General features: G+C 34.8%; 2 protein-coding genes across 4 annotated transcripts; both read right to left on the bottom strand.

The window, feature by feature from the left end:
- Window positions 1-5,838: 5,838 nt before the first annotated feature.
- Window positions 5,839-6,931, bottom strand: LOC149539278 (uncharacterized). The gene has a single exon (XM_089799174.1). It carries the CDS (start codon window positions 6,541-6,543, stop codon window positions 6,034-6,036), a length of 510 nt encoding a protein of 169 aa, XP_089655300.1. The 5' UTR covers window positions 6,544-6,931; the 3' UTR covers window positions 5,839-6,033.
- Window positions 6,932-37,514: 30,583 nt separating this feature from the next.
- LOC149539277 (uncharacterized) lies at window positions 37,515-110,663 on the bottom strand. Of its 3 annotated transcripts, none has more exons than XM_089800603.1 (2): window positions 109,395-110,663; window positions 37,515-37,774 (listed from the first exon to the last, which is right to left on the bottom strand). In XM_089800603.1, the coding sequence occupies exons 1-2, from the start codon at window positions 109,776-109,778 to the stop codon at window positions 37,655-37,657; spliced, it is 504 nt and encodes a 167-aa protein (XP_089656729.1). In that variant the 5' UTR covers window positions 109,779-110,663; the 3' UTR covers window positions 37,515-37,654. The 3 variants fall into 3 exon arrangements, with proteins under 3 accessions (XP_089656729.1, XP_089656728.1, XP_089656727.1); XM_089800602.1 differs by lacking the exon at window positions 109,395-110,663 and adding an exon at window positions 57,287-58,158 and having other exon boundaries at window positions 37,515-37,827; XM_089800601.1 differs by lacking the exons at window positions 37,515-37,774; window positions 109,395-110,663 and adding an exon at window positions 56,886-58,138.
- Between the last annotated feature and the right edge of the window lie 33,516 nt (window positions 110,664-144,179).

Here is a 144,179-nt window from a genome sequence, read left to right as displayed (position 1 = left end):
CAAGACAAGCCCTATTGGATTTGAATGCAAACAATCTGTGGTTGGAATAGTAACATGTCCTTTGAAAATAGAGAAGAGTACAATGCTGGAAGGTACTCCTATGAAAAAGATTTCGAAGGCTGAGGATAAGAAGGAAGAAGCGATTCAAAGCACACAGGTAGAGGATGAAGAGTTAGATCAAGAAGAGGAAAACAATCCATTAGAAGGGCATAGACAATAGGTGAATGTTGGTATAGAGACTAAGAGTGAACAACGGGAGGTTGTTGTTGAACCTTGTGAGGAAAAGGTTCTTGCAGATGAAGAAGAGTTGGTGGCAAGTGTGGTTGTAAACAATATTTGCCCAGATGATGGAGATGTTGACACAAATGATCAGAAAGGAAAAGATGTAGTGCAAAGATCAGATGCTGAAGAGAAGACTATTGATGACAAGAATGAAGTATTTGTTGATCATTATGATGCTCTAGAGATATACAAACGAGAAGCAGATGTTGGTATGATAATTTGGTATTTTTATGCAGGTGATACGAGGCTGTTAAATATATTTGTTCCAAGATTCGACACAGGTACCATGGAAGGTATTCATTCTACAGTTTGGAATCAGAATGTTCTGGCAAGCGGCATCAATTCCATCATTCTTATGGTGACATTATTGCTTACATACAATTGGAAACTCCGGAAAAAGATTGCAGCAATTCAATGGGACTTGAATTTTTCTGTCCCCGGGAGTATGATGCAGGCGCATCTCATTACTAAATCATTTCAAAGGTCCAAGATTCTCCATATATTTTAAATGGTCAGTTTTAATAATTTAGGATTATGTCTTAGTGGATAGAATTAGGTGTTTTATTAAATAAATGTTATAGTTTTTAGTCGGATATGTTAGAGAGTTAGAAGAAAGGGTTAATGATGTTAGTGTCGGTTTTAGAGAGGATAAAATTAGTAATAGAAATGCCATGTGGTCAATAATTAAAAGAATCTCATCAGAAAGTTGGTGGAAATTTTAAGAGTGTTCATAATGACGAAAAAATGGCTATGGAATAAAAGAAACCATTTCATATTCCTTCTATTTGGAGGAAAGTCGGTTTTCTTTAAAAAGCCAATCCTATTCTTAGCAGTTACAAGAATATCCATGATTGTTGCATGGTATTGATGATTCCTATTCTTAGCAGTTACAAGAATATCCATGATTGTTGCATGGTATTGATGGTAAAACGTCTTTCAGATTCCTATTCTTAGATGGAAAAGAAAACGTTTTTATTACTACTGGACAGCAAGGTCAGTCAGACTTTGGTTATTCAAAAGCCAATCTTTTATGTAAAAAACGATTTGAACTTGGGGAGGAATGGGAATTTTTATGTCTCCTTTGGTCTCCTGCATTTTTTTTTCAAGATTATGGTTCTACTGTTATGCTTCATATATTTCTCATGGCAATCAGTTTAGGGAATAACAATTGCAGAAAAATGTACTCTGATGCAGGGTCAATATCTCAGGTTTGAACCGTTGGATTTCTCTCAAATTTTTATATGTTGTTTGAAACCTAGTTACGCCAAATATCAACGATTGGATTGAGTAAATATTTTTTGGTTCGAAAGTTATTCATGTCTGAGTGCGGGTCTATCCGAAGGTAGCAAGAAGATATTTTGGGGGATTTTATTTTCAAAGTTTTGTTTATTGAATCTGATTTTTGTGTGTGATCCTGAAGGTTGTAGATGTCCCTTGAAGCAACTTAGTTGAGTGACTGATTCCTCCTAAGTTTTTCAAGGTGTGGCTCTGCATCACTTTAGGTGGTGTACCTAGCCATGTGGGTATTGAAGATGGCTATGAGGAAGTTGTTAAAGACTTTGAAGTTACTAGATCTAGTGGTGAGGACATAACTGATCATGTGGAGATACCTATTGGAATTAGGGCTAGTTAGTTTGCTAGACTTGGATCTCAGTTGAAGCTGAAGCATAAGATGGAGGTTTCTAATTTCTCAGGTACTTTGACTCCTGATTACATGATTGATTGGATTAGTGAATTAGAAGACTACTTTGAGCTTGACGATATTGAGGATCCACTCAGAGTGTGGTTGGCACAAACTAAGTTGAAAGGACATGCTGCACTTTGGTGGAAAGAATCATAAAGAGTCTGAGAGGAAGAAGGTGAAATAAAGATCACTAGATGGAGATTGATAGTGACTAAGTTGAAGGCTAAGTTCATTCCTGTTGATTATGAACTTGATTTGTTTAAGAGATTGCAGAATCTAAAGCAAAAAGATATGTCTGTGAAAGATTATATCAAGGAATTCTACAAGTTGACTATTCTGTCTAGTCATAGAGAATTTTCAAAGGAAAAGGTAGCTCGGTACATTAGCAGTTTGAGATTCAATATTCAGGATGAGGTTGGTATGTTGGATATTTCTTCAGTTGAAGATGCTTATTAGTATGCTCTAAAGGCAAAATATAAGTTGAAAAGGAAAAGTCAAGGTAATGCTAGAGGGAAGGAGAAGCAAGATAGCTTGGCACAAGCTAAACTGAGTGTAGAAGTTGAACCAAAACCTGTTGATTAGAAAAGAAGGACAGGTGGAGGTGGGTTCAAAGGTAATTGTTTCAAATGTGGGAAAGAAGGGCATATATCTTTTGAATGTTGGTAAGGTAGGACAACTACTATTGTGAATGAGGTTGTAATCTAGGAGATTCAACCTGAGCAAGGAGAGAGTTTGCTAGCTTGATGAGTACTGGTTGGTCATAGGACATTGGATTCTTGTCAGAGGACTGGTTTGTTCAGGACTTGTTGTAAGTGTGGTGGTAAAGTCTACAAGGTGATTGTGGATGGTGGTAGTACGGATAACCTTGTTGTTGAGGAGATGGTTCAGAAACTTGGTTTGAAGCTCAAGTGAGACATCCTTATCCTTATAGGATTGGCTAGTTGCAAGTTAAGCATGCTTTGGAATTGAGGGAGCAATGCCTTGTTGATTTCCAAATTAGGCAGTATAAGGATCAAGTATCATGTGATATTGTGGACATGAATAGTTGTCATGTGTTGCTTGGTAGACCTTAGTAGTATGATTACAGGGTTGTGCATGATTGTATCAAGAATGTGTTTACTATTGAGAAAGGTGGTAGGAAGTTTTTCCTGATTCCTTTGTAGAATGAAGAGCTCGGTAGGAGGAACCTGAGTATTGGCAGCTGAGTTGAGTTGGTAGATTCTGAAAAGGTTGGAGATCAACATGGGAAGCAAACCTATGGAACACTAAATATGGATGTGAAGAAGCAACAGAAGAACAAAGGAAAGAGTGTACAAGTTGAAGACTTGGAGGATATGTATGTGAAGAACCAGTTTGGGATTTACATGTTTACTCCTAGAAGATGTTCTTCCAGTTCCTAGAACATCTTTTCGAACCTGGGGTGTCTGATGCAGGAGAATCTTAGGCTTTCTTGCAATCCTACATGTTGGAGGAGTTTTGGTTTCTGATTGGGGACTTGGTCATTGTTTAGACATAGAACTTTATGCTTGGGAGCTCAACATACACTATTGAGCTCGGCATGCACTATGGGGCTTGACATGATCTTGGAGCTCAACATGGTCTATAGAGCTCAGCATGGCCCCTGGAACTCGGCATGGCTTTGGAGCTCGACATGGTTTGTGGTGCTTGGTTTGCACTGTGAGCTTGGCAATGCTTATGAATTTATTGGTGTTCAGCTTGGTTTTGCTAACACTTGACTGGGTCTTCGTTTTTGTTGGTGTTGAGCTATCTATGAGTCGACTTTTGACATTTAATTTTTGTATGGGTATTTAATTTGTGTTGGAGGCGATTTGTGGCTCAACATATATTCAATGTAAGGTAGTTAATTTAGTTTGTAATGAGTTGGGCCTACTTGTGGCTTAGTTGGGTATAAGTAGGGGGTGTTTTGTGGAATCTTAGGCATTCATTCATTTGGAGGAGTGAAGGGGATGAAGTGTAGATGCAAATTAGTTTGTAATGAGTTGGGCCTACTTGTGGCTTAGTTGGGTATAAGTAGGGGGTGTTTTGTGGAATCTTAGGCATTCATTCGGAGGACGAGTGAAGGGGATGAAGTGTAGATGCAAATTAGTTTGTAATGAGCTAGGCCTACTTGTGGCTTAGTTGGGTATAAGTAGGGGGTGTTTTGTGGAATCTTAGGCATTCATTCATTCAGAGGAGTGAAGGGGATGAAGTGTAAATACAAATTAGTTTGTAATGAGTTGGGTCTACTTGTGGCTTAGTTGAGTATAAGTAGGGGGTGTTTTGTGGAATCTTAGGCATTCATTCATTCAGAGGAGTGAAGGGGATGAAGTGTAGATGCAAATTTTGAAGAGCTAGGGTTGCAGCTTGAGAACCAGAGGATTACTTGGTGGACCTGAGGGTACAAGTGTAAGTTCTTCTCAGTGTTCTTTTCCAGTTGTGGATCTGGACTAGCTTGGATTGGGTTATAAGTTGGATATTGTGTGATCTTGCAGAATTGATATTGTAATTGTTGTTTGTATTTGGCCCTAACCCGAAAGGCCTTACAACCAAACATATTGCATGTAATCAATTGTTTTATGAACAAGGAGTTGTGATTTGGTATTAGATCTTGCATTGCTATTGCATTATTGTTGTGTTTCCACTATGTGGTTATTTGTTGGGGTTTAGACATCTCCTTTGGGGACTCTCTTGCCTTGCACTACGTCATGTTGTCCTGTTAGCAAAGTCACCACAATCTGAGAGTCAAACTCACAAGTAATCATTTTCTAGCCAAGAACACAACTACACTCAACAACATACAAGATGGGCAGATCCCCCATTAGATTATTCATTTGAAGGCCCTTCTAAAGAGAAAATAAAAATTGAATATCACCAAAGCTATCATGACCAATCCTCCAATACCAACATGATGATAACTCCCATGTGATGAACCATCAATGTTTATTTTTAAAACTCATTATGACATAAGGTTCCAATAACCCTCTCGACGGATCCTTCACAAAGGACATCTGCATCTATTTCTCACAACCCAGCTCAACAAACAACTAAGCACCTCTTTGAACAAGTAAATTGAGACAACACAAATAACAATGTTCCCAAGTTACATCACTCTCCAACCAAATATATCACTTTTTCTATGTGATTTTTTCCTATTCATTAACACAACATACCTCATTAGTATATAATCAAACAGATTTTAAAAGATATTATTATTTAAAATCTAAAACTCAAACAATTTATTTACTTCTTCTCTGAACAAAAGTAATTTAAAATGCCCAATTACTTACTCCCAAATTTAAAATATAATATGAATTAAGTTTTAATTAAGGCGATTAGATAAGAAATACGCGAGCAATATGTGCACCAGCTTTGTTAATTGATTATCCATCAAGAAATGCGGGCTAGAATGGTCTCTGTTTTTGTACTCTGTTCTGTCAAAACAATAATGATGCAATTAAATAAAAAAATTGTTGCAAAGTTAAAGATGCATGTTATATAGTCAGAACTTAAACAGGAAAAGAATAATTTGTATTGATGAAATTATAAAAGTTCCTATTGTAGTTTCTTCAAGCGCTCTATTTTGAATGCAACACTGTTTTGCTTTTTTTATATTCAATAATAATATTATATTGAATGCACCAAAATCTCAAATATATTATTTTACAGTTATTTGCAAGAAATCAATATTCTTTACAACTTTTTGTTTGCCTTTGAATTTGAGTAAACCTAATCCAGACAGCTTTCAGAAATAGAAGAAATTTAACATGTACATCAACAAATATAGTTAATGGAATTAGAGTCCACCTCTCCCCAATAAAGGTTTAAATTTAGCATATTAAGTTTACTTCATTAAATATGTTTAAAAAAAGAGCTGCAATCGAATAATGGGTTGTACAAATTTGGTAGAGCTATCCGTCTGAGGAATAGTTGAAAGTAAGATTATATCTTCAGCATTACACAAATCCAGGTTATGATTTAGAAATGCTACATTTCCATATCAGCTCTATTTTTTTCTCACAAGAATCAGAGCTGAAATGAGAGGATAAATTTACAACAAACATCTTTCACTATGAACTCTCAAAAATGGTCTCCAATTTGGCTTGTTTTCTCTGTTTCCTGCCACACATTGCCCCTCTTGAAACAGATTTTGTCAAGAAACAAACAGAGGAAGGTGGGTTTTTCTCCTCAACCTGTGAAGGAGGAATATGAAAGAGGGGCTGAACTTTGCCCTTTGATTTCCTCCTCTGCTGAGTGGCACCATTTGCCTTGAGAAGCATGGCTGCCATGTCTGAATCAGTCAGCACAAACTCCATCTTTCTATTGGGAAGAAGAAAGTAGAGCTCCCCAAGCATCAACTCATTCTCCTCATCCAACACCTCTGAAATGTATTCACCACTGTAGAGACCGCCAGAGGCACATATGAAATGGCCCCAGTATTTCTCAACTATCTCACCACATTTAACAGGCTCAGAGAACTCCATGATGCTCCCATCCATCAACACAAGCTTTGCTGTCAATGAATTTAGAGTCTTTTCATGATCTCTACTACTGCTGCCATAAGACATGCAACCCCCCATCTGAAAATGATTTCTATTACAATAGGATCAATGAAACCTAAAGAGAATGGGGATTCATTGAATTAGTGGAAGGATTTTATTGAAGCCTTACGAGACCAAGTGATCCAAGAGACTAAGAGTGAGTTTCAGAACCAACACTAAATCAGATTTTTCACTAAATCAACTTCTATTTTTGTCATCAGTGTTGACTAGAAAAGTTGCAAGAAAACATCTATAAGGCTCTTTTCTTATGAATCTTAGACACAGATTTCTCTCAATGTGAGCTCTTTTTTTATGAGTCTTGATTGAGTAATTGCAAGAAAATCTTGAAGACCTCACCAAAACCTTCAAAAGAGCTCAAGAAAACCTCCAAAGGAATTGTCTTACACACTTTGAGGAAACATCAGGCTTGACAAAGGGTATATGTAGGTGGTGTCAATGGAAGAATTATGAAAACATGAAACGGGGTAGATGAAACCAGCAGCAGGGTAATTGACCCTGGAAACCCTAAAACCAATGGTAGTTTTCCATGACAGCTGGATGAGAGTGTCTTCCACCTAGGATTTCCTTTACTCACCAAACAGGGTACTCAATAGGGGTCAAATTAGGTTCTTGGATTTGGTGAATTTCATTAAAAAAAACAAATTTTGTGCTGCTCTCCAGCTTTCTTAACATCAACAGGGTAAAAAGTTGTCCGTAGATTCATTGAGTGGGGAGAATGTTGCAGCCTTTAAAAAAACACAATGTTATGGGGACTTTGATATGGGTCCCATTATAATCCAATTCTAAATCAATTTGGGCAATCATTGTATATTGGGCATGCTTGGCAGATTAGCTAACTCCAAATGATGCATGGTAAAACGTGTGACAATTCATAGACAATGGTTTATGGTGTAGTATTAATGCTTACTGCTAAGCAGGGAAATTATAGCGATTGGAAATGGAGGATTGTATACCTGGTTAGAAGTTGGGTTGGATAAGGGAAAGGGAAGATTAGACCACTTAGATAGTAGGGATGATTGGATTTGGACTCATCACCAAAGCACAAAGTGCTTAATGTGGTAAGTATACATTAGAGCCTGCTTTACAGCCTGTTTCCCTATATATTGGTTACAGATATGCCTTCCTATTCTCATACTATCTTCCTTTTCTTTTTAGGATATCCTTATTTCCTTCATTAGACACATCATTGTATTTCTCTTTAATCTCTTTATAGGAGGGTTACAAGAGGGAATCTTGTACTCTCTTTCTTTTAAAGAAAATGGAAATGGGTCATATATATATATAATGGAGCGGGTCTATCCTGACGCAAAAAGCGACATGGGAGACGAAAACAACATGCTGCCTGTACTGAAATATACATGCATAGCATCTATGTTATACATCACTATGTCTTAACGGAGCTTTAATGGAGGAAGTGAAAGGTAGAGGAGATTGTCATCAGCCCCATTCTATGAAAAACTTTATAACTGTGTTTATAATTCTCCCACCTAGTCATGTCACGAGAAGCTTTTTAAACTTCGCTCTCCATTTTGTAAGAAAGTTTTTAGAGTTTTGTAATATTAATTAAATGTTTAGTTTTTTTCAATTTTTTATTATAAATTAATTATTTTATTATAATTATGTGTTATTTAAATTTCTAAAAATATATAAACAAATGAAAGCTTTCAAAAATAATATTAATTATTATCATATATGAATTGAATTACATAAATAAATAAATTTAAATTGATATTTTTTGTAATGAGTTTGATTTAATTTTATTTATTTAGTTCAATTTTACTTGTAACTTTTAATATAAATGTTAAAACTTTAGCTTTAACACTTTTCATATAATTGATAGTAAGCTCTATAATCTTATAAAAATAATAAATTGAAGTAAATAGTATAAATAATATATAGTAATTATTAAATAATTTATGAATAAAATAGAACGATTATTGAAAAATTAACAAATCCCTAATATTTTTCTAAATTTATTTAAGATATCTATAATATTCCTATATTTATTAGGTTCAAATTTGATCCATGATTTGATATAAATTAGTACTTTTCCATTTATACTTACAAGCCATTATATTTGTTCACAAGACTTATTTATCATTGTCGCTATCTCAAATCATGTATTTAATAACACAACCTCCCTTTCTCTTTAGGTAAAAGAGGTATGTGCATCTTGATAAGTTTCCATTATAAATATGAAGTTTTGGTATATTGATTAAGGTTACAGGGTTTAGGGACTAGTGTAGGGATTAGATTTTATGGTTATAGGGTTTTGGGCTTAAAATTTAGGCTTTAATAGGGAGAGAAATGGGGAGAGGGAAAAACAAAAAGAGAATGGAAAGAGGGAGAAAGTGAGGGAAAGGGAGGGAGAACGAAGATAGAGGGAGAGAGGGATATGGGAAGAGATGAAAAAAGTGAGAGAGGAGGAAGAGAGATGGGGAATGGGAGAGAGGAAAGGATAGGAGGAAATGTGGAGAGATGAGAGAAGAAAAAGGAGAGAGGGGGAAATAGATGAAGGAAATAGAGAGAGCAAGAAAGAGAGAGGGGAGAAAGAGAGAGGGGGATGAGAGATAGAGGGGGTTATAAGAAGGGGAAAGAGAAAAAAAGAAGGGGAAGGGATATGTCAAAGAGAGGAAGAAGGGGGAGAGAGGGTGAAGTTAAGAGGGGTAAAGGAAGATTCCTCTCTCTCTCTCAACCCCTAATCCTACAAACCTAATCCCTTAATCTTAAATCCTTTCTCCCTTTCTCTTCCCCCTCTCTCTTTCCCCCTCTCTCCCCCACCTTTGTCCCTCTCCCCACAAGAAATAAAATGAGAAATATAGTTTTTTTAGGGTGCACATTTATTACCTAAAGAGGGAGTTTATAGTATGAAACTTATCTATTTCTCATCTTCCCCTTCCTACAAACTACTATACCTTTCCACCTCCCCCACTCTTCATTAATCTCTCATTTTCTCTTATTTTCTTGATTATTATGTCACTTTCTATTATTTGTTTCTCCCATCCTCTCTATCTCTCCCTCTCTCACCCTCCCATTTCTCCTTGTACCCCCTCCAAATATCTAATGATAACTAATTATCCACTTCTCTTTATCCTCCTCCATATATCTCACCATTTTCCTTCCTTATCTACCTCTCCTATAGCTCTATCTCCTTATAGGCTTCTTGTCTCTCTATCAACCCCTCATCTAGTTATATCCCTTCAGCTAAACTTACCTATCCCTCAACCTACCCTTATCGTCCTCTACTCTCTTATCACCTATATATCTCTCCCTCTCCCACTGTACATAGGATTTAGGATTATGGTTGATGGTGCAAGGTTTAGGTATAGAAGGTTAAGGTTCTCTCTCTCTCTCTCTCTCTCTCTCTCTCTCTCTCTCTCTCTCTCTCTCTCTCTCTCTCTCTCTCTCTCTCTCTCTCTCTCTCTCCCTCCCTCCATGCCCCATATCCCTTATCTTCCCATTCCTCATTGAACCCTCATCTTACCTCTCTTCCTATTTATAGGTATCTCATATCTCTTCATATGTATCTTGTCTCTCCTTAGGTCTCTCTTTCCATGTCTACCTCCCACAATCTCTTCTTACTCATATACATTCCTCCCATTTATAGGTTTATTCCCCTCTTTAACCTCTCTCTCTCTCTCTCTCTCTCTCTCTCTCTCTCTCTCTCTCTCTCTCTCTCTCTCTCTCTCTCTCTCTCTCTCTCTCAATATTTATTATCTCTTCCCTTTTATCTCTCCTTATTCCTATTTCTACTTGCCTATCTCTACTTATTTATGAAATTTTATATTTCTCTCTGTATCTCTCCGTTCCCACTATCTCTATATCTCCTTATGTCTCTCTCTATATAAAATTGTATCTTACCATATATATACTATAGAATTATAGTGTTAGAATTATAGTTAGAGTTATGGTTAGGGTTAGGGTAAGGATTGGGTTTAAGATAATGATTATGTTTATTGTAAGGAATGGGGTTAGAATGAGGAATATGTTTAGAGTAAGGGTCTATGTTATAGTACATTAAATTATATGATTATATATGTTCCCAAAACCTTGTACCATCAATATTTTTCCAAGGGGTATATAGAGAGATGACATGAGAGAGAAGATGAGGAGAGGGAGGTCTAGAGGGAAAAGAGAAAACAAAGAGGGGGTAGATAGAGTGGGATATCTATATGGTGTTGGACTATGAGGTTGATGGCTATTGTTGATGTCAACATCCTTGTCTCAACCTTTGGTGTATCAGTGACTTACACTAATGGGTTCTAGCAATTGTGTATTAGTTGATTATGTATCAATTATCTTACTTTTCTAATAGCATGTTCTTTGTGTATGGTTCATAGCCATTTGTTGAGAAATAACTACATTACCATTTCATGCCTCAAAGTTTTCTTGGATTGTCTTGTTATTTGCATGGAGCATGTATTTTGGGTGGGTCGATCCTTTTTGGAGCATGTTGAGATTTTAATTCCCAATATTTTCTCTATTGTGTTCATCATATCCATTGGCACTAGAGATCATGATAGTATATTGGTATGTTAAAGGGTCACTATACTGCTCAAGATGTTGTGTCCCATCTTAAATCTATTGTGGCTGACAAGTTTATGGAAGGTGTTTGAAATATATGTAAAATCAATTCAACATGGATGCATAATTTTCAATGTATAACATTGTATTTATGTAATAGAAATGCAAAACTACTCAAATAATTGATCAAGGAGGTGAGGATACTTTACAAAGTCTTGACAATATATTCTGTTTTGGTTTCATTTTCACTTTGTTGGTAGTGAGCCTAATTATATCGACAATTAACCTTGTTATATTTAAAGGCATAACTACTTAGGTGATTAGGCTATTAGTAGTACCCTTGTTCAGGTAGTTGGCCTTGTACAAAATTACTCTCTCATCCCCAACTTTCTTTCTCTTTAATCCATCATCCTATCATGCTCTCTCTTTTATCCAAGCTTCATTTCCCCTCTTTCTTTATCCCCCTCTCCCCCTCTCCCTCTCTTCCCCATTTCTCACTTTCCCTCGATCTCCTTACCACTCTACTTTCTCTATCAACCAATTGTACCTTCTATTGCCATAGAGAATAGAGAAAGAGAGGTAACTATTGTAGGGGAGATATAGAGGGAGAGAGATTTATAAGAGAGGAAGATAGGGAGAGGTAGAGAGAAGGAGAGGTGGAGAATGGCGTATGGAGGGAGAGATGGATAGATAGAGGGAGAGATGCATAATCATAGAAAAATACTAAATGAGGAAAAAATTGAGTTGCACATATCCTTGTTTCAAATCTATATGGTATTCATACAATAAAGACACCTCTCTATGCATTTATCAAGTACTCTCTATTACCAACACCTATATTCCTATCTCTTATTATACAATCTCTTAAATTATCTCTCTTAATCTATCGCTATAAGTTGTACTATCAACAAGGGCATGAGAGATAGATATGGAGAGAGCTTAAAGGGATGAAGAAAGATAGATATGAAAGGAAGGGAGAAGATAAGAGACAAAAGACAAAATATTGATAGAGGATTAAGAATATATTGAAGGATAGATGAGAGACCAAGGGAGAGATAACTAATGTTATGGTTATGGATATAATAACCATATCACACTCTTTCTCTCTACCCTATCTCCTTATCACTCTCTCACTCTCTCACCCCATTTCCTTACTACTTTATTTTTTGTCTCTGCTAGTTGTACCATTGATCTTTCCATATAGAATAGATAAAGAAAAGCAAGGAGGGTGGGGAAAATATATAGGGGAGAGGAATATGGTAGGAGGAATCTTATTTCTCACTATTTGATATTTTCCCTTTCCTTTTATATATCTCTATATCTACAACTCTCTCTCCCTCTCTTCCTCTCCCTAACCTCTCTCCCTCTTCCCCCCATCATCCTACCATACACTCTCCTTTTGCTTAATGATCCCTTTCCCCTCTTTCTTTACCCATCTCTCACTTTCACCCCCATCATCCTACCCTATACTCACTCTTTCCTCAAAGCATATATATACCCAAAACCCTATAACTATCTATCTCCATATCTCTTGCTATTTCCCTCTTTGACTAATCTCTATACCCATTTTTCTCTCTTTCTCTAAACTATATGCCCTAAACTATAAACCTCTCTCTATCTCTCTCTCTCTCTCTAAGGAAAAACCTTCAACCTTATGTACCCTAAAGCTTGTACCATGAAATTTTCACCCAAAACCATATGAAAAGAGGAAGAAAGAGAGATAAAGAAGTTATGAGAGAGAGAAGAGGAGGAATATCTCTTTTACTTGAAAATGAATGTTGTGATCTCTATTCCTCGAATCTATCTCCCTCTCTCTCTCTGACCTCTCAGATGCTTTGGTAGAGGTATAAGTGTTATGGTGTTGTCTTTCATTCTACTATGCATTGTTGTATTCTTAATTGGTATTTGGTTTAAGAAGTTTGAAGTTTATAATTATTACACACAACTGATTTTATCTATGCACTCTATATCTTACCATGTACACACACACACACACACACACACACATGTACATACAATACATACAATCTCTCTTTCTTGAAATATTCATATCTATTCTTAATCTTCTATGTGATTCAAATCGAGTTAGGGCTCATTTTTTTCAATGATTAATTAGGGTTGAGGTTAATATTAAATTTGGTTCGATGTTAGGATTAGGTTTCATTTTTTAGTGAATAAAGATAGATAGAAGAGTGATAAGAGATTAAGGAGAGATGAAATTGGAGAGATATAAGGATTGTGAGATGATTTACAACTAATATTAACAACACTTGTTTGTAACTAATTTTGCCAACACTTTTTTTCAAATAATGTTAATAATGTGTAATACCTCCCCCTCCCAACCCCTTTCTCTCTTCTCTAGTTATGATAATATTGCTTTTCAGTTTTATTAGTTTTTATCATGGTTCTAATGTTAATATAAGAGAGAGAGAGAGAGAGAGAGAGAGAGAGAGAGAGAGAGAGAGAGAGAGAGAGAGAGAGAGAGAGAGAGAGTACCTCCCCCTCCCATCCCCTTTCTCTCTTCTCTAGTTATGATAATAGTGCTTTTCAGTTTTATTATTTTTATCATACCAATTCTAATGTTAATATAAGAGTGTGTGTGTGTACATGTGCATGTGCATGTGAGTGAGTGAGTGAGTAAGTGTGTGTGTGTGTGTGTGTGTGTGTGTGTGTGTGTGTGTGTGTGTGTGTGAGAGAGAGAGAGAGAGAGATATTATTTATGATTATTGATTTATAGCTATAGAGTTAAGGGTTTATTGTTTACGAAGAAAGGATTTAAGGCTTAGAGATTATGGTTATAGGGTTTATCTACTAATATATATTTTGGACTTTAGGATTGTATGGTTTAAGATGTTATGCTTAGGTAAGATTCACAATTTAGACCTTCTCTTCCACTCCCTCTCTCCCCCATAACTCCACAATACAGACAATATCTCTTTCTTGAAAGCTTCATATCTACTCTCTTTCTCCCTCTCTCACTCTATCTTTGACGTAATGATTAGATTCATTAATATATGATATAAAAGAGTAGTTTTTTCCCCTTTTACCATCTGCTTCCTCTCTCCCTCATCTATCTCTCCCCTCTCTCTAAACCCTAAAAGTACTAAATCCCAAAACCAAAAACCATATAACCATAATCTCTAAAATATAAGTCATTTCTCTGTCTTCTAGTCTTCAACTTAACTATCTTCACCACTTAATATAATGAATAAACAACATTATCTTGTCAATGTGAAAACTGATCAAGTACTCATTGTAATCTCTAAATAACCCAACCTTTCACTAGTTCCTCTTGTTATCTCTTATTTTCAAATTCTCTTCCTCTCCCCACATCTATCCTCTATCCTTTATATTCTTTTATCTTGAAATACAGGAGATGTACACCCCCCTTTTTGTACACCATCATGGTGCACTTTCCCTTTATCCTCCTATATATCTCTCTATCGATACTTCGCACCCTTTCCCTTCCCATATATATTTATCTCGCTCTTGTGTTCTTCATATTTATTATCTTTCCTCAAAGGTCTTTAGCAAGTAGCATTGGTAAGACAACATCATAAGAATCTTCCAAGGGTGTAAAAGTTCTCTCAATAGTATGTCTAGAGTCATTTTGTTGCTTCTCAATGAATATCACACATCTATGTCTTCATCATAGATAGGTTTATCATGAAAGCTTTGCATAGGCTCAAAGGAGGTATCACTTTCTTTCTCTCTAAGGATGTCTTTAGATCTAATAAATGAAATAATGAAAAAATGCTAGAAATGAGGATAATAGTCTCAATCTACTTCTTCCCTTATCCTAAGAGATTCATCATTATTTGTAGCACTCATTTTATATCTTTATTTATAGATACAATTGGTAATTTGGCATAACAACATGGTGAATAATATGGAAACTCTAAAGGTAACATTAATATCTTACATACAAAGAATCCATTTTTAAACAATTATGCAATCCTAGATTTTGATCTTCTATAGGGACAATTTCTTTTTGTGTCACCTAAAACTCAAAATGCTCGAATAGAAGAAGAAATACCCACCTAACACCTCCCACCTTTATTTTCTTATATAAACCCCCAACCCCCACACCAAGAAAACCCCCTCTCCCTATTTAGGTAATATATTGCCTCATTTTTTCCCATGTTAAACTCCCCCAATATGAATACACATGATATTATATTACCTTTTCAATAAAGGTGTTGTTCTTTCCATTTCCCTTTATCTTCTCTCATCTCTCCCTCTTTCCCCTTTCTCCACATTATTTTATATATTTTTAGAAATTTCATTTATCTTCATGGTTAAAAATATAAGTATGCTAAATGAATAATTCTTATGAATTTTGTGAAAGTTAAATATCTATCATAGGTGGGTTAACACACACAATTGGCGATTAACATGTTGTGTTGTTTGTTTTCCCTATCTCGTAGTGCCACTTTCGTGGCCTTTGTGAAATAGAAAAATTTCTCTATTTTGTGAAGCTTCCTTCCTTGCCTTTGCAAAATAGCGAAAGCTTCCTTCCTTATATGTCATCGGTGAGTTAACACACACAATCTGCAGTTAATGTATCGTGTTGTCTGTTTTCACTACAATAATTTTAATAATCTTTTATTTTTATTTTCATAGTTAAATAGATAAATAAATTTTAATAGTGTATTAAGAATGGTAAATAGATTATTTATTTTAATACATTATTTTATATATTTTTAGAAATTTGATCTCTCTACATTGTTAAAAATATAAGTATGCTAAATAAATAATTCTTAAATTTTTTTGTGAAAGTTATATATGTCATAGGTGGGTTAACATGCACAATTGGCCATTGACATGTCGTGTTGGCTATTTTCACTATTTGAAGTGCCACTTTCATGTCCTTTACGAAATAACAAAATTTTGCTATTTTGCAAAGCTTCCTTCCTTGTCTTTGCAAAATAGGAAAGTTTTGCTATTTTGCAAAGCTTCCTTCCTTATATGTCATAGGCGAGTTAATGCACACAATTGGTGGTTGACATGTCATGTTGTCGCCAATAGGTACCTATTTCAAGAGTGGAGAAGGACATAACACCTTTGAGTGTTAATTATCTAGTAAATCTGAGGGTAGTAGCACAAATGCTATAGTTCAAGGTGAATCTGTGAGTCTTTTGAGTGGTCTTGAGGATGGAGAAAACTTGATGGTAAGGAGAAATTTTTTTAGTGAAAGAGATGAAGAACCTATTGGCTATTTTTAATCCCATTTAGAGCATCATAGTAACCGATCTGAGATATTTTTAATGGGTTGTTATATAAATTTATCTCTTTCGCCCTCTTCCTCCCCATCTCTAGGTTTCTCTATGTATACAGATGAAAATATGATATGCACTTGTGTTAATTGGGTTTGAATCTCCATAGCAAAAATAGAATGTAACAGTGTATGTAAATTGTTTTCTTCAAAGAACTAGGAAATGTTGGAATGCAAAGACCAAGAAATGGAAGTAAGTGTGGAATAAGTGAACTTTATTGTGGATTTAAAAAAAAGCAAGAAAGAGAAACTTGTAGAGAAGAATGAAAAGATTACAAAGATGACTAGATAGTTCAAAATTTTGTGGATTCCTTCTTAAAGAGAGAGGATTTGATGTCCAACCTTTAATTTTTGGTGGAATCCATTGACAAAGATTGCATCTTAACAATCATCGTGTTTGAAAAGACACCATATACATCTCTCTCTCTCTCTCTAATGATATCCAATTACCCACTTCCCTCCTCCTCCATATATCTCACCCCTCTCCTTCCTTATCTACCTCTCCTATAGCTCTATCCTCCTATAGGCTTCTTGTCTCTCTACAAACCACCCATCTAGTTCTATCCCTTCATGAAGACCTACCCCTCACCCCTATCCTCATCTACTCTCTCTCATCAGGTCTCTAGCTCTCTATCTCCCTCTTTGCATAGGATTTGGGGTAGACAAGGTTGACTCTCTCTCTCTCTCTCTCTCTCTCTCTCTCTCTCTCTCTCTCTCTCTCTCTCTCTCTCCCCCTCTACAAAACCTTTCATCCTATCATCCTCCCTCTCTTTTATTTGAGATACCTTTTCCCTATTTCTTTCTCCCTTTCTCACTCTCTCCCTTTCTCTCCCCTTGCTCGCTCTTTCCTTGATACTAATAGGTTAAGGATTATCTACTAATATATACTTTATACCTTAGGGTTGTATGGTTTAGAATGTTAGGATTAGGCAGGCTTTATGATTGAAGAGAAAGATAGAGATATGGGGAGAGGCAGGAAAGGTGAAGGAAAAAAAAGAGGGAGTGATTGTAAGAGCAGGAAAGAGAGTTTGAAATGTAGAGAAAAATGAGGAGAGATAAAATAAGTGAGAGGGGGAAAGAGATATGTAGTTCACAAAAATAGAGAAAGGATTTAGGTTTTAGGGCTTATATTTTTAGGGTTTAATATTCATGGAATATGGTTTAGGATTTAGGGTTTTAGAGAGAGGGTCCACCACTATCACACTCTTCCCCCTCACTCACTCTTTCCTTGACCTCTTTAAATTCTAAGTTCATTATCCCTTTCCTCCTTTCCTCACTTTCTTTAATTCCCTCTCCATCTCTCTCTAAACCTTAAACCATATAGTCATTAAAGGCCCTAAAATTTAAATCATGTCTCTCTTTTCCCTTGTCTTTGTGTCTCTCTCTTATGATATGGAATTATGATGTCCACCTGGAGTCAATCATCCTTCATTATTTTTTGTTTTATTTTTTATATTCATCATTTTAAAATAGCATATAAATAATTCTCAACATGGTAACACAAAGCCATCAAGCCTTTGTATTTGAAAGCCATAGGATGGTTATTGCCTTTGTTATGAGAATGATCTCCAAAATTTATTATTGCCCATTTTTGCCCCCTTCATCCCATCCCTGACAACCAATCTGAGAAATATTTAATGGGTTGGGTTCTTTGTTGTGGGTTAACACGCAATTTGTCATGGATTAACATTGTCATGATGAGTTCATATTGGTTTCTTTTTAGTTAACAAGATAGGTTTGATCTCTTATAGATGCCAACTAGCAAGGATCTTAGTAATTCAATATTACAACATAAAAGTTTTAAGGTTTAGTAACATAAGTTTTGAAGTCAGTTTTCATAATAAAGGAAATAACTATCTCTTTACCCCTATTAAGAGAGTATTTTCCTTCTTCCCCCATCTCACACTATCTCCATAATTTTGTGTAGGTTGTACAATACAATGTGTAGTTCAACCTAGTACTTTATATTTATAGTGACATATCATTGAGGCTTGGATACTTACCTAAAGAAAAAATGATTTGATATCCAACCTTCAATATGAGGTGAAACCAGATGAGCAAGGTAAACATGTAGGGAGTGAGGGACCCAGGGAGAGACAATTGTTGGCCTTTTTTACCTCCCATTCAACCCATCATTAATAAATGATCTGAGAGATCTTCAATGGGTTGGATTCTTCATAGTGGGTTAACATGCTAAAGTTGCGGTTAACATGCATGTTATTTATTTTCTCTATTTTGGAAAGGCACTTCCATGCCCTTTTTGAAATAGCGAAATTTGCTATTTGGGAAGGCCACTTTCATGCCCTTTTCAAAATAGAAAATTCTACTATTTTAGAGAGCTTCTTTCCTTGCCTCCATGAAATAGCCACATCGGTTGCAACAAATGGTTTTGTGCCACATGGCGGTGGGAAAATGTGTGTGTTATCCCAATTTCACCATTTCACAAGGGTTGTTTTTGGTGACCTACAAATTGTATGTTGATCCTTCCACTATGTATTGGGAAATGCGCCAACCATCAAATTTAAAAGGTATTTTTCGTGGGCAGTTAACATTTCATGTAATCCCACCTCGCATATTTTGGAATTCTCGACATGTTCCCTTTCTATTGGACTGATGGGTTTGTGCTATGTGGCAGAAGGTTAACCTTCATGTTAACCTATCTTGCTATATTGTAGGGGTCAGTTTTGGCAACCTACAAAATAGCAAAATCCTTTGTTGTTTCTTCTATCAATCATATGTGATAGGTGGGTTAACATGCACAATTGGTAGTTAACATGTCGAGTTGTCCATTTTTTGCTATTTCACAATGCCCACTTTCATGCCCTTTGTGAAATAGCAAAAAATTTCTATTTCACGAAGCTTCCTTCCTTCACTATTTTGCAAAGATTACTTCCTTATATGTCATAGGTGGGTTAACAAGCACAATCGATGGTTAACATGTCGTGTTATCTTTTTCCGCTATTTCGCAGTGCCACTTTCATACCCTTGAAAATTTTTTGCTATTTCACAAAGCTTCCTTCCTTGCCTTTGCAATATATCAACTTTAGTTCATTCAAAAATTTTGACATTATCCATTTCTGTTGGACCAACAAGTTTGTGCCATGTGGCACAAGGTTAACCTTCATGTTAACCTATTTTGTTAAATCACAAGGGTCATTTTTGGCAGCCTTTGAAATAGAGAGATAGGATAACATGAAGGTTATGGAAGATAACCCGATGCATTAGCCCACAAAGAGGGATTTTCTAGCCCATTAAAAATTTCTTAGATCAATAATGAGGATAACATGAATATTTACCATAGAAAACCTAATGTGTTAACATAAATCTAAGAATTATTATTAGTTAACTAGTAATTGAAAAAATAATGTTAAAAAATATCATTATAAAGTTAAAAAAAACATTACCAATATAAATAAATACTATCAAATTATAAATGGAGTGAAGCTAATATGTGAAGTGTATTAAATTTCATCAATATTAATAATAAATATAATATTCTTGAATGATATTGTAGTGCAAGCCATTTAAAAGTCATCTAAAATCATGTTCGCTTTATTTTTTTATTAATTTAATAATTATATATAAATACTCTATAGAAACATAAATACAATTTTTTTAGGTACTATTCTATAATAATAGAAATAAACTATTATCTAACTCAAAGTAAATAACACAAGTAAATCAAATGTAGCTACACTTTTATTTTTTACATTCAAATTATTTTTCATAGTTTAAACAATTCTACTAATATTTGACAAGAATTTTTCTATTGTGAACTTTGTTTGAAAATGTTTCAAATTAATGTCATAGAGAATATATAATGTTAATTTGTAAACTATATCTGATTTTTTAAAATTAAATATTTACATTAATTATATTTCCTTTTAAAAATCTACTCAAACTTATTTTAAAAAAACTAATCATAAAATAGATGTATCATCATAATGATAGTTCAAGATTATTAAAATAATAGCAATACACATTTAACATGTTACCAACAAAAATAAATAAATATTATAAAATAATATATTTCATATTTATATATTGAAGAGTATTTTTTAATTCTAACATTAAAAACACACGAGAATTTTTTTTTCTAACTCTTATGTTAGTCCTTGGTGTGGAACCTTCAATGACATTTCAAAAGTAGTTTAAGAGTTTTGGTCACTCCACAAATTCATTTTGACATTAGATGATAACTTGATGCCCTAAGGAAAGTAATGACATGTCCTCATTAAGAGAATGTAGTCATTGTGTCTTCCAACCCTACATAGTAAAAAAAATTACCTTAAGAAGGATTGCCACAAAATAATCAATAGAAAATATAAATGATTTCTAAAAAACAATCAACATAAGTGGTGAATGACAATTCAAAATAATTGAGTGGTTATATTGAGCATTGACAAATCGATACTTTGGTGGAATACAAAACCCCACTCTAAGAAGTCATGTCTCTCTCTCTCTCTCTCTCTCTCTCTCTCTCTCTCTCTCTCTCTCTCTCTCTCTCTCTCTCTCTCTCACACACACACACACACACACACACACACACACACACACACACAATCCCACTCTTCTACTCTCCTTACTCTCACCATATCATCCTCGCTCTTTACCCACTATGTCTTCTTCATGTCTTTCACCCCCTCCTCATCTTGTTATAATCTCTTTTTCACATGTCCCTATGTAATTACTCTATGTTTTTGTCCTTCTCTCCCCCTTCCATCACCCCCTTTTTCTATTATGAGCACTAACTATCCTCCTTATTAAGCACTATCTCATATCTCTAACTCTCCCCCTTCTCTCTCTACCTCATCTCTCTCATCTCTCATCTCCCCCTTCTCTTTTTCTACATAATATTTTCCCCTTCCTCCTATATGTTTCTCCCAACTCTCTCCTCTTATTATATCTTTCCCCTTATTTACCTCCCCCACTCTCCCTTTCCCTCTCCCTCTCCCTCTCATATATATCTACTCCTTATTAATGGGTTATGGACTCTCTCCCCTCACTACTCTCAACATATCCCCCCCCCCCCCCCCCTCCCCACCCTCCCTCTCTCTCTCACACATGAAAACACACATGCACACATACACACACATGTCCCTTAGGGTAGAGTTCAACTTGGTATGTAGTGTCAATTTAAATTTAGGAGGATTGGGGTTAGGAAGGTGTATTTTTAGGAATCATAATTTATTGGATTTGAGATAAATGCTAAGATGGTTAAGTACAGAATTAGTTTAACATGAGGGCTCAATTTGGATTGATATTTTTAGGAGACTTAGGGTTAGAATTTATTGATGCAATGTTAGGATTAGAGTTAAATTTAGTTGAATTTAAAGTTAGCTTTAATAATGTTATATTACAATTTGGTTAAAGGTTTAAATTAAATTAAGTTAAATTAAATGTACGTGAAGGCATATATATGTAAACTAAATATACACTATACATATGTATATTTTACATATCACATATTTACATGTATCTATCTCTCTCTCTCTCTCTCGCTATATATATATATATTATGGTTATGGATATGATTTATATTAGAATTTAGATATAAAGGTAAGTGTTAGGATTAGGGTTCAAAATTTAGGTCTATCATTTAAATTTTAAGTTTGAAGTTAGGGTTTAACATTTATTATTACTATTAAGGTTAGGTTTTATTATTTATGTTATGTTACATAATTTTCTATTAGGGCTTAGCATTTAGGATTATGTTTTCAAGTAGGATTTATAGTTTATCATTTAGGATGTACATTCCTTATTTAGGATTAGGGTAAGGGTTAGGTTTTAGCATTTGGGTTTAAGATGCATATTTATTTTGATATTCTTAAATGGCTAGTAAAAAAGTAGTTGTTAGTGCCATGTTAGTTATACCATCATATTAAGAATATATAATCTTTGAAAGGCATGCGTGTATCCCATGTTTTGAATAACTTGTTTTAAGAATAGGTAATTGTGACAATTATGAGAAAGCCAATATTAAGTATCTATATAATTATATAATTTAGGGTGTTAATTCTTACAAATTAATTTTGAATTTCATATCCTCACACTCATTGTCATTTCAAATCATTGTCTCAATAATACAAAAATTAATGATCAAAATATTTCACCATACTAATATCATGACATGCTAATTATTACTAATGAATTATTCCTCTCTAATATATATATATATATATATATATATATATATATATATATATATATATTGTCATTTATGTTCTAATCATATTGATTTACTTTGAAAGAAATTATAAAATATTATTACTAATAGAAAAATATATATAATTTTTATTAAAATAAACTTTAAAATTGAGAATTTATTATGAGTGTAAATATGAAAAAAATCTCATAATCTTACTTTATTTAAGTATTTGTAACTAAACAATTGAAAAATATAGAAACATCTTAGTTTTCTATATACTTTTAAAAGTATTCTATAGACTTTTGAACTATACATATGAAATGACACTTTTCTAATATATAAAAAAGTTTTTCACTATTTCTACACATCTTTAATTTCAATTAGAAAAGTAGGAAGTTTCTATACATTTCAACTATTTAATATAGTTCACCTAAATATTTCTCTTTAGAAATCTGTAAAAAAATAGAAACTTCTAAAAAAATTGCATTTTGTCAATATAGAAATATTTTATTCTTCATTAGAAAAATGAGATCTTTAAATGTTTAATGTTTACTAAATTTAAAATAATAAAGATGGATCATATTTTGTCAATATAGAAATATTTTATTCTTCATTATATGTAGGAGAGCAACGTATCATCATATGTAGGAGAGTAACGTATCATCACATTCAGCTGCAAAATTATTACTCGTGCATTGTTGGAGTCATTAAAGTAGACCGGAAGAGTAATAAAGAAATCTTTAACAATTTTCCCCAAATAAGTCTCAATAATCTCCATCTTGATGGCCACAAAATCTTTATTATAGTGACTTAATTCTATCTTTACTTCTCATTATAAGACGTGTAAATGATTGTCTAATTTTTTCAAGAAAGAAAATTGTATCAATATCTCTTAGCTTTCTATGAAATAGCTTCCATTAATAACTTGAAAATGATAAAAAATGCAGAGGCGTGTAGAGCTTTCTAGATTGTACTGTGTGGAATGACAACAAAATGAAAGAAATTGGAAAGCAGTGTAAAGCTTTCAAATTAAACAATGAATTTTCATTTTCATTAACCTTTCTGGATTAAATATTGAATTTCATTTAATCTAAGATTTCCACAATTTATACTGCACATCAGTGCTATTTATATTATGTGAATGACTTCCATCGATGACTTGAAAGTTGAAAGACTGTGGAAAGACTTCCATTAATGACCAGAGAAAACAGAAAGGTTTGTAAAGTTGTAATGAGAGTTCACATCAAGCGTATCTGAAAGGTTTATACAATTATTTGACAAAAATATAAATTGCATAATGTTGAAGCCCTAAACCATTTAGAACAATTTTTTTTTGAATTAACTAATCTAACAGACTAATAAAACACATAGTTTTACATTCTAAAAGATTTTATCAAAAATACATATTCTTGATAAACTTCAAATAACAACCAATGGTACAAATTTCTTTAAAATCAAACTGGAAGCTATAAGTTTATATATGGACATGATCTATGGCTGTGATAGCCAGAGCCTCCCAGTTGTGAAACGTAAAAGATAAAAAGAAATTCAAATTACCTAATTTGGAAGACAACTTGTCTGTGAATGAAAAAATCAGCTTCATGAGCGAATGCATTGAGCAATCTAAAACACATAAGTGAACCAAATAAATTCAAACAAAAAAATCATATCCACCAATGTAATTTGTATAATTTGAAGGAAAATCCAACCTGACATAGCAAGGAGTCAAAAAACAAGTACACGATTTAGAGAAATTAGCATAAAATCCCCAACTTCTAGGGCAAATCACAATATTGAATCTGAATACAAAGATGCATTTGAGGAATGATTTGATTCTGTAGTTGGACTTTGTTATGTACGTAAATGACGTCTTTAATTGAAAAACATGTACAGTGACTTAATGAATTTTGAAATTGTACGATGGTGAAACCCTAAAGAAATTACTTTGTGCCTGTGCTTAAAATCATCAAATCCTTGCCGATCAATCCATGTCATTTGAGCATTTAAGATTAAAGAAACATTTGAGAAATTATTTGACTCAATTATTTACCTAGTTCCTAGGGCGACCAATTTAAGAAGATGATTATTTGAAAGATGTGCCACAATATCAAGGGCATTCAAAATGTTGACGAATCTTTCCCGCCTTGACTCTGCCAACTCAGGGCTACTACTCTTATCTGGCAGGTGCTGCTTCCAAACTGGTACCCTGCATTCCATGCAAGCTCGGATGGTAACAATGGCCTCTGCAACACTCGTGCTCTTAGGAAACTCTATTAGCTTTGGCTTTCCTACCATCAAGTCTCCAACCACATGGTAGAAGAGAATTGTTGCCATCGATCAATCGATTCCACTTGTCAAACAACTGTTGTCAATAAACTTCGAATTGTTATAAAAGCAAATGGAGAAATATGATTAGAAGATGAATGGATGAAACATAGATCTATCCATGGATGACATACGGTATCAAAACTGTGACCTTGAAGCAAATGCTAATTTTTTTATAAAGATTTCAAACTGGAAGAATCAAAGTCATCGTGAAGGAAATCCCATGTGCTAATACAGATTTGTCTTGCTCAACTCAATCCCTCGTTGCATGTAACCGTCAAATGAAATATTTTAATTTTTTTTGAGTTAGATTTGTAACTGTAGAGATTTTTTTTTTTAACAATAATATTAATTTGAACAGCCAGCTACATGTCAAATTTTTACAAAAGTTGTAAAAGTTTACATTGATGAATGCTTCCACTGTATCATCATTTTTGGCTAAGTCAATAATACTTTTAGTATCACAATATATACAAGGCTGATCCTTGTTGAGGACAATCAAAATCACCAAATAAACGTTGCAACCAAATCAACTCTTTTGCTCCTTCAGTGAGAGCAATGTATTCAACCTCAGTAATAGAAAGTGAGACCACTTGTTGCAACTTCGATGCGCAACTGATTGCTACTCCAACAAAAGTAAAAACATAACTTATAGTAGATATTCTATTATCTAAATTTCTAGCCATATCTGAATCAATATAACCTTTGAGTGAAGTATCCTTGCCACCAAAACATAATACAAAATCAAAAGTGCCCTTAAGATACCTTGAGATCCACTTATCCACATCCCAATGTTGTTTGCCCAGATTACTCATAAACCTACCGACTACCCCCACTTCTTGGGTGATATCCAAATGAATGTAAACCATATCATACATAAGACTACCCACTGCTGAAGAATATGAGATGTCCTTCATGTTAGGATAAACCACGGACAGAAATAAAAACTACATGCAAATATAACCAATAACAGAAAATAATAGAACACACAGAAATGAACACAAGGCACCAAGATTTAACGTGGTTCACCCAATCCCTGGGCTACGTCCACCAAACAGCAAGTCCGATCTTATCCCCACTATTTATGAAGTATGTACAGTACTTTCCTGATCAGTCACCACAATCTAACAATCTCCCACTTGGGGACTGATCAGGCTCCACACTAAACAACAATCTCCCACTTGGAGACTGATCCTGTAGCAATACAACTACCGCATGGCGCTCCCACTGGATCAAACCACCCTAGACTCTGTTGTTCTTTTATTCACATTTAGTCTAAAAGACCAACTGAAGCTGAAGAGGAGTTCAGCTTCTCCCTTGTGACAACCTTTGTCAACATATCTGCTGGATTTTCATTGGTATGTATCTTCTCCAGCTTTAACTGTCCATCCTCCAAAACTGACCGAATGAAATGGTACCGCAACTGTATGTGTTTGGTCTTAGAATGCAGAGCTAAATTCTTAGCAAAATGAATGGCACTCTGACTATCTGTGAACAAATAATTATCCTTCTGAGGATGTCCCAATTCTTCCAAGAAGAACTGAAGCCATATCATCTCTTTGGTTGCCTCTGTAGCAGCAACATACTCTGCCTCTGTAGTGGAGAGAGCATTAATCTTCTGTAGCCTAGAAACCCAGCTCACGGCTGCCCCACCAACAGTAAAGACATAACTTGTAGTACTCCGCCTGGTATCAATATCCCCAGCCAAATCTGAGTCAACATAGCCCTGTAAATCAGTAGTAGAGCCCCTAAAGTGTAAACACTTATTGGATGTTCCTCTCAAATATCTGAGAATCCACTTGACAGCATTCCAATGCTCAAAACCTGGATGACTCATATACCTGCTAACGACTCCCACTGCATGTGCAATATCTGGCCTAGTGCATACCATAGCATACATCAAACTTCCTATAGCTGAAGCATAGGGTACCTTGGACATCTTATCCTCCTCTTCCTGTGTCTTGGGACACATCTCCTTAGTCAATTTCAAATGACCAGGTAAAGGTGTGCTGACAGCTTTAGCATTCTCCATAGAGAAACGTTGCAACACCTTCTCAACATAATCAGCTTGAGATAGCGTCAATGTTCTGTTCTTCCTATCTCTGCAAATCTTCATACCAAGGATTTGTTTTGCTGCCCCCAAATCCTTCATAGCAAATGCATGTGCTAACTGGCATTTTAGCCCCTTAATATGATGCATGTTAGACCCAGCTATAAGCATATCATCAACATATAGACATAAAATAATGTAGCTATCATCATCCAACCTCTTAAAATAAACACAGTAATCTAAATGACACCTGTTATATCCATGCTCATGCATAAAACTGTCAAATTTCAGATACCATTGCCGAGGTGCTTGCTTCAGGCCATATAAACTTTTCTTCAATTTGCACACTAAGTTCTCCTTACCTTTGACCTCAAAACCCTGTGGCTAAGCCATATATATTTCTTCATCCAAATCACCATGAAGAAAGGCTGTTTTAACATCCATCTGCTCTAAATGAAAATCTTCAGTAGCCACAAGACTTAAAACAGTACGAATAGAAGTCATTTTAACAACAGGAGAAAATATATCATCAAAATCAATTCCCTTTTTCTGTGCAAATCCTTTTACAACTAACCTGGCCTTAAATCTTTTCTTACCTCCTTCCTCTTCTTTCAACCTGTAAACCCATTTATTCTGTAAAGCCTTTTTACTTGCAGGCAACTTGCACAAATCTCATGTCTTATTTTTCAGCAAAGAGTCCATTTCATCTTTCATTGCAGACTCCCATTGAATCTTAGTATCCACCTGCACAGCTTCATCATAACTTTTAGGTTCACCAGCATCAGTAAGTAAAATAGAATACAAAGAGGGAGAAAACCTTTGTGGAGGTCTAATTGGCCTTGTTGACCGTCTAACATTCACTAGTGTGTGTGGTATTTGTTGTTGCAGTTGTTGCACATCATGAGGAATGGCTGGAACATCAGCTTTTGGAGTATCATCCAACACTACATAATCATCTTCTTTTTTCTCATGTTGCTGCAACAGATCTTTGTACAACACTTTTTCATTGAATATGACATCCCGGCTTCTTATAATTTTATGATTTTCAAAATCCCAAAGCCTATAGCCAAATTCATTAATGCCATATCCAACAAAGACACATTTCTTTGATTTCGCTTCTAGCTTGGTTCTATTTTCAGAGTCTATATGAGCAAAAGCTTCACAACCGAAGGTCTTGAGAAAAGAATAACTCACCTTCTTACCAGTCCATGCTTCCTCTGGAATACCACAGCCCAAAGGAGTAGAGGGACCTCTATTAATCAAATATACTGCAGTATTGACAGCCTCCGCCCACATGTGTAAGGGCAACCTAGCATGCAACCTCATGCTCCTTGCGCGCTCCATTATAGTCCTGTTCATGCATTCAGCCACTCCATTTTCCTGTGGAGTCCTTGGAACAGTTTTTTGTCTACAAATACCATTAGTGGAGCAATAATCTTCAAATTCATAATTGCAATACTCACCACCATTATCAGATCTGAGACATTTTAATTTCTTACCAGTCTCATTTTCAACCAAGCATTTCCATTTCTTAAAAGTTTGAAATACATCAGATTTCTGTCTAAGGAAATAAACCCATACTTTTCTAGTTGCATCATCAATAAATGTAACATAATAATAAGAGCCACCAAGGGAAGATACCTGAGCCGGTCCCCATACATCTGTATGCACAAGCTCTAATTTCTCCTTTTTGTTTTCCTTCCCAGTCTTTACAAAACTCACTCTCTTTTGTTTTCCATACACACAACTTTCACAGAAATCCATATTCACACATTTTAGACCTGGTAAAACTTTCCTTGAATGAAGTACTTTCATACCTTTCTCACTCATGTGCCCAAGTCTATTGTGCCACAACGCTGTATTAGAATCTACAGCAGCTATTTGTTCTCCCTGCTCAACTACAATAATTGTTCCTGAATATTCATTTTTCTCTGAAACAATCAAAGTAGAAGGAACAATATGACCTGTACAAAGATATAAGGTGCCTACTTTCACACCTTTTGCTACTACAAGGGAACCTTTTGAAACCTTCCAATTTTTATCATTAAAAGTAATTACACAACCCTCATCACTGAGTTGCCCTGCTGAAATTAAATTCCTACTCAGCTTTGGAACATGTCTTACCTCATGTAGTAGCCAATGATTCCCATTCTGCAACTTAATCTTAATTTTTCCCTTTCCAACAATCTGACAGGGTTCATTATCCCCCAAATAAACAAGCCCAAAATCCCCTTGGACATAATCAATGAAATAACCTCTATGAGGTGTAGCATGAAAAGAAGCACCAGAATCTAAAACCCATGAATCATCAACACTCTCTAAAGACAGAAGCAAAGCATCCTCTTCGGATTTATTACTTACCACATTTGCCTCTTTGTCTCCATCTGATTTATCTCCTTCATTTTTCTTTCGAGTCCAGCAATCTTTCTTTTTGTGCCCTGGTTTCCCACAGTACCAGCAATCATTTGGTCCTCTCGATTGAGACCTCCTCCCCTTTGACTTTCCTCTTGATTTCCCACGATTTCCAGAGTTACTTCCTCTTTCAGTCGTTCTGCCCCTGCTTTGTGCATTTAAAGCACTTCCTGATGTAGATCCACCTGAGGATTTTCTACGAGTTTCCTCACTTAAAATAACACCGATCACATCATCATATTTTAGGGTACTTGATCTAGGAACAGAATTACTCACCGCCATTACCAAGCCATTCCAGCTTTCAGGCAAAGAACACAAAATCAAGAGAGCCCTAATTTCTTCATCAAAATTGATACCCACAGAAGATAATTGACTAGTAATAGTATTAAACTCATTTAAATGATCTGCAACAGATCCACCTTCTGCCATTTTCATATTAAATAAACGCTTCATGAGAAATACCTTATTTGAAGCGGAGGGCTTTTCATACAGTGTCGCTAGGGTTTTCATCAAATCTTCTGTCGTCTTTGCTTTTGTAATATTAAATGCCACCGATGGTGCCAAGCATAACCGAATTATTTCGAGTGCCTTTCTGTCCAAAAGATCCCATTCAGCCTCTGACATAGTTCCCTAATTCTTGGCTTTTCCTTCCAACGGCTTCCATAAATCCTTCTGCTATAAATAGTCTTCCATTTGCATCTTCCATAACTGGAAGTTCTGCCCATTAAACATATCAACCCTCAGCTTACCATCATCTTCCATTGCTCCCACTCAACCGTGAGACTTTCCTGCAGAGGATAACTGAGAAACAACTAGGCTCTGATACCACTTGTTAGGATAAACCACGGACAGAAATAAAAACTACATGCAAATATAACCAATAACAGAAAATAATAGAACACACAGAAATGAACACAAGGCACCAAGATTTAACGTGGTTCACCCAATCCCTGGGCTACGTCCACCAAACAGCAAGTCCGATCTTATTACAATCCAGTGATTACAACCTGATTACAATCCATAATCCCTTACAGCTCAATACCGCCGCAAGAACCAATTTCGTATCACCACACATAAAAAATACCCAACCCTAAGCCCTTTTTATACAAGTATTAAACCGCTTTAGGGTTATAACATGTCGGCCATATGTCGGCCATAATATGTCGGCTACCATGTCGGCTACTTCCAAAAAAAATTTTTTCTGTACAGTACTTTCCTGATCAGTCACCACAATCTAACACTTCATTAGTTTTTTTTCTTCTTGTGTCTTGGGACACATGATAAAAGATAATAAAAAATGATCAACAAGAGGAGTGTTGACCAGTTTGGCATCCGTCATGCCAAATCTTTCTAATATCTTTAGAACATAGTGTTCTTGTGAAAGCTTAATTTCCCTCTTGTGTCTATCATGGATAATGTCCATGCCAAGTATCCATCTTGCTGCCCCTAAGTCCTTCATAGCAAATCTTTGTGACAACTCTTCTTTCAATTCTGAAATCAACTTCATAGATGAACTAATAACAAGCATGTCATTAAAATACAAAAATAAAAGAACAAAGACACCATCATGTAACTTCTTGTAGTAGACAAATGGATTAGATTCACACCAAATGAAGTTATTTTTCAGTCATGAATCAATAAAACTTGAGGTACCACTACCTTAGAGCTTGCTTGAGGCCATAAAAGCTCTTCCTCAATCTACATTATAAGTTTTCCTTACCATGTTTAATGAATCTCTTAGGCTGCATTATGTAGATTTCTTCATTTAGGTCACTATGGAGAAATTTTGTTTTGACATCTAGTTGTTCAAGTTCAAGATCATGAGCAACAACTAAACCAATAATAGCCTAGATTGTAGTCATCTTGATCATGGGTGAGAAGATTTCACTGAAATCTATGCCCTTTTGTTGATTGAAACCTTTAACAACCAACCTGGCTTCATAGTGCTTCTAATTTTTGCCTTCATCTTTCAATTGATAAATCCATCAATTTTTGAGTGCTTTCTAATTTGGTGGCAAAGGAACCAAATCCCAAGTTTTATTTTGCAATAGAGAATCCATCTCTTCCTGCATCATTGCCTCCCACTTGTGAGAATTTGATGCTTTGCAAGATTCTTTGAAGCTTATTGATTCAACTTGGTCTAAAAGTAAAAGTTCTAGCTCTGCTTCTTCAGAGTACAAGAGTTCATAATCAGAGAATCAGGTAGGAAGCCTTCTCTGTCTAGTTGATTTCCTGCATCTCTAAGCATTTTGATTATTATCAGAATGTCCCTTTTCTATATCCTGGGAGTTTTGTGTTTGGAGTTAAAAGTCACTAAAGTTAGAAGATGTGTAATGCTTCTTTTGAACATGAGAATCACTATTACACAATGATGATCATATTTTCCAAGTGGAGGTTGATAAATTGATGCCACAACCTTGTTTTACTTTGTGCAACTGGCATTCCTTCCAATGATGAGAGTACGAGCATGGATAGGGGAGACAAATTGACCTTGTAGTTCCAAAGTGTCTTCTTTATCAGTGTGGGCATGTCCATATATACCATCATGACCAAACTTTGTCTCAAGACTAGTGCCATGCTTCTGTTGGAGTTGGTCAGAGACCTGTGGAATTTAGAGGGAGGGTGTTTATGCCGATGTGAGATTATATTTGAAAACTCAATGTCAAGAGTGTGAGGGGAGGCCTGTGGTTGCACACCAATTTTGATGCCATGGGAATTAACTTCCCTTTGAGTGACCCTATCGGTCAACTATGTGAGCTTCTCCTATGTGGCCTGTCTGATAGGTGTGAGGTTCTCCTATGTGGCTAGCTATAGTAGTGGATGGTCCAACATTTGGAAGTCTTTGCCCAAGGCTGACTCCATGCTTGGTGCAGTGTGGGGAAGACCACAAGTGAGGCTCCTATGTGGAGTCCACCTCACCCGCGAGTGACATGTGCTCTGTATTAAAATGCCTATGACCAAATACATCGATAGAGAGTGTAGGAGAAATATAAGCGTTAGTGACTTCATCATTATCAACATGTCATGATCAAACCAACTTTGTGTCTCTCTACTCAAATAGAGGATTATCATCTTTGTTCTGATTTAAATTTGAAATTGGAGTTTCATGACTGTGACTACCTGATTCATCAATACTCTGTTCACTAGTAGTATTGGCGTGACTCCACATGCTGGTGGATTAAGTGGATGGAGGAGCTGGTGCTAAGAAAAAAGTAGGTGAAAGAATATATGGAGAAGCAATATTCTAAATTCAACTAGTATTAGTATTGTTATTGTCAAAAGTGGAGAAAGGGGAATATTCACATACTGGTTTTACTTCCGTACTAAAGGTTCAAAATACCTTTTCATTGAAAACTACATCTCTACTTTGGATTATCTTCTTTTCAATCAGATCACAAATTTTGAAATCAAATTGATCTTCTCCAAAACCCACAAAGATCCCTCTTTTTGATTTTGGATCAAGCTTCGTTCTTTTCTCCTTCAGAACATGTACATAAGCTTCACACCCAAACACCCTGATGTGAGAATATGAGATTCTCTTTCCCAGCCACTCTTCCTCTAGTATGCCAAAATCCAACCGAGAAGAGGGACTTTGGTTGATTAAGTAGACTGTTGTATTACATGCCTCTGCCCAGAACTTCTTAGAGAGCATACAACGAGCTTTCTCAAGGATTGTTCTATTCATCCTCTCCATTGCTTCATTTTCTTGTAGGGTAAATGGAACAATCTTGAATCTGTAAATGCCATTATCCTCACAAAATGAATCAAACTCCAATGAGAAAAAATCTTCATCATTATCCATTTGTAAGCACTTTATTTTGTGGCCAATCTCATTCTCAACAAAAGCCTTAAAAACTATAAACTTGTTAAAAACATCAGATTTCTTATGCAAAGTGTAAATCCATACCTTTCTTGTGCAATCATCAAGAAAAGTGATGAAGAAGTTTGCTCCTCCAATGGAGCTTTCCTCGATGGATCTGAACACATCAAAATAGACAAGTGCCAAAGGAGTGCCTTTCTTTTCATGTCTGGTCCTCAAGAAGCTGACCTACTTCTATTTTCAATAGAGGCAATGTTGACAAAATTGTAAGTCAACTAATTTCATCCCTGATAATTTCTCCCTTTTATGCATAACAACAAGGCCCTTTTTACTCTATGTGACCGAGCCTTTGATGCCACAATTTTGAATTGCAATCTTCAACTATCATGGCAACCTCCACTTCACCGATATTTTCTACAATATATAAACTCCCAATCTTGTCTCCTTTTGCAACTAACATGGATCCTTTTGTGACTTTTCATGAATCGGTTAGAGAAGTGACAAAACCTTGTCATATAGTTGACTTACAAAAATCAAAATTCTCTTTAGTTTTGGAACACAATGCACATCTTTTAATAACCATTTAAGACCTCCTTTCAAAGATAATAAATAATCTCCTTTGCCTAATATTTCACATGCTTTATTATCACCCAAATATGCTTCATCAAAGTTACCTTCTTGATAATTCAAGAAGTATTTCTTACGAGGAGAGGCATGAAATGATGCACCAAAATCCAAAACCCATGAGGCTGAAGTAGTCTCAGATGCAGATAAAATATGTACACTATCATCTTTGTCATAGATGATGTTGGCTTGACTTTCCTACACTCATTCTTGTGCTCTTTTATAACCTCTACAATCCTTTTTTACGTGACCACTTTTTCCTCGAAACCAACAGTCCTCCTCCTTCCCTCTCCTTTGACTTCTAGTGCCTAGTTGATTTTGATCTTCTACATGATGAGTGTTTCTTCTCCTATTTTGCCTTCTTCCTCTAGTTTTGATGTGGATCACTGTCAAGACTTCACTGAATGAGAATTCCTTGTTGCTTCTTCACATATCCTCGATATGTAGAGTGGCCATTACTTCATCATAGACTAGCTTGCTCTTTGAGGAGTTAGAAGTACTAACTGTTGTAATAATGGGATCCTAGCTGTCAGGTAAGGAACACAACAAGATGATAGCTTTAGATTCATCATCTTGACTCATGCCAATCGAGGTTGCTTGACATAATAAAGTTTTCAAATGGTTTATATGATTTGACATTTTAATCCCATCCTTCATTTTCAGCTTGTGGAGCTTGTTCGTAATGAATATTTTATTTGCAGTTGATGTCATTCCGTACATACTTTGAAGTTTATCCCAAACTTCTTTGGTCATAGATTCATTGTGTACATTGAACAAAACATTTTGTGATAATGAAAGAAAGACTATCACCTTTGCCTTCTCATCAATCTTATCCCAATCTTCATCCTTCATTGCAATTATTTTCTTAGCTTTTCCATCAATTGGTACCGCCAAGTCTTGCTTGACTAGCAACGAAAGAATCCAAACTTTCCACAAACTGAAATTTTGTCCTGAGAATTTCTACACTCGCATATCATCCATGACTTTGGATTTTCAAACATCAAAATCGATCCCAACATCTATGCCAAGCTCTAATACCAATTGTGAAGTTCGTTGAAAGTAAAAATTGAAAAGAACAAAACAACAGAAAAGAAGAAAAGCATAAACATAAGAATTTATCGTGGTTCACCACAAATTGTGGAAACGTCCATATTGCAAGGAAGATCTCTTATTAATGTTAAAGTTTGAAATTTACATCACAGCTCTAGCTTTAGCTCTTCAAATACAATTTACAATAATGAACCTCTAATACACACACACACACACACACACACACACACACATATACATGTGTGTGTGTGTGTGTGTGTGTGTGTGTGTGTGTGTGTGTGTGTGTGTGTGTGTGTGTTAGTCTCAAAAGAAATGAAGAGACAAACAATTGGAGGGAAACAATAATAAATGGAAGACCATTGGGCTTCACATATGCACCCAACACACATGGCGGTTTTTAAAAGTATGACAAAAATTTAATGCTAACACTTTGAAATTACCAGAAGCACTAAACATCTACATTTTTGCCAATTAATCTCTAGTGGGGGCAAGTATCATTTTTAATCTTTTATCTAGCATCAAGGCACAAAATCATAAAAATTAGGCACATCGGATGTTCAAAATATAGAATAACTAGATTAGGACATCAACATCAATTAAGACATTGAAATCAATGACAAAGAACATCATATCAACATTTCATCATCACAAGAACAATCAACACATCATTATTGAACACAGGTAAAATAAATAAACGTGAATTCAAAGAGGGAAAAATGTATACATGCAAAACTAGTACATATTAAATGATCCATTAGTAACATCCTTATATTATGTAACTTCTAATTTAATTATCTAGCTATATAGTTCACCCACCTAAATTATTCTCCCATCTCCCATAAATTCTTTATGCATTTTCCATTGCAAAGTCAATTCAAATTCATTCTAACACATTCAAATCACCCCCATGGCTAGATATTTTGGAGCATTTATGATCTATAACTACCAGAAGAGCACTAGTCCCGCTTTTGAAAATCCTCCTCTTGCTATCAAAGTTATTATCTTGAGTAATGCAATCACTTTTTTCTTGTTTGAATGTTTCATGGCTTGCTATCTTTAGTCCATCTTCAAGGCATTTTAGAATGAGTTTTGCATCCATGCTCGATAGTTTACTATCTTTAGTCCATCTAGAAACATTTTAGTATCATAAGTTTATCATATGGTCTCATTCTTTGCATAACAAGACCTTTGCTAATAGCATATAGATTGTCATTTGTACTATCATATAGATCATAACTTACTTCAAGTTAATATCATTTGCTTGTTTTTAGCTTTACTAATACATGTGCTTTATTTTCACTTATTTTCATGCATTGTAGCATAAAGTATCTCTCGTTCTTTGAGTTGGTATCCAAGATGACCAAAATGTACTAACTAGGAGACATTTTGCATGATAAAAATGAGATCCTTGGAGATAGAGAACTTCAAATGCTCACATTAATGTAGTTAATTCATTTTGCATGTTTACTAGTTTATGTGAACTAATATTTCATGGTATGTTTAGTTTGATTTTGAATTAACCCCCTTTTCACTACATACAAGTGCCAACTAACACCATTGAGTTGTTGTCTAGTTAGCAAAGTCACCACAACCTAAGAGTTAGATTCGCAAGTAATTCTTTTCTAGCCAAGAACACAACTACACTCAATAACATACAAGATGGTCAAATCCTTCATTAGATTATTCGTTTGAAGGCCCTTATAAAGAGAAAAAAAAAAAAAAAAACAAATATCACCAAAGCTATCATGACCAACCCTCCACTACCAACATGATGAGAATTTCCATGTGATGAACCATCAATGCTTATTTTTAAAACTCATTATGACATAGGGGTCGAATGGCCCTCTCAACCGATCCTTCGCGAAGAACATCTACATTTATTTCTCATAGCCTAGCTCAACAAACAACTAAGCACCTCTTTGAACAAGTAAATTAAGACAACACAAAAAATGATGTTCCCTAGTTACATCACTCTCCAACATAATATATCACTTTTTTCTTTGTGATTTTTTAAAATTCATGAACACAACATACTTAATTAGTATAGAATCAAACAGATTTTAAAAGATATTATTATTTAAAACCTAAAACATAAATAATTTACTTCTTCACTAAACAAAAGTAATTTAAAATGCCCAATTACTTACTCCCAAATTTAAAATATAATATGAATTAAGTTTTAATTATGGCGATTAGCTAAGAAATATGCGAGCAATATGTGCACCAGCTTTGTTAATTGATTATCCACCAAGAAATGCGGGCTAGAATGGTCTCTGTTTTTGTACTCTGTTCTGTCAAAACAACAATGATGCAATTAAATATAAAAAAATGTTGCAACGTTAAAGATGCATGTTATATAGTAAGAACTTAACAGGAAAAAAATAATTTGTATTGATGAAATTATAAAAGGTCCTATTGTAGTTTCTCCAGGGGCTCTATTTTGAATGCAACACTCTTTTGCTTTTGAATGCACCAAAATCTCAAATATATTATTTTACAGATATTTGCAAGAAATCAATATTCTTTACAACTTTTTGTTTGCTTTTGAATTTGAGCAAACCTAATCTAGACAGCTTTCAGAAATAGAAGAAATTTAACATGTACATCAACAAATATAGTTAATGGAATTAGAGTCCACCTCTCCCCAATAAAGTTTTAAATTTAGCACATTAAGTTTACTTCATTAAATATGTTTAAAAGAAGAGCTGCAATCAAAAAATGCATTGAACAAATTTGGTAGAGCTATCCATCTGAGGAATAGTTGAAAGTAAGATTATATCTTCAGCATTCCACAAATCCAGGTTATGATTTAGAAATGCTACATTTCCATATCAGCTCTGTTTTTTTCTCACAAGAATCAGAGCTGAAATGAGAGGATAAATTTACAACAAACATCTTTCACTATGAACACTCAAAAATGGTCTCCAATTTGGATTGTTTTCTCTGTTTCCTGCCACACATTGCCCCTCTTGAAACAGAGTTTGACAAGCAACAAACAGAGGAAGTTGGGTTATCCTCTACCTGTGAAGGAATATGAAAGAGGGGCTGAACTTTACCCTTTGATTTCCTCCTCTCCTGAACTTTACCATTTGCCATGTCTGAATCAGTCAGCACAAACTCCAGTTTTCTATTGGGAAGAAGAAAGTAGAGCTCCCCAAGCTTCAACTCATTCTCCTCATCCAACACCTCTGAAATGTATTCACCACTGTAGAGACCGCCAGAGGCACATATGAAATGGCCCCAGTATTTCCCAACTATCTCACCACATTTAACAGGCTCAGAGAACTCCTTGATGCTCCCATCCATCAATATCAGCTTTGCTGTCAATGAATTTAGAGGCTTTTCATGATCCCTACTACTGTTGCCATAAGACATGCAACCCCCCATCTGAAAATGATTTCTATTAATAGGATCAATGAAACCTAAAGAGAATGGGGATTCATTGAATTAGTGAAAGGATTTTAGTGAAGTCTTACGAGACCAAGTGATCTAAGAGACTAAGAGAGAGTTTCAGAACCAACACTGCATCAGATTTTTCACTAAATCAACTTCCATTTTTGTCACGAGTGTTGACTAGAAAAGTTGCAAGAAAACATCTATAAGGCTCTTTTCTTATGTATCTTAGACAAAGAAAGAGAAAACCTCTAAAACATTGATCTTACACAGATTTCTCTCAATGTGGGCTCTTTTGTTATGAGTCTTGATTGAGTAATTGCAAGAAAACCTTCAAGAGCTCACCGGAACCTTCAAAAGAGCTCAAGAAAACCTCTAAAGCAATTGTCTTACACACTTTGATGAAAGATCAGGCTTGACAAAGGGTATATGTAGGTGAAGGAGTCAATGGGAGAATTATGAAAACATGAAACGGGGTAGATGAAACCAGCAGCAGGGTAATTGACCCTGGAAACCCTAAAACCAATGGTAGTTTTCCATGACAGCTGGATGAGAGTGTCTTCCACCTAGGATTTCCTTTACTCACCAAACAGGGTACTCAATAGGGGTCAAATTAGGTTCTTGGATTTGGTGAATTTCATTAAAAAAAACAAATTTTGTGCTGCTCTCCAGCTTTCTTGACATCAACAGGGTAAAAATTTGTCCGTAGATTCATTGAATGGGGAGAATGTTGCAGCCTTAAAAACACACAATGTTATGGGGACTTTGATATGGGTCCCATTATAATCCCATTCTAAATCAATTTGGGCAATCATTGTATATTGGGGCAATCATTGTATATTGGGCATGCTTGGCAGATTGGCTAACTCCGAATGATGCATGGTAAAACGTGTGAAAATTCATAGAAAGTGTTTATGGTGTAGTATTAGTACTTACTGCTAAACAGGGAGGTGGTCTTAATTTGGCAGAAAAGATGACGCAAATCATAGCGATTGGAAATGGAGGATTGTGTATCTGGTTGGAGAAGGGAAAGGCGCAGGATAGATGAGAGCACTTAGTTATTAGGGATGATTGGACTCATCACCAAAGCACAAAGTGCTTAATGTGGTTACAGATGCGCCTTCCTATTCTCATACTATCTTACTTTTCTTCTTAGGATATTTCCTTTCTTGGACACATCATTGCATTTCTCTTTATATGAGGGTTACAAGAATGAATCTTGTACTCTCTTTCTTTTAAAGAAAATGGAAATGGATCACTTATAATGTATAGAAATAGATTTTGCAATCTTCTTTTTGAACGGGACATTCGATATGGAGCCGACAAATTTTCCACGCTCCGAAGCATGCATATCCATTAACTGCACGGCCCATACCATCCATACGCTGCCACCACTGACGTAAACTGACTGCACGAATTGATATATCTTGTGGATTATAATTTTGATGGTATGTTATGTTTCTAATTTATTAAAAAACAAATTATTTTATTTTACTTTTAGAGTAATTTTTCTACCACACAAGAGTTAAAATAGGTAGTTTTGAAATGGATCGATACATGTAGTATTTTTTTAAAATAACATTCAAATGTAAAAATATTAAGTAATCTAAAATAGATATATTTAATATTTTGTCAAGATGGATACATCTCTTTACCTAATTTTAAATACAATAAAAAATCATCTTTCTTAAAAAAATGTATTGATCTTAGGTAAAAGAAAGATTTTTGTCTACCATAACATCTTAATCTTATACATAATTATTTTTAGTAAAGATTAATACAATTTTCTCTTTTTAAATTTTAACTTTTTAGATGGTTGAATTTTCTCTTTTTAGTCTTACAAAATCATTCTTTCATGGTTAATACAATTTTCTCTATAGAGAAATTTAATTTTGTTCAATACATTTTCAAATAAGTATTAAAAAAATCAACCATTTAGGTACTATGATGAAAACATAGAAATTCAAAACCGAGCTTTAGATCAATATAATCTAGAACTTTGTCATCAATCAATGAAAGATTATTATGTAAGAAGGTGATATATTAATGAAAAACAATAATCAAAATTGACAAATAAATGTTGATTAAAATTATTAAATTGAAATATACTATAATGTTTATATATATGATTTTTTTAAATAGAAATATGTTATTAATGAAAATTATATTTTTGAATTTGAATCAAATTATTTTAAAAACTTTAGAAAGAATAAAACTATATAATAATTTAATTAAGAAATTAAAATTAACTATAGCAAAATAAATTATAACTTAATATTAAAATTAAAATAATTGAGAAACCTATTTCCAAGTAATTTAAATTTGAAATAAGGAAATAAAATAATAAGTTGAGGATTTTCAGTTGAGACTAACAAAGAAAGGTGTCACATTGATGGGCAATATGGATGTATGCTATGCATGGAAGATGGACTATACATCGTAGTGGGGTGGGAAATGGGTCGACTTCATAGCTAGCTCCACGTGAATGGTATGGCTATGCATCCTAGTGGGGTGGGAAATTGGTCAGCTGCATATATGGCTACGCAACTGACGAATTTCCCCAACTCCAAAGCATGCACATCCCATTAATCACATGGACCCAAACCATCTAGTTTAACTGTTCAAAATTGTCACTGCATCAAATATACTAGATTGTGGATGCATCATGTATATTAAATTGACTTATGAATTATATTTTTTATGCTATACATTGTAATTATAATTAAACATTTTTCTAATAATTTAATATATATTTTGAGATGTATTATTTTATATCAACTTGCCCAAAATTGTCCCCTACGATATAGATTTATATTTATTATTTAAAAGAACGATAATTACATTAATTTATTATATAAAAATTAGCCTTAAAAATAAATGAAACTAATTTGATAATTACATTAGCCTTAAAAATAAATGAAACTAATTTGTTTTTAATAAATTGAAAATATATCAAAATATATTAAATTATTAGAAAATTATCTTAATTATACTAATATATAGCATCAAAAATATAATCCTTGGGATATATCACAACTGCAATCTAATATATTTCATGCAGTTAAACTGACAGTACGTTGGTGGTGGCAGAGTATGGATGGTATGAGCCATGCAGTAATGGGATATGGATGCTTCCGAGTGGTGGAAATTCATCGGCTGCTTAATCGGCTCCCATTCAATATGGCGTCATCTATCCAGCCCCATCGTTCGGGATGTCCACCCACGACGCAACTACTATGGCCATACCATAGTGGTGGCCCACTTTGGGATGCGTTTTTGTTAGTACTGTGCCCAAACTCGTGTATTTGAATGATAAATTTAATAGCAGGCCTCATTTTAAAATGATTTAGAATAAATATTATTTAAAATATTTTAATTATTTTTTAAAACATTTTAATAATTGTTAATATTTATATCTATTCAGTTAAGGTTAAATTAATTGTAAATTATTATATTTATCTTAACTTGTTTAAAGTTTTAAGTGAAAATTATGTGAATTTTAATTATTTTTAATATATGTGATTAATTTAAAATTATTCGTTAAAAACATTAATAATATTTTTAACATAAATTAAAGTTTGAATTTCTATGTTGATTAAATTGTGATATAATTTTCTATAATTTAGTAACTATCTTCAACATTTATTTCTTAAATATATTTTTTTATAAAAACTTATGTGCTAATATTTTATAAAATGAAAAAATACATATATTAATCACATTTTGAACAATAAAAAGTTTGATGTTAATAAATTATTAATTACGAAATATTATCCTTATAATTAATTTGTTTCTATTATTGTATTTGTGTAGGCTAAATACTATTGTAATATCTTATCATCTTTTTAATTTTTAATTTATATTGGTTGTTTTAGTCATTCCGTACTAATTGAATGTGAAAAAAAAATACTCTACTATTTAACATTTATAATGCTAAAAATTGTATTAGATATTTGAAACTGTCAAGTTGGATAAACTTTGTTTTCTAACTAATCATTTTGACATATTATATTATTTATACTTATTCAATCAATATAAAAATAATTAAATTATACTATAATATATATTATAAGAAATTGATTAAACATAATTTTTGAAACATTAAATAATAAAGAGAAATTTTAAAATATTAGCCAACAAGAAACGAGAGCCGACATGTTATTAAATTATACTATAACAAGGTAAATCATGGACGAGTCACAAGTTGAAAACATGTTATTAATAAAGTTTATGTTCTACAAGTTCATGTAAATGATAATAGGAAAAAATGAACTTATACAACATAAACTTTATTAATAATTTCATTAAAAAAAATCATATCTATCATGAAAAAATGAACTTATAGAACATAAACTTTATTAATAATTTCATTAAAAAAAATCATATCTATCATAACATAAATTTTAAATTTAAATAATTTAATTTATTTATTTTCACAATAATAATTTTTTGCTATTTTACATTACATATTATTTATCTTAATTATTCAATGTCATAATAATGACATTGAATAATTAAGATAAATAATAATTAATGTAAATTATCAAAAATTATGACATTAAATAATTAAAATAAATAAATATAATGTAAATGATCAAAATACTATTATAGTTTTTTTTTAATATCTCAAAAATTTAAAATACAATATTTCTTTTGAGCATTAATAACAATTTACTCGCAATGCCTTTTCATTCTCCATTTAATCATTAATTAGGAAACGAATTTAAACTTCACTATTATTTATTTCTAAAAATCTTATAACCAATTTTATCCACTTAGTCTATCTATTTATTAAACAATACAGTGACTCATTTCGAATCAAATATATTTTAAAAATGTGCCCCGACAACGTGTGTGGGTATGAATGCATGGGATTTACCTTGAAATGCATCCCAAAGCAGGCACACCATTGTATGGCCATAGTACTTGCATCATGGGCAGACATCCATCCACCCCGAATGATGGGGCTAGATAGATGAAGCCCATTCAATAAATGTCTACAAACAATTTAAAAGAAGACTGCATTATTTTATATATTAGGAACACTTAACTCTCTTACAAATGAAGTATACATATTCTATTTCTACACTAAGTGTTTTTTGTTTTTGAAGTATGTAGGACTACTCTTTACATCATGTAAGAAACAACTAATTGTATATGAACCAGGCACACATATCCTACCTCTTTAAAGAATTTGAACCTATAAGCTCTCTTTAATAAATAGATATATTATTTTATCTGGATGTTTAAAATATATGATTGTCATACACAATTTTATTTGTTTAACATTTTTATCAATTTCATTTGTCATTTGATATTTGAACATAAAATCAAAACTTAACATTTATTATTTATTATTATCTATTAATATTCTAAGATTGAATCTCCCGGTACAAAAATATCCAACTCAATTTTATCATGTATATTCAAACTATTGTTTAAAAAATTGTCCCATCCTCGATATCTTTTTTTTATATCACCCATTACTCTCATTATCGCTAATGCCTCTATCATAACATCTAGCCACATCAACATATTCAAATCGCATCAATTCTTTGTCAACAATTTTCCAAAGCCCTAGTTTTTCTACAAGATCATTGTAGTACTCCATTATATTTTTGTTTTAAGTTCCAAATTCTAAATTCTAACTTATCATTTCATTAGTTGCACTGATATGGATTTACATTAATAGATTTGTTATAGGGATAAGTTCCTTGTTTAATAAATGGACTCCAAATACATTTGTCAATAATGCTAATTTAGAATATGTTCAAAGTATCTAGGAAAATATTTGTCATTTCCATAACAAGAATTCATTTTACAAATTTGTAACTGTTTATTTTTAAGAGTCTCTCTTTGATCTTTGTTCTTGTATAAGAAACAATAACTCTTTTCAGTATTTACATAATAAAAAAAGAAAAAAATATGTTTTCACTTTTGAAAACATATATTTAGAATCTACAAAAAAAATCTAAATTAAAATCATTAATTTACATAATCTTCAAATTCTTCCAAGTTTTCTTGTTATAAATAACTAAAAATAAAAAACTAGTTTAACATATTGATTTCAAAAAAGACAAGACAACTATCTTACCATCTAAAAATGAAGAATTTTGAAATATTCTTGGTTCATTACTTGTATTTATTACATAGGGGTAAATCATGTCTATCCTAAATGTATTTATGTAAGAGATTGAAATTGATGAGTCATATTTCATAACAAATTATAAATTTTGAGGCTTAATGGATACTCTTTGACTCTAATGAGAAACATGACATATCTTTTGTTAGAACATTTTACATCAGTCTTAAGTTAAAATTTGATAACAAAGAAAATTAATATATGAAATCCTTATTCTAGTTTACTTTACATATTAATTGATTATTCTCTACATTATACTTCTTAATAATTGAAAAAGTTTAATCATGCACTATGTATCCAGTCTTTATAATCCTCCCAAAAAGAAATTAAGTTAGTAGGTTAATAAAAAAATGTTTACATATTAATATCTAAATGCACACAAATTTAAACAAAAGGATTTCATGCTTGATTTCAATACATTCTTGTGAGCGGCCAACAACTTGTAAGATCTAATAAGAAGACCATCTATATATTATTGCAATACTATAAATACTATGATAAAAATGGTGATTGATAACATCCTCTTTTGAGATTCATTCACATTTATGGAGAAAAATCATTCTTGGAATGTTATACATTGTGGAATGGCAATCTTGGACCATTAGTGATACTCTTTTCCTATGTTATAGAACTACTGGTCTTACTCTTTTTTCTTTCTTTCTTTTTTTCTCTTTTCTCTTTTATATTTTATATTTTTTTTAAAGTTAAAATTGTCACCTTGTATTGAACAACTCATATACTGTGGAATGACAGTGTCAAACTATAATTTCTACAGCTATTTGTTATTGTTGTTGTTTGTAATATTTTGTTAGATTACTTTAAATAATTTTGGTACAATTAATAAATTTATGTTTTTGTATTTTATTTTTGAAAATATATATTTTTATATTAGCTGTGTATTCAATTATGGTATTCCCCCGAGCCATTTTCTAACTTAGCTGATGCAAGGGGTTTCATGATCGAGAGGATCCACCTCCCTCGACTGACTACTTTAGCGGCTTGCCATTTGAACTCTCACAGGGTGATCTTGTATCTCCGACTTCTTTTTTGTCAATATGTAACTTTAATATTTAATTATTAGAGAAAATACAAAGGTAAACTTCATATTATCTATGTGTATATTACATGTAACAAAGTTGGTCATATTGTAGCAAGATGCCCTGACGAAGATGACAAAGATGAGATGAAAATTTTCAAGTGCAAAGAAAGGAGATATGAAAGAAGCAACAAAGACAAAATAGAATATAAGGACAAAGGTAAGAAATATTTCTATATTGCTGAAGAAGATGGTTTTGATAGTAATTCTAATGATCATGATGAAGACATTGTTTATGTTACAATGAAAGATTATTCTAATGAAGACAAGAAAATTGTATTGATCTCTTATGTGAGTAAGAATGATAGATGGATAATTCATAGTGGTTCTTCACATCATATGACTAGTGATACAAGCAAGTATGATAAGTTAGAACATTTAAGTTTGGTAATGATGCACCATGTTATGTGAAAGTTAAAGGATAGATTAAATTGAATGAAAAGATCAAGTGTGACAATGCATATGAGGTTGATGGTTTAAAGTATAACTTGTTGAGTGTAGCACAGTTGATAAGTTCAAGCTACAAAGTTGACTTCTAGAACAAGAAAGAAAAGATCTCTGATGTTGTACTAGTGAACTAGTTGGAAGTGGAGAGAAAACAAGAGGTAACTTGTTCTATTTAGACACATCTAAAGATACTTTTATATTTTCACAATGTGAAGATGTTTGGTTACAACATAAGAGGCTATTTGATGTGAACTTTGATAACTGGGTAAGAATTAGTAAACTGAGAAGAGTTAAAGGGTTACCAAGATTAAGAAAAATTGATAAAGTGATGTGCAAATAATGTCAAATGGGAACAATGACAAAGTCTAGTTTCAAGAGAAAGATATATTCTTCTGATGAAATTATGGAGTTGGTTCATATTGACTTATATGGTCCTATTGGAATACAAAGCTGTTATGTTGATAAATATTTTATTCTATGTGTTGATGATTTTTCAAAAATGATGATGTTAGTTAAGGAAAAAACTAATGCATTTCAAATGTTTAAGTGGTGTCTTGCTAGAGTTGAGAAAGAAAGAGGAAAGAGTCTGGAATGTTTGAGATGAGATAGAGGTGGTGAATTCATCTCAAATGAGTTCAACATATTTTGCAATAATAAAGGAATCAAGAGGAAAATGAGTGCACCAAGGACACCATCACAGAAGGGTATAGATGAGAGAAGGAATCTAGATCAATTATGGATTGTGCGAGAACATTGATGATGGAGAATAATGTTTCACAAAAGTACTAAAGAGGGGTTGTTAGCATTGTATTCTATACTCTAAACTAAGTTAAAGTGAAGAAAGAAACAAAAAAATTACCTTTTGAACTTTGGTATGGATATGTACCAAATGTTAATTATTTTACTATATTTGGAAGAAAATGTTATATATTGAAAGATGCTAGAAATGGTAAATTTGACACTAAAAGTGATTAAGGCATATTCTTAGGTTATTCCACTAAGAGAAAAGCTTATATGTGTTTGAATTCTAACTCTAAAAAATTGTGGAAAGTACAATTGTTAGAGTTGATGAATTTGTGGAGAAAAATGAAGAAGAGTGCAAGAAAGAACCTAAAGATTATAGAAAGTGTGTCTATGTCGATGAAGGTGAACCTAGCACCTTACCTAAACTAGAGAAGTTGACTATCGAGCATCAACTTCTAAGCACTATCGAGGTTCTACAAAAGAGCTCTGCCAAGCATGATCAACCGTTTTTCAAGCATTAGGCTATAGGAGCCAACTCATAGACTATGATTGCTGACCAATAGATTGAGGAAGCTAAGTTGCAGCTAGAGAGAATAGAAGATACTAAACATGTAGAGTCTAGTGAACAACAACAAGAGGAACTAAAATCTAAACTTGTATTAGAAAAATATCTAAGGAGACATCACATACACTAGAAAAATAATTGGAGATAAAGATTACGGATTCATGAGAAGAAGAAGACTGAAGAATGACACATGTGTCTTATGTGAAATTTTGAGCCTAAATCTGTAAAAGATGCTTTGGACAATGAAGATTGGATCAAGATAATGAAGATTGGATTAAGATTCAAAAACAAACTTTTATTGCTAAAACCTTGTTTTAACTCTTTTGACTATGAATGATCCTCACCTTATACAACCAGTTGTGATCCTTCAAATTCAACGAAACCTGAAAAGCATGTTTAAGCGGTATGTTTCCACCACTTTCACAAAGTAAGACCCTATCATTCTTATCCCTAAAAAAAACTATGGCTAATCCTAATTTTTTTGAATCATTATATGAATTTCTCAAAATAATTAACCCAAGAAACACTCAAGAAAGCCTCCAGACTAAGATTTTAAACTTGACTTAATTCTTAAAAACACAATCATAAGGAAACATTTGAAAAGTAGGACCTTATCTCAAATTTCACTTTTGCAGTGTAGATCATTGACTTGAAATCCATCAAGCTTCCTGGTAAAAATAAGAAACAAAACCTCTGGAATTTTTCACAAGGATTTCTCAAGACTGAAGATGGGTAAATTTAGATGTGAAATGGGTAATTTTAAGAAGTGCAAATGAAAGCTATCCAAAAGTCTCAAAATGAAAGAATGAAATGCATTTATATTTTAGGGGTTGAGGAGCCCTAAGAAATAATCAATGGAGAAAGTAGGGTTTTTGGCCTTATATCTTGTTGAAGGAAAAATAATATTAGCAACCTTGAAAGACATTCACATTTTATAAAATAAAAAATAATAATAAAAAAAAATTGTCCTAACATTTGTTTGAATCTTAAAAATATTATGTGGAATTTGGACAATGTCGAGATTTTTTTTTTAAAGTTGAACTGCATCTAACAATACATTTAATTTTGCATCTTTCATCAAAAACTTTTGTCAAATTTTGCAATCAAATGAGTTAGTGAAAGAAGGATTCCCAATTTGATGCCAGATGTAGATTGTGGTTCATGTTTGCTTGGCCCTTGTGCCTAGAGTAGAGAGCTCAACACATTGTGAAATTAACTGAAAGTGCAAACTGAAAAGAATAGAACAACAGAAAAGAAGAAAAGCATAAACACATGAATTTATTGTGGTTCACCACAAATTGTGGCTACATCCACAATACAGGGAAGATCTTGTATTAATGTTAAAGTCTGAACTTTACATCACAACTATAGCTTGAGCTTTTCGAATACAATATACAATAATGAACCTCCAAAGCACACACACACACACACACAAAGTCTCAAAAGAAATGTAAATAATAAATGGAAGATCATTGGGCTTAACATATACACCCAACAAACCCCCATGTGAAGTCCAACTGTTGTAATGTATGAGACTCCCCTAAATTCCCCTACTGTTATTTCTTTACAATGATGAGAGAAGCTTGGCAGAACTCAAACTTCTCTCACGGAAAAACCTTTGTAAGTGCATCAACTAGATTCTCCTTGATCTTAATCTTCATGATCTGAAGTTTGCCCTCCTTGAGTTTACTTTCAATGAAATGATAGGGTAAGTGCACCAAGTTGTGGTGCCAAAAGAAGGGTATAGGTGGACACCTTTTTTCTGAAATCAAACATTTCTAAACTTCAACAAAAATTTGAAGATAGTTATGCTTAAAATTTTAAGATATGACAAAAACAAAAGTAGTAGTCCTTTGAATCTAGTTTCTAAACTACTAATTTTTTTCAAAATGGTTTAGTTTTAGGTCCTCAAAAAAGTGGGCTACAAAAAGTGGTACTATTTATTCCAAAAAAAATAGCGCAGTACAAAGTGTGGCCCCTCCTAAAATTTTAACTTTTTTTTGAAATTCTTTAATCGCTCTGGTCAAAAGTTACTTAACACTATGTAGTTTATCCCAAATTTTGTAGGTAATTTAATAATGTGTATTTTTTTTTAATGAATTTTTTAACTAGACACATCCCAAAAATGTGAAATATCTGTGTGCTCCCCCTAGAAATGATTGAAAACTAATCTAAAATCAAAACTTTTTTTCTTTGAAGTGTGTAGAATGGAGTCTGGTTTCTAAAAAACTAAGTTGTTGCAAAATTCAATGAATGAGCTAAAATCTATAACCCAATTAGTACATGTTGGTTTTTGACAAAAATGGACATACATTCAAAATAAATTATAGATGAAAAGCTTGAAATAGTTCAAATAAAAAATTAATTATATGGTTATATAGCACAGAGACCTACAATGTCATGTAACCTGATCTTATTAATGCTAAACTATGAGGAATATTAAAGGAGAGCACACAAGAAAAATCAATCATTTTTTTATGTTTGCAGAAAAATATATCTTAGACCAATTTATAGATTGCAAACCTTTGGGTTGGATCCCCGAGGAAAAACTAAGCCTTAAGCTTGGTAGAATGCAAAAGTTTGAACAACATATACACCTTATAGTGTGTGCACACTATAGAATGCACACTCTATTTAAAGCTTTTTAAATTTAGGTCTCAATAGCATGTGCATGCTATAGTACACACACACACTACTAAGACCTAAATAGTGCATAGAGAGGGAAGAAGAGAGGTAAAGCAAGAGCGAGAGAGAGAGGGGGGGATTGGTGTGTGTGTGTGTGTGTGTGTGTGTGTGTGTGTGTGTGTGTGTGTGTGTGTGAGAGAGAGAGAGAGAGAGTAGGGGATGGGAGAGAGAGAGGAAGTGAGAGAGAGAGTAGGGGTGAAAGAGAGAGTACGGGATGGGAGAGAGTAGGGGTGACAAAGAGAGAGTATGAAATGGGAGAGAGAGATTGAGAGTAGGGGATGGGAGAGAGAGGAAGTGTGAGAGAGTGAGTAGGGGTGGTAGAGAGAGTACATGATGGGAGAGAGAGATTGAGAGTAGGGGATGGTAGAGAGAGAGTAGGCAATAGGAGAGGGAGTGGGACAAGGAGAGAGAGAGTAGGGCATGGGAGAGAGTGTGAGAGTGTGAGAGAGAGTAGGGGTGGCAGAGAGAGAAAGTAGGGGATGGGAGAGGGGAGAGAGAGAGAGTAGGGGATGGGGGAGAGAGAGTAGAGAGGGAGAGTGTGAGAGAGATATAATAGGAAGTGGGAGAGGGAGAGAGGGGGGATGGGAGTGTGTGTGAGAGATCTAGAGAGTAAGGGATGGGAGAGGAGAGAGAGGGGGGATGGGAGTGTGTGGGTGTGTGAAAGAGAGAGAGTAGGGGATGGGAGAGGGGAGAGAGAGAGAGTAGGTGGTGGGAGAGGAAGTGGGAGAGGGAGAAAGAGGGGGGAATGGGAATGTGTGTAAGAGAGAAAGGGATGGGAGAGAGAGGAAGTGTGAGAGAGAGTAGGGCTGGCAGAGAGAGTATAGGATCAGAGAGAGAGATTGAGAGTAGGGGATGGGGGAGAGAGAGAGTATAGGATGGGAGAGAGAGATTGAGAGTAGAGGATGGGGGAGAGAGCGAGAGTAGGCAATGGGAGATAGTGTGGGAGAGGGAGAGCGAGAGAGAGAGGAGGATGAGAGTGCATGTGTATGAAAGAGAGAGAATAGGGAATGGGAGAGGGGGGAGAGAGAGTAGGGGATGGGAGAGAGAGTAGGTAGTGGGAGAGGCAATGGAAGAGGGAGAGAGAGGGGGGATGGAAATGTGTGTAAGAGAGAGAGAGTAGGGGATGGGAGAGAGTGTGAAAATGTGAGAGAGAGTAGGGGGTGGCAGAGAGAGAGTAGAGAGGGAGAGAGTGAGAGTGAGAGTGAGAGTGAGAGAGTAGGCAGTGGGAGAGGGAGCGGGAGAGGGAGAGCGAGTGAGAGACAGAGTAGGGGATGGGAGAGGGGAGAGAGAGGGGGTATGGGTGTGTGTGTGTGAAAGAGAGAGAGTAGGGGATGGGAGAGAAAGAGAGTAGGTGGTAGGAGAGGGAGGGGGAGGGGGAGAGAGAGGGGGATGGGAGTTTGTGTAAGAGAGAGAGTAGGGGATGGGAGAGAGAGTAGAGATGGAGAGAGTGAGAGAGATAGTAGGCAATGGGAGAGGGAGTGGGAGAGGGAGAGAGAGGGGGGATGGGAGTGTGTGTGAGAGATCTAGAGAGTAGGGGATGGGAGAGGAGAGAGAGGGGAGGATGGGAATGTGTGGGTGTGTGAAAGAGAGAGAGAGAGAGAGAGAGTAGGGGATGGGGGAGAGGGAGTAGGTGGTGGGAGAGGGAGTGGGAGAGGGAGATAGAGAGGGGGGGAATGTGAATATGTGTAAGAGAGAGAGAGAGAGTAGGGGATGGGAGAGAGTGTGAGAGTGAGAGAGAGAGTAGGGCATGGCAGAGAGAGGGTACAGGATGGGAGAGAGAGTGAGTGAGAGTAGGGGATGGGAGAGAGTGTGAGAGAGAGTAGGGGATGGGAGAGGGAGAGAGTGAGAGTAGGGGATGGGAGAGAGACTAGAGTAAAGAGGGAGAGAGAGTGAGAGAGAGATAGTAGGAGGTGGGAGAGGGAGTGGGAGAGGGAGAGAGAGAGGGGGGATGGGAGTGTGTGAGAGAGATCTAGAGAATAAGGGATGGGAGAGGAGAGAGAGGGGGGGGATGAGAGTGTGTGTATGTGAAAGAGAGAGAGTAGGGGATGGGAGAGGGGAGAGAGAGGAGAGAGAGAGAGAGAGAGAGAGAGAGAGAGAGAGAGAGAGGGAGAGAGAGAGAGAGAGAGAGAGAGAGAGTAGGAGATGGGGGAGAGAGAGTAGGCGGTGGGAGAGGGAGTGGGAGAGGGAGGGAGAAAGGGGGAATGAGAATGTGTGTAAGAGAGAGAAAGAGTAGGGGATGGGAGAGAGTGTGAGAGAGAGTAGGCAGTGGAGAGTACGAGATGGGAGAGAGAGTGTGTGTGAGATTAGGGGATGGGAGAGAGTGTGAGAGAGAGTAGGGGATGGGAGAGAGAGAGTAGAGAGGGAGAGAGAGAGAGAGAGAGAGAGAGAGAGAGAGAGAGAGAGAGAGAGAGAGAGAGAGAGAGAGAGAGAGAGAGAGAGAGAGAGAGAGAGAGTAGGTGGTGGGAGAGGGAGTAGGAGAGGGAGAGAGGGAGGGGGGATGGGAGTGTGTGTGAGAGATCTAGAGAGTAGGGGATGGGAGAGGAGAGAGAGGGGGATAGGAGTGTGTGTCTATGAAAGAGAGAGAGTAGGGGATAGACTATTGTATTACATGCCTTTTCCCAGAACTCCTTAGAGAGCATACATCGAGCTTTCTCAAGGATTGTTTTATTCATCCTCTCCACTGGTCCATTTTCTTGTAGGGTAAATGGAACAATCTTGATTCTACAGATGCCATTATCCTCACAAAATGAATCAAACTCGAATGAGAAAAAATCTAAGCCATTATCCATTTGTAAGCACTTTATTTTGTGGCCAATCTCATTCTCAACAAAAGCCTTAAAAACTATAAACTTGCTAAAAACATCAGATTTCTTATGCAAAGTGTAAATCCATACCTTTCTTGTGCAATCATCAAGAAAAGTGAGGAAGAATTTTTCTCCTCCAATGAAGCTTTCTTTGATGGGTCTGAACACATCGGAATAGACAAGTGCCAAAGGAGTGCCTTTCTTTTCATGTTTGGTCCTCAAGAAGCTAACCTACTTCTATTTTCCATAGAGGCAATGTCAACAAAATTGTAAGTCAATTGATTTTATCCCTAATAATTTCTCCCTTTTATGCATAACATCAAGACCCTTTTTACTCGTGACCGAGCCATTGATGCCACAATTCTTAATTGTAATCTTCAACTATCATGGCAATCCCTACTTCACCGATATTTTCTACAATATATAAACTCCCAATCTTGTCTCCTTTTGCAACTAACATGGATCCTTTTGTTACTTTTCATGAATTGGTTAGAGAAGTGACAAAACCTTGTGCATATAGATGACTTACAAAAATCAAAATTCTCTTTTGGAACATGACACACATCTTTTAATAACCATTTTAGACCTCCTTTCAAAGATAATAAATAATCTTCTTTGCCTACTATTTCACATGCTTTATTATCACCCAAATATGCTTCATTGAGTTACCTTCTTGATAATTCAAGAAGTATTTCGTACAAGGAGAGGCATGAAATGATGCGCCAAAATCCAAAACCCATGAGGCTGAAGTAGTCTCAGTTGTAGACAAAATATGTACACTATCATCTTTTTCATAGATGATGTTGGCTTGACTTTCCCACACTCATTCTTGTTCTCTTTTATAACCTCTACAATCCTTTTTTACGTGACCACTTTTGCCAAAAAGCCAACAGTATCCTCCTTTCCTCTCCTTTGACTTCGAGTGCCCAACTGATTTTGATCTTCTATGATGATTGTTTCTTCTCCTATTTTGGCTTCTTCCTCCAGTTTCGATGTTCATCACCATCAAAGCTTCATCGGATGAGGATTCCTTGTCACTTCTTTGCATATCCTCACTAAGTAGAGTGGCCATTACTTCATCATAGACCAACTTGCTCTTTGAGGAGTTGAAAGTACTAACTGTTGTAACAATGGGATCCCAACTGTTAGGTAAGGAACACAACAAGATGATAGCTTTAGATTCATCATCTTGAGTCATGCCAACCGAGATTTCTTGACATAATAAAGTTTTCAAATGGTTTATATGATTTGACATTTCAATCCCATCCTTCATTTTCAGCTTGTGGAGCTTGTTCGTAATGAATATTTTATTTGCAGTTGATGTCATTCCGTACATACTTTGAAGTTTATCCCAAACTTCTTTGGTCATAGATTCATTGTGTACATTGAACAAAACATTTTGTGATAATGAAAGAAAGACTATCACCTTTGCCTCCTCATCAATCTTATCCCAATCTTCATCCTTCATTGCAATTATTTTCTTAGCTTTTCCATCAATTGTTACCGCCAAGTCTTGCTTGACTAGCAACGAAAGAATCCAAACTTTCCACAAACTGAAATTTTGTCCTGAGAATTTCTACACTCGCATATCTTCCATGACTTTGGATTTTCAAACACTAAAATTGATCCCAACATCTACGCCAAGCTCTAATACCAATTTTGAAGTTCATTGAAATTGCAAATTGAAAAGAACAAAACCACAGAAAAGAAGAAAAGCATAAACATAGGAATTTATTGTGGTTCACCATAAATTGTGGCTATGTCCATATTGCAAGGAAGATCTCTTATTAATGTTAAAGTTTGAACTTTACATCACAGCTACAGCTTCAACTCTTCAAATACAATATACAATAATGAAACTCTAATACATACATACATACATACATACATACATACATACATACATACATACATACATACATATATATATATATATATATATATATATATATATATATATATATAGAGAGAGAGAGAGAGAGAGAGAGAGAGAGTCTCAAAAGAAATGAAGAGACATAAACAATTGGAGGGAAACAATAATAAAATATAAATAATAAATGGAAGACCATTGGGTTTCACATATGCACCCAACACACATGGCGGTTTTTAAAAGCATGAACAAAATTTAATGCTAACACTTTGAAATCACCAAAAGCACTAAACATCTCCATTTTTCGCCAATTCATCTCTAGTGGGGGCAAGTATCATTTTTAATCTTTTACCTAGCATCAAGGCACAAAATCATAAAAATCAAGAACATTGGATGTTGAAAATATAGAATAACTAGATTAGGACATCAACATCAATTGGGACATTGAAATCAACGAGAAAGAACAACATCATATCAACATTTCATCATCACAAGAACAATCAACACATCATTATTGAACACGGGTAAAATAAATAAACATGAATTCAAAGAGGGAAAAATGCATACATGCAAAATTGGTACATATTAAATGCTCCATTAGTAACATCCTTCTATTATATAACTTCTAATTTAATTATCTAGCTATATAGCTCACCCTCCTAAATTATTCTCCCATCTCCCATAAATTCTTTATGCATTTTCCATTGCAAAGTCAATTCAAATTCATTCTAACACATTCAAATCACCCCCATGGCTAGATATTTTGGAGTATTTATGATCTATAACTACCAAAAGAGCACTAGTCCCCCTTTTGAAAACCCTCCTCTTGCTATCAAAGTTATTATCTTGAGTAATGCAATCACTTTTTTCTTGTTTGAATGTTTCATGGTTTGTTATCTTTTGTCCATCTTCAAGGCATTTTAGAATGAGTTTTGCATCCATGCTTGATAGTTTACCATCTTTAGTCCATCTAGAAACATTTTTGTATCATAAGTTTATCATATGGTCTCATTCTTTGCATAACAAGACCTTTGTTAATAGCATATAGATTGTCATTTGTACTATCATATAGATCATAACTCACTTCAAGTTAATATGATTTAGCTTGTTTTTAGCTTTACTAATATATCTACTCTATTTTCACTTATTTTCACGCATTGTAGTATAAAATATCTCTCGTTCTTTGAGTTGGAATCCAAGATGACCAAAATGTACTAACTAGGAGACATTTTGCATGATAAAAATGAGGTCCTTGGAGATAGAGAACTTCAAATGCTTACATTAATTTAGTTAATTCATTTTGCATGTTTACTAGTTTATGTGAACTAATAATTCATGGCATGTTTAGTTTGATTTTGAATTAACCCCCTTTTCACTACATACAAGTGCCAACTAACACCATTGAGTTGTTGTCTAGTTAGCAAAGTCACCACAACCTAAGAGTCAGAATCACAAGAAATTCTTTCCTAGCCAAGAACACAACTACACTCAACAACATACAAGATGGTCAGATCCTCCATTAGATTATTTGTTTGAAGGCCCTTATAAAGAGAAAAAAAACCAAATATCACCAAAGCTATCATGACCAACCCTCCACTACCAACATGACAAGAATTTCCATGTGATGAACCATCAATACTTATTTTTCGTGAAGAACATCTACATTTATTTGTCATAGCCTAGCTCAAAAGACAACTAAGCACCTCTTTGAACAAGTAAATTAAGACAACACAAATAACAATGTTCCCTAGTTACATCACTCTCCAACAAAATATATCACTTTTTTCTTTGTGATTTTTTTTATTCATTAACATAACATACTTAATTAGTATATAATCAAACAGATTTTAAAAGATATTATTATTTAAAACCTAAAACTCAAATAATATACTTCTTCACTAAACAAAAGTAATTTAAAATGCCCAATTACTTACTCCCAAATTTAAAATATAATATAGGCGATTAGCTAAGAATACGCGACCTATATGTGCACCAGCTTTGTTAATTGATTATTCATCAAGAAATGCGGGCTAGAATGTTCTCTATTTTTGTACAGGATATTGTTCTGTTCTGTCAAAACAGTAATGATGCAATTAATAATAAAAAATGTTGCAACGTTAAAGATGCATGTTATATAGTCAGAACTTAACAGGAATAGAATAAATTGTATTGATGAAATTACAAAAGGTCCTATTGTAGTTTCTGCAAGGCCTCTACTTCGAATGCGACACTAATGCTTTTTTTTTATTCAATAATAATACTATATTGAATGCACCAAAATCTCAAATATATTATTTTACAGATATTGGCAAGAAATCAATGTTCTTTACAACTTTTTGTTCGCTATTGAATTGTACGTTAACAATATAGTTTATAGAATATGGAATTAGAGTCCACCTTTGCCTCAATAAAGGCAAAGTTTTAAATATAGCCTATTAAGTGTACTTAGTTACAAATGTTTAAAAGAAAAGCTCCAATCAATGAATGGATTGTACAAATTTGGTAGAGCTATCCGAGCAATAGTATATCCAGGTTATGCTACATTTCCATATCAGCTCTGTTTTTTTCTCAAAATAATCAGAGCTGAAATGAGAGGATAAATTTACAACATACACTCAAAAATGGTCTCCAACTTGGATTGTTTTCTCTGTTTCCTGCCACCCATTGTCCCTGCTAAAACAGGGCTTGACAAGCAACAAACAGAAGCTGAATTTGGGTTTTCCTCCTGAACCTGTGAAGGAGGAATATGAAAGAGGGGCTGAACTTTACCCTTTGATTTCCTCCTCCGCTGAGTGGCACCATTTGCCTTGAGAAGCATGGCTGCCATGTCAGAATCAGTCAGCACAAACTCCATCTTTCTCTTGGGAAGAAGAAAGTAGAGCTCCCCAGACATCAACTCATTCTCCTCATCCAACACCTCTGAAATGTATTCACCACTGTAGAGACCGCCAGAGGCACATATGAAATGGCCCCAGTATTTCCCAACTATCTCACCACATTTAACAGGCTCAGAAAACTCCTTGATGCTCCCATCCATCAATATCAGCTTTGCTGTCAATGAATTTAGAGCCTTTTCATGATCCCTACTACTGCTACCATAAGACACGCAACCCCCCATCTGAAAATGATTTCTATAAGAATAGGATCAATGAAACCTAAAGAGAATTGGGATTCATTGAATTAGTGAAAGGATTTTAATGGAGTCTTACGAGACCAAGTGATCCAAGAGACTAATAGTGAGTTTCAGAACTAACACTACATCAGATTTTTCCATAAATCAACTTCCATTTTTGTCATGATGAGTGTTGATTAGAAAAGTTGCAAGAAAACATCTATAAGGCTCTTTTCTTATGAATCTTAGACAAAGAAAGAGAAAACCTCCAAAACATTGATCTTACACAGATTTCTCTCAATGTGAGCTCTTTTGTTATGAGTCTTGATTGAGTAATTGCAAGAAAACCTCCAAAGGAATTGTCTTACACACTTTGAGGAAACATCAGGCTTGACAAAGGGTATATGTAGGTGAAGGAGTCAATGGGAGAATTATGAAACCATGAAACGGGGTAGATGAAACCAGCAGCAGGGTAATTGACCCTGGAAACCCTAAAACCAATGGTAGTTTTCCATGACAGCTGGATGAGAGTGTCTTCCACCTAGGATTTCCTTTACTCACCAAACAGGGTACTCAATAGGGGTCAAATTAGGTTCTTGGATTTGGTGAATTTCATTAAAAAAAACAAATTTTGTGCTGCTCTCCAGCTTTCTTGACATCAACAGGGTAAAAATTTGTCCGTAGATTCATTGAATGGGGAGAATGTTGCAGCCTTACAAAAAACACAATGTTATGGGGACTTTGATATGGGTCCCATTATAATCCCATTCTAAATCAATTTGGGCAATCATTGTATATTGGACATGCTTGGCAGATTAGCTAACTCTAAATGATGCATGGTAAAACGTGTGACAATTCATAGAGAGTGGTTTATGGTGTAGTATTAGTACTTAATTTGGCAGAAAAGATGATGGAAATTATAGCGATTGGAAATGGAGGATTGTATATCTGGTTAGAAGTTGGGTTGGATAAGGGAAAGGCGTAGGATAGATGAGACCACTTAGATATTAGGGATGATTGGACTCATCACCAAAGCACAAAGAGCCTACTTTACAGCCTGTTGCCCTATATATTGGTTACAGATATGCCTTCCTGTTCTCATGCTATCTTGCTTTTCTTCTTAGGATTTCCTTATTTCCTTCCTTGGACACATCATTGTATTTCTCTTTATACGAGGGTTACAAGAGTGAATCTTGTACTCTCTTTCTTTTAAAGAAAATGGAAATGAATCATATATAATGTATGATGTATAGAAATAGATTTTGCAATATTCTTTATGAAACGGACATTCAATAGTACTATAAATGAGGTGTCTCTTTTGGGACCTACAAAAGATTTAAAATAAGATTACTATATCACAAGCATTTAACTCTCTTACAAATGAAGTGTACATATTCTATTTTTACACAAAGTGTTTTTGGTTTTAAATTATATAGACTCTTCTTTACACCATGTAAGAGGCACCTAATTGTAAAAAAAATTGAAGCATGCATATTCTACCTCTTTGAAGAATTTGAACTTATGAACTCTCTTTAACAAATAGACATATTATTTTATATAAATGTTTCATATATATTTTTTGTACACAATTTTAATTGTTTAACATTTTTACTAATTTTATTTGTTATTTTATATTTGAAAATAAAATCTAAATTTAACATTATTAGTTATCATTATTTATTATTATTCTAAGATCAACTCTACTAGTACAAAAGTATCCTAACTCAATTTTATCATTTATATTCAACCTATTGTTTTAAAATTTGTCTGATCATCTATATCTTTTTTTTTTTAATCACCCGTTCCTCACATTATCGCTAATACCTCTATCATAACATCTAGCCACATTACTTAAAGAATCTCAGGAAATCAAGGCTGAGGGGGAGACTTTTTTTCAGAATTTGTTATCTCTATAGACTGCTTCCTATTCATCTCATATTCATGAACATGAACTACTTGATGCTATCCCAACATTAGTTTCTAGAGAAGACAACATACAATTAATGGCTCCATTCACTATGATGGAATTACAAAATGTTGTCTTTTCCTTGCCTCCAGACAAAGCCCCTGGCCCTGATGGATTTACAGCACTTTTTTTCCAAAAATGTTGGGATGTGATTGGATTCAATCTTTTAGTAGCAGTGGAAGAGTCTCATAGAAATGGAGCCATGTTAAAGAATTTTAATACCACAAATATTACCTTAATCCCCAAGTCCAAAACGCCTAAAACTTTTTCAGATTTTAGACCCATTTCATTGTGCAACACGGTGTATAAAATAATCACAAAGGCAATATACATGAGATTACAAAATATCTTAACCAAAATTATATCTCCAGAGCAGGGAGGTTTTGTGCCAGGTAAAGAAGTAATGGAAGGGGCCATTATTGGACATGAGACTCTACACACAATCCATTCGAAGCAATCTCTTGCTATGATGATCAAGCTCGACATGAGGAAAGCATATGATCAAGTGCAATGGCCCTTTTTGTTTAAAGTTCTCCAGAAGTTTGGTTTTAACACAAAATGGTGTAAATGGATCAAATCGTGTATCTCTGGTGCCTTCTTTTCAGTCATTATAAATGGTGAGTCAGTCAATTTTTTCAAATCCAGCTAAGGTGTATGACAAGGTGATTCATTATCTCCAGCACTATTTATCATTATGGCTGAGACATTCAGTAGAATTATTAAAGCTAAACAAGTTCAACAAAGATGGGTTGGTATTCAGATTAAAGGTACACTCACTCATTTTTTGTTGTTGATACATTGCTATTTGGGAAAGCCAACGTTCAAGAAGCTAAGGTAATTAAAAGAACTTTAGACTTATATCTTGAAGTCTCGGGACAAGGGGTAATGTTCAAAAATCTAAAGTATATATTTTCTTTACTAATCTAGTGATCTCGAGAAAATTGATCAATATTCTTGGGTTCTCTCAAGAACAACTACCATCATTATATCTCAGTATCCCTTTATTTGCTAGTAATAATAAAGCTATTTTCTGGAAATCAAATGTAAACAAAATTAGGAATAAGATCTCTAATTGGAAATATTGATGGCTTTCTCTATCTGAGAAAATTATGCTAGTCAAATCTGTCTTAGCTTCTATTCCAAACTATTCTATGTCTGTCCTAAAAGTCCCAGCTGGTATTATTAGATAGATTGAAAAAAATTATAAGGAATTTTATTTGGAATAGCAATATGTCTGATGAGAAGAAAGTCCCTTTGATCTCATTAAAGGGTATGTGCAGGATCATGGTGTGCCAAAAAGTGGCGATGTGAAAAAAAAAGAGTTTGAAGACGCCTAAAAGTACTTCAAAATCCGCTTTGACTTTTTTTCACCTATCCAGGAACCAAACCTGGAAGGTAAAGCTAAGCCTTATCGGATATCCGATATGATATCAGATATCCGATAATATCGGATATCCGATTTTAAATTGAATATCCGACATGTGACCGGATATCTGATAATTAGAGTATAATATTATGCCACTATTATTATTATCATTTAATATTATTATAATAATTATTATTATTATCATATAATAGTATGATATATTATTTAATATTATTATTATTATTATTATTTAATATGATATATTATTTAATATTAATATTTACTACATGATAGTATTATTATTTAATATAATATTATTATTAAATAATAATAAGATATAATAATATTATTATATTAAATAATAACAATATCATATTAAATATTATTATTAAATAATATATCATATTAAATAATAATATTATTAAATAATATATCATACTATTATATTATAATAATATTATTATTTAATATAATTTTATTATTATTTAATAATATTATTATAATTATTGTTATACTATAATATAATAATTATTATACTATAATATAATAATAATATTATTATTATATTATAATCATATAATATTATACTATAATAATAATATTATAATGTATTATATTATAATAATATAATATAATATTTAATATATTATAATATATAGTAATGTAATATTATATATATAAGATATAATATAATAATAAAAAGTAATACCTTATAATATAATATATAATAAAAAAGTATAATATATTATAAATGATTATAATATAATATAATAATAATATTATTATATAATATAATATTTTATATTATAATATATAGTAAATTTATATAATATATATAAAATATAATTTAAAAAAATAAAATGTAATATATATTATATGTTATATGTTATATTATATATATTATACTCATTATATGTTATTGGGCCATATCGGATATCCGATGTTATATCGGATATCCGATACCTGTGCATTGGATTAAATAAAATCACAGACTCGCGGGCCCTCATTTTACGCGAATTTGGGGCCAGTATTACCACTTTGGATCGAATATCAGATACGAGATCAGATATCAAATATTCAGGTATGTTTTTTTTCCCCAACTCATTTTTAACCTAAATTTAATATATTTTAGGATGATTTTGTTTGTTTTAGTTGAATCTAGGGTTTTTTTGACAAAAATGGTTAAAATTTAGATTTTTTTTAAATATATATTACGTTTTGCAATTCAATAGGAATGGCTAATCAAAATGATGACACTAAGGCAGGAAATAATATTCCTCGTAACCCACCACCAAACGATCCAGTATCCCCACAAAATCATCCACCAAATGATCCTCTACCTCCTCAAAACCCTCCTCAAATCGAGGATTTGATAAATGAAAATCTCACCGAGTTGATAGGTTTGCATAGAACATATAATAATGTACCTGCACTAGCTCCTATGTTATACACGTTAAACACCATAGTGGATAACATTGAAACCCTTATGAACCAAGAAAATGTCGCTCTTCGTTGGCGTGATGAAATGCACCAGATTTTTTATGATGGTTTGGATTATGATGAGGTCGTGGCCCTCAACATAACCAAAGACGATTTGGCTAGCCTTTTTGCTAACCCAAAAATGGGTATACCAGTTGACCCAAAAAAAAAAAACTATCGATTAAATGGTGCACAAATGACGCCATACGTGCAATTTTTTGGGATCGTTGGTGGATGGTCTTTGATATCCCTCCACATGGAAATTTAGACATACCATTTTATTTCCTTAGAAAATTATATGCAGAATTTGTGTTGAAAATTAAAGTGAACTATTGGAGCATGAAGCCCAACATGGGCTTAAGACTAGGAGCTCCTCAGGATAGACCCTCTTCCGAGCGAAAGAAACTTGGCACTTTTCTCCCCCCCCCCCCCCCCCCCCCCCCGATATTCCTCCTTGAGTGCAGCATCCAGATATTATGGCAGAGGCTAGCTCTCAGACCATCAGATCCATTCATAGGTTGAGTAGCCTAATGATATCTCAAGCTAGGTCAGTCCTGCCTCCTCATGTTGGTGATGTTGGTGCCAGTTCATCATCGGCTAGCTCATCACACATTTGTGTGCCTCACACTTGCATTACATGCAAGAATATTTGCCTAGGTCCCATAGGTGATTTTCCTGAGTATCATTTTGTATTAGACAAGGATACACCAAATGCACGTGCAGAGGCTACAGACCCTGATGTTAGAGAGGAGTGGAATGTAGAGGCATGGACTCCTTCGGTGTCGGTACGTGTATGCATTTTTTTGTTATGACATATGCGATTTAAAGTTAATTTTTATAATAGAGTAATTTTAATTTTTAAGCCATAATGACTTTTACATGTATGTGATCTTCATTCATGTTTAGTTGATGACCGAGGAGGAGCTCAAACAAATAGACGATGCTACACTCTCGACCATTTCATTTGGCCTTGAGACATCTACGGTACATTATGTTGTGTTGGCATTTTTTTTTCTATTTGATATTGTAGCATATATGGTTGCTAATCTTTCTTTTATCTTGCAGATACCACCTGCCCCGGGGGGACAAAGTGCGGGGGGTGAGCCAGCATGCACTAACAAAGGAAAGGTAATTAGATGTTTTCTAATTGATTAAATATCGATGCATTCTTGTAAAATATTTGTGGTAATCTCATTTAATTAAATTCTTTATTGTATATAGGGTGTGGCTATTGGCGATGAGCCTGTACAGATTCGGCGTCCTAGATCATCAGGGATTTCCATTCGCACAGATAGCCCCATTGTATGTATAAGTATGATATTTGTTTTTTATTTTTCTTATTGATGCAGAGGAAAGTATGATTGTTGTTCCATACAATTTCTATGATTTTTTCCGTACCAATAATGATTCATGTCTTGCATATGTTCATTACAACTTAAATAGGCTTATATGCACATGTCCAATCGACCAAGTTGGTTACAAAGGTTTATTTAATCAAACAAATACCAAATTACTACTTTCCCTCCAAAACTAATATGACCGTTTGAATTTGAAATTCAAATTTCAAACTATAGTTTTTATGCATTCCCTAACTTTCTAAACTATTCCATTGACTCAAAATTGGTCATATGGATTTATTAAATGCAACTAAGTATGAAACTATCCTAAGACTACCCCATATGGCTGTTTTGGCCATTTTACATCATGTTGCCCTTAGGTCCTTACTAGGACTTTTATGACTTTTGTCTTTCAAAGTACATTGTTTATTACATAATTCCATTATTGGTTTTAATATATCCCAATTAACAATCAATGATGTCTTTGATCCTCTATCTTCATCTGGTACCAAGGCTCTCTTAGATGATTTAATAGGTGCCCTTGCACCAAACACCCCACCTTCAAAGCAACTCTTGTCCCAAGAGTTAAGGGGTACTATCTTCTTTCCTCCCATCCTTCTAGAGGGATGTTTGCAACTTTGCACCTGCAATGTATTACCCTGCACACTTGCATACAAATCATTAGAAACAAAAAGCATTGGATCCTTGTTACTAGTCGTGGTAACCTTACTGCCTGCTGATTGTGAACAGTCATGTTTTATCCTTGACAAAGGTTGAATAACTTGTTGTCTGAGGTCCTGTTGACCCTGTCTCTTATCCTCCATGGATATGTTCACTTCTTTGTTCACTCTCATCACCAAAGGACACCATACTATTCCTATCATCACTCCTTTTGCTATCACTGTCTGCTTGTAAGCAGAATTCTGAGTTTTGTCTTGAACAATCTCATCCTTCATAACCAAAAGAGATGGCTTCAGTGGCAGATTTGTCATATCATGTTTACTCTCCCTCTGCTCCTGCAAGTCCACAAACTCTTTCTTGCCAAAACAAATAACTCTTTCCTCATCATGACTAGTGAAAGGATCTAGCTTAAACTTCACACCATCTTTGTGCACTCTATAAATATTTGATGAGCCAAAATGAATAGTGTTCCTTGAGGCTTGCCAAGGCCTTCCAAGGATTACACGGCAGCATCTCATTAGAATGACATCACATATAACTTGATCTTTATATTCTCCTATAGAAAAATCCACTATTGCTTGCTCCCTTACAACAATATCTTGTGCATCACTGACCCAAGATGCCCTATATGGTCTATCAATAGGATACTTCTTCAATCCTAGTTTATTTACCATTTCATAAGACACTAAATCATCAAAGGAACCAGAGTCTATTATCATCTTACAAATCTTACCATGGCTCATGCAATTTGTCCTGAAAATGGATGGTCTGGTCTCCTTTTGTTGCTGCATTTGTGGTCCTCTTCTCACCATCAAATATTATCCTTCAAGTTCAGGGTCTACATTATCGTACTTCTTTTCTTCCTCTTCTCCTTGGGTCAAGGTGACTCTCCTCTCCTCCTTCCTAAAATCCACACCTTTCTTAGGGCACTTGTAGGATTGATTGCCTACTCCTCCACATGTGAAGCATTTACCTGTGAAAACACTATTACCTCTTCCACTTCCAAATCTTCCTCCCCTGAAACTTCCTCTTGTCTCAGATGTAATCTCTTTTCCTTTATCTTTGTCTTGATTGTTTGAAGTGTCAAACTGACTTCTTACACCTCTTACTCTCATTGTTCCACCTCCTCTATGATTTGCTTGCCTCTCATTCTTTCTTTTCAACTTCTCCTATACTCGGATTGCCAACTGAAAACATTCTCCAAGTGTCCTTGGTACATTCAATCCTATTTCATCTTGAATATTGTACTTGAGGCCATTAATGTATCTATCCACCTTCTCATCTTCATCTTCTAGTCCTCCCCTAATACTCAGGGTATGGAATTGCTCAGTATAGGACATGACATCCATATCCCTCTGTTTCAAATTGTTCCTTCTTATCTTTATTTGGATTGCTAAATCAGATGGCAAGAATTGATTTCTCACCACGGTCTTCATTCTCTCCCAATCTAAAATCTTATTCAATCCCCTTTTGATGCAGAGTCTGTAGCAACTACCTTCCACAAGCCAATAAATGGTTGTCACAATCCAACTTAGGATTCTAGGACTTCTCACAAGTCCTCTTACCCACTCCAGGTATACTCAACCTCCAAGCCAAACAAGGTACTCCCACTTCAAAAGCCTCACCAACTATCACTAGAAATGGAGACAATCATGGACATACTGTTCCAACCCAAAATCATCAATTTGTTTGGTTCCACCAAACTCTCAACACACCTTTGCACTTCTAGGCCTACAAACCTTGCAACCTTCCAATTAGCTTCTTTGCACTTTTCTCCTAGTATCCCTTAACAGCATAGGGACTTCTCCATAGGTCCAAACACCCTTCTTGGCACCTACTAAGAATACAAAAGCTTTTGGGTTGATCTTGCTCCAGCACCCTCCAAACTGCTTCTTGGTACCTAGGCCTAGTTGATCAAGTTAGGCTAGGGCTTCAAGGAAGAATGGGCAAGGTGGGTTCCCAAGACCCAAAACACTTAAGGAAATCTCCAACACAGTCAATGCATCCAACTCCAGCACTCAAACTGATCAGAAGTGCCTGCAACCATGACTGTCACCAATTACCTTGCAAAAATTGGTCAAGCACATGGGCTTGCTTGACCTAGGGCCGACTTGGAAAAATAGTTGCCCTTCTCTCCAGGCCTCCAACCTCTAGCATTATGTTTCCTAGTCTCCTAACTTGCATATCCCTCAGTTTTAGAGGGTGCCACCAGTGGGAATGCAAGTTAGGGATGCATTTGTGGAAGGGTTTAGGAAACAAGGCTTTTCAGACCACCTTCTACTAAAATGCATATAACTTTTAAACCCCAACTCCTTTTTGAGTCAAACCAAAACCAAAAGTTTCCTAACTCACCCCTGCAACTATTTCATACACTTAGCAATCATAAAAGTTCTATACAGATCCATACCAGCGTAACGCCGAGTGATTACCAATAAATTTCCAAAAAATTGAAGTTTTTATTGTTTTTTCTCCAAACCACCCTACACTCTTATCTCCTCCTTTCAACTGAGATCACATATGACATATATAAAGGTCTACATGACTGTTGGAACAACCATATAGGTGTTCCCAACCATAAAATAAACAAACAACCGCTTTTTGCTAATACTGTTTAGACTCTAAATACCCTATTCTAAGGCCTTTTGGTCCCATGGAGTTACTTGGTTTATAACCACAACAAAATGCTTGTGGGCCTTACATGTGCCTTTATTACAAAACATAGACCAACTTGTAAAATATGGACCAAACCTTTATTCCAACTTCCTAATTTACTTGAATCCTCGCTTTCATGGAGTGGCAAGGTGTCCGGCAACATAGATACTTGTTCCCCCCTGCCACATAGGTTAGGTGCCCTGCACCACCTTTCCTCTCTCTCATTCTGAACACTAGTCCACCAAGTGAGTGTTGTTCCTCTCAGTCTTGCTTTTGCTACTTTTACCTTCTTATCTGCCTCTATGTCTTCAAGATCAAAGTAGTTCTCAAGGGCCTCTATCCACCCTAGCACTTCTTCACTATCCATTTTACCTTGGTATATTGGCAAATAAATATGATTCTTCCCACCATTACCTTGTACTGCCTTAATGATTCTCATAAATCTCCTTTCTTCAGGATCATCTATTGTCTCATGCTCTTGCCTTGCATTACCAACCTCTTCTTCTTCATGGTTCTCTCAATGATTTCTTCCTCTAACCTCTTCTCCTCTAGGTTCTTGCCTTTCCTTTTCTAAGGATTCTATCCTTGCAATAAGCTTCAGCCTCTCTCTTCTCATTTGTCTTTCTTCCCTCACTCTAGATGCTTCAAGTTCTCTCCTCTCTCTTTTCTCTCTTGCCAACTCTTCTCTCAATTCTTCAAGTTCTCTAGCCATTTGATTTTTAGGAGGTATTTTCACAACAAGTTTTCTTCCTTCCCAAGGGCCAACTCACTGATTCTCTTTCTTTCCTCACCAAGAAATCTTTGGACACCACTTATGTACCTTTCAACTCTAGGACACACAAGGAGGAATTAGACATGCCAAGGCTTCAACAAAGGGACCAGCACACTAAGGATGACAAAGGCTCCTATGATGACAAAACCTACAACTTATCTACTCCCAAAAGAACTTGTTGATGCTTTGATACCATTTGATGTAGAGGATGGAGGATCTAACCACAAACTTGCAAATTCAAGCACAATATGGACCCAACCCCTATGTTTCAATGGTGTTCCCAAATGCACACAATGCCACCAAAGACTCCAAACTTGGATTTACATTCACCAAGTGTTCCCTCCACCTCTACACACCTTTAAAAACTTCAACCAACATGTTTCTAAGGTTTCCAAAACCACAAATCTTTAGTAGATACAAAAGAGACCAATTTTGCCCTTTACTAGGCTATTCTCTTCTTTGGATCAGCAAACCCTATTTTCTTAATTTTTCTCCCAAAATTTCCAAAACACCAAGAAAATAAACTAACTTTTCAAATACCCTTTTTTGATTTTTATAACATATCCAAAAATCGGATATCACTCCTTTGGAAAGATTGTACGGAACAGGGCAGTTTGTCTCAGAATTAGGCCTAATTAGACCACTTTTACAAAGCAAGTACCCTTCAAACTTGCAATCTGACATACGAACGATTCGTTTTTAACCCATATACATACGAACAATTTGAATATGTCCCTATGGGTCCTAGGACCTCTAGGGACATATGTCGTTATTTAATGGGTCAAAGGGGGTCATAAGTCACCCTATGACCCCCTTTGACCAATTTTAACAATTCGAATATGTCCTTAAGGGTCCTATGACCCCTAGGGACATATGTCGTTGTTTAATGGGTCAAAGAGAGTCATAGGTCACCCTACGACCCCCTTTGACCCATAGGAACGATTCGAATATGTCCCTAGGGGTCCTAGGGACATATGTCATCATTTAATGGGTCAAAGGGGGTCATAAGTCAGCCTATGACCCCCTTTGACCCATATGGCCCATTCAAATATGTCCCTAAGGGTCCTAGGACCCCTAGGGACATATGTCATCGTTTATGGGTCAAAGGGGGTCATAGGTCACCTTATGACCCCCTTTGACCCATATGAATGATTAGAATATGTCCTTAGGGGTCCAAGGACCCCTAGGGACATATGTCGTCGTTTAATGGGTCAAAGGGGGTCGTAGGTCACCCTATGACCCCCTTTGACCCATATGAACGATTCGAATATGTCCTTAGGGGTCCAAGGACCCCTAGGGACATATGTCATCATTTAATGGGTCAAAGGGGGTCATAGGTCACCCTATGACACCCTTTGACCCATATGAACGATTCGAATATGTTCCTAGGGGACCTAGGACCCCTAGGGACATATGTCATCGTTTAATGGGTCAAAGGGTGTCATAGGTCACCCTATGACCCCCTTTGACCCATATGAACGATTCGAATATGTCCCTAGGGGTCCTAGGACCCCTAGGGACATATGTCCTCGTTTAATGGGTCAAAGGGTGTCATAGGTCACCTTATGACCCCCTTTGACCCATATGAACGATTCAAATATGTCCCTAGGGGTCCTAGGACCCCTAGGGACATATGTCATCGTTTAAAGGGTCAAAGGGGGTCATAGGTCACCCTATGACACCCTTTGACCCATATGAACGATTCAAATATGTCTGTATTGAACCAAAATTAGAGGTCCATCATTTATTAACGACTTTCCCTTTTATCTGTATCCTTTTTGCCATATGTTTTTCTAATCTACTTATCTGACTCCTTATATTAATGTATAACAGAAAATAAATCTGCATATTTTAGCACCTTTTAATATTTCTTCACCCTATACCATTTTTGCATAGATCTACTCTACACTTCACTTTGTTATACTCCTTATTCATAGCTGAATCTATTCCTCCCCCATTCCACCTATGACTCTCTTATTCCTTTTATCTCTTGGTCATTTCAGGTTGTGATTTTTGAAAGAGTCATGTCTTCTTATAAATAAGAAACTCTTCATTTAGACTTTAATCACACTTCTAATATCTTTCAATAATAGTGATGCCTCTTTAGAAAACACACCCTTCATACTAATTAGTTTATTTGCTTTTCATATATTCATGTCTAAAGACATTAATTAATAATGTTTATAATTAATATCTTTATCAATTTATGTTATTATTAAATAGTTGAGTAAAATAGGCTATAGATATTTATCCTTTTCAAGATAATATATATTTAAATATGTTATTTATATATTAATGTTTAAAATATGTTATTTAATATAATATTATATGTTATTATAACATATTATGTTAAATGAATATAATACCATATTGTATAATGGTTTTATATTAATTCTTAATCAATTTATTGTAATTATCATTAGTTATTAATATCATATATATTCAAATGTGAATATATTATCATCTTCTTTGGTTTCATAATTTAATTATAATATATATTCATCATTATTCTTAATTATTATCATTATATACTATGTTATTCAAATATGCATATATCCTTAAATTTGGGATCATGACAATGTCCCTAGGGGTCCTAGGACCCCTAGGGACATATGTCGTTGTTTAATAGGTCAAAGGGGTTCATAAGGCACCCTATGACCCCCTTTGACAAGTATGAATGGTTCGAATATGTCCTTAGGGGTCCCAGGACCCCAGGGACATATGTCATCGTTTAATGGGTCACAGGGGGTCATAGCTCACCCTATGACCCCCTTTGACCCATATGAACGATTTGAATATGTCCCTAGGGGTCCTAGGACCCCTAGGGACATATGTCAGTGTTTAATCGATCAAGTGACCTATGACCCCCTTTGACCCATATGAACGATTTGAATATGTCCCTAGGGGTCCTAAGACCCCTAGGGACATATGTAGTCGTTTAATGGGTCAAAGGGTGACATAAGGCACCCTATGACCCCCTTTGACCCATATGAACGATTTGAATATGTCCCTAGGGGTCCTAGGACCCCTAGGGTCATATGTCGTCATTTAATTGGTCAAAGGGGGTCATAGGGCACCCTATGACCCCCTTTGACCCATATGAACGATTCGAATATGTCCGTAGGGGTCATATGACCCCTAGGGACATATGTAATGATTTAATGGGTCAAAGGGGGTCATAGCTCACCCTATAACCCCCCTTAACCCATATGAATGATTCAAATATGTCCCTAGGGGTCCTAGGATCCCTAGGGACATATGTCGTCATTTAATGGGTCAAAGGGTGTCATAAGGCACCCTATGACCCCCTTTGACCCATAGGAATGATTTGAAAATGTCCCTAGGAGTCCTAGGACCCCTAGGGACATATGTCCTTGTTTAATGGGTCAAAAGGGGTCATAGGTCACCTTATGACCACCTTTGACCCATATGAATGATTCGAATATGTCCTTAGGGGTACTAGAACCCCTAAGGACATATGTCATCGTTTAATGGGCTAAAGGAGGTCATAGGTCACCCTATGACCCCCTTTGACCCATACGAACGATTCGAATATAGGACATATGTCGTCGTTTAATGGGTCAAAGGGTGTCATAAGGCACCCTATGACCCCCTTAGACCCATATGAACAATTTGAATATGTCCCTAGGGATCTTAGGACCCTTAGGGACATATGTCACCATTTAATGGGTCAAAGGGGGTAATAGGCACCCTATGACCCCCTTTGACCCATATGAACGATTCAAATATGTCCCTAGGGGTCTTATGACCCCTAGGGACATATGTCATCGTTTAATGGGTCAAAGGGGGTCATAGGTCACCCTATGACCCCTTTTGAGCCATATGGCCCATTCAAATATGTCCATAAGTATTCTAGGACCCCTAGGGACATATGTTGTCGTTTAATGGGTCAAAGGGAGTCATAGGTCACCCTATGACTCCCTTTGACCCATATGAACAATTCGAATATGTCCTTTGGGGTCCCATGACCCCTAGGGACATATGTCGTCGTTTAATCGGTCAAAGGGAGTCATAGGTCACCCTATGACCCCCTTTGACCCATAAGAATGATTTGAATATATCCCTAGGAGTCCTAGGACCCCTAGGGACATATGTCATCGTTTAATAGGTCAAAGGGGGTCATAGGTCACCCTATCACCACCTTTGACCCATATGAACGATTCGAATATGTCCTTAGGGGTAGTAGAACTCCTAAGGACATATGTCATCGTTTAATGGGTCAAAAGAAATTATAGGTCATGCTATGACCCCCCTTTGAACCATATGAACGATTTGAATATGTCCCTATGGGTCTTAGGACCCCTAGGGACATATGTCATCGTTTAATGGGTCAAAGGGTGTCATAAGGCACCTTATGACTCCTTTTGACCCAAATGAACAATTTGAATATGTCCCTAGGGATCCTAGGACCCCTAGGGACATATGTCGTCGTTTAATGGGTCAAAGGGGGTCATAGGCTGCCTTTTGACTCATATGAATGATTCAAATATGTCACCCTATGACCACCTTTGACTCATATGAACGATTCGAATATGTCCGTAAGAGTACTAGATCCCCTAGGAATATATGTCGTCATTTAATGAGTTAAATGGGGTCATAGGTTACCTATGACCCCCTTCGACCCATATGAACGATTCGAATGTCCCTATGGGTCTTGGGACCCCTAGGGACATATGTCGTCGTTTAATGGGTCAAAGGGGGTCATAGGGCACACTATGACCCCTTTTGACCCATATGAACGATTTGAATATGTCTATAGGGGTCCTAGGACCCCTAAGGACAGATGGCGTTGTTTAATGGGTCAAAGAGGGTCTTAGGGCACCTTATGACCCACTTTGACCCATATGAACGATTTGAATATGTCCGTAGGGGTCCCAAGACACCTAGGGACATATGTCGTCGTTTAATGGGTCAAACAAGGTCATAGGTCAACCTATGAGCCCCTTTAAGCCATATGAACGATTTGAATATGTCCCTAGGGGTCCTAGGACCCTTAGGGACATATGTCATCATTTAATGGCTCAAAGGGTGTTATAGGTCACCCTGTGACCCCCTTTGACCCATATGAACGATTCAAATATATCCTTAAGGGTCTAAGGACCCCTAGGGACATATGTCATCATTTAATGGGTCAAAAGGGTTCATAGGTCACCCTATGACCCCATTTGACCCATATGGCTCATTCGAATATGTCCCTACAAGTCCTAGGACCGCTAGGGACATATCTTATCGTTTAATGGGTCAAAGGGTGTCATAGGTCACCTTATGACTCCCTTTGAACCATATGAACGATTTGAATATATCCTTAGGGGTCCCAAGACCCCTAGGGACATATGTCATCGTTTAATGGGTCAAAGAGAGTCATTAGTTACCCTATGACCGCCTTTGACCCATAGGAACAATTTGAATATGTCCCTAGGAGTCCTAGGACCCCTAGAGACATATGTTGTCGTTTAATGGGTCAAAGGGGGTCATAGGTCACCTTATGACCACCTTTGACCCATATGAATGATTTGAATATGTCCTTAGGGGTACTAGAACCCCTAAGGACATATGTCGTCGTTTAATGGGCCAAAGGAGGTCATAGGTCACCCTATGACCCCCTTTGACCCATATGAACGATTCAAATATGTCCCTATGGGTCCTAGAACCCATAGAGACATATGTTGTCGTTTAATGGGTCAAAGGGTGTCATAAGACACCCTATGTCCCCCTTTGACCCATATGAACAATTAGAATATGTCCCTAGGGGTCCTAGGACCCCTAGAGACATATGTCATCGTTTAATGGGTCAAAGGGGGTAATAGGCACCCTATGACCCTCCTTGACCCATATGAACGATTCAAATATGTCCTTAGGGGTCTCAAGACCCCTAAGGACATATGTCATCGTTTAATGGGTCAAAGGGGATCATAGTATGACTCCCTTTGACCCATATGAACGATTTGAATGTCTTTAGGGATCCCGTGACCCCTGGGGACATATGTCAATATTTAATGGGTCAAAGGGAGTCATAGGTCACCTTATGACCCCCTTTGACCCATAAGTACAATTTGAATATGTCCTTAGGGGTTCCAGGACGCCTAGAGACATATGTCATCATTTATTGAGTCAAAAGGGGTCATAGGTCAACCTATAAACCCTTTTGACCCATATCGACGATTCGAATATGTCCCTAGGGGTCCTAAGACCGCTTGGGACAAATGTCGTCAATTAATGGGTCAAAGGGTGTCACAGGTCACCTTATGACCCCCTTTGACCCATATGAATGATTAAAATATGTCCCTTAGGACTCCTAGGGACATATGTCGTCATTTAATGGGTCACAGGGGGTTATAGGTCAACCTATGACCCCTTTTGACCCATATGGCCCATTCGAATATGTCCCTAGGGGTCCAAAGACCACTAGGGACATATCTTGTTGTTTAATGGGTCAAAGGGTGTAATAGGTCACCCTATGACTCCCTTTAAACCATATTAATGATTTGAATATGTCCTTAGAGGTCCTATGACCCCTAGCGACATATGTCGTCGTTTAATGGGTCAGAGGGAGTCATAGATCACCCTATGACCCCCTTTGACCCATAAAAAGATTCGAATATGTCCCTAGGAGTCGTAGGACACCTAGGGACATATATCGTCGTTTAATGGGTCAAAGGTGGTCATAGGTCACCTTATGACCACTTTTGACCCATATGAATGATTCAAATATGTCTGTAGGGGTACTAAAACTCCTAGGGACATATGTCGTCATTTAATAGGTCAAAGAGACCTATGACCCCCCTTTGACCCATATGAATGATTCGAATATGTCCCAATGGGTCTTAGGACCCCTTAGGACATATGTCATCGTTTAATGTGTCAAAGGAGGTCATAGGGCACTCTATGACCCCCTTTCACCCATATGAACAATTTGAATAAGTCTTTAGAGGTCCTAGGACCCCTAAGGGCATATGCCATCGTTTAAAGGGTCAAAAGGGGTCATAGGGCACCCTATGACCCATTTTGACCCATATGAACGATTCAAATATATCCTTAGGGGTCTTGGAACCCCTGGGGACATATGTTGTCATTTACTGGGTCAAAAGAGGTCATAGGTCAACCTATGACCCCCTTTGACCCATATGAATAATTTGAATATGTCCCTAGGAGTCCTAGGACCCCTACGGACATATGTCGTCGTTTAATGAGTCAAAGGGGATCACTGGTCACCCTATGACCACCTTTGACCCATAGGAACGATTCAAATATGTCCCTAGGAGTCTTAGAATGCCTAAGGACATATGTCATCGTTTGATGGGTCAAAGGGCGTCATAGGTCACCTTATGACCACCTTTGACTCATATGAACGATTTGAATATGTTCTTAGGGGTACTAGAACCCCTATGGACATATGTCATCGTTTAATTGGTCAAAAGGGGTTATAAGTCACCCTATGACCCCCTTTGACACATATGACCCATTCGATCATGTCCCTAGGGGTCCTAGAACCCCTAGGGACATATGTCGTTGTTTAATGCACCCGTATGAACGATTTGAATATGTCCCTAGGGGTCTTAGGACCCCTTGGGACATATGTCGTCGTTTAAAAGGTCAAAGGGGGTCATAGGTCACCCTATGACCCCCTTTGACCCATATGAACGATTCGAATATGTCGTTATGGGTCTTAGGACCCCTAGGGACATATGTCATTGTTTAATGGGTCAAAAGGTGTCATAAGAAACCCTATGACCCCCTTTGACCCATATGAACGATTCAAATATGTCTCTAAGGGTCCTAGGACCCCTAGGGACATATGTGGTCATTTAATAGGTCAAAGGGGGTCATAGGTCACCCTATGAGCCCCTTTGACCTATATGGCCCATTTGAATATTTTTCTAAGGGTCTTAGGACCCGTAAGTACATATGTTGTTGTTTAATGGGTCAAAAGGGGTCATAAGTCTCCGTATGACTCTTTTTGACTCGTATGAACGATTCGAATATGTTTGTAGGGGTCCCATGACCCCTAGGGACATATGTCATCATTTAATGGATCAAAGGGAGTCATAGGTCACCCTATCACCCCCTTTGACCCATAGGAACGATTCGAATATGTCCCTAGGAGTCTTAAGACACCTAGGGACATATATCGTCGTTTAATGAGTCAAAAGGGACTTATGACCACCTTTGACTCATATGAACGATTCAAATATGTTCTTAGGGGTACTAGAACCCCTAAGAACATATGTCGTCGTTTAATAGGTTAAAGCGGGTCATAGGTCAACCTGTGACCCCCTTCGACCCATATGAATGATTCGAATATGTCCCTATGGGTCTTAGGACCCCTACGGACATATGTCATCATTTAATGGGTCAAAGGGGGTCATAGGGCACACTATGATCCCCTTTGACCCATATGAACGATTTGAATATTACCATAGGGGTCCTAGGACCCCTAAGGACATATGGCGTCATTTAATGGGTCAAAGGGGGTCATAGGGCACCTTACGACCCACTTTGAACCATATGAAAGATTTGAATATGTCCGTAGGGGTCCTATGAAACCTAGGGACATATGTCATCGTTTAATGGTTCAAACGGGGTCATAGGTCAACCTATGACCCCCTTTAAGCCATATGAACGATTCAAATATGTCTCTAGGGGTCTTAGGACCCCTAGGGACATATGTCGTTGTTTAATGGGTCAAAGGGTTGCATAGGTCACCCTGTGACCCCCTTTGACCCATATGAACGATTCAAATATGTCCTTAGGGGTCTTATGACCCCTAGGGACATATGTCATCATTTAATGGGTCAAAGGGGTTCATATGTCACCTTATAACCCCCTTTGACCCATATGACCAATTCGAATATGTCCCTACGAGTCCTAGGACTGCTAGGGACATATCTTATTGTTTAATGGGTCAAAGGGTGTCATAGGTCACCCTATGACTCCCTTTAAACCATATGAACGATTCGAATATGTCCTCAGGGGTCCCATGACCCCTAGGGACATATGTCGTCGTTTAATGGGTCAAAGGGAGTCATAGGTCACCGTATGACCGCCTTTGACCCATAGGAATGATTCGAATATGTCCTTGGGAGTCCCAAGACCCCTAGGGAGATATATCGTCGTCAAAGGGACATATTCGAATCATATTCGAATGGGTCTTGGGACTCCCAAGGACATATTCGAATCATTCCTATGGGTCAAAGGCAATACCTATGACCGCCTTTGACCCATAGGAATGATTCGAATATGTCCTTGGGAGTCCCAAGACCCCTAGGGACATATATCGTCGTTTAATGGGTCAAAGGGGGTGATAGGTCACCCTATGACCACCTTTGACCCATATGAATGATTCGAATATGTCCTTAGGGGTACTAGAACCCCTAGGGACATATGTCGTCGTTTAATGGGCCAAAGGAGGTCATAGGTCACCCTATGACCCCCTTTGACCCATATGAACGATTCAAATATGTCCCTATGGGTCCTAGAACTCATAGGGACATATGTTGTCATTTAATGGGTCAAAGGGTGTCATAAGACACCCTATGTCCCCCTTTGACCCATATGAACAATTAGAATATGTCCCGAGGGGTCCTAGAACCCCTAGAGACATATGTCATCGTTTAATGGGTCAAAGGGGGTAATAGGCACCCTATGACCCCCCTTGACCCATATGAACGATTCAAATATGTCCTTAGGGGTCTCAAGACCCCTAGGGACATATGTCATCGTTTAATGGGTCAAAGGGGATTATAGGTCACCGTATGACTCCCTTTGACCCATATGAACGATTCGAATATGTCCTTAGGGGTCCCATGACCCCTATGGACATATGTCATCATTTAATGGGTCAAAGGGAGTCATAGGTCACCCTATGACCCCCTTTAACCCATAGGAATGATTCGAATATGTCCTTAGGAGTCTTAGGACCCCTAGAGACATGTCATCATTTAATGGATTAAAGGGGCTCATAGGTCACCCTATGACCACCTTTGACCTATATGAAAGATTCGAATATGTCTTTAGGGGTACTAAAATCCCTAGGGACATATATCATCGTTTAATGGGTCAAAAGGGGTCATAAGTCACCCTATGATCCACTTTGACACATATGGCCCATTCGAATATGTCCCTAGGGGTCCTAGGCCCCTAGGGACATATGTCGTCGTTTAATGGGTCAAAGGGGGTCATAGGTCACCCTATGACCCCCTTTGACCCATATGAACAATTTGAATATGTCCCTAGGGGTCTTAACATATATCGTCATTTAATGGGTCAATGGAGGTCATAGGTCACCCTATGATCCCCTTTGACCCATATGGCCCATTCGAATATATCCTTAGGGGTTCTAGGACCCCTAGGGACATATGTTGTCGTTTAATGAGTCAAAAGGGGTCATAGGTCACCCTATGACTCCATTTGACCCATATGAATGATTCAAATATGTCCTTTGGGGTCCCATGACCCCTAGGGACATATGTCGTCGTTTAATGAGTCAAAAGGAGTCATAGGTCACCCTATGAACCCCTTTGACCCATAGGAACGATTCAAATATGTCCCTAAGAGTCCTAGGACACCTAGGGACATATATCATCATCTAATGGGTCAAAGGGGGTCATAGGTCACCCTATGACCACTTTTGAGCCATATGAACGATTCAAATATGTCTTTAGGGGTACTATAACCCTTAGGGACATATGTCGTCGTTTAATGGGTCAAAGGGGGTCATAGGTCACCCTATGACCCACTTTGACCCATATGAACGATTCGAATATGTCCCTATGGGTCTTAGGATCACTAAGGACATATGTCGTCATTTAATGGGTCAAAGAGGGTCATAGGGCAATCTATGACCCCCTTTGACCCATATGAACAATTCGAATGTCCTTAGGGGTCCCAGGACCCCTAGGAACATATGTCGTCATTTAATGGGTCAAAGGGGGTTATAAGTCACCCTATGACCCTTTTTGACCCATATGGCCCATTCAAATATGTCCCTAGGGGTCCAAGGACCGCTAGGGACATATTTTGTCGTTTAATGGGTCAAAGGGTGTCATAGGTCACCCTATTACTCCCTTTAAACCATATGAATGATTCGAATATGTTCTTAGGGGTCCCATGACTCCTAGAGACATATGTCATCGTTTAATGGGTCAAAGGGAGTCATAGGTCACCCTATGACCCCCTTTGATCCATATGAACAATTCGAATATGTCTCTAGGAGTCTTAAGACACCTAAGAATATATATCGTCATTTAATGGGTCAAAGGGGGTCATAGGTCACCCTATGACCAACTTTGACCCATATGAATGATTCAAATATGTCCGTAGGGGTACTAGAACCCCTAGGGACATATGTCATCATTTAATAGGTCAAAGAGGGTCATAGGTCACCCTATGACCCCCTTTGACCCATATGAACGATTCGAATATGTACCAATGGGTCCTAAGACTCCTTGGGACATATGTCATCATCTAATGTGTCAAAGGGGGTCATAGGGCACCCTATGACCCCCTTTTACCAATATGAACGATTCGAATATATCCTTAGGGGTCCTAGGACCCCTAGGGACATATGTTGTCGTTTACTGGGTCAAAAGGGGTCATAGGTCAACCTATGACCCCCTTTGATCCATATGAATGATTGAAATATGTCCTTAGGGGTCCTAGGACCCCTAGGGACATATGTTGTTGTTTAATGTGTCAAAAGGGGTCATAGATCACCCTATGACCCCCTTTGAGCCATATGACCCATTCCAATATGTCCCTAAGGGTTCTAGGACCCTTAGGGAGATATGTTGTCGTTTAATGGGTCAAAGGGAGTCATAGGTCACCATATGACTCCCTTTGACCTATATGAACAATTCGAATATGTACTTTGGGGTCCCATGACCCTTAGGAACATATGTCATCGTTTAATGGGTCAAAGGGAGTCATAGGTCACCCTATGACCCACTTTGACCCATAAGAATGATTCGAATATGTCCCCAGGAGTCCTAAGATTCCTAAGGACATATGTCATCGTTTAATGGGTCAAAAGAGGTCATGGGTCACCCTATCACCACCTTTGACCCATATGAACGATTCGAATATGTCCTTAGGGGTAGTAGAACCCCTACGGACATATGTCCTCGTTTAATGAGTCAAAAGAGATCATAGGTCGCGCTATGACCCCCTTTGAACCATATGAACGATTTGAATATGTCCCTATGGATACTAGGACCTCTAGGGACATATGTCGTCATTTAATGGGTCAAAGGGTGTCATAAGGCACCTTATGACCCCTTTTGACCCATATGAACAATTTGAATATGTCCCTAGGGGTCCTAGGACCCTTAGGAACATATGTCATAGTTTAATGGGTCAAAGGGGGTCATAGGGCACCCTATGACCCCTTTTGACTCATATGAATGATTCGAAAATGTCCTTAGGGGTCTTAGGACCCCTAGGGACATATGTCATCATTTAATGGGTCAAAGGGGGTCATAGGATGACCTATGACCCCTTTTGACTCATATGAACGATTTGAATATGTCCCTAGGGGTCCTAGGACCCCTAGGGACATATGTCATCGTTTAATGGGTCAAAAGGTGTCATAGGTCACCCTATAACCCTCTTTGACCCATATGAATGATTCAAATGTCCTTAGGGGTCTTAGGACCCCTAGGGACATATTTCGTCATTTAATGGGTTAAAGGGAGTCATAGGTCACCCTATGAACCCCTTTGACTCATATGGCCCATTCGAATATGTCCTTAGGCATCTTATGACCCCTAAGGACATATGTAATCGTTTAATGGGTCAAAGGGAGTCATAGGTCACCCTATGACTCCCTTTGACCCATATGAACGATCTGAATATGTCCTTAGGGGTCCCATGACTCCTAGAGACATATGTCATCGTTTAATGGGTCAAAGGGTGTCATAGGTTACCCTATGACCCGCTTTGACCCATAGGAACGATACGAATATGTCCCTAGGGGTCTTAGGGACATATGTCATCGTTTAATGGGTCAAAGGGGGTCATAAGTCACCCTATGACCCCATTTGACCCATATGGCCCATTCGAATATATCCCTAGGGGTCTTAGGACCTCTAGGGACATATGTTGTCATTTAATGGGTTAAAAGGGGTCATAGGTCACCCTATGACTCCCTATGACCGATATAAACGATTCGAATATGCCCTTAGGTGTCCCATGACCCCTGGGGACATATGTTTTCGTTTAACGGGTCAAAAGGAGTCATAGGTCACCCTATGACCTCCTTTGACCCATAAGAACGATTCAAATATGTTCTTAGGAGTCCTAGGACACTTAGGAACATATGTCATCGTTTAATTGGTCAAATGGGGTCATACGTCACCCTATGACCACCTTTGACTCATATGAACGATTCACATATGTCCTTAGGAGTACTAGAACCCCTAAGGACATATGTCATCGGTTAATGGGTCAAAAGGGGTCATATGTCACCCTATGACTCCCTTTGACACATATGGCCCATTCGAATATGTCCCTAGGGGTCCTAGGATCCCTAGGGACATGTCATCATTTAATGGGTCAAAGGGGGTCATAGGTCACCCTATGACACCCTTTGACCCATATGCATGATTTGAATATTTCCTTAGGGGTCCTAGGACCCCTAGGGACATATTTTATCATTTACTGGGTCAAAAGGGGTCATAGGTCAACCTATGACCCCCTTTGATCCATATGAATGATTCAAATATGTCATTAGGGGTCCTAAGACCCCTAAGGACATATGTCATCGTTTAATGTGTCAAAAGGGGTCATAGGTCGCCCTATGACCCCCTTTGAGCCATATGGCCCATTCGAATATGTCCCCAAGGGTTCTAAGACCCTTAGGGACATATGTTGTCGTTTAATGGGTCAAAGGGAGTCATAGGTCACCATATGACTCGCTTTGACTCATATGAACAATTTGAATATGTCCTTTGGGGTCCCATGACCCTTAGGGACATATGTCGTCGTTTAATGGGTCAAACAGAGTCATAGGTCACCCTATTACCCACTTTGACCCATAAGAATAATTCGAATATGTCCCTAGGAGTCCTAGGACCCCTAGGGACATATGTCGTCATTTAATGGGTCAAAGGGGGTCATTGGTCACCCTATCACAACTTTTGACCCATATGAATGATTCGAATATGTCCTTAGGGGTAGTAGAACCTCTAGGGACATATATCATCGTTTAATGAGTCAAAGGAGATCATAGGTCACGCTATGACCCCCTTTGAACCATATAAACGATTTGAATATGTCCCTATGGGTACTAGGACCTCTAGGGACATATGTCATCGTTTAATGGGTCAAAGGGTGTCATAAAGCACCTTATTACCCCTTTTGACCCATATGAACAATTTGAATATGTCCCTAGGGGTCCTAGGACCCCTAGGGACATATGTCGTAGTTTAATGGATCAAAGGGGTCATAGGGCACCCTATGACCCCTTTTGACCCATATGAATGATTCGAATATGTCCTTAGGGGTCCCAGGACCCCTAGGGACATATGTCCTCGTTTAATGGGTCAAAGGGGGTCATAGGTCATCCTATGACCCCCTTTGACCCATATGAACGATTCGAATATGTCCTTAGGGGTCCTAGGACCCCTAGAGACATATGCCATCATTTAATGGGTCAAAGGGTGTCATAGGTCACCCTATGACTCCCTTTGACCCATAGGAACAATTCAAATATGTCCCTAGGGGTCCTAGGGACATATGTCATCGTTTAATAGGTCAAAGGGGGTCATAAGTCACCCTATGACTCCATTTGACCCATATGGCCCATTCGAATATATCCCTAGGGGTCTTAGGACCTCCAGGGACATATGTTGTCATTTAATGGGTTAAAAGGGGTCATAGGTCACCCTATGACTCCCTATGACCGATATGAACGATTCAAATATGCCCTTAGGTGTCCCATGACCCTTTGGGACATATGTTGTCGTTTAACGAGTCAAAGGGAGTCATAGGTCACCCTATGACCCGCTTTGACCCATAAGAATGATTCGAATATGTTCCTAAGAGTCCTAGGACACTTAGGGACATATGTCATCGTTTAATTGGTCAAAGGGGGTCATACGTTACCTTATGACCACCTTTGAACCATATGAACGATTCACATATGTCCTTAGGGGTACTAGAACTCCTAAGGACATATGTCATCGGTTAATGGGTCAAAAGGGGTCATACGTCACCCTATGACCCCCTTTGACACATATGGCCCATTCGAATATGTCCCTAGGGGTCCTAGGATCCCTAGGGACATATGTCATCATTTAATGGGACAAAGGGGGTCATAGGTCACCCTATGACACCCTTTGACCCATATGAATGATTCTAATATGTCCTAGGACCCATAGAGACATATTCGAATCGTTCATATGGGTCAAAGGGGGTTATAGGTGACCTATGACCCCCTTTGACCCATATTACCCATTTGAATAGTCCCTAGGGGTTCTAGGACCCCTAGAGACATATGTCATCGTTTAATTGGTCAAAGAGAGTCATAGGTCACCCTATAACCCCCTTTGACCCATATTACCCATTCGAATATGTCCCTAGGGGCCCTAGGACCCCTAGGGACATATGTCATCATTTAAAGGGTCAAAGGGACCTATGACCCCCTTTGACCCATATTACCCATTCGAATATGTCCTTAGGGTACCTAGGACCCCTAGAGACATATGTCATCATTTAATGGGTCAAAAGGGGTCATAGGTCACCCTATGACCCCCTTTGACCCATATGAACGATTCGAATATGTCCTTAGGGGTCCTAGGACCCCTAGGGACATATGTCGTTGTTTAATGGGTCAAAGGGGGTCATAGGTCACCCTATGACCCCCTTTAACTCATATGAACGATTTGAATATGTCCCTATGGGTCCTAGAACCCCTAGGGACATATGTCATCGTTTAATGGGTCAAAGAGGGTCATAAGGCACCTTATGAGTGCCTTATGACCCCCTTTGACTCATATGAACGATTCAAATATGTCCTTAGGGGTCCTAGGACCCCTAGGGACATATGTTGTCATTTAATGGTTCAAAGGTGGTCATAGGTCACCCTATGACCCCCTTTGACCCATATGGCCCATTCGAATATGTCCCTAGGGGTCCTAGGACTGTTAAGGACATATGTTGTCGTTTAATGGGTCAAAGGGGGTCATAGGTCACCCTATGACTCCCTTTGACCCATATGAATGATTCGAATATGTCCTTAGGGGTCCCATGACCCTTAGGGACATATGTCATTGTTTAATGGGTCTTGACCCATATGAATGATTTGAATATGTCCCTAGGGGTCCTAGGACCCCTAGGGACATATGTCATCATTTAATGGGTCAAAGGGTGTCATATGTCACCCTATGACCTCCTTTGATCCATATGAACGATTCGAATATGTCCCTAGGGGTTATAGGACCCCTAGAGACATATGTCGTCATTTAATGGGTCAAAGGGGGTCATAGGTCACCCTATGAACCCCTATGACCCATATGAACAATTCTAAATGTCCTTAGGGGTTCTACGACCCCTAGAGACATATGTCGTCGTTTAATGGGTCAAAGGGGGTCATAGGTCACCCTATGACCCGCTTTGACCCATATGACCCATTCAAATATGTGTCTAGGGGTCTGAAGACCCCTAGCGACATATGTCATCGTTTAATGGGTCAAAGAGGGTCATAGGTCACTCTATAACCCCCTTTGACCCATATTAGCCATTCAAATATGTCCCTACGGGTTCTAGGACCTCTAGAGACATATGTCGTCGTTTAATGGGTTAAAGATAGTCATAGGTCACCCTATGACCCCCTTTGACCCATATTACCCATTCGAATATGTCATTAGGGGTCCTAGGACCCCTAGGGACATATGTCGTCATTTAATGGGTCAAAGGGACCTATGACCCCTTTGACCCATATTACCCATTCGAATATGTCCCTAGGGGTTCTAGGACCCCTAGAGAAATATGTCATCGTTTAATGGGTCAAAGGGGGTCATAGGTCACTCTATGACCCCCTTTGACCCATATGAATGATTCAAATATGTTGCTCGGGGTCCTAGGACTCGTAAGGACATATATCATCATTTAATGGGTGAAAAGTGACCTATGACCCCCTTTGACCTATATTAACCATTGTAATATGTCCCTAGGGCTCCTAGGACCCTTAAGGACATATGCCGTCGTTTAATGTGTCAAAGGGGGTCAATAGTTGACCTATGACCCCCTTTGACTCATATATATTAATAATATACATATCTATTAATAGCATACATATTGATATAATAATATATAATAATATATATATATATATATATATATATATATATATATATATATATATATATATTATGTTATTATATATATTAATAACATATATATGTATTACTTTATTATATTTAATGAAAATATTATGTTATTATATATATATATATATATATTAATAACATACATATTAAAATAATAATATATAATACATATTATATATTTATATTTAATATATTACGTTATTATATATATATTAATAACATACATATTAATATAATGATATATAAAACGTATTATATATATATATATATATATATATATATATATATATATATATATATATATATATATATATATATATATATATATATATATATATATATATATAAAAATTACGTTATTATATTTAGTGAAAATAATAATAATATAAATTATATTTATAGATTGTAATAAGATTAACATAATATATTATTATATATTACTAGATTATATCTTATATCTTTACATTACGTTATTATATATATATATATATATATATATATATATATTAAAATACGTCTTTACATAGTAATATAAATGAAATAATTTATAAATAATAAGCTATGATGTTTAAACCCAATTTTCCCTCCAAAATGGGTTGGGATTTTAAATTTGCCAACCTCAACATATCGAATATCAAATTTATAATTGGATATCCGATTTGGAAGCCTACGTGGTCAACCCAAAAGACGTGTTTGAAGAGGGTTTTAGTGATACTCAGACTTCGGGTAACCGTCTGACAATGTTATTTTGATCGAAATTGAATAAAATGAAAAGGGTTTTTTAATATCGCTCTCTAGATTCCATCAATATAATTTCTATCAAATTCTGAGTTTGATAAGTATTTATTAGTTAATTATCAATGAAGATAATTGTAAAGTGTTGATTGACATACTGATTGAAAAATAGCTATAACTGTCAAACGGTATAACATTTTTTGAATCTAAAAGTTGCGTCACATTCTATAATTCAGTTAGTATAAGAAAAATAAAATAAAATTTAAATTTGGTAAAATTTTCTATTAGTTAGGGTGGTCAGACATGAGACTTTTTTTTTCGAAAAAGTTTTGGTAGAAAATTCATATTTAACTATTTATTTGGAATAAAAATACCGAAAAATATGCGTCACATCTGGGCATGAGTCTACTTTTCATATCTATAATTATATTAAAAATATATTATGATTTAATTTTTATTAAGGTGGTCAGACATACACCTACTTTTTATTTTCGCCCTAAAATTTTCTTAGTACTGCATTAAAATTCAAACTTTTGACCAATTAATTATTTTTTTCTCCTAATAAGGCCTAGTAGTTTAGAAACTACATTCAATTTATTATAGATTATTTTCATACAACTTTTTGATATAAAGTCCATAACCACTTCAAAATTATGTGTCAAGTTGACATAAACCTGATTTGCTGATTTTTCACTGCCACTTAAGGCCATAGTTTGGTACACCATGATCCTGCACATACCCTAAAGGAAATGATTTATGACAAAGACAGTAGTGGAATTGGATTACACGACATGAGCAAGAGAAACATTGCTTTTGGTGCCAAGCTCATATAGAGGAGGCTTCAGAATCCCGAAAGTAAATGGTGTAAGATTATGGAAGGAAAATATTTAGACTCTTTGGATTCTAATCGAATTATAACTATTGTTGATCCCCCAAATGGTTCAGCCATGTGGAACTTTCTGATATCTTATAGGGATATCATTACAAACTTTGTCTCTTGGGAGGTGCATAATGGTGAATCAGTGAAATTTTGGGAGGATTCCTGGCATGGTTTGCCTCCATTGTATTTTGATAATGATTTGAGAGATGTTATTCACATAATCAAAAACAATTGGGGTGAATTTTTGATAGACTATGTCCTAGTTGTTGAAAGCTTTTCTAGTAAAGTCTTTTGGAAAGATCCCTTTATTTTACTAATTTCTTATAGTCACAAAGAATATTTGTTCAAAACCATGACAACAAGAAAGATATTCTTGAACAATGAACATGATGTTCTGATTTGGGCCCCTTCTCCAAATGGCGAATACTCCATTAAAGCTAGCTACCGAGCTTTGAAATTGGTGGAGCAACATGAAACAAAACAGCGTGCATTCTCTTTTTGTTGGAATAATATAATTTTTCCAAAGGCAGGTTGCTTTGCTTGGCTTGCACTTCAGAAAAGAATTTTAACCAGTGACAAGCTCCAAAAACTTAACATATTATAGCCTTTTCAATGTGTCTTATGCAATGAAGATGTGAAAACTGTGGACCATTTATTTATTCAATGTTCTTTTTCCCAACAATGCTAGAACTTTGTCGTGCAAAAACTTAACCTTTCGATGCCCCTACCATACACATTGTGGGAATTGTTTCAATCTTGGCCGATCCTCTTTTCTAAATCCTTCTTTGCTTGCATTTGGAAATGTTCTCCTACACTTGTCATTTGGGCAATTTGGTGGGAACATAATGAATGAATATTTAGAAATGTGACTAATTCCTTAGATTTGGTCCTTAAGGGATTAGAGAAGTCAATTTCAGAAGTGGTCAATGCTCGTGTCAAAGATAAGATCAGCAATTATAGCTTCACCCAATGGGATAACTTCATCCTTAAAAGATGGAACCACATTTCTATACCTCCATTTATGGCCTCCTCTCCTCCAAACAACCATGTTGACAGATCTCAAATCAAGTGGCTACCTCTGACAAATGGCTGTATCAAAATGAACTTCAATGGATCTTCGAAAGGCAATCCCAAAAAAGTTGGTTGTGGCATGTGTTTACAAAACCATTTGGGTGAAGTTCTTGCATTCAAATGTCTCTCTTTACCCTCAAGCAGGAACAATACAACATAGGCACTTGGATTACTTTATGGTTTGCTTTTGGCCAAGAACTTGGAATTAAAAGTGATTCATATTGAAGGTGATTCCACTCTCATCACTAATGCTTGCATCAAGAGACAAATCCTTAACTGGAGAATCAAATATATCATGTCTAAAATTTGGTATTTGATTGACTCCTTTGATTCTTGCCTCATTTCACATATTTATAGAGAAGGAAATTCGGCTACTGATCTTTTAGCAAAATGGGGGTCTGATGGCATTGATCTTGATTCCACAAGACTAAGTATCCATGTGAAAGATTTTCTAGATTTAGCACACATAATTGATACAAATAAAGAGCTTTATGTTGCTACCTAGGATCTTTTTGTCAATGTAAATGTAATAGATATTGATATGCTCTTTTGTATTGGTTATGAATTGGGGTTTTCTTTTTGGATTCTTTCCCTAATGAGCCTTTGAATCTGGTATATATATGGTGCTTCTGTCACCTTTGCTAAAAAAAAAAAAAAAAAAAAAAAAAATCTGGCCACATCAACATATTTAAATCACACCAACCCTTTGTCAACAACTTTTCAAAGCCCAAATTTTCATACAAGATCATTGCATTACTCTATTATATGTTCGTTTTAAGTTCCAATTTCTAAATTCTAACTTATTATTTCATTAGTTGCATTGATATGGATTTACATTAATGGACTTGTTATAAAGATAAATTCCTTGTTTAACAAGTGGACTCCACATACACTTGTCAATAATGTTAATTTAGAATTTGTTCAAAGTATTTATAAAAAAGTTTACTTATTAATATCTAAATGCACAAAATAATCCCAATTTTAAACAAAATAATTTCATGCTTGACTTCAATACATTCTTGTGAGCAACCAACAACTTGTAAGATCTAATAAGAAGAACATCTAGATATTATTGCAATGTAATAAATACTGTGATAAACATGTTGGTTGATAACATCCTCCTTTCATCAACATGAAGCATTGTATAATGAGATTTACTCCCATTTATGGAGAACAGTCATTCTTGAAATGTTATACATTGTGGAATAGCAATATTGGACCATTACTGATACTCTTTTCCTTTGTTATAGCTGTTGGTCTAACGTTCTTTTTTGTATAAGTTAAAACTGTCACTTTGTATTGAACAACTCATAGATCGTGGAATGAGAGTGTCAAACTGTAATTGCTACAACTATTTGTTATCGTTGTTGTTCGTAATCTTTTGTTGGACTAATTTAAATAATTTTGGTACAATTAATAAATTTATGTTTATGTTTATGTATTTTAATTTTTAAAATATATTTATTTATATACTAGTTGTATAATTAATCTTATTATTGATCTAACATTAGTATTATAGTTTTAAAATAAATTTTGTGATGGTAAAAATATATTTTTAGATTTCAAATTTAAATTTAATTTTTTGTCCTGTTGTCTTCTATATATTTGTATTATGAACTTATTAAGAATAAACTTTGAAAATTTGATACTATACACCAGTATTTTCAAATGTTCAATGCCTTCATTCTAATCATTCAAGGACCTTTTATTTCTCAAGCATTCTAAAGCATTAAGTAAACAATAGCAACTTAAATTTGGTTCAATAAAAATAATAATGAAATCCTTCATCTCATTCTACATGACCTTTGGATACAGTGAGGAACAATCCTAAAATGATCGTGCATAAAACAAGGCCTTAGGGTTATAATCAATAGTCCACTAGAAAGAATACCGAAGATAATGTGTTGATTACTAAAATTTGGCTAAGTCTAAATTTTTTTTAAACCCCTCAAAATCTAATTTTTAAAAAATCTTGATTCTCATGAAATGACTCTCAAATGTATTGAAAGTAAATGCGTTATAAAATATAAGTTAAGCATAAGAAAGAAAGAGTATGCAATACTTAAATGTTATATTTTATGTATATGATCCTAGTGCCGAAATTGACACAAGTGTGCCTTGTTTAAAAGAGTTTTCTAGTCTTCCTTTATGTTCTCATAGGGAATAGGAACTATAGGGTGTACTCACTATAGTGTGCACACTCTATTTAATCCACTATATCTTGATAGTGTGCTTGTAGTTTAGGGTGAGCATGCTTCATAATGCATTGGAATTCACTAAGCATAAAGCTTGGATTTTCCTTGGAGATCCAATCTAAAGGCTTGGTGGACTCAAATAGGTCTAAGACATATTTTATAGTAAGCATATCAAATATGCCTAACGTTTTCTATGTAGCCCCTATTAGATTTCCTTATGCTTCATTATCAAGATTAATGTGTCATTATAGATGAGTTTTTAGACCATTTTTGGATAATTACATCATCCACAACTACATCATTGTAAAAAATAAATCAATTATAAAATATGTTTAAAAAATATAAAAACTATAATGCAAAGAACAAGACCACATTCTTATCTAAAGAAAAATACATTAAATATAATTATAAAAAATACATATCAAGTAAAAGTAAATATATTTAATAGATATAATAAATATATAATAACATTACAGCTAAATTTATTCAAAATTATAACTAATGATCCTTAAAGAGAAGTACTGAGCAAGTGGCACTTGTTTTTTTAAAATTTCTAAATATGCTTGTGAAAGAAATTCTTTAACTAGTGGTACTTTGGATCAAGCTCCTTGAATAGTAAGATGAGATGATAGAATGTTGAATACCATCCAACCATCGATGATTAATTCTTTTCACGCAAACATATTCAAATGTCTATTACTAATGTTATATTACCGAAACATCCAAAAAAGAAAGAAAAAAAGTTACCTTCAAATGTATTCCCACCAATGCTTTGAATAGAACTTAAATCTAGACCACCAAATATAATATTAAATCTTTATTGAATGGAGATGAGCCTGAGATATCACAAAAAGTTATTCCTTGTCGTGGGGTTTTAATGGATCTTCGTGGACATCAAAATTTATTTTTTCTCATATAATTCTGCCTGCCGGTTTGCTTGGTTGGCAACTATGGTTTTATCTTCACAGCTTTTTAGACCAACTTGCATGTGGATGTTTGTATGTCACGTCAAGAATCCAACCTGGTTTTTGTGAACAAACAAAGGACCCAATTTTGTTCTATTATTTGTGAGGTTGGTGAATTAATTAGCTAGTCATAGCTGGAAAAAAAATGATTTAGTTTGTGATGATGAAATTATTGAATAATGTGTAGTTTTGTAATGTTATGTTTATCTAGGGTGAGAATTGAAATAACATATTTATTATTATTATTTATATGGTAAAAGTAATTAACAAGTTAAAGATACATAGTATTTTCAAATTATAATATCAATAATTTTAATCATATTCTATGATTTATTTTTAGGATGAAGAGATTATTTTTCATAGAATATGAATCAAAATATTGATGCTAAGTATCATGTATACAATCTAATTTAGAAACAATTATATCTTGATACCACTTTCCACTCTAAATGGAATAAATGATTTCACATTGCATAATATGTTGCTTGGTTTCTGACCTATCCTTGGTGAAATCTAGCTTGCAAAACTGCTACCAATTCTTACATTGGGTGTTTTTGAATCCTTCTTTCTGAATGATGAACCATATATGTTTTGCAACTCACTTATATTTTTCTTTACAGAAGCCTTCCCTCTAAGATTTGTATAATTGAATTTGGCGCTCGCCAAAGCTTTCCTTTTTAACAGATTTGGTATTTCTTCTATGGAGTTGGTGATGATCCTTTTAAAGAAACTGCCAGTGGGAGGAGTAGCTATGGGTGAATTATGTTTTGCTAAGTCTATCGAAATATTCTTGGTAATGAGAACATTTTTCTTAGTTAATGAGCTGAATACTTTTCAAGCTATATTTAGTGCAGTACAATAATCCATATTCTCCTACTCAATTAGACTTTCCTCCTCGATAGGAAAACATACAGCATGCTCCTAAACTTGCTTTCCAAATAAGTTGGATTCTGTGTCGAGGGAATTTTTGACAATTTTGTCAAATGATATTCTACTTGCAGGGGTCAATGAATCTAAATAATCAATCTCTAATGGATATCCTTTCCCCTAGCATTTGATGAAGTTTTCTAAGTGATCACTAGAGTCTGAGGAAAGATAAACCCATCACATATTTGATGGTGTATAATTTCTACACTTCAACATTTGATTTACTAGAGCGAATGAGAAAAGAGCATTGTGAAAATCTATAGCTTCCTTATTCCTATTCACAAGGTTATTCATTTCTCGGCACTCTATAGGATTTCCTAATATTGTGTAAGTCTTCCCTATTTTGAATCTCTATGATATTTCTATTTCATGTAGGGGCCCTAATTTTGTCCTTGTAAAAGGATTTTCATGACTAGTTGAAACAACAACATTTCTTGTTGCGAAAAACTCGTGGTAAGACTCCATCATGCCTTGCATTCTTGGAATGTCTCCCAAACCTTTTGCAAGTCTATCATTTGCAAATTCACATGGACAATGTGCTCCCAAACTAGATTGTAGTCCAAATTGATTGGAAGGCTTCTTATTAAGTGTAACTGACTCACTTAAACCCACATTGACCTAGTTTGTAACCACATTTCTTTTCATTGAATGTGTCCTTTCAATGCCACATTTGTCCATGCCACCTAGCCCCTTCTCGAAAGAGAACTCTGAGACATAGCTCCATGTCATTCTCAAAGCTCTACACTTGCTTTACTTCTATTTGTGTATGATGGGTAGAGCTTCAAGCCTCTCTAATGGCAAAAACAACCAAGGCATTAAAATCAATAATTTGACTATCCATCATAATTGTGACAAAATGGTCTGATGCCTACCCATCACTTGCACAACACAACCATCACAACAATGTTATAATTGTAATGAAATGATCTTACATATAAACACCTCCTGTATAGTGCAGTTGTTGTATTGATGTCGTAATTGCCACAACTGACTAGAAGCTTAAACCGTTGTAACTATGACAGTGTACTATCGCAATTGTGACGTTGTCAACATGAACTCTTGTCCATTAATTCTTCCAAGTTATGAAAGTGTCATCTATCACCATTATGATGGATCCCCTTGCCATCACAATTTGTGATAACAAAAGTCTAATAGTCATCCGACAGGAGCTAATCCATGGTTCTATCACTAAGGCAACGGGTAAATGCCACAATTGCAATGACCTACCGTCAAAATTTGGGTCCAAATGTAGTAGTGTATTGAATTGAGTAACCTAGTTTAATATGATAAGTAGGAAGAACATGGATTTCATTTGAAAAAGTATTGCATGTTCCATTATGCATTTAGAAATGTGTGATTATCAAGATAAATTGCATGTGATGCATGTGAAGTTTGGTTATGTTCTTAGTAGTCCTTGGACAGAAGGTGTCATGAAACATGTACTCCATCTTGGTGACTAGTGAGATTCATTGTGCTTTATGTGAATTAGGGTTTTCATTTGATTATGTTTAGTTTCATGAACTTTGATGTGATGAGGGGCTAGCTTGAAAATTTTTCTTGTGACCACCTAGCCACCAATTTCTTATGTGACCCATCTTCTATGACTTTTGTTCACTTATATTTTATTGGTTTTGTGCCTCCTTCTTGAACTTTGATTTGGGAATTATGAATCTTGATTTCAAGATTTCTTTGATCATGAGGTGGCTAAGGTGTGTACTTTTATGATGCTAGTCTTGTGTTTTGAAGTGATGGTATCTATCATGTTCAGTGTAGAGCAATGATAGGATGTATAATGGAGTAGATTCTGAAGAACATGCCATTCTTTCTTCTGTATTTATTTTATTTTATTTTATTTTGGAAAGCTTGTCTTTTGGTGTGGGTGTCGAATGTGGCAAATAGGGAGGGCTAAAAGTGATGTTTTACTTTTTCACTCTACCTACCAGTGTAAAATTGGTACTAAAAAAATGCTTTGGCCAAAGCTATGTGGATATATTTATTTGATATGCTTGCACATGTTTCATCTCCTTGCCACATCCATGATTAGGGCTGTAGATACCTAAAATCTGACTACATCTCTTAAGTAATCCTATCTAGTCATCTCCTAAGGCATCAATTAATTAAGTACTTAATATTTAATTGATCTATTCTCATCCCCTAGTTAATTAATTCAGTTAATCAATTTAGCCCAATTGATAAAATCAAATGACAAATCCAAAGTCTAACTATCAATTAAATCCCTATTCTCCTATTAAATTAAATAAATGCTTAAAAATATTTAATGTAATCCCAAAAATCCCCTTATCTAATATTTTTTAAAAATCAATTTCCAACCCCAACTATACCCAAATCCCCACCATTAGCTAAATCCAACCCACTGACTCATGTTAACCGTGCTTAACCAACTAATTAACCTACCTCATAAGTGCTAGCCCACTTGCATCCCTCTAACATGCCACTTGCACCCTAATTTTCTCTTAAGATAAGCCTAATCCCTTACCCAAGCATGTGTACAACTTTAACCAAGGGTTAAGAAAGTCCTAAACCAAACCAAAGTCAACATTTTATCTTATCCCTCTTATATTCCTATCCAAGAGCCTTAAAGGCTCTTACATGACTTAAGGCTCCTTAAATGCCTTTTACACCCATTTTTCACACTCATCTTCCCTTATCCTCCTTATCCTCCCTCATAACTCCCTTTGAACACCCATCTTGACCCTCTTCACCTATCCAATCCCCTTGTGACACTTGTCACAAGGTTATGGATTTGAAGGAGCACAATTTGTATGCTCTCCTCTCCTTACATCCTATCCCTCTCTCACCCTTTCTCCATCCTCACATCCTAACCCTCCATCTCATCACCCCTTAGCCTATAAATGAAACCCTCTCCCTTCACAAAAGGATATCAACTTCCATGAAAACTTATAATGCCCCATCAACCACTAGAGCATAGCCATTTACATCCTTACCATGTCAAAATCCATACACACCTCCATTGTTGAATCCTTCATCCACCTCCACACGTGATCACTTACCACTTGGAGCTTGAGCATATGTGAGCACACATCCCTCAATTGATGGACACATTGACACCATCAAGGTCACACTTGGAGAGCTTAACATTCTTGGTTTTCTTGCCTCAAACATGTTTCCTTTAGCTTATCATGAAGTAATATTTATTTTCATTCAGACTGTAAATGTTTAGTTAAAATTCTAAATGTTTCTTTGCATATTAGTTTAAATAAAGCACTATAAGGGGTACTTAGACATATGTGGGAAGTAGTATGTTTCATGGCTGCACCAATTACCTCCTTCTTTTTGCATTATTAGGCATTGCCAAGTTGGGAATTCTACATATTAGGTAGGATATTAAGGAAGTGAATTTTGTATTATTTGGGCATTGCAGGGTTGGGCATTCTATGTGTTAGATGGAATCCCAAGGAAGTGTAATGCATCATTGTTGGGCAGGAAAGCACCTCAACAATATTTTATGTGATGATTGAATGGTGTGAAGGCTATACATCACAATTTGTGCTTATATTTTGGTTAAGCATACTATGGTGGTGAGATGGGCTTGAGGGCCTAGGTCATAGAAATGATAAAAAATGGATTTACTAATCCTTGTAAGTGATTAGTGAGCATACCTAGATGACTTACATAATGGTTAAAATCATATGGTAGATGGTATTGCACTTGTATGATGTGCTTATTGTTCCATGTTTGACCTGTAGGTCAAGAATTTGTCATTCTCATTGTGGTATGATACTCTAGATTATACTGCATTTGTTTATTGAATCATGCATTTTGATGGATGGATGATATGTAGGTCAACATCTCTGGATAATGTCATGTGTTACATTCTTAAATGGATAAATATTTGTGAACCTTTGATTATGTTGAATGAGATAGTCATTGACTATTCAACTAGGGTTTTGCTTGCTTATTTATGTATTTTTGCAATTGATGATGTGACAATTGCTTAATAGGACATGGCTCTTACATAAAATGAAATAAAGTTTAACACGTTGGTCAACTTCTGGAGTATATTCATTTATGGCATATCCATGTAATGATATGTTGTGTTCGACAATTTGGTCGATAATTGGTTTATGAAATATAATTATTAATGTATCTATCATTTTGACATGTAAGTTTGAAACTAGAATTGTAGGAGTTGATGAAATCCAACTCCACAACTCACTAAGATCACCTGCATGCAAATAACTTGTCGAAGGGAAACCAAGAAGGAAGAGGTGGAGTTTGGAAAAATCCTAAACTGACTTGAGAGAGAACATATTGCAAAACAAGAAAATTGTATTTACAATGAGAATGAGATGAGAAAATGCAATGAGAGAGCTCGAATATAAAGGCCTCATGAAAGCTTGTAGAACAAGCTGGAAAGTTGTAGAAGATAAGGTTGACAACTAAGCACACTTCCACAAAAAGGTGGAACATGCTAGAAGGGAACAAATTGTCAACAACTCATCACTACAACAATTAACTACTAAATATTAAATAAATGCATTAACCTAAGTAAGCTTAAGTAAATAGAATAAATAATTAATAATTAATAATTTACTCTAACAAGAATGAAGTTGCATAATTAATTGAAAGATATTTTATCTACTTGTTGATTCAACTATGTGTAGTTTACTTTTAACCTTGACTTGACTTGCATTTTTGGCCTATGTGGCAAGTGCATGGAAATACAATCTTCATATGAGAATAGAAAAGAGTATAAATAGATCCTTCTTTTATCTATTTTTGAAAAATATATACTGCATTGGTGTTATGTATATGTGATGATCCACCATGTATGTGACTTCTACTTTATAGAAAGTTGTTGACCCATTTTATTTAAAGAGATCAAATTTCCACAATCCATTGTATTGCATTGATATGTTTCTATATTTGATTGTGTTTAATATTTTTACCATCAATGTTTCAAATCACACTACATGATCCATCATTAGGATGAAGAGCAAGAGATGCAAAATAAAGTAGGTTGCAGATAATGGCTAACCCAAAAGATAAAGGGAACAAGGCAAGAACTATAGCACACATCCTGAGGTTGAAGAATGAAAATAAAATAAATTAAATTAAAAATAAGAGACAATAATAGAGTAGACAGAAGGACAAGGGGCCGAAAGGAACACACTCCAAGGATAAACTAGAAAAAAATAAGAAATTTAAAGCACCAATTGAATAAAGTGTTGAATGTTTGTAAATTAACAAGTGAAGATATCAAAAATATATAAGAACATTTAAATATGATATAACTAAGAGTGTGCCTTAAATTATATATTGACAAAATATAATAGAACTATAATAGAATATATCATATATACATAGGCAAAAGACATGAAATGGACAAAGATGATAAATACATGCTTATATATGTATGTATGTATGTATGTATGTATGTATGTATGTATGTATGCATGTATGTATGTATGTATGTATGTATTATATATATAAGTATGTGTGTGTGTGTGTGTGTATATATATATATGTATATACACAAACCTGTATATGTATATGTGTGTGTGTGTAAGTACATAACTCTATATATTAATATACATGTAGTATAAGCATGAACAAAATTAAGAGACAAAGATGAGGCAAAGAAACAAGGAGGAAAAGAAAATATTGAAATGAAAAAAGAAAGAAATCAAACAAATAGAAAAAACCTAAACACTAGACGAACACCCACACCCAAGCCAACCAAAAGGTGGTGTGTAAGATGTGCACCCCTAGGAGCTAGAGGGATTGCTAAGCGACAACCTGAACCTAGACACCTAGAAAGACCACTCTAGTACAATCAAGAAGGGCCACACCACAAGCAAGAACCAACAAGAAAAGAATAATCACAAAGGAGAAAAAACCACCAACAAGGAAGAAGGTGAGGTGTGAGTCACCTGAAGCACAAAGGGACAATAACAAAGAGGGAATAAGAAACCACTCGATGGATGGGGAGCAACCAAGCAGGAAGGAGAGGGGGGAGAAAGAGGAAGGTCAACCTACATGACGTTGGCCACTGTCCTGTGAGGCCAACATTGGCTATCAAGAGGGGTTAAGGATCTAACCATCATCACAATTAAGGTATATGGGGTGGTGGTAAATCTTGATAGCTTCTTTGAGTTTCCTTTTGAAGTAGTTGTCCTCATTGGCAAGGACCTGTGTGTCTTCCAAGCAAATGTGATGCTTGGTTGGGAAGGAGTGCTCAGCTAAGGTCGATTTGCACACTCTATTGTGTCTAATGTCAGTAATATGCTCTTTGATCTAGGTGTGGAATGAGTGTCCTGTTCACCAATATAAGGTGTGCCACAGGAGAAAACCACTTTGTAGACCCTTGAGTTAGAAAAAAGTGTCTCTAGAGTCCTTGATGGGTGGAACATGGTCTCTAAGCTTGGAGAGGGACTTGAAGGCTATACGTAGACCTTTCTTGGTCAAGATCTTGGAGATTTTGTTGGAAAGGCCTTTGATAAAGGGGAGAGAATTCAACACAAGAGGTGGAAGAGAAGGTTTAGGAACATAGAGGGAATGATGGAAGGACATGGCTTGGCTGAGAGCCCTAGATATTTGTTTGGGAGAATATCCATTGAGCCTAAAGACTTTGTGAAGGTGGTCGAGCTCAAAGCTTAAGAAATCATTATCAAAAACTTATTTAGGCTCTCAATGCAAGGGTCATGAGAATGCCCAAATTTTGGCTAGGATGGTGGTGGGAGGAGTATATGTACAAGTCTATGTGAGTCACCTTTCTAAACACATGACAGCCAAGGGAACCGTCAAGTTCTTTTGATGAGAAGAAGATCAAGGAAAGGCAATCGATTTTCAAACTCTAGCTCCTCGGTGAAGGAAATACTAGGCACTAAGTTATTGATGTGTTTCTAGAACTCCTCTAATTTGTCAAGCCCATGAGGTCAATACACATTAGTATCATCAACATAATGCTTCCACCACTTAGGTTGAAGAGGGAACGATCAGAGGGCCAACTCTTTAAAATATTCCATATAAAGGTTCGCAATGACTAGGGAGAGGGGAACCTATGGCCACATCATCAACTTGCTCGTATATGACCCCTTGGAAGGAGAATAAAGTGGATCTAAGGCACAACTCAACCAAACTTGTGATCTTTGCATTGGTCTTACACTTCACAATTTCAATTGAATCAGAAATGGGACCTTAGTGAAGACAAACACAACATCAAACCTCATTAAGACATCATTACTATCAAGATGAGAATCCTTGATGAATTCGATAAATTGGGTTGAGTCTTTGACACAGGAATCAGATTTGCCAACCAAAGGTGAGATTAATTTGGCAAAATGGGTAGTTAGAGGGTATGTGGGGGAGCCTATGGTGTTGAAAATTGGTCTTAGGGGAATACCCTCCTTGTGAATTTTTGGGACACCATAGATGCAGGGGGTGACTTCTCTAGAAGGGACTAACCTCTTTTTGATGTTAACATCAAAGGGTGAGGCATGACACTGGCTTTGACTTTTTTTTTAAATTTTGGCACAAGGTGTACGAGACAAGGTTTTGTAGCTATGAGAATCAACTAGAAAGTCAAGCATCTTGGCAATATAATATTGTTTGTTCATGATGATAGTAGAATTACCTTTATCCACTTTGGTGATTACTAAGTCATTGTGACACAACAAACTTTTGAAAGAAATGAACTCCATTTTGGAGATGTTGCACCTAGGAGGTTTGGCACGCCTCAAAGAAACTATGCAATCTTGTCTAATTTCTTTGGTAGCATCATTGGGGAGAGCACGAATGGCATTCTCAATCTCCACGAGAAAGTCAATGTGTGGAATGGTATGAGGTACCACCACAAAATTAAGACCCCATTTCAAAAGGTTAAAAGAATGGGGGTCAAGGGTGACATTCGATAAGTTAATGACGAGTTTGCTATCCTAATTGTGCACCAAATTAGAAGAGTGGGAAGATGGTTTGGGAGGGACACACACCAAGGAATCTGAGGTGGGAGATGGAGATGAAGAGAAGCCGACTCTCTCCCTACAATCTCCCTCACCAGTTGAATGCGAGAGGGACCCGAGGCAAGTGAAGGACCGGGGCTAGAATAGGTAGGTTGACCCTGGCTAAGGTGGTTAGAAGCTACTACAGGTTTCAAAAGGTCAAGGGTGGTGGGTTTACATGGCTTGAGGGTCAAATCATTACGTGATGCATTGTCAAGAGGGGCTCGAGGTTCACCAACTAACTGAGAGACTTTAATGCATCTATTAATGCAAGATGTGATAGACACCCCATTAGAAGGAGGCATAGAAGGCACACCAATAGAAGAAGACATACCTGAGCTTGCAAGAGACAATTTGTTGAAGGGATTTGACCATTGCAAAAATCCTACTTATGGAGGGGGGCCTCGATGGAAAATTTGTGGTGGAGTGCTGAGCCTTTGCAATGCCTTTGGCCTAGGGGAAGGAGAAATGGGTGGAGGGCACTTGAGCACTTGAGGAGATAAACAAGCATGCTACCAACTAGGTGTATTTGGCACATGGGTCACACTATCTATAATGAGCATCTGATGAGGTATGTCTGGCAAAGTGGAGGCCCCATGGAGAATACCGGTTGCCTAGTTCAACATGGTCTCATTGTGCATGTGGGGTTGTGCCCATGGAGTATAGAAGGTTGAATGAAAGTGTCGAGAGTTAGAAATCCCTTGACAATGATGTATCTTGTGTGCCATCACTTCAAATTTCTATTTTTGTCTACTAATAAATTTCTTTTTTCGCCCCAATGCTTTGGCATGTGATGTAATTTCTAGCCAATTCCAAAGATCCAATTTTAAGGAGTGAGAAAACTCTAGATGCAGGGGGAGCAATCTAGCATTGAGGTGATTTATAGATCTTCTCATGGACGAATGAGACATTTGAGAAGGGAGAGACTTGCATGCAAGAAAATATGCTTGTTGTATGCACCCCACAAGTGGTGTTTGATCTTGACAAAGGAGGGTATCAACTAGGAGTCCCAACATCTTTTGAGAAAACCCAAATCTACAATATTTTTCAAAAGCTTAATCCATAGCAACTCTAGCTACTTGGATTTGAAATAGATTTCCTTCCCATTTTATTTAGTCGACCTGGTCAATGAAAATCAACTGATGATTTGGTCATCTTGAGTTGGTTGTTTTAACTCTAGTCGATGTGTTGTTCGACATAGACATAGTCCTTATGTATTCAACTTAGACCTTTGGTTGATATGTGCTATTGGGATTTGATTTTATTGTTTATTGGATGTAGAACTTCGGGTCAATGTCGCTTGATACAATTGACCGTGTGACCTTTTTATCATATATTTTATTTATCATATTGGTTGGATACATGTTGTCAATTAGGAGCTAAATGATGTATTTTGATGTTAAATGTCAACTTTTGCAAGCATTTAGATGCATGATGATGATTAAATGTTAATGAGTAAATCGATGATGTTATATGTAGATGTTGTTATATTTCATGATGATTCAATTGATGATGAAATAGATGTAATTGCATTATCTAATCATATTTTGTGGATATTGAGCTATTGGTGTGAACATGTACTCATGTAGTGAGAACCACATGTTAGATAATACATATGGCTGATTTTTTTGTTATGCATGATCTAGATATGATTATAAGATGAGTTAAGAAGTAAATAAATTAATGGAAAAATGTTGACTCTTGATTTTATTTTAATTTGATCTCCTTAAGCTACTGACATTGTGAATGAGCTAAAACTACTTTGAGTGTATATGAATGAGTATGATAGGAAATGGATATGAAATATGTACTAGTGAGGCCAAATCCATGTGATGCAAAGGTATAATAAGTAAGCACATATATTTGTTTGACATAATATGATTTTAAGGTAATATGCTACTTAATTTTGAGAGTTATTGAAATAAGGATGTAATTGATTTGATATTTCTTGGGATTTGATTGATTTGTGATATATGTTGTAGTAACATTTTGATGTTGTACTAGTGATGCAACAGAGGGAATGACACATCATAAGAAAGGGGGAATATTGTTGGAGAGAGGCAATTCTAACCTTGTAAAACTATAGAGATGCAATGGAATTCACAAACTCACATAAAAAATATGCTCAAATGATTAATGGTTACATGTGCTTATTTCAAGTGTGCATGTATCTTTCCTTAAATTATGTTTGATCTTTGTCAATACTCTCTTTGAAAAGTTGTGTGCTGAATTTAATAGAATACAAGTTGAATTTATGATATTTTTATCATGAAATTCTTGAAGCTCTTGGATATGAATGCAATTTTTAGCATCAAGGATGATGCAGTTTCTAAGGGGTAAAGGATGTCACTACCCATTCTTGGACATGCCAATTTTTTTGATATATTTATTGCAATGTAGATTGGTGAGCCTGTTTATTTTTGCACAAAAAAAAGGATTTAAAAAGGAAAAATAAATAATAGAATTTATGAAGAGTCAAATATTTAGTTACACATAATAGGAGGTAGTCAAAAAGAAATATAAAAACACTTCATTCTCTAGTCTACATTGGCCCTCAAGAGACTCTTTTACCATTCTCCTGTCATTCACAGGAAGATCTCTCTAGATGATAGAAATGGGAGTAGAAGAGCAGGTTGACTAAAGGGGAAATTGGAGCTGACCCTAGATAAGTACATTTCTCCAAGTTCCCATATTACCTAATTTTTCTTCCCTTGAGAATGATGAGCTTTCTAGTCTTGTCTTTTGTCCCTATATTCCTCTAATCCTAAGAAGAATGTATTGAAAATGTTTCTAGATATTGGGAAAAATATTCAATCTACATAAGTGTGGTCTTGCTTGTTATTGTTGTTGTTTGAGCTAGAAAAGTTCTCTATTCCCATTCTATTACATAGTAATGCATTTCTTGTTTTGCAATGGCATAAGCAATCAAGAAGATTTCATGCCATCTTAAATACTTGTTTGGTTTATGTGCCATGAAAAATAAGGGGAAAGTAAATTTTCTTATATTCTAGCTGAGCTCCAATCCATTCACAACAACCAAGTTTAGAAGATGTGGGAAACCATGTTGTTTAACTCCATTCAATGTTTTGTCAGATATACTTGACATGTAGTGGAAACATAGTTATTTTAAAGAGTTTCTTAATCAAATGATTTACATTATGAACTTTCCATTTAGACGGTTATGTCTTTGTCTAATGTCATACATGATAAGATGAGTATTACATTCTTTATAAGTTGCAATGAAGGGTAAATGGAATCTTAATGACAATTAAGAATCGGTTACAAATGTAATAACTCTGGTACTTTTCCAACTTTATTTGTAAATTGTGTTGGTTGATCAACACTCCAATCATTACCATGTTTTGGCATGCATGTGTATTCATTTCCATTTTTTAATATCTTTTTGATAATGTGGTGTCAAAAATTGGAAAATTAATGGCCATCCATATCTCTCTTCCTACAAAGCTTAATTAAATGGAATGCATGTGGTTTATGGAAAAGAGCTAAATGGATTATGATTAAATTGATGAAACAATTTGACTGTAAATATTCCACTTGAAATGTTGATTTAAATTCATAAGCACATCTCTTTTGAAGCAAGAGACAATTAAAATGCATAGAACCTTAGAACCAAGTTCTGGCCTTATCAATTCAACTTTTTGAACTCACCCCTTACCATATAATGAAATTGTCAAGGTGACACAACTTGAAATGAACAACGTATTGAATGCAATTATGATAATCATTAGTGTAAGCCATGATAGTATTTTAATACAAAATTGGTGGTGCATGTAGTTTATCGGGTCAAATTGTGTCGATTTCATTATAAATATCCTTGGCAACTGAAAGATGTATTGTGTGCATAAACATGACCTACTAACAATTGACCAAGCAATCAAATGTGTTTTTCCATGTGTAGGTCTAACATATCCAATTGCCTTGAAACATTTTACATTTTCATAAATGAATAATTATAGATGTTTATACACACGTGACTTGGCATATTGGTGAGACTAGCATGAAAATGAACTTGAACTACCATTTTCTTCCACAAGCACTAATAGACTTAATTCTTGATAATCATATATTTTTTATACTTACCAATATCAATGTAACATTTATACTTCAAGTTTTATAAGGAATAAATTGACTTCGAGTTAATGAAGGATCTATCACATAGTTTAATGAATGGTCACACTTATCTAAGGATAATAGGTGTGTCAACCATAGAAGAATAGAAAAGTGTACTTGAAATGTAAATTAAATTTCTTTTAATTATCCTAAGTTACAACATCTATACCTTAATATTTAGGGGTAACTTGTGGACAAAAGAGTATGTATTTTGTCTGGTTATTAACCTTGACTCTAGTATCTCAAATTGACCAACAAGTGTATGTTCTAAATCACGTACAGATAGGAATTTCATGGAACAGAGTAAGGTGTGTCCTAAGTGTTACCAAAACTACTATATAGTGAAGTGTTTGAAGTCATTCCTATGTTAAAATGGATATCAAATTTATTTGCATAGAAGTAATATGTATTATGGTTTGGTTTTAGCTCCGTATGAATAATGAGACTCCTTGAGAACATGGAAATAGTTGATTTTTTTGTGCTTATTAGTACACATAGAATATTGGCTATTGAAATTACTTTTCTTTTTGTATTTTTACACTACATGAGTGGGTTTTCATGTTGATATTAGAAGGATGCTAGACATAGAGGAGTTCTAGTTAAATGGTATGATTGATTGATATAAGCTAATAATTATTTATCCATTGCATGGTGATGGGTATACATACAAAATATCATGAAAATCCTCATTTGAATAAGTCATGTATATTTTAAAGTGCTTGAACATGAAAAGAGGATGATAACTAAGGAAAAGTTATTCATGTTATATTTTCAAGCTATGTTTTCTAACACTTGTGCAATCTAACACTTCTTGCCACACATTCCATTACTCTTCTCCTAGTTTTTCTTGTTTAGAATTTCCTCGATGTCAAGCTAGGTATCTTTCATACTAGGAAAGATTTCGGGGAAGCTTAACAGCATGTGGTAGGGTAGTAAAGCACTCCTACAATATTCTTGCCCTTGTGTTCTTAGACAGGTTCTAGAGCTTCTATCAAAAGGTTGATATAATCAGTACATCTTTACATATGGTACATATTAATTGGTACATCTTGACATTCTGGCAACTAAATTATGTGATGCATCGAGAATATGAGGGTACCCCTACTAGAGGTAATCCAAATCCTTGCAAATAACCACATAGTGGAAACACAACACAAGAGACCAAATCTAATACCAATTCAACACTTTATTCGTAAAAATAACTATTTTCATGCAATATGCCCAATTGTAAGACCTTTTGGGTTAGGGCCAAATATAATAGCAGTTACAAAATAGTTCTGCAAGATCCCTCAAGATCCAATCCCAACACTAGTTAGTCTAGATCCACACTTTGATAGAAACCTCCAAGGAAGATCTCAACATGTGCTTGCTAGCCCACCAAGCAATCTCCTTGTTTCCCAAGCCACAGCTACTAGCTCTTCAAAGTTCGCTCCTCCTCCACATCCTCTTCTCCAAACTACATGAATAATAACTAAAGACTCCACAAGACTCCCTACTTATACCCAACTAAGCCACAAGTAAACCTAGCCCAATTAAAATAAAAATAAACCCTTACATTGAATGCCCATGCAAGCCACAAGTCAGATGCAACACAAATTAAATGCATAAGGTCAGCTCACAGACATCTTGGTTAACATAGAACCAAAACCAAACTGAGCATTAGAGAAACTACGCTGAGTATTAGCAACTCCACAAGCATAATTGAGCTTCCTTTATTGATCAAGCCAACTTGGGAAACACTACTTCCAAGTTCCCAATGCAAACTGAGCCACACTATAAACTGAGTCCCTCCTTTGACAATTGAGTCCCTTCAATAACCGAGCTACTCTGTTAATAAAATAACCATGAACAACTCTATATTGATTGAGGCACACCTCTTCCTTTGATCGAGTCCTCCAACTCCAAGGTCAAACCACACCAATATGCAGGATTGCTAGCGAACCAATTAGGATGTTGTTACATCATTATGGTTCTTTTAGATTGAGCATATATATATATATATATATATATATATATATATATATATATGAGTTTCATTTTAGTTAAATTTAATGATAATTAATCAACTAATGTTAACTTTTCAATATTAAAATGACATTGACTCTCCTTGACTTCCACATATTATGGGGATTGCCGATGTGGCAATAGTTTTGTAGGGGTGGTCTTTACAACAAATGCCATATTTTTTTAGGTTTTTGTCCTCTCTTTCCAAACCCAAGCCCTTACACCAATATCTATTTAGTATATGTAGCTATTAGAGTTCCAAATAAAAGCTAAAATATACTAGTACTGAGTGCTCTAAAATTTGTACACTCAATAGACTTGAACGTCAAGAGAAAATTTCCAAAACCCTTGAATCTCCTCGAACCTTGTAAAATTTTTTTTCAATACCTATTTCTTCAAACTTGAAGCTTTAAATACAAACTTTCCTTACTCAAACCTTTTTTTAACTCTTTTGAATATGAATGTTCCTCACCTTATACAACCACATTGTGATCCTTCAAATTCAATACAACCTGAAAAGCATGTAAGTGATATGTTTCCACCACATTGACAAAGTAAGACCCTATCATTCTTATCTCTAAAACCAACGATGGATAATCCTAAAACAATCTGAATCATTATATGCATTCCCCCAAAAATGTTAACCCAAACAACACTCAGGAAAGCTGCTAGATTGAGATTTTTTTAACTTGAATTAATTCTAAAAAAGATAATCATAAGGAAACATTTGAAAAGTAAAACCTTACCTCAAATTTCACTTTTATAGTTGTAGATCGTTGACTTGAAATCCATCAAGCTTACTAGTAAAAAGAAGAAACAAAATCTCTGGAAATTTTCACAAGGATTTCTCAAAACCTGAGATGGGTAAATTTAAGATGTGAGATGGATAAATTCAAGAAATGCATATGAAAGCTTTCCAAAAGTTTCAAAATGAAAGAATGAAATAAATTTTTGTTTTGGGGTTTGAGGAGCCCTAAGAAATAATCAATGGAGAACGTACATCTTTTTGGACTTATTATTTTGTGGAAGGAAAACCAATATTAGCAACCTTGAAAAACATTCACATTTTTATAAAATAAAAAATAATAATTCAAAAAATATTATCTCAACGTTTGTTTGAATTTTGAAAATATTTGGTGGAAATAAATGTCGAGAATTTAATTTTGTTTGAAGTACATCTAACAATACATCTAATTATGCATCTTTCGTCAGAGATTTTGTCAAATTTTGCAATCAAATAAATGAGTGTAAAGAAGGATTCCCAAGTGATTTAATTGACAAAGGACCTACTATCAAATCTGATGGTAGATTTAGATTGTGGTGCATGTTTGCTTGGCCCTTGTACCTAGAGTAGATAGCTCAATGCATGATAGTTCTTAAAAGTTTGAGAAAATTAAAAATTAATGCTAAAACTTTGGAATTACCAACATATACATTTTTCTCCAATTCATCTCCAAATAAGGAAAATATCATTTTTAATCTTCTACTTGTATCAAGCATCAAGGCACAAAATCATCCAAATCATTGAAAATTTAGAATTACTAGATCAGGACACTAAAATCAATTAGGACATTGAAATCAATCAAAAGAAAAATCAAAACATCATATACAACATATACACAGGTAAAATCAACTTTCTTGCATCAATTCAAAGAGGGAAAAATGTACATGCAAAATTGATACATATTAAATGCTCCATTAGTAACATCCTTCTATATATAGTTCACCCTCCTAAATTATTCTCCAATCTCTCATAAATTATTTATACATTTTCCATTGTGAAATCAATTCAAATTCATTCTAACCCATTCAACTCACCCCATGGCTAGATATTTTGGAGCATTTATGATCTGTGACCACCAGAAGAGCTAGTCACCCTTTTGAAAATCTATAAATAAATGACTTGTTGAAAGAGAGAGGATCCCTCTTCTTGCTATTGAAGTTATTATTTTGATTAATGCAGTCATTTTCTTCTTGTTTGGATGTTTCACGGTCTGCTATCTTTAGTCCATCTTCAAGACATTTTAGAATAAGTTTTGCACCCATGCTTGATAGTCTACTATCTTTAGTCCATCTAGACAACATTTTAGTATCATAAGATTATCATATAGTCTCATTCTTTGCATAATGAGACCTTTTTAATAACATATAGATTGTCATTTCCACAATCATTTAGATCATAGCTCACTTTGTTAATACCATGTAGCTTGCTTTTAGCTTTACTAGTACATATTTGTTTTATTTTCACTTATTTTCATGCATTGAAGCATAATGTACAACTAGTTCTTTGAATTGTCATCCCCGATGACCAAAAACCTAAAATATATTATTATTTAAAACCTAAAACTCCAACAATTTATTTACTTCTTACACTAAACAAAACTAATATAAATGGCCCAATTTCTTCCTTTCAAATTTGATGTTTAATTTGAATTAAATTTAATTATTACGATTCGCTAAGAAATACGCGCATTCACTAAATGCGATCTATATGTGCACCAGCTTTTTTAATTGATTATCCATCAAGAAATGTGGGCTAGAATGTTCTCTGTTTTTATACAGTATACTGTTGTTTTATTCTGTCAAAACAAATTAACAACGTTGAAACGCTAAAGATGCATGTTATAAATCAGAAAATAACAGGTAAAGAATAAATTGTATTGATGAAAATTATAAAAGGTCAAATTCTAGTTTTTCCAATGGCTTTGCTTTGAATACAACACTCTTTTGCGTTTTTAATATTCAATGCGTCAAAATCTCAAATATTTTTCAGATATTTGCAAGAAATCAATATTCTTTACAACTTTTTGTTTGCTTTTGAATTTAGTAAACCTAATCCAGACTACTTTTAAAAATAGAAGAATTTAACATCTACATCAACAATATAGCTTATGGAATAAGAGTCCACCTTTGCCTCAATAAATTTTTAAATATAGCATATTAAGTTTACTTAATTGCATATGTTTAAAGGAAAATCTCCAATCAATGAACGGCTTGTACAAATTCGGTAGAGCTATTCATGTGTGGAACAGTTGAAAGTAAGATTATATCTTCAGCATTCCACAAATCCAGGTGATGATTTAGAAATGCTACATTTCCATATCAGCTCTGTTTTTTTCTCAAAAGAGCCAGAGCTGAAATGAGAGGATTAATTTACAACATACACCTTTTGCTATGAACACTCAAAAATGGTCTCCAACTTGGATTGTTTTCCCTGTTTCCTGCCACAGATTGCCCCTGTTGAAACAGATTTTGACAAGCAACAAACAGAGGAAGGTGGGTTTTCCTCCTCAACCTGTGAGGGAATATGAAAGAGGGGCTGAACTTTACCCTTTGATTTCCTCCTCTGCTGAGTGGCACCATTGGCCTTGAGAAGCATGGCTGCCATGTCTGAATCAGTCAGCACAAACTCCATCTTTCTGTTGGGAAGAAGAAAGTAGAGCTCCCCAAGCTTCAACTCATTCTCCTCTTCCAAAACCTCTGAAATGTATTCACCGCTGTAGAGACCACCAGAGGCACATATGAAATGGCCAGAGTATTTCCCAACTATCTCAATACATTTCACAGGCTCAGAGAACTCCATCATGCTCCCATCCATCAATATCAGCTTTGATGTCAATGAGTTTAGAGGCTTCTCATGAGCCCTACTACTGCTACCATAAGACATACAGCTCCCCATCTAAAAATGATTTCTATTACAACAAGATCAATGAAACCTAAAGACAATGGGGATTTACACCTCAGCTTCGGAAGGGATCATGTCTTAAACATGCAATTCAGAAGACATGCAGCTCCTCATCTCTAAATGAGTTCTTTTTGGATTGATTGAATTAATGAAGAGATTTTAATGAAGTCTTACAAGTCTAAGCGATCTAAGGGACTAAGGGCGAGTTTCAGAAACAACACTAAAATAGATTCTTCTCTTCGTTAACTAATTCTTTTTATGAATCTTGACTTAAAAAGTTGCAAGAAAATTGCTATGTAAGCTCTATATAGGCTCTTCTTGTGGATCAAATCTCATAAGAACTTAAAAAAGCCTCCAAAGCATTGGTCTTGTACAGAGTATTGGTCTTGTCCACTCTTTTGTTAAGATTTTTGATTGAAAAATTGCAAGAAAGTCTTTAAGAATTCACAATAACCTCTGAAGAATTCAAAGAAACTTCCAAGGCGAAACTTCCAAGAGTTCACAATAACCTCTAAAGAGTTCAAGGAAACCCCCAAAGACAAAACCTTAAAGAGCTCAACAAAACCTCCAAAGAATTCAACAAAACCTCCAACACAAAACTTCTAAGAGCTCACAATAACCTCTAAAAAACTCAAGAAAACCTCCAATGCAAAACCTTCAAGAACTCAACAAAATCTCCGAAGAGCTCAACAAAACCTCCAAAGCAATTGTCTTACACACTTTGATGAAACATGAGTCTGAGGAGAACCTTGGCTTGACGAAGGGTATATGAAACGAGGTAGATGAAACCAGCAGCAGGGTAATCGACCTTAAAACCAACGGTAGTTTTCCATAACAGCTGGATGAGTGTCTTCCACCTAGGATTTCCTTTACTCACCAAACAGGGTACTGAATTTCTTTGCTAAAAAACAAATTTTGTGCTGCTGTCCAGCTTTCTTGACATCAACAAGGTAAAAATTTGTCCGTAGATTCATTGAATGGGGAGAATGTTGCAGCCTAAAAAAACACAATGTTATGGGGACTTTGATATGGGTCCCATTATAATCCTATTCTAAATCAATTTGGGCAATCATTGTATATTGGGCATGCTTGGCAGATTGGCTAACTCCAAATGATGCATGGTAAAACGTTTGACAATTCATAGAAAGTGTTTATAGTGTAGTATTAGTAGTTACTGGTAAATAAGGAGAAGGCCTAAATTTGGCAGAAAAGATGATGGAAATTATAGCAATTGGAAATACAGGATTGTATATCTGGTTAGAAGTTGGGTTGGATAAGGGAAAGGCGTAGGATAGATGAGAGCACTTAGATATTAGGGATGATTGGACTCATCACCAAAGCACAAAGTGCTTAATGTGATTACAGATATGCCTTCCTATTCTCGTACTATCTTGCTTTTCTTCTTCTTAAGATATCCTTGTTTCCTTCCTTGGACACATCATTGCATTTCTCTTTATATGAGGGTTACAAGAGTGAACCTTGTACTCTCTTTTAGAGAAAATGGAAATGGATCACTTATAATGTATTACGTATAGAAATAGATTTTGCAATCTTTTTTCTGAAAGGGACATTCAATATACTATAAATGAGGTGTCTCTTTTAGGATCTACAATTTAAAAGAAGATTGCATTATTTTATTTATCGGAAATATTTAACTTTCTTACAAATGAAGTATACATATTGTATTTCTACACTAAGTGTTTTTGCTTTTGAAGTATGTAGGACTACTCTTTACATCATCTAAGAGACACCTAATTGTATATGAACGAGGCATGCACATCCTAACTCTTTGAAGAATTTGAACTTATAGGCTCTCTTTAATAAATAGATATATTATTTTATGTGGATGTTTTAAATATATGGTTGTTGTACACAATTTTATTTATTTAACATTTTTACCAATTTCATTTGTTATTTGATATTTGAATATAAAATCAAAACTTAACATTTATTATTTATTATTATCTATTATTATTCTAAGATTGAATCTACCATACAAAAGTACCCAACTCAATTTTACCATTTATATTCGAACCATTGTTTACAAATTTGTCCCATCCTCTATATCTTTTTTCATATCACCCACTCTCATTATGCTAATGCCTCTATCATAACATCTAGTCTCATCAACATATTCAAATCACATCAGCTCTTTGTCAACAATTTTCCAAAGCCTTAGTTTCCATACAAGATCATTGCATTACTCCATTATATTTTTTTTGGAAGTTCCAAATTCTAAATTCTAACTTATCATTTCATTAGTTGCATTGATATGGATTTGTTATAGGGATAAGTTCCTTGTTTAATAAATGGATTCCAAATACATTTGTCAATAATGTTAATTTAGAATATGTTCAAAGTATCTATGAAAATATTTGTCATATCCATAATGATAATTCATTTTACAAATTTGTAATTGCTTATTTTTGAGGGTCTCTCTTTGATCTTTGTTCTTGTATAAGAAATAAGAACTCTTTTCAGTATTTACATAATAAAAAAGAAAAAAAATATGTTTTCACTTTTAAAAACATATATTTAGAATCTACAAAAATAATCTAAATTAAAATCATTAATTCACATAATCTTCAAATTCTTTCAAGTTTTCTTATTGTAAATCACTAAAAACAAATAATTGGTTTGAAATATTGATTTCAAAAAATGGAAGGCAACTATCTTACCATCTAAAAGTGAAGAATTTTGAAATATTCTTGGTTCATCACTTGTATTTATTACATAAGGGTAAATCATACGTGTATCTTGAATGTAGTTATGTAAGAGATTGAAATTGATAATTGTCTTATTTCATGACAAATTATAAGTTTTGAGGGTTAATGGATACTCTTTGATTCTAATGAAGACCATGGCATATCTTTTCTTAGAACATTTTACATCATTGTCTCAAGTTAAAATTTGATAACAAAGAAAACTAATACATGAAATCTTTATTCTAGTTTACTTTACAATTTGACAACAAAGAAAACTAATATATGAAATCTTTATGTTAGTTTACTTTACAACATATTAATTGATTATTCTCTACATTAAACTTCTTAATAATTTGAAAAAATCAATCATGCACTATGTATCTAGTCTCTATAATCCTCCCAAAAAGAAATCAAATTAGTAGGATAATAAAAAACATTTACTTATTAATATCTAAATGCACCAAATAATCACAAATTTAAAAAAAAATTCATGCTTGACTTCAATACATTCTTGTGAGCAGCCAACAACTTGTAAGATCTGATAAGAAGACCATCTATATATTATTGCAATGTAATAAATACTATAATAAACACGGTGGTTGATAACATCCTGTTTTTTTTTTTTTTTTTTGAAATAATGCAAATTACAAAGGTAAGAAGAGCAGATCACATAAAACTGCTCGAAAGAATCAAGACAACGTTACAGTGGAGAAACAAGAGGCAAAACAACCCATAGGGGTACATAGAGAAGAGAGCACAATTTCAAATACAATTTATCAAAATTTGGATAAGAGGCTGTAGACTATGAAGCACACCATTTTGCTGATTCTTGATTAGCTGAATTACTTGGTGCTGGATACATTGGACTTGATATGTTATCGTGGTACTCTTCCTGGAATCCGCCTGCAATTGAGAGAAAATAGAAGCAAGACAATAAAATATGTCTAAATAAAGTTTTAGAAAAGAAAATTCTTGATGATCATAGGAGTTATCAAAAGCTACTTTACAACGGACTCTCTAGATGTTCAATAAGATGGTTTGTCAAACACTTTCAACAATGACATTGTTTTGAAGCCCAACTGCAAGTAAAGCCTCCTTCCAGTTAAGGTAATGCCAAAAGATAGTAGGAAGACAATGAAAAATAGAGTTCCATAACTTCTTCGCAAAAGAACAGCCCCAAAAGATGTGACGCATGTCTTCAAATTTCTTGCAAAAAGGACAATTAATGGGATTAACCATGATACATTTTAGCCTACTACCAACTGGTAACTTGTAATGTAATATCTTCCAAGCCATTAATTGTGCCTCCGTGTTAATCTTTGACTTCCAAATTTTAGCTGAGAGTTTTGTCCAAAACTTTTCACTAAATTTACAATTCCATTTGCTGTTCAACTGAGACTTCATGGGAAGATTAGGCAACAATTGTAAATATATTTTCTTCAAAGGAAAAGACAAGAAAGGAAATGTTGAAAGCCATAGCCAGTCTTTGAAGAAATTGCATTGAATTGGGGTACACAATTTCATAGACAATTCTGGAGGCACTAGAGATTTCACAAAGATAAAAAATGATTTGTATTTATTGTTCAAATTAAATTGGGCTCTAATGACATCCCATGGTAGCCAATCTAAAATATTGAAGTCCCAAAGATCTCCCACCGTGTTAATACCTTTTCTGGACAACAAATAAGATAATTTAGGAAAACTCAAGGCCAAAGGTTGATCATGATACAATATATGTCTGTTCCACCAAATAGAAGAAGTGGAGAAGCTAAAACCATGTTGGAGAGAGTCATCTCTCCATTTTAAAAGATGGCTGACCCTTTGCCAAGCTTTCCAAATTGACTAGAGAGAAGGTGAAGCCTTAATAGAAAAGAAGGGAGCGTGAAGTAACTTGTCCAGCCACCCCACTCCTTGCCATTTTCCTCTAACTGTGGCAAGAAAAATCCTATTCCAAACTAGAACTTTCCAAGGTTCATCCCCTTTAGCAACTCTAATAATCCATTTTGCTGCCAAGCAAAACCCTTGGGTTTTCGGGTCAATTAATCCCAAGCCTCCTTTATGCTTTGGTTGTATGCAATGAGCCCAAGATGTAGATATAAACCCCTTACCACTATCCCATTTAGTCCATAAAAAATGTCTAATGATTTTTATTAATTCCTCATAACCTTTGTTGGAGGGCATCCAACTGGATGAATAATAAACATGTGTGGCCAAAAAAATCTTATTAGCAACTTGGATTTTCCTAGCAAGAGACAGAAATTTATTACCCCAATTAAAAAGTTTGGATTTGACTCTATTAAGATACCAAGTCCATATATCAGAGAGAGTGACTCCTAGACCAAAGGGAATCTCGAGATATCTCATAATTTCACCGTGCTTAATATGCTTCCATTCACGTGGAATCCAATGGGGAATATGCCCATCTTGAATCATCAAAAATTCTATTTTTTCATGAGCTAGCTTAGAGCCAGAGACAACACAATATATTTCCAAAACATCCAAAGTATCAGAGATCGCTTGCTCAGAGTTTTGTAAAAATAATAAGCTTTCATCAACATAATGTGAGTTAATAACAACAGAACTTTGGGGAATAGAAACACCTGAGATAAGTTTCAGCTTCCTTGCACCTTGCAACATATAACATACTCTTTTGATCAACTTGAAGCATTGTATAATTGAGATTCATTCACATTTATGGAGAAAAACCATTCTTGGAATGTTATACATTGTGGAATGGCAATCTTTGGACCATTATTGATACTCTTTTCCAATGTTATAGCTGTTGGTCTAACTCTCTTCTTTTTCTTCTTCTTTTGTTTAATTTTTAATATAAGTTAAAACTATCACCTTGTATTGAACAACTCATAGACTGTGGAATGATAATGTTAAATTATAATTGCTACAGCTATTTGTTTTAGATTACGGTAAAAGCAGGTTTTGGAGGGACCCCGAAACCCTTTAACAAAAAATAGAAAGATAAAGCAAGATAGCCCAACTAGGAAAAAGCCTATAACAAACTGAAGAACAATATCAAAATCAAGTTTTAAAGGGACCTGAAACCACTAGAAAAGTCCAAAAAACAAACTAACCCAGGTTTTACAGGGACCTGGAACCACAAACAGTCTAAATCATAAAAAACCAGAAACCCAGACCAGAGTCCCCAACCAGCGACCAAAACCAGACAGGCACCAAACTAGAGAACCCACCCCAGAGCCACTATTGCAGCTCCAATATCAATTTAGCTGCTTCCTTACCAATTGCAGTAGTCTCTTGAGTGGAAACATCATCCATAGTAGCAGCAGCTTTCATAGCACTCTTCCTCAAGCTCTGCCTTGTTATTTTGCTTGGACCCTCAGCTGAAATGATATCTTCATTCGCCCTTTTGCCCAAGCTAGCAGCGGCTGCCCAAATACTCGAGGTGACCTGTTCCATCTTAGTGCTACTCTCCTTGATTAACATAGTAAGGTTATGCTCATAGTTGTTAAGTTTGTTAGGGATGTCTCCCATCTGTCCTTCCATATGACTAAGTTTAGCATTGATAGTATCCAGGTTATGTTGCAAAATTTCCACCTTTTTCTTCAAACCCATTATTCCATTGTAGATCCAAGAATCAACCTTGAGACTGGTGTCGGATTTCTCCTTAGCAAAATGCAGGAAGGTAAGCATGGTGTCCCTCTGCATAGCGTCACAATCATCTTCAGTAGTCTCGTGTGGGGGGGAGCAGACATTGTCATTGATATCCTCCATTTCCATTTGATCCTCCTTTCGACCCTCGGCATAGTCCTCAAGATGAGCAGAGTCCTTCCTTTTTTCTTCCTCTATCCCCTTAACAGGAGAAGCAGTAATAGCCGTAAGGTCCTCCTTATTCTTCTCAACAGGATTCCCAACAGTGTTATCTTCCACTTTATTACCCCCACTAGAAATAACCTGGTTACCCTCATTATTAGATTTACTCTGTTCAAAATTACCTTCACTATTGTTTTCCTCTTTTCCTTTTTCATTATCATCTTCAGTCTCCGGATACCCGTCCAAATTAGAACTTAACTCTCTAGTTTCAGTATCATCCTCATCCTCAGGTTTCCAATTCTCACAGCTTTCTGAATTATCAGTCTCAGACTCCTCATCCTCAAGAACTTGAGAGGCAGAGGGTTTCAAATTTAGGGCATTTTCTTTACCTTTGACAGAGTCACCCTTCTTACTCTTAATGGGCTCTTTCTTCTTGTCCTTAGAGGGAGTAGAGGCAATGTGCTTATTTTTACAATATCCCTCAATAAGAAGGATCAGACCTTCATGAAGAATGGGTCTGGATTCCTTTTTCTTATGGGCTTCTAAACTATTAAGTAAAGAAAACCACAAAAAGAAAGGGAAAGATATTCTATCTTTATATCTGAAATGATTTAAAAAAACAAAATGACATAATTTATGAACTCTTTTATTTCTTCCATCAAGTATGAAATACTCACGGATGCAGCAGAGAACATCCCTCCAGATCTCCTTTATCTGGTTCGCATCAAAGAAATCACCATTCTTTTCTAGAAGCTTCTCCTCTTCTTCTGTTTTCAAAAAATTTTTGTAGGCTGCATTTGTAATACTAGTTTGCTTAGTGAATTTTATGCCCACCGTAGGAAGCCCCGTGATCTCAACAATAAACTCCTCCGTAAGTTTCACAGTCACACCATGGAGAGTGACTTTGTCATTGGACCAGTTCTTAAATAAAGCCATAGAGATGTGAGGCTTAAAACTATTGAGTCGCTCCATGTAACGAGTCACTTTTCCTTTCTGCAGAATTTTCCAAACATCCTTGCGAGCCTTCCATGCCTCACAGTTTTTTGGTTCTTGTTTGCGCTGTTCGCCCCCCCATCAGCAGAGAATAGTAAACACATTCAAACCAGAAAAACCAGACGCAAAAGAGAGGGTTAGAAAGAAAACTGTTTTTCTTCCCACCAAAAGAGACACCTTTGTTCAGAGAAACGTGCGAACACCACGTCACGTTCATTTGAGTGTACTTCATAGGGGAAGAAAATCTGGCAATAATTTGATCACTCCACGAAATCATTAACTTTCCAATCTTTTCAAATCTTACCCACCTTCGCATGAATAGCTTCATAATGAATAATTGCTTTGAGATCAACTTGATTAGTTAATTCATCGGTCCACCTCACCATTTGCCCCATTAGGACAACATAGTTGGCAACCCAATCAGCAGCACCATTGGCCTCCTGAAAGGTATGAGATATGACAACTTTTTCAAATTTTTGAATAAGGTATTTAATCTCCTTGATAGTGGCCTCTATCGACCATGAGATAGCACTTTTATTATTAAGGATATTAATAATATTTAAAGAGTCACCTTCCAACCATAATTTTGGACATCCCAAATCCACTGCAATTTTTATAGTATAAAGAGCCACCATAGCTTCAGCAATGTGACTATTAGTTTGACCTATAGGGATAGCTATAGCATCTTTAACTATTCCCATATGATCTCTCAACACACCTCCACAACCCGCACTCCTCGGATTTCCCTTAGCAGCACCATCAAAGTTTCCTTTTATCCAACCATTCAGAGGGGAACTCCAAGTGACATTCAATCTTGGGTTATCAGTTTGAGTCTTAGGGTTTTCAGGAAACATAGGATTATCAATAGGAAAGGTTTGATCAGATATTTTCAGAGATCTGAAATTCTCCTTACAAGCTCTAATAATATTCTGATCAAGCACCCATCCAGGTACCTCTCTATTTCTAAAAATTTTATTATTCCTTTCTTTCCAAATACCCCAGCAAAGATGAGGCAGAGTAATTTTCCATAGAAATTGAACATCAGAATTCTTGGACGGGCATTTTTAGCTTTTAAAAGAAGATTCCACATTGTTATGATGAACCCAAGTCAAGTTCCAATACCTTAGGATCTCAGTCCAAACCATCTGGGAATAAGAGCAATTCAGAAATAGGTGGTCTCTATCTTCAAAACCATTCTTACATAAAATACACCTATTCACCAAATTTATACCTCTTTTCTGCAAGTTATCAAGGGTCAGAATTTTATTTTGAAGCAAGACCCAAAAGAAGAAATTAATTTTAGGAATGAGACCCTTAATCCAAGCCTGAGACCACAATGGATGATTTTCCTTCTCCTTAGAAGCAAAGAGAGAAGAAACCTTGTATTGTCCACTAGGATCAGCATACCAAATAATCTCATCCTCAAAAGAAGGGTGGAGAGAAACATCATTGAGAGATAATTGGATGTGATAGAAACTTTGATCAATGTCCTTCAAGTTAACCCAGGAATCATTCTGCCAATAATGACTAACAAGAGTGCCATATCTCTGCTTGCATAAGTCAACTTGATTTAGATCTTGAACATCTTCAATCAGGGGATGATCCTTAAGCCAAACATCTTCCCAAAAACTCACCCTAGACCCATTGCCAATTTTCCAAGAGCACCCTTCTCCAAGCATTTTCTTAGTACCCTGCATAGCTCCCCAAATTGAGGAGGGATGAATAACATCAGCAGAGGAGAAGAAATTAGGAAGAGAAACATAATTATGGAGGTACTTGTGTTTTCAAATGGTACTCCATTATTTCTTCTCATGGAACACACGCCATCCTTGTTTAGCTAGAAGAGCTTGATTCATGCTTCTGATTTTTCGGATACCTAGACCACCTTCCTTGACCGGTTTACAAACATGATCCCAGGCAATTAAAGGTATTCTCTTTTTTTCCTCTGAACCAGTCCATAAAAAATCCCTTTGAATTTTATCAATAGCCTCAACAAATTTAGTAGGGGTTTTGAAGAGACTTAAGGCAAAAGTTGGTATACTTTGGAGAGAAACTCTCATAAGAATTAATTTACTAGCCTGGCTTAAAAGGTTCCCTTTCCAACCTGCCAACTTCTTGCTGAATTTGTTAATGAGGTCTTCCCAGAAGGAATCCAGAACCTTTAAGCCTAAAGGAAGACCCAAGTAGGAAGAAGGGAGAGAACCAATAGAACATCCAAGGATTTTGGCAATTTTATGTTGTCTAAGAATGGGGGTATTGAGAAAAAACACAACACTTTTATTCTAGTTAACCAGTTGACCAAAAGCAGAAGAAAAAAGATTTAAAGCTTGCTTCAAATTTTTGGCTTCCTTGACTTCGGATTTCCCCATAAAAATGGTATCATCAACAAATTGGCCATGAGAACAAATAAGAGGATGGGAAGAGGGTTGCAAACCCTTGATGACTCCTCTACACACTAGATCCCCAATGTACCTCCCCAAACAATCAACCATAATAACAAATAGTATGGGGGAAAGAGGGCCCCCTTGTTTCAATCCCCGAGAGGGATTAAAAAAGAGAGAAGAGCTACCATTAACCAGGACAGCAATAGAAGAAGAAGAGATTAACTGATGAATCCATCTAACAACCTTCTTATCAAAGCCAAAGGCAAGCAAAATATTAGAGAGGAAAGACCAATCAACTCTATCATAAGCCTTAGCAATGTCCACTTTCATTACAAATCCTTCATTGTTAGAACAAGATAAGGAATGAATATACTCATGAGCCGAAATAACAGAGTTGAGGATTTGTCTACCTGGAGTGAAGCCATTTTGTTGGTTAGTAATGAGCAAAGGGGTCACCAGAAGCAGTCTTGAAGTAAGAACTTTGGAGATAATTTTATATAGAGAATTACAAAGACTGATCGGCCTAAACTGGTCAGGCGAGTCAGCTCCAATTTTCTTAGGGATTAGGCACAGGAAGGTGGAATGAACTTCCTTCAGCATTTTTTTTGCCCCAAAGAATTCCTTCACCGCATCACAAACATCTTTTCCAACAAGTTTCCAAAATTTTTGAAAGAAAAACATGGGAAAGCCATCAGGACCAGGAGCTTTATCTCCTCCTAGAGAATATACAGCTTTGAAGATTTCATCATTCTTAGGAATTGAGCTTAACAATTTGTTCTGATCCTTGGAAACCAGAGTAGGGATCACTCTGAGAAACTCAGCCTGATGGTCCAAATTGATGAGGGGATCCACTATCATTAGCCTTGAGAAAAAATTCACCATTTCGTCCATGATGTCCTTATCCTCCTTAATCTTCAAATCTCCCTTCATAAGATGTGAAATGTGAGATTTGGCTCTATTCTTTAGCGTGGATAGATGGAAAAATTTGGTATTTTTATCTCCTTCAGTCAGCCATATCAATCTAGATCTTTGCCTCCAGTAGATCTCGTCTTTTGTAATGATGTCATGGTATTGAGACAGTTTATCATTTTCTTCTAAAAGAAGGTCAGGGGAGTATCCCTCCTTCTAAATTTTATCCTGAATATTTTGGATCTCCTCTTTCAAAACAGATTTATTCTCAAAGATGTTCCCAAAGCAATTTTTGTTCCAAATTTTAACTTTCTTTTTGACATTTTTAAGTTTAGAAGTCACTTTGAAGAGAGCAGTACCATCAATTTTGATATTCCACCATTCTTCCATTTTTCTTTCAAACTGAGGGTGCTTCATCCACATTTTTTCAAATCTAAAAGGAAAATTCCTCTTTGAACTAAACTTAATAGCAGAGAAGATAAGAGGGAAATGATCAGAACCAATTTTTTGGTGAGCTTCTAGTTTGTAGATGAAATCTTTAGACCAATCCGGAGAGATAAGAGCATGATCAAGCCTAGCCTGAATACAATCATTACCAATTCTCTTATTACTCCAAGTGAACTGAATGCCATGAAGATCCATATCCAATAGACCCTCTTTGTTAATAAACTCCCTTAGGTCCATTCTTCCTTCAAGCTGGGTAACATTACCTCCCATTTTTTCATGATCATAAAGAGGGACATTAAAGTCTCCCATGATTATCCATCGTCCAGAGTAATCTATACTTTTAAAGTTGGATATAGAATCCCAAACCTTCTTCCTTTAGCTTTTCATGTTGGGCACATATATATTCACAATATACCAGTCCTCATTTTGATCCGCACTGGTAATTTTAGCAATCATAAAGTATTTATTGGCACTCAAAATTGTCCCAGCAAAGCAATTTTTTTTCCATAGCATCAGGGTTCCCCCTAAAGCACCTTCTGAACTACTGGCATTTAAAGTGTAATTTTTAAAAGCTTTTATTTGCTCTGATTTCTCTTTATTCATCTTTGTTTCCTGTAGTAGAAGAAAATTAGGTTTCTGTTATCTAACAAAATTCCTAACAACATCTAGTTTATGATAACTGTTCAACCCCCTAATATTCCAAGTAATAATTTTCATTTCCATTTTTTAGGGTTATAATCCAGAATAGTTTCTTGACAACCATCAACAATATTTTGCAAGCTTTCTATCTCCTTGGTTTTCTTAGAAGATTTCCTTCCACGTCCATCCGGGGACCCAACATCTGGTTTCAACTTGGACTGCTGATCTAATTTTTTACTAGATTTTACCGGAGTCAAGGCTTTGGGATTCACTTTAGTATGTGAATCAAGTTTACTGCTTCGAGTCTCGACCCCCTTAATATTATTCTTTTTTTCAGCCCTTTTCCTTGAGTTTAGTTTAAGCTGTGAGATACCTCCATCTTCTTTAACAACTTCTAGGACAGGAAGGTCTTTTATAAAAGTATCCTGTGAAAAAATAGGGTCAAAAGCCTGCACCTCCCTGGACTGAGTTGGTTTTTCCTCACTATGGGCTCCTAATTTAGCCAAGAATTCTCCTTCCTCAAGCTCAAACTTCTCATCCTGATCACCCCATTTATCCTCCATCTTTCGATAGAGAACAATTTTCTTTGATAAGTCCGGCAGCTCATCTATTCCTTGTTCAGGTAAAATGGGATCAAGTTGTAAGCCAATCACTTCTTTTTCAGAGTTCTTTTTCTTCGTATCAGACACGAGCCTAGCCCCATTGTCAAGAAGAGGCTTAGAACCAATATCCACAATCGCTGGTGGAACTTTTTCATTCTCATACTCTTTCTTCTCTGTGGGCTGGACATGTTTAGGTTTCCAAACCTTCTTTTGCTGAACCTTCGTCTTATTCGCTACCTTCTCAGTACTGAAGAGATTTTTTCTCTTGAAGGACAGTTTTTAACTAAATGACCCTGCTTCTTACAAGCATAATAAGCATTAGGAAGATCTTCAAAAAAGATTTCTTGGGATTTCTTACCAAGCTTAGAAATTAATTCCACTTTGTCTGGGAGATGATTCAGATCCGCCACCTTCACATACAGTCTACCACTGTGGAGTTTGGATCTAGTCGCAGTAGCATTATCCAGAGCCACCAGTTCACCAAAAGAGCTGGCAATACCCTTAAAAATGTCCTCATGCCAGAATTCAAGAGGAAGATCGAGAAGTCTGGCCCAAATAGGGGTAGTAAGGAAGAAGGAGTCAAATAAAGCCATATTAGGCTCCCACTTTTTGATAGTAAGAGAACTTTTTCCAAAAGGCCAAGGGCCTCCACAAAGAACCATTTCCATATCTTCCTTATAGTTAAAAATAAACAGAAAGAAACCATTCAACATAGGAGCAATATCCACTTCCCCATGAATAGCCCATTTCCTCTTAATCATTATCCTTAGAGAATCAATATCTGGTCTTGCCCCTAGAAATTTTCCCACCAGCGTAAAATCCATGGAGGAAACTGAGAAATCCACTAAGGGATCAGGGATAAAAACTTGGAACTCACCTTTCTCCCAATTAGTTTTCGAAGTCACCGGCGGGAAAGAAGATTTTCTAGTAGGTTTCTTGCCGAAAAGTGAAGACCAGCTCTTCTAATCTGAGGACCCTGTCTTCTCTCCAATAGAGGAATAAACTTTATTTGATTCCACATTATCTTTCTTTTCCTCTTTATCCTTACCCAACACACGAGATACAAAGGCGGAATCCAAGGGCAGATCACGGACCCCACAAAAAGTGTCTGAAACATGTCCAGACAAAACATCATTCTCAAAAGAGGCCCCCCCACAGTTCCTCCAGGGTCTGTACCTCCAGCCAGGCTCTCCCCAACTAGTTTCCCGCCTAAAAACAAGCCCGCTAATTCAAAAACTGTAAGAGTGCCCATCTTACTATGAATTGCTATTTGTTATCGTTATTGATCGTAATATTTTGTTAGACTAATTTAAATAATTTTGGTACAATTAATAAATTTATGTTTTTGTGTTTTAATTTTTAATTTTTATATTAGTTGTATATTTAAATATGGGTTTCTCTTGAGCTACCTTCCAATCTGGCTGATGTATGGGGTTTCATGATCGGGAGGATCCACCTCCCTTGGTTGATTGCTTTAGCAGCTTGCTGTTTGAACTCTCTCGGGGTGATCTTGTATCCCCGACCTATTTTTTGTCAATATGTAACTTTAATATTTAATTAATAGAGAAGATTATTCATTTTTTTTATATTTAAAATTTAGATTTAATTTTTTGTTCTATTGTCTTCTTTATATTTTATCATGACCATACTAAGAATAAACTTTGAAATTTTGATACTATACACCAGTACTTTCATAGATTCAATGCCTTCATTCTAATCATTCAAGAATATTTTAATTTTCAAGCATTCTAAAGCTTTAAATAAACAATAGCAACTTGATTTTGGTTCAATAAAAAGAATAAATGAATTAGTTTATATCATCCTATGTGACCTTTGTTCAAGTGAAATTTTGTACATAATTTTGAATTGGTGACGGTAGATTATTTTACTATCTATAGTAATTGGGCAAGTATGTTTCTTTGAATTCTTACTCTGCCATGATAGATCATTAAGTATGACCCCAAGCACCTACGCGCAATTGTATCCAGAAACATACTAACTCATTATTTATAAGTTTGATCTACAAAATCTAATGTCCTTGCAACATAATAACATCCATTATAAGATATTTTTGAATATTACAAGCCTTCTAAATATTTAAAAAATAACAACATAATAAATAATAATAATGACTCTCCTTGTGAACAATAATATAGAACGACCAAAAAATAATAATACCTCTAGGAAATATTTAAGAAATATAAGGTTTCCAATGGGCTTTGTAGGCGAATTTGGGTGCCTCAAATGTTTGAATGGCAGCAACAACCATGGAAGGGGGGTCTCTACAGTAACCATGATAGACATATCTTTGTGGGGAATGCCAATCAAACCTAGAAGAATATCTTTCATTGGTGACCAATAGTTCAGCTTGCAAGGTCAAGAAACCCTCCTGTTACTAATTATTCTGTTAGAATGTTTCAGTCAAAGCAGCCTCCTTTGACATGTTCTTTTAAAAGGTCATTCTTGAGGAAAACTTAATAGACACCTGACTTTCTTGCATTTCCGAAACATTGGTGCTAATAGGGTTGAGACCTCTAACAAGGACTCATATACTAAATGTTACATAATGACTCCTAATAAGGTCAGACCTCTTTAAATATAACTTTCATATTAGTGAATAGTTGTGAGTACCACCCTCATCAAGGTTTTCTGGTGTTATGAATTCTGTATTATCCCATTCTTTACTTTCCTCTATTGTTATATGTGAATGTTTACGACAACATTGATTCAACCCCCTCTCTTAGTGTTGCTTGATCCTAACAAATGTTAGGACAACTTTTGGGTTCATTGGCAACATGAGCTTTGGATCATGTTGATAGTAGATGAAGTGCTATGAATTGGAAACTCCTTTTTTAAATGCATAGCTCATAACTTCTTTCACACCTTTATTATGTTTTATTGGGTACTCTCCTTCAATGCTTTCTAAGGGTAGTAAGGGTGGTTTTGTAACAAATGTCCTTAGATTTTAATTTTGTGTATTTGAATGGCAGATATTGCTAAACAAATGTCTTCATAAAACTAATTTAAGCTTGTAGATTAATCTAATTTATCTTTATTTTATAATAACATAAATTTTTGAGAAAAAAGAAACCTTCCTAAAACATTCATGTAATGGAAATCACCCGCACAATATTTTAAATGGTACCTTAGCCATCAACATTATTTCATTTGATCTATGCAATATATAGACTGTATTTCTTTTTTTCATTTATTCCAGATATACTTGTGGTAGAAATTCATGACTACCAGTGTTTTGGATAAGCTCCTTGATTGAACTTAAAGAAAAGTAAAATGATAGAATGTTGAATACCAGTTTTTTTTCACACAATCATATCCAAATGTCTATTACTACTATTACTACTGAAACATCCAAATGTACACTAGAGAAATTATACTTAGCACCTTTCATTTGGTCCAAGTCAAGCGAAAAATTAAATGAGTTACATTCAAATGGATTCCTACCATTGCTTTGAATAGAACTTAAATCTAGACCACCAAATATAATATTAGATCTTTATTGGATGGAGGTGAACCTGAGATATCGCAAAAGTTACTCCTTGTCGTGGAACCCAAAAACCCCATGGGTTTTAATGGATCTTCGTGTACATCAAAATTTATTTTGTCTCGTATGATTCTGCCGGTTTGCTTGGTTGGCAACTATGGTTTTATCTTCACAGCTTCTTCGACCAACTTGCATGTGGATGTTTGTATGTCACGTCAAGAACCCAACCTGGTTTTTGTGCACAAACAAAGGACCCAATTTTGTTCTATTATTTGTGAGGTTGGTGAACTTCATTAGCTAGTCATAGTTGGCAAAAAATGATTTAGTTTGTGATGATGAAATTACCATAATGTGTACTTTTGTAATGTTATGTTTATCTAGGGCGAGAATTAAAACAACATATTTAATATTTATTATTTATATGGCGAAAGTAATTAATAAGTTAAGATATATAGTATTTTAAAAATTATAATATCAATAATTTTGATCATATTCTATGATTTATTTTTAGGATGAAGAGATTATTTTTATAGAATGTGAATCAAAATATTGAGGCTAAAATTATGTACACGATTTAATTGAGAAACAATTATATCTTGATATCATGGATTGCAGAATTCTCTTATTATAAATAAATAGGTTGTGAAGAGAAAAATAAAAATACATTATAGTGGACCAACAAGACATAATAAATTGAGCCAATCATGTCAAAAGGGTTAAACATAGCCAGACTCCAAACTTGATCATATAGTGAAACTATTTGGAATACATAATAATTTTTTTATGCACTTGCAGAGTTTATGATTTGATCTAGAGAAATCAATTGAAAACACTACATCAAAACAAAAATTTAGTATTTATGCTCCTCGATAAACACTATGATCTAAAAGTTAGCCATGCATGCACTTTTTCATTTACCAAATAAAAGATTTTGTCTAATAGAATCCACAACATTATTTTGAAGACTCAATCTACAATGACTTCTCTAGAGTATAAACCATGACAAACCATGACAAAAGGGTAGAATGATAAATAATAATAGCCTTTCATTTCCTTTATTTCATTATAGACCTACAAGGTTTCAACCTTTTAAAAATGACTATTTAATTGGGTGAAACATCATGCATCCGAGTTTGTCACCAATGGGTAGTCTTTATTAAATTTTACACATTGTTATCTTTATTATTATTATTAAATATATTTGTTTCTAATTCTTATCTTGAGATCAATGCCTTATTCATGTATATCATTTCTTATGACTTGGGATCAATTGATATTAAATATTTTGTATGCAATAAGTTGTGTCATGGTATTTAAAGAAATTTAATTTACATTTAAACTCTAAATAAAATTAAAGGAACAAGTTTTGCATCATCATCATGAAGTCCAATTACATGTTTGTGAACATTGTCTTCAATCTCTAATCATTATTAATTTTTTCCATCAAGTGCTTTGAACTAGGAAAACTTGTTCACCTATCAAGTTGGAAAGCTCCTCAATAATATGTCTAGATATGCAATTACATTTTAAGTTTTGAATGGTTCAAAACAATTCATACAATCAATTTTACAAATCAATAAATAAAACTCACAAGACTTACTGATTTATTAATTCATATAACAACATTAATAATATTTATCCATCATTAATCTTAAAGTTATGTATACCTATGTAATTTATTTTTACATGTGATCTTTTAACAATCTATCCTATAAAAAATAATTGTTAGATGATTGCTTTTATTTATTATTCTTTAATTTTTTTAATAAATAATATTCTTTTTATATGCACATAACATACATTGAACTCCTAAGATTTCAATTTTAATTTTTTTCCAAGTGCTTACCTTTCATTTCATATTTACCACGAAGTCCATAACTCTACCCATTCATTTCCTTGTTTGTATATCATTGCTTGGTCCAAATTTTGTAAGAGCAAATAAAATTTATTTATTTACTCATGCTTAAGTTCAGCTTTGACATTTATTATCATTATTTAAAATACTTGTCTAAGCATCTATTATATTGTGTCCTGGTGCATTAGTTTCTACAGACCATTGGCCATTGTACATTTGCATATTATCAAATACTTAACATGGAAGCCAATTTTCTCTATCAAAGTATTATTTTCCATATTTATCTCATATTATATCTATCATGGTATGGAAGCCAATTCTCTTGCATCTTTGAATTTCATCTGCACACATAATTCAATTGGAGTGATTTAGAAATTGCTGCATCACCGCTGCACGTTTCTGCCTTTTCATCATGGACCTACTTTCCATACATGCCCGTTGCCCTATATAGATATGCCTTCCTCTTCTCGATATTAAAATCTTGCCTTTCTTCTTCCGATATCCTTGTTTCCTTCCTTGGCCACATCATTGCATTTCTCTCTATATGACGGTGAATAGAGGGAATCTTGTACTTTCTCTTTCTTTTAAAGAAAATAGAAATTGATGCAAATGGATCGTTTTATAATCTATGCAATCTGCTTTTGAATTTACATATATGACATAAAGCATATGGGTATTGATCTCAACGAGCCCACTCCTTTCCCTTATCCACCCCAACTTCTAACGTGGTATAGAATCTTCCATTTCAATTGCTAGTCAGTTGTCATTCATGTTTGTATTATTGTCATGTCTATTGTTATCGTTCATAAAAAGCTCTAAAAAATGATCCTAGATGTACTAGTAGTCAATAGTTTGTGCAAAAGTAATACTTTTTGGGTGAGCAGCTATTGAGGGTTCTTAATGGTGGGTTCGGCCAACTTTTTAAAATGACACTTTTAGACCACCACGAAAAAAATTGACAAATCTGGACATCACAAACATTTTCTAAAAATTGTTCTGATTTTACCATGCATCATTTGGAGTTTGAGTAATCTGCCAAGCATGTCCAATATACAAATGATTGCACATATTGATTTAGAATGGGAATATGATGGGACCAGATCAAATCCCTACACTAGTCAATGACGTGTGTTTTTAAGGCTGCAACATTCTCCCCATTCAATGAATCTGAGGACAGATATTTACCCTGTTGATGTCAAGAAAGCTGGAGAGCAGCAAAAAAATTTGTTATTCACCAAATCCAAGAACCCAATTTGATCCCAATTGAGTACCCTGTTTGGCGAGTAAAGGAAATCCTAGGTGGAAGACACTCATCCAGCTGTCATGGAAAACTACCATTGGTTTTAGGGTTTCCAGGGTCAATTACCCTGCTGCTGGTTTCATGTTTTCATAATTTTCCCATTTACTCCTTCACCTACATATACCGCTCCTCAAGCGAAGGTTATCCTCACACTCATGTTTCATCAAAGTGTGTAAGACAGATGCTCTGGATGCTTTCTTGGGAATAAAGTAGTTAATATTTATCATAAAAGAGTTGATATAGTGTTTGATTTTGAACCTTACACTTGGTCTAACATACAGAGCCGTCCCATATTGAGTTGATTCTGAAGCTCACTCTTAGCCTGACATAGAGAGATCTGATATAATCTTCCAAGCTATACAATTACTTATATATAACATGCTATATTATATTTGAGATTTTCTGGAATCAATGGCGGTGTCTGTGGTTTCATAGATTGATGATACACATGTTAAAATTCTTCTTTCTGTATTTAAATAGGCTTTATGTGGGAGCTTTGCTCCACCAAATGCATTTTTCTTTAGAAAGTTGTAAGATTTTTTTTCAATTGTTTTTTCTAATGAGGATTACTATTTACAAACATCTATTTAAATTGTAGAATTTAGATTAATCTTCACAGTGTGTTTTTAAAAAATATATAATATTCTCCTTACAAAAAAATAAGACGTCATTTTAAATTTAGTTTTTAGAATATCAAATTATTTGTATGTAAAGGACAAAATTAGAATCAAAAGTTTTTAAAATTAAAATTGAAGATAAAATAAATAGTAATAGATTTTGATTTTAATTAAATCAAACAGTAAATAAAACTAAATAGTGATTCTAATGATAACATTGAATTTAACTGTTATCAAAAGTAAACTTTTTAAATCAAGTGAAAGTAAAATGATAAGGTTTTCTAAACTTCTATATCTTTTATTTTTGAATTATGTAGAGAAATTAAATCACTGTTCAAATTATTAAGTTTAGCTTTAGAGAAGTAAATCAAACCATATATAATTAAATAAAAAATAAATATCTAGGATAATTTTATAGCGTTTAATAGGTTTTATTGTAGAAGTAAAATCAATTTTTTGTTGCTAAATAATATAAATTAGTAATTCTCGTAAAATCTTAAATTTATCGAACACATTTCTTAAGTAATATTTATGTTTCCTAAAGTATTGTAAATTACATATCTATGTTTTAATCTTCAACTTTTAGATTTTTTTAATTTTCATTTAAAAAAAGAACTATGTTTACAAGACGTAATGCTCATTCTACCTTAAAAAAAAATCTCATTTCTTCTTGGTACACTCCTTGCATGTACAAAAGCATGAACTGCTAGTTATTGTATTTGCCATAGGCTATACTATTGCAATCAGATATGCTTAACTAGAAATTAATATTCCTTATTTCAACCAATTAGATGTTAGTGTTTTCTATATATTTTTTCAATTTTGATTTTTCTAAAGTATACATGTGCATTATTTAATTTCTACTTACATAAAAGTTATTTTACTTAAACTTGATTGGCTAATATATTTGGGTCTTATAGGAATGGATTTCGAGGAAACACTACCCGTATAGCTAGACAATATTTTAGAAAGTTGAAAATATAAAACAAACTACACAAGCTATTATAGTTAAACTTTAATTTAAAAAAAGGAAAAAAAGTTATAGTTGGTATTTTATTGATATAGTATTATAGATTATGTTAAAGTGAATAAATTATTATTTTTAAAAATATTATAGTTAGGATTTGTCATTTAGAAGTTAAGAAATCATTTCGTTTAAACATTTTCTTAATTTAAAAAAAAAAAAATTTGAAAATTTGTATGGAAAAATATGGAAATATTAATTAGTAAATGTGTACTTACTCTTTATACCCAATTTACAAACTAATATTAAACTTTTTCTTAACTAAACAAATAAAACATTTCAAAATTTCCATTTACAATATAATAAAAAAATTCAAAATATAAATTAAATTATGATTAAACTAATTCAATTTTCTATTATAATTATTAAATTTTTATCTTTGATAAAATTATATATTATTCTACCTATTTAAATTATTACAATTTCAGCAAATACAAGCCACTACGTGGCACTTGTCTACATCTTATCTTCTATATATATTATATGCATCTTTGCATTGTAACATTATTCTTCTTCTTTTTTTAACAAAATAAAAGAGAACATTCTTAGTTGATGACTAATTAACACGAGCAGTGTACACATATTTCATAGTATTCAATTTTTAAGCTACGTAATTAATCAATAATATATATTTTTATAGATGATAATTAACTAATATCTAGATGACTTTGTAAGAACTTGGTCTATGGTGAGGACAAGGCATTCCAAAGTGGGTTTCAGAGAAGATTTTTTATTTATCAATTGATAACCAAAGCAATTCTAGAACTCTTGAAAATGTGTTATACAACATAATAATATCCTTTGGGAACCTAAATTTAATCATATTCAAGAAGAATTTTTAAGGAGATGGAGGAAAGGAAATATTTATGAAAAGGACCTAGAAGTAAAAACTTGACAACTTTTGCCAATAATAAGCTAGAATTTTGTCAACAATATCTTTAGGGATTCCACTTTACCCCCTTTTCTAAAAAATAGTGGACAACTCAACAGTAGGAAATCTTTAAGCAAACACAAAAGATCATTCATTAAATATACACTATTTGGAAATAAATATCAAATCAAGAGATTTTTAAATAGGAATTGGCTTAACCATGAAAATGGTTTTGTATATCTACACAACAATTATCTCCAAATGAAAATTTCTCCATCTAAATCTCAATGGGGAATAAGGGAAACTCTTCCTAGAAGAGATTTCCAAAGAAATATGCATTAGGGTTGTAAGAATCTACCTCAAGATGTGATTGTTGGAAACTATAATTGGAGCAATTGTTATATTGTCATTGATGTCAAACCTATGTTAGAATATTTAGAATAACTTGGTGGAGGGGGGTAGAGTGGGGGTAGGTGGTGAATCAATTATCCAAGGTCCAGATATACCAATTGAACAAACAAACACTTAAACAACTTCAGATCTCATCATTTAATTTCTCAGTCTCTACTATAAACAATCAATAACATTAGCTAACTATCCATTGTTCTAAAATAAAAGACTTGTAGAATGTAAACATTAATCAGTAAAAAATCATAATAACATCCACAAAAGTTTGACACTAGGATTTAACGTGGAAACCCAATTTGGGAAAAACCACCAACAACATGTCACCAATTTACACTCTTCTGAAGTGAGCCTTGTTAGGATTCAACCTGTTAAAGGTTACATTACACATTGTTTAATGTGACCTTGTTAAAGGATTTAATCACCCAGTTAGGAGTAGCCTTGTTAAAGGACTTTATAACACTCCATTAGAATGTCACCCTATTAAAGGATTTACATAGACTATTGAGTCAGTATGACTATTAGGTCAACCTTGATTAAAATATTTCAAATATTGTTCACAATGGTTAGAAAATAATAGCAAGTTTGACCTATGAAGTACAACTCACTTTGCATGTACATATCTCTGTTCAACTCTCATATACTAATTCATTGTCTGGCCTCTATTGTCATCTCAATCACTGATTCACTTGGAAACCCTTCAAGCAATCACCCTTCACTTCTTCTCAACTCAATTCAGCCTTCTGCTTAGATTTTCTAGTCAACAACATCAACAACAAATCCAACTCTCTGGAACTCCTTCACATGTGCATAACCTCTCTCCCCATATATAAAGTTCACCTTTGTTCCTCCTTAAATAGGTAATTTTTATATTTTTTCCCTTAAACACTACTATAGATTTTAGGGTTTACGATTCCATCCATCAAATTCAATGTATTTGATTGCCATTATATTTATCTCTTCTTTTGTAGAAACTTCTCCTTGATTTCATCTCTTAGGTTGTTTACCAAATCCTCTCCTAGAATTAAATGATCCAACTCATCAATCCTTATCTTCAACATGCTTTCCCTATCCTAAGAAATCAACTGAGTCAGTTGGAAATTATGATTCCTCACAAATAGTTAAAATGTTGTTCCTCGACCAACACTGAGTTTTGAGACTCGGTCATCACTGGGTTACTTAGTCTCTATAAAACTTCTTTCTTGACACATAGACTATCACTTAGTCAATACTGATGCTCGGTCAACACTAACTTTGTTCGGCACATACTATGGCTCAATTGACACTAGCATCACTTGACATGTACATCACATTTCTTTAGTCTTCTACTCTATTACTTAGTTAAGCCTATACATTTGATGTATCTTTGTTCACACTTTCAAGACTTGAACATTACTATCTTCTCCTCTTGCAACATGATTTAAACAATCAATTTATCTTATCAAAGTCCAACTAATCAAATGTCCATTTGTAGTTTCCTCTTCACAACTCAACCTATCCTCTAGAATCTTCTGTTATGAACAAATTCTCAAATCCTCTTCATCAATAAAAAACATATGACACCTAGATTAGATAACAAATTGTCTTATCAATAGATTTGACATCAACAAAAACATAACAATTGTTTCAATTATAGTTTCCAACAATCTATCGGTGAGTCAAAGTGAAAAACCTATTGGAGAGACATTTAGTAATAGTGTAGAGTGTCATATCATTTGATTGATGAAGAGGATTTGAAAAGAAGAGATCATGAGATGACCTAGTGAAAGGTTGAGTTGAGATGTGTTAAGTATCATGGAAATACAAAAGGCACTTGATAAGTTAGTCCTTGACAAAATAATGGGTTGTTCAATCAATACATGAAGTAAATAAGACAAACAGATGAAGCTAAGAGTTGAAACAAGTCAAATGGATAGGCTTGACCAAGTATCAATGTTTCATGGGCAATGAAAATGTTAAAGTAGAAGATTAAGGAACACATGTAGAAGTAAGGTGAAATAGTTCAAGCCGAGAATTAATTATTGCTGAGAAAATATAGTCATTACTGAGTGTAGTATTAGAGCTCTGGTACTTGTAAGAAAGTTTAAAGGAACTCAAGTCAAAGATCAAGACGTAAAAGAGAGATACTTAAGTTGAACAAGGAGAACTTCCTAGCATGGAAAAGGTTGATGAGATTGCACTTATCTGGAATTGGAGATTCCACATCTTACTACTTGGGAAATACCTACATTGAGCTGCCTAGTCCTATGATAATTGAGAGAATGAACAAGAAGCATGGGCACAACCAAAGGATGATTGAACTTTTAGGAACCCTCAGCTATGCATAATTTGATGATGTGAAGGAATGCACCATTGCTAAGAAAATGGGACAAGTTGGCAAAAATCCATAGTGGAGAAAAGAATGTATTGAGAATGAATGCAAAGAAGCTTAAGAGGAATGTTTGATGATATGAGGATGTAGGAAGGTGAGAATATTGCATAGTATTGTGACCAAATCAAATAATTGGTGAATTCTATTAGAGAATTTCAAGGAAATATAACTGATGAAATTGTGATAAGTAAGGTATTGAGGACTTTCCTTCCTATACATATGCAATCAGAGTATCTATAATTCAAGAATTGAGGTGTACAAGGGTAATGATATGACCTTGGATAGTTTTATTGGTAGAATTACTACTTTTGAATTATTAAATTTTGATAACTACCCCCTCACAAGTGTTGAATCTACATTTAAAGTCCATCTAACCCTTGATGGATCTAAGAAAAAGAAGAAAAACAAGTATGTAGCAGGTGATAATGGATTTGATGATTACCTTGATGAACCTAAAGCATTATTGGCAAGAAGACTTCCTAGAGGAAAAGGAAAATACAAAGGTAAACTTCCTATTATCTATATTACATGTAACAAAGTTGGTTATATTGTAGCAAGATTCCCTGACAAAGATGAAAAGGATGAGATGAAAGATTTCAAGTGCAAAGGAAGTAGATATGAAAGAAGAAACAAATACAAAATAGACTACATGAAAAAAGGTTAGAAATCTTGCTATATTGCTAAAGAGGATGGTTCTAACAGTAATTCTAATGATCATGATGAATACGTTGTTTATGTTACAATGAAAAATTATCTTGAGGAAGATGATAAAACTATATTGATTTTATATACGAGTAAGAATGATAGATGGATAATTGATAGTGGTTCCTCACATCATATGACTGGTGATACAAGTAAGCTTGACAAGTTATAACATTATAATGGAAGCAGTGTTAAGTTTAGTAATGATGCACCATGTTATGTGAAAGGTGAAGGATAAATTAAATTGAATGAAAAGATCAAGTGTGATAATGCATATTGGATTTATGCTTTTAAGTATAACTTGTTGAGTGTAGCACACTTGATAAGTTCAAGCTACAAAGATGAAGATCTATGATGTTGTACTGGTGAACTAGTTGGAAATAGAGAGAAAACAAGAGGTAACTTGTTCTATTTAGGCATATATGAAGATACTTGTCTATTTTCACAATGTGAAGATTTTTGGTTATGCCATAAGATGATATGTTATGTGAACTTTGATAACTTGGTAAGCAAATTAGTAAACTGAGAAGAGTTAGAAATTTACCAAGATTAAGAAAAACTGATAAAGTGATGTGCAAACAATGTCAAATGGGAAAAATGACAAAGTCTAGTTTCAAGAGAAAGACATATTCTTCTGATGAAATTATGAAGTTGGTTCATATTGACTTATGTGGTCTTATTGGAATACAAAGCTATTATAGTGATAAATTTTTTATTCTATTTGCCGATGATTTTTCAAGAATGATGACTATGATGTTTCTTAAAGGAAAATCTAATGCATTTCAAATGTTAAGTGGTATCTTGCAAGAGTTGAGAAAAAATAGGAAAGAGTCTAAAATGTTTGAGATCATACATAGGTGGTGAGTTCATCTCAGATGAGTTCAACATATTTTGCAATAATAAAGGAATCAAGAGGCAAATGATCACTACACCAAGGACAACACCACAAAATGGTATACTTGGGAGAAGGAATAGATCAATTATGGATTGCACAAGAACATTGATGATGAAGAGGAATATTTTACAGAAGCACTAAAGAGATGTTGTTAGCACTGTAGTCTATACTCTAAATTGAGTTAAAGTGAAGAAAGCAAAAAAAAATTACCTTTTAAAATTTGGTATGGATATGCACCAAATGTTAATTATTTTAAAGTCTTTGGAAGAAAATGTTATATATTGAAGGATGCTAGAAATGGAAAATTCAATGCTAAAAGTGATGAAGGCATATTTATAGGTTATTCCACTAAGAGAAAAGCTTCTTATAAGTGTTTGAATTCTAACTCTAACAAAATTTTAGAAAGTGCAAATGTTAGAGTTGATGAATTTGCAAAGAAAAATGAACAAGAGTGCAAGAAAGAACCTGGAGATTATAGAAAGTTTGTCTGTGTCTATGAAGGTGAACCTTGCACCTTACTTAAACTAGAGAAGGTGGCTAGCGATCATCAACATCCAAGAACTACCAAGGTTCTAAAAAAGAGCTCTACCAAGAATCATCAGTTTGTCAAGCATTAGGCTATAGGAGCCAAGTCATAGAGTATGACTACTGACCAGTAGATTGAGGAAGCCAAGTTGTAGGCAGAGAGAATAGAAGATACTAAACATGAAGAGTCTAGTGAACAGCAACAAGAGGAACCAAAATATGAACCTATACTAGCAAGATATGTAAGGAGACATCATGCACTAGAATAATTATTGGAGATAAATATTTAAGAGTCATGATAAGAAGAAGAAGACTAGAGAATGATACATGTTTATTATGCGAGTTTGAGCCTAAATCTGTAAAAGATGCTTTGGAGAATGAAGATTGGATCAAGGAAATGAAAGAAGAAATTGAGAAGATTGAAAAGAACAAAACATGGACATTGGTACCTAGACCTAAAGACAAAAATGTGATTGGAACTAAGTGGGTGTTCAGAAACAAGTTGAATGAGAAAGGTGAAGTCATATGGAATAAGACAATATTTGTTTGTAAGGGATATGCACAAGAGGAAGGGGTTGACTATGGTGAGGATTTTATCCTTGTTACAAGGTTGGAAGGAGTGAGAACTTTTCTTGCATGTGATTCTCACAAAGGATTCAAAGTGTAGAAACTGGATGTAGAACCTACATTTTTTACTAGAATTTTGGAGGAAAGTCTACATTGAAAAGCTTAGAGGTTTTGTTGATCCAAACAAAAGGAATATGGTATGTACATTACATAAATATTTATATGGTTTAAAGAAAACCCCTAGAACATGGTATGAAAGGTTACACAATTACTTGGGAAAGATTAGTTTTGAAAGAACTAATGAAAACAACAATTTGTATCTAAAAAGTGAAGCTGAAAACAAGATATTGCTAGCTGAAATTTTTGTTGATGACATCATATTTGGAGGAAAAGATTCATTGAGAAATTCATTTTCTGATCAAATGAAAAGGAGTTTGAAATGTCAATGTTTGGAGAGATTAAATTATTTGTTGTTTTACAAGTTTATCAGATGAACAAAGATATTTTCATCACTCAATCAAAGTGTATCAAAGAAATTTTGAAGAATTTTGGTATGGAAGACTCAAAACTAGTTGGAAGACCAATGGTGATTGGACATAAATTATTAAAAAATAATGATTTTGGTGAGGTGAATCAAAGATTGTATAAGTCTATGATTGGGAAACTACAATATGTTGTACGTAGAAGACCTTGCATTGCATTGGCTGTTGGATCTATTGCTAGATTCTCAACTAATCCTGGATAAAATTATATGATGTCAGTAAAAAGGATACTTAGATACTTGAAAGGAAAAAAATACCATGGCCTATGGTATAAGAGAAGTGACAGATTTGAACTAAAAGTTTGCATAGATGTTGATTGGCTAGGAAATGTTGATGACAAAAAGAGCATAAGTGGAGGAGCTTTGTTATTGGGTAGAAGATTGATTTCATGGAAAAGCAAGAAATAGAAATTTATTTTAGAATCCACTATAGAGGCTGAATATGTTGCTGTAGTAGTGAATTTCCAAACATTGTATGGATTAAGAAATTGTTGAAAGGCATGAAGGAAGAGATCACTAAACCTATTGTGGTTTATTGTGATAACACAAGTGCTATAAATATATCAAAGAACCCTGTGATGCATACAAAGACTAAGCATATTGAGATGAAGTACCTTTACTTGAGAGAGTTGTTACAAGAAAAAAAGTGAGATTGAAATATGTAAACACAAATGTCTAGTTAGCTGACATATTCACTAAGGCACTACCTAAGGATTATTTTCAGTATCCCCCTACTTGAAGAAAACTAAGTAGAGATGTTGCATTGCATCAATTTGTAAGAATCAAAATATCATGAATATTGATGCAAGAGGTTAGACTTTAGGAGCTGCCTAAAGGTGTGAAATGAAGGACACTGGCATAATAGTAGTTGAAGCTACAAGGAGTTTATGAAGATATGCCATTTTTGTATCAGTTAGAGTGGTGACATGAAGATGTATGTGTATGGTATGTCTTTTGTATTTTTGTCAAAGAGGGCGAGATTAGCAAGAGTTACTATACAAAGATATAATAAAAAGAGGGAGAGATATGCAATTATCATAAAAAGAGGGAGAGAGTCTTAATAAGAAGATCAAAGAGATTGATTGTTGTCAAGAAGGAGACTTATGTTGCTACAGAGAAGTGTATGTATTGAATTGGTAGAGGGAGCATCCTGAGATTGATTGAATGAGAATCAAAATAAAACCAAGAAACAGAATATTAAAATATTCTCCTTTTAAATTTAGATTGTAGAATATTAAAATATTTGTATGTGAAGGATAAAATTAGAATAAAAAGTTTTTAAAACTAGATTTGTAGTAGTACTAGATTTTGATTTTAACAAATAAAATTAAATCAATAGTAAATAAAACTAAATAGTGACTTGAATTTAATTGTTATCAAAAGTAAACCTTTTTAAATCAAGTGAAAGTAAAATGATAAATGAAGCAAAATTAATAAGATTTTCTAAACTTCTATATCTTTTATTTTTGAATTATGTAGAGAAATTAAATCACTTCAAATTATTAAGTTTAGCTTTAGAGAAGTAAATTAAATAAAAAATAAATATCTAAGATAATTTTATTGTAAAGCATATTAAAGCCTAATTCTTGTGTAGTGTTTAATAGGGTTTATTCTAGGAGTAAAATCATTTTTTGTTGCTATGAAATGTGAATAAAAGATTGTATAAATTAGTAATATTTGTAAAATCTTATATTTATCAAACACATTTCTCAAGTAATGTTTATGTTTCTAAAATATTGAAAATTTCATATCCATGTTTTAATTTTCAACTTTTGAATTTTTGAATTTTCATTTTAAAAAAGACCTATGTTTACAATTCTACGTTCAAAAAATATCTCATCTCCTATCAACCCATTGGTTGCATGTATAAAAGCATGAATTGCTAGATTTTTTCTATGTTATATGCATCTTAGCATTGAAAAATTCTTCTTCTTCTTTTTTTTAACAAAATAAAAGGATCTCTTCTAAATAAAAGAGAATATTCTTAGTTGATGACTAATTAACACAAGAGGTGTACACATATTTCATATTATTCAATTTTTAAGCTATGTAATTAATCAATAATATATTTGATATAGATGATAATTAACTAATATAGATGACTTTGTAGGAACTTGGGCTATGGTGAGGGCAAGGCATTCCAAAGCGGGTTTCAAAGAAGATTTTTTATTTATCAATTCACAACCAAAGCCATTCTAGAACTCTTGAAAATGTGCTAGACAACATAATAAAATCCTTTGGGAACTTAAATTTAATTAGATTCAAGAAGATAATTTAAGGAGATGGAGGAAAGGAAATATTTATGAAGAGGACTTGGAAGGAAAAACTTGACAACTTTTGCCAATAATATACTGGAATTTTGTCAACAATAGCTTTAGGGATTCCACTTAACCCCCTTTGCTAAAAGAGTAGCTGACATCTTAACATTAGGAAATATTTAAGAAAACATAAAAGATCATTCATTAGAGATACAACGTTTGGAAATAAATATCAAATAAAGAGATTCAAAATAGGAATTGGCTTAACCAAGGAAATGGTTTCATATATCTACACAACAATTATCTCCGAATGAAACTTTCTCTATCTAAATCTCACTGGGGAATGCATAAGGGCAACTCTTCCTAGAAGAGTTTTTCAAAGAAATATGTATTAGGGTTGTAAGAATCTGCCTCAAGATTTGATTGTTGGAAACCACAATTGGAGCAATTATTATGTTGTCTTTGATGTCAAACCTATGTTAGAATATTTAGAATAACTTGGGGGAGGGGGTGAATCAGTTATCCAAGGTCCAGATGTACCAATTGAACAAACAAACACTTAAACAACTTTATATCTCATCATATAATTTCTTGGTCTCTACTATAAACTATCAATAACATTAATAGCTAGTTGTCGATTGTTCTAAAATAATAGACTTGCAGAATGTAAACATTAATTAGTAAAAAATCATAATAACATCCACACAAGTTTGACACTAGGATTTAACGTGGAGACCCAATTTGAGAAAAACCACCCACAATATGTCACCAATTTTCACTCTTCTAAAGTAAGCCCTATTTGGAGCCAACCATATTAAAGGCTACAATACACACTATTAAATGTGACCTTGTTAAAGAATTTAATCACCCTGTTAGGAGTAGCCTTGTTAGAGGACTTTAGAACACTCCATTATAATTTCACTCTATTAAAGGATTTACATAGACTATTAAGTCAACCTTGATTAAAGGATTTCAAATACTATTCACAATGGTTAGAAAGTAATAGCAGGTTTGATCTGTTAAGTACAATTCACTTTGCATGTACATATCTATGTTCAGCTCTCATATATTGATTCACTATCTGGCCTCCATTGTCATCTCAATCATTGATTCACTTGACAACCCTTCAGGCAATCACCCTTCACTTCTTATCAACTCAATTCAACCTTCTTCTTAGATTTGCCAGTCAACAACATCAACAACAAAACCAACTCTTTGGAACTCCTTCACACGTGCATAGCCTTTCTACCCATATAGAAAGTTCACATCTGTTCCTCCTTGAATAGGTAATTCTGATATTTTTCCACTTAAACACCACCGTAGATTTTAGGGTTTGCAATTCAATCCATCAAATTCAATGTATTTGATCACCATTATGTTTATCTCTTCTTTTCTAGAAACTTCTCCTTGAATTCATCTCTTAGTCCATTTACCTAATCCTCTTCTAGAATTAAATGATCCAACTCATTTATCCTTATCTTCAACATGCTTTTCATATCCCAAGAAATCAACTTAGTCGGCTAGAAATTACAATTCCTCACAAATAATTAAAATGTTGTTCCTTGGCCAAGACTAAGTTTTGACACTCGATCATCACTAGGTTTCTCAGTTGCTATAAAACTTCTTTCTCAGCACATAAACTATCACTCAGTCAATATTGATGCTCGGTCAACACTAATATTGTTCGGTACTTACTATGGCTTGGTTGACACTAGCATTACTCAACATGTACATAAAAACTCTTTAGTCTTCGACTCTATTACTCAGTCAAGCCTATATATTTGATCTATCTTTGTTCACAATTTCAAGACTTGAACATTATTGTCTTCTCCTCTTTTAAAATGATTTAAACAATCAATTTATCTTATCAAAGTCCATTCAATAGTACTTTAAATAAGGTGTTTCTTTTGGGGTTTACAAACTATATAGAAAAATACTACATTATTTTATCTACCATAAACACCTAATCTCTTACAAATGAGTATACATATTCTACTTCTACACAAAGTGTTTTTGGTTTTGAAGTATATAGACTCCTCTTTACACCATACAAGAGACACCTAATTGTTAAAAACTGAGGCATGCATATCCTATCTCTTTGAAGAATTTGAACTTATGAACTCTCTTTAATAAACATACATATTATTTTATATAGATGTTTTAAGTATATGATTGTTGTACACAATTTTATTTGTTTAACATTTTTAACAATTTCATTTGTTATTTGATATTTGAACATAAAATCAAAATTTAACATTTTTTATTTTTTATTATCTATTACTATTGGAAGATTGAATCTACCAATACAAAAAACCCATCTCAATTTTATCATTTATATTCAAACCATTGTTTAAAAATTTGTCCAGTCCTCTATATCTTTTTTTATATCACTCATTCCTCTCATTATGGCTAATGCCTCTATCATAACATCTAGCCACATCAACATATTCAAATCACATCAACTCTTTGTCAACAATTTTCCAAAGCCCTAGTTTCATGCAAGATCATTGCATTAGTCCATTATATTTTTGTTTTAAGTTCCAGACTCTAAATTCTAACTTATCATTTCATTAGTTGGATTGATATGGATTTACATTAATGAATTTGTTATAGGGATAAGTTCCTTATTTAATAAATGGACTCCAAATACATTTGTCAATAATGTTAATTTAGAATATGTTCAAAGTATCTAGGAAAATATTTTTCATTTCTATAATCATAATTCATTTTACAAATTTGTAAGTCCTTATTTTTAAGGGTCTCTCTTTGATCTTTGTTCTTTTCAGTATTCACATAATAAAAAAAGGAAAAAATATGTTTTCACTTTTAAAAACATATATTTAGAATCTACACAAAAAATCTAAATTAAAATCATTAATTCACATAATCTTCAAATTCTTCCAAGTTTTCTTGCTATAAATCACTAAAAATAAAAAATGGTTTAAAATATTGATTTCAAAAAATGGCAAGACAAGTATCTTACAATCTAAAAGTGAAGAATTTTAAAATATTCTTGGTTCATCACTTGTATTTATTACATAAAGGTAAATCATATGTGTATCTTGAATCTATTTATGTAAGAGATTGGAATTGATAATTGTCTTATTTCATGACAAATTATAAGTTTTAAGTTTTAATGGACACTCTTTGACTCTAATAAAGAACATGACATATCTTTTGTTAGAACATTTTACATCATTGTCTCAAGTTAAAATTTGATAACAAAAAAATTAATACATAAAATCTTTATTCTTTACAACATGTCAATTGATTATTCTCTACATTAAACTTCTTAATAATTAAATTTCTTTTTATCATGCACTATGTATCTAGTCTCTAGGTTAATAAAAAATGTTTACTTATTAATTAATATCTAAATGCACCAAATAATCACAAATTCAAATGAAATGATTTCATGCTCGACTTCAATACATTCTTGTAAGCAGCCAACAACTTGTAAGATCTGATAAGAAGACCATCTATATATTATTACAATGTAATAAATACTGTGATAAACACGGTGGTTGATAACATCCTCTTTTCATCAACTTGAAGCATTGTATAATTGAGATTCATTCACATTTATGGAGATCAATCATTCTTGGAATGTTATACATTGTGGAATGGCAATCTTTGGACCATTACTGATACTCTTTTCCTTTGTTATAGCTACTGGTCTGACTCTTTTTTTTGTATAAGTTAAAACTGTCACCTTGTATTGAACAACTCATAGATAATAGAATGATAGTGTCAAACTGTAATTGCTACAACTATTTGTTAGCATTGTTGTTCGTAATATTTTGTTAGACTAATTTAAATAATATTGGTACAATTAATAAATTTATGTTATTGTGTTTTAATATTTAAAATAATAATTTTTATATTTGTTGTATATTCAATTATGGGTTTTTCCTGAGTTACCCTCCAATTTGATTGATGGATAGGGTTTCATGATCAGGCTGACTATTTTAGGGGCTTGCCATTTGAACTTTCTCCAGGTGATCTTGTATCCCCATCCCTTTTTGTCAATATGTAACTTTAATATTTAATTAATAGAGAAGAGACTAACAATAGCAAATTTCCACAATCCATTTATAAAATAAGTTCATTTTCTGGATTCCATTGTGTGTGTTCTTTTTATCATCAACATTTTGGATCACACTACGTATCGAAGAGAAGAGAAGAGACTATTCATAAAAAATATTATATTTGTATTATAATTTAAAATAATATTTGTGATGGTGAAATTCATTTTTTTAGATTTATTTTATTTTATTTTTTTTGTTCTATTTTCTTCTTTATATTTGTATCATGACCATACTAAGAATAAAATTTATCAGACTAAATTTTTTGAATGACAATGGTAGCCATGGAAGGGGGACCTCTATAGTAAACCTGACAGACATATCTTCTGAGGGAATGCCAATCAAACCTAGAAGAAATGATGCAGGATGTATGTGCAAGATTTAGGGTAGAAGAATATCTTTCATTGGCGAC

The sequence above is a fragment of the Cupressus sempervirens genome, chromosome 9, assembly GCF_028749045.1.
Source record: "Cupressus sempervirens isolate cs-2001-9-10 chromosome 9, ASM2874904v1, whole genome shotgun sequence".
Classification (NCBI taxonomy): domain Eukaryota; kingdom Viridiplantae; phylum Streptophyta; class Pinopsida; order Cupressales; family Cupressaceae; genus Cupressus; species Cupressus sempervirens.
This window is presented reverse-complemented; position numbering and strand designations above follow the sequence as displayed.

Coding starts and splice junctions, on each gene's coding strand:
- LOC149539278 (XM_089799174.1), bottom strand. CDS start 6,543: ATGGGGGGTTGCATGTCTTATGGCAGCAGTAGTAGAGATCATGAAAAG.
- LOC149539277 (XM_089800601.1), bottom strand. CDS start 57,617: ATGGGGGGTTGCGTGTCTTATGGTAGCAGTAGTAGGGATCATGAAAAG.